At 38.6% G+C, this 144,179-nt stretch overlaps 2 protein-coding genes across 6 annotated transcripts; both read left to right on the forward strand.

Annotated features, from left to right (window-relative positions):
- Nucleotides 1-1,571: 1,571 nt before the first annotated feature.
- On the forward strand, nt 1,572-98,786 carry LOC308704043 (carboxypeptidase Q-like). Of its 2 annotated transcripts, XM_081388107.1 has the most exons (9): nt 1,575-1,625; nt 2,111-2,564; nt 2,645-2,852; nt 3,737-3,944; nt 61,133-61,244; nt 64,741-64,832; nt 69,486-69,687; nt 75,451-75,610; nt 98,279-98,786. In XM_081388107.1, coding segments are annotated over exons 1-9 (1,443 nt in total). In that variant the 5' UTR covers nt 1,575-1,619; the 3' UTR covers nt 98,280-98,786. The 2 variants fall into 2 exon arrangements, with proteins under 2 accessions (XP_081244232.1, XP_081244233.1); XM_081388106.1 differs by lacking the exon at nt 98,279-98,786 and having other exon boundaries at nt 1,572-1,625; nt 75,451-77,558.
- A 13,557-nt stretch (nt 98,787-112,343) lies between these two features.
- LOC308704044 (angiopoietin-1-like) lies at nt 112,344-130,144 on the forward strand. Of its 4 annotated transcripts, none has more exons than XM_081388110.1 (10): nt 112,344-112,990; nt 120,410-120,565; nt 120,778-120,899; nt 121,003-121,235; nt 122,240-122,367; nt 126,079-126,180; nt 126,890-127,056; nt 128,093-128,223; nt 129,314-129,516; nt 129,689-130,135. In XM_081388110.1, exons 1-9 carry the CDS (start codon nt 112,610-112,612, stop codon nt 129,472-129,474), a joined length of 1,581 nt encoding a protein of 526 aa, XP_081244236.1. In that variant the 5' UTR covers nt 112,344-112,609; the 3' UTR covers nt 129,475-129,516; nt 129,689-130,135. The 4 variants fall into 4 exon arrangements, with proteins under 4 accessions (XP_081244236.1, XP_081244235.1, XP_081244237.1 ...); XM_081388108.1 differs by having other exon boundaries at nt 112,441-112,990; nt 122,237-122,367; XM_081388109.1 differs by having other exon boundaries at nt 129,314-130,144.
- The last annotated feature ends 14,035 nt before the right edge of the window (nt 130,145-144,179 follow it).

The raw sequence follows: 144,179 nt of genomic DNA on the forward strand, positions 1-144,179 counted from the left end.
GAAGTGGCCTGGATATGAGGGTCCAGAATGATTAGAATCACATCCTCTGAAGCTCGAAATGAATCCACAGCGGTCAGGTCGTTCAGAGGTCACGTGGTACAAGCAGAGATGGGCATAAATACATGGAAATGTATTTAAAATAAAAATACAAAATACGGTGTAAATTTTTTTTTAAATACAAATACAGTATTTTGTATTTTGAAAATACAAAAAATACATGTGAAATTGGCCATCCAGTGCAGGTACAGGTCACAGAGAATGAAGAAACTACATAGGCCTACTGACTTTTAATTCCTAACATCATCTCTGCCCTCTCTGTCATTCTTTGTTTCTTTATTTCTTTCTGGCAATTACAAATAAACGTATGAAAAATAGCAGCCATTTATATATTTATATGGTGAACACTATTAAAAAATTCATACTGTATGTAAAACTGTGGGAGTGTTTTACGCTATCTAACAAAGAATATGGATGGGCGATATGACCAAAATCTCAATTTTACTTCACAGTAACAATATATCATGGTTTCACAACTCTCAATATCAGTTTTGATAACACAGCATAAACTGAAATTTAAACTCTTTTGAGTGTTTTTTTTTTTTTTTTTTTTTTTTTTGCAGGTAGTCCAATGCTAATAATTTTGTATTTATTTTATTTAAAGTTTATTTGTTTCTATAAGTTTATAAAAATTAGAAAGTTTATCTAAAAATGTAAAATTAGAATTAATTTAGATTCATTTGGCACTATTTACCCCTTTTTTATTATTCTTTTTTATGAAAAATAAAACTAAAAACGGAAGATTTTTGTGGTCATTCATCATCATTATTCCACATTATTCACCAGTTTCTTTTTCCACTACAACATTCCAGTAATTCCTGCCCACTAAAAGCTGCACGGATAAATTTGCTTACTCCACATATAGGCCCATCTATGTAAACAATTTAGAAAAAGTTACATCAATTCACCTTTATATCATCGCTATGATATGTAGTGTCATATTTCCAAAAAAATTTGCTGATCCAATGCTGAGTTGTACTGCAGCTCACATGCATGAATGTTGGGGTTGGGGGGAGAGGCGTGTCTGAACCATAGACTGTAAAAAAATAGGTCTGAACTAGTTGATGCAGGAAATCAGTACCTTGATAGGTACCTTGCAAGGAGATCTCAGAAAATTGCTGAATGAATGAAAATGCTTTTCACAAGTTGAAAACTCGAAATTAGCCTATACTGTAATTATGTGTGCGGCTTCTGTGAACGTATCTTCTTTGGTTTGTTTGGCCATCTCAATAATTTTGACATAGACAAGCAATGTTAGATGACAACAACAACAACAACAACAACAACAATAATTATAGAGGAGTTCTAATGTTTTTTTTTTTTTTATGTTTTCATAATAGACTTTTACTTGCTCTACACACCTCATCCGTAAATGTTAAATTTGAAATGTTTTTTAAATAATAAATTGTCATCGATTTGCTTCATTAAACGGTTTGGGAATGTTGTTTTGAAAGGCGTCTCGTCAGATTAATACTAAACGCGTTTTTTGTGATTGTCCCAGGGCGCTTGCCATACCAGTGTTTTCAAGGGATGTACAGTCAGTGTACTTTCAATGTGAAACCATGCCGGTAAATTTATACATTTTAATTTTAATACGTAGTTATTCAAATGATGCATACTATTAGTATTTTTCTAATACCTTTCCCCTAAAACATAGAAAAAGCCGTTACGTAGTCTATTTTGTGTGCATAATATCAAACAGTTTGTTGTATTTTTAGTATGTAGCCTATATAAACGTATATGTGATTATTATTGTTACTGTGCCATTCTAACGTAAGCGAGTGATCGAGAAAAAAAATTAGATTTTCTTAAATGTTTTGCTTAAATGTATAAAATGTTTTCATATCAGAAACGACTAGGGAAAAAAAAAAGCTGAGTTCCAGGAAACAGTTCCAGGAAACTATTTATTTAATAATCAGTTGAACTGTATTACTGACATATGAGAGAAAATGTACTTATATATATATATAATTATTTAAGGCTCATTTAACTCAAATATTCAAATATTTGCAAATATTATTGACTTGTTCTTTATCTCTCATGTGCTTTTCAGATGACTGGCAATAAAAGCTGGGGTCATAACTCCACCAGTCAGGCGCTGTGGACTCTTCTTATCCTCTGCTGTCTTCTACAGTGTCACTCTAGGCCTCACAGTTATGACAGTAAACCCCTTTCTGAAATATCCAAAGAGGTTTCTATGTACTCTGACATCGCTCAACAAATCATAAACCTCGCAGTATATGGAAAAGCCCAGAACCGTTCCTACGAGAGGCTAGCTGAGTTCACTGATACCATTGGAAACAGAGTCAGTGGCTCTAAGAACCTAGACCTGGCCATTAAGTACATGTACAATGCCCTTAGACAGGACGGACTGGAGAACGTGCATCTAGAGCCAGTGAAGATCCCTCACTGGGTGCGCGGGGAGGAGAGTGCGGTGATGCTTCTACCGAGAAACCACACTTTAGCCATACTTGGACTTGGTAGTAGTGTAGGAACTCCTCCAGGGGGTTAGTAGACACAGTCCATCTAGTCATGACCTATTAAATACCTGCACCTGTAAATATCTAAGCTTATGTTCTCCTGGCAGGTATAGAGGCTGAGGTAATCGTGGTGGACTCTTTTGAAGAGTTGAAGAAGCGAGCGAGTGAGGCTAAAGGGAAAATCGTTGTGTATAACCAGCCGTTTGTCAGCTATGGGGAGACTGTAGCCTATCGGGCCTCAGGGGCCTCAGAGGCTGCTAAAGTTGGAGCCGTTGCCTCTCTTATCCGTTCAGTAACTCCGTTCTCCATCAACAGGTCAGAATCATCGCACTGTTGAAGTCATCATTAAAAGGACTGCCACTGTAAAATAAAGGCTACTGACTTTTCAAATAGAAATTTGAATAACGTGTAAACAAAAGGAGATTCAAATCAATTTAAAAGTAACTTTCAAGATTGACGCTCCAGAGATTATTTGTTTAGAATGGTATCTTAAAATAAAATACATTACAGGTCAAAAGTTTGGAATAATTAATGTTTTTGAAAGAAATTTCTTATGCTCACCAAGGCTACATTTATTTGCTGAAAAATACTGTAAAAATATTTAGTATTTATAGTAATACATATTATATTATTTACAATGCTTTTAATATTTCAGTGTCACATGATCCTTCAGAAATCATTCAAATATGCTGATTTGATGCTCAAGAAACATTTCTTATTGTTATCAATATTTAAAACAGTTGTGCTGCTTAATATTTTTGTGAAAACTGTGATTAACTACCATTCAGGAGTAAAAAAAAAAAAGAAATTCATACTTTTAAGTTGCATTAAAGGATGCATTAAATTCATAATTTTACAAAAAAACATTCATAATGTTACAAAACAAATAAATGCTGTTCTTTTGAACTTTCTATTCATCAAAGAATCATTAAAAACTATCACAGTTAAAAAAAAACTAAAAACTGAAGTACCGGCTGCTAAAACGTTCAGCTTTGCCATCACAGGAATAAAAAAAAAAAATGCTTCATAATAATATTACTTAGTTTTTACTGTATTTTGATCAAATAAATGCATAAGAGCCTTACATTAAAATACATTAATATATTCAAAACCTTTGATCGGTTGTGTATATTGTAAATTCATGAAACACTTAAAAGCAGATTTTTATGATTTGAACCCACACGTGGTGTTGTTTTCAGTCCCCACACTGGCTGGCAGTGGTACCAGCCTGGAGTGGTTCAGATCCCCACCGCCTGCATCACTATCGAGGATGCCCAGATGATGGCCAGGATGGCCCGCAGAGGCCAGAGGATTGTGGTGCGTCTGACAATGGCGGCCCAAACACTGCCAGATGTTGACTCGTTCAACACTGTGGCTGAAATCACAGGCAGCGAGCATCCTGAACAGGTAGGTGACTTTAAATATGTACTGCTTGTACGCTACACTTGTACAGTACAGTACACTTAAATGTGTACTGTGAATTAAATATGTACTGCAGCTAATCTCACAAAGCACACAATGTTAAAGAATTAGAATGATAATACTCTACAATTATTACTAATGGTTTACAACTGAATGTTGACTTATGTGCTCTTGTAAACCCTAAGTATTTTAGAGTTTGTAACTGTTTGAAATTTATTTCACAAAAACTAAGTCAACAGTTAAATGTGATATTCAGCAAGAAAAAAAAGAAATGAAGGACCAGACTGAAAATCGATTTTTTTCAGGCCAAAATGAAGTCAAGTTTTGCTAAAATATATTGCTAAATAGTTTGTCACCAAGTTATTTATTTTGTTGAAAGAATTTTTTTTTCTGGAATGATGTGCAATGTTGAACCAGGATGAGGTAAATTGAGAAATGAAACAGGTAAAAAGGCAGGGTTCATTTGATCTGCATTTCACATTTATGCATTTATACACAAAAGCTTAAAGAGACGTTGTTTACACGGTTTGTCACACATTGTCACAAATTGTTTGTCAGTTTTTGCCTTTCCATGGGAATCAAACCCATGACCTTAGCGCCATTCTTTATTGTTTGAGCTGTAGGAAAACACATTGTCTCATTCAGTAATAATTGTGTAAATTATTCTTATTTATACGCACAGATAAAATTCTTACAAAAAAAGTCCAATTTCATAACACATGCATATGCACATGACTTTGGTCTTAACCTTGTTCAAATGTTAATGAATTTAGAGTATTCTAAATGATCGACCTCATGCCAAAGGTTAGTAATCTACCTGAAACATGCCCAGTGAATGAATGCATGTGATTGTCTGTGTTCTACTCCATGTGCTCTGGTCCAAAACCTAGTGATCTGCCCGTATTACAGATAAACTTCTTTCAAGAGCTGCATGATTAATCATTTAAAAGATCGCGATCCCGATTCAAACACCCATCTGACCTTATTCCTAAATGACAACAATTCAGCTATGTCTATTTAACCTTTGACAAGTACGATCACAGCGAACATTCAAATCTGCATTGGCTACTGACCAAGAGAGTAGTTGTCATGTGTTCTGTTGGTATGTAACAGACAGTTTTCACAAACAGTCTTTTCAACCACACAAGTATCACTATTTCTGTGTTACAATAATTTAAATTGTCACAGAAGTTCTTAATATATACTTAAAGTCCCCCTGTAGTCAATAATTGTATCCCTTAAAACTCAACTTTGATCACCAAAATGACATATTTAAAAGTTTTTTCCTTGAAAATGTTTTCTTCATGCCTTAAAATAGCTTGAATGTAACTCTACACCCTTGCCTCATTAAGTATATGCAGTTCAGTGATTTCAAACCGTGTTTGGAGACTGCCTTTGGTTTAAAGAGAAAATACTCAGCAATGGTGTTGACTTATTTAATATTACAAATATTCCCACCACATAGACATATAAACAACATTAATAGCCTGATTTTCACTACAAGGGGACTTTAAATATATAATATATATAAATAATATTTATATAAACACTGATGTGTATGTTAGCGATCAAAATAGAGTAAATCACCTTTTGAAAGTAACCTGACTGAAAAAAAGATTGTATCAAGTGGCGAGAAGCGACTTGATGAAAAAATGTATTTGTCATTGAATCATTCACTCAAGAGATTCATTCAAAAACACTGATTCATCCAGTAATGAAACAAGTCTTTATGAGTGAGTCATTGAATCATTTATTCAAACCAATTAAAAATAATAATTCATATTATTAAATATTTTGTAAATAGACTGCAGCTATTTTTGCCAGAACCTCTAGTAAATTACCTATGTTTTTGTTTAGAATCATGATCTCTTTTTTAAAAAAAAAAAGAAAAAAAAAAGGTTACTCTAACTTTATCCAGAATCATGCAGCTCTACTTCTGACACCAAAACTGTTCCCAAATGTAAGAAAATTATGCAGCTTTCTAAGATACCATGTCTTGGCCAAATTGTAGCTAAGGGACTGTTCGTTTTTTATTTAAGGGGCTACCGGAGGAGTTATGAGATCTATAGTCAAAATAGACTTGACCCTCCCTTCGCCAGCAATACATTTTTCTATTAAACCCTCCAAAATGATTGTGAAAAAAGGCATGACCCTCCCAGATAATTTATTGATTACTTCTGTACTGGTTTGCGCTTGGCAAAGCTGCAGATAGCCATTGTTTTTTTACAACCATGACAAACGACCTACGCCCGTTTCACACATACTCCGTTTGCAGTGCGTATTTTTTTCCGTACCCATGTTAACAGGTCAGAGCTTTCACACTGCACGCGGATGCAGTCCGTCGATCCGTTCCAGTTGCGGTGCGTATACAGCAGTGCAGCGATCGTTTCCGCACCGAGTCTATTTTTGCTGTGCTGCAAACGCTGAATTAAAGTGACAAAATGAACACAGATTGACATGAAAATTTTATAATTTCATCATAAATGCATTTAATTAAATAAAATGTAGTAATCTCACCGTAAATGCATTTAATTAAATACTACTATTATCTTTTTACTTTAAGACCGGGGTAAATCAAGGAAAACTACAATTTATTTCAAAAAAGCAACATAATGAACAACACCCGTCTCATTTGTGGAGGTGGAAAAACAAGTTCTTTGTGAGATACAACATTGTATTAAAATTTAAATGCAAAAGAAAAGGCATGAGAGTCGGCTGTTTTTGTCAATTTTAAGTTTTAATTTAAAGGGGTCATGACATGGTTTTTTCTTTTCTTTTATTATGTTCCCTTTGGTGTAATTATAGTATTACTATAGTTTTTTGGACAAATTTTTTTTTAAATTGAGTGATTTATGACCTTTTCCCACCCTGTTTCTCATCCTCTGATTCAAACAGTCTGTTTTGGGGGTGTTTCCCCTTTATGAGTTCAGTGTTAACGCCCACTGTTATGATTGGCTAACGTCAGTACCTATGCATCAATTGTTAACGCCCCCTTGTCACAACGAGCGGATTTTGCGGAGCTGTTACCATAGTAACGGGTGATGCGTGCGAGGCGATGGCTCTTGCAATGATGTTTGAGTCGGAATCAGAGGAAAATTAACCATCAACACAACAACTAAGAATGAATCAGCCCGAAAGTGTGAAACTGTTTTGTCAGTTTGACAGCCTACATCTTTTAATAGCCTACGGGGAACATGACGCGGTCTCTGAAAACAATAAGTAGGCTAAACTAAGTAAAAACACTGTGATTATTCATAATGAATGAAACTGCAATTAACGTTTTAAAAAAGTAGTTTTAAGTTTTAAATAGCCTACATTACTTGCAGTAACTGTTTGCGTCGTCGTTGTTGAGCCCAGAATAGTCGACACGGCCTTATCTTTAAGCAAAAGTGTTCTGGCAAAGCCAGCATCACACTGCGATTGTTCTCAACAGTCACTCATCCTTGAAATGTGGAGAACACACGCTTAAATTAACACTGCCTTGACTGGGACGTCCGCAAAAAATAAACTGCATCCATCTTCCCCTGACGTCTGGATCTTTCGGCAGCGTATAATTCAAACATGTAGTTTACCCACAGCCAGGAACAGCACATCTGCGTGACATCGCAATCTTCTTGTAAACAGACCCACTCGCTGCACGACGACTGAACACATGTGAAGCGCGTGACAGATGCGATGAATCAAAGATGAGGCATAGTTGTCTTGCGCTTGAAGACGACATATGCAAACGACTGGTACGTCACTTCGTACCGTGACGTCACTTCATACCATGGATCCAGAACGAGCTGTATTTAGAGCTTGATTAAAAAAATGATTAGTTTATAATGGAATGGGGAGGACGTCTAAAGCTATGAAACTTGCAGGACGTTTTAATGGTATCAAAGACCTCTTATATACCAAAAGATCAAGGCAAATTTGGTTTCTCATGTCATGACCCCTTTAAAATGTTTGCGATTTTATATAAGTACATTGTTAAATATTTTACCACTTGCTTGAGCAACTTAATATATAAAAAATATATAGAGGTAATGCATTGAATAATACGTTGTTTAAATTGTGTTTAAACGTGAATACGTCTATTAAAGAGTGTATGTGTATAAAGAGAATCGCATGCTGACAAACATTTTTTTTTAATAAAAGTTGCTGATAAAAGTTGTGTTTGTGGTAGCCTACAGCCGCGGATCAGTTACGCACTGCAAGCGCAGCATACAGTATGTGAAAGCAGCGCGTGCTGCTACTGCACCGCATTCGCATGCACACAGAGTATGTGTGAAACGGGCGTTAACCTCAGGTTTCTCATCTTACACATCACACTCCACTGTTATGGTGGCCATTTCAGTAGATTTACTCAATAACATTGCTGTGGAAACACAATAAGCATGGAAACTAAAATATGGTAGTATCCGTGCTACAGCGCACGTTCTATCAGCTGCGGTTCTTGCGCCTCAGTCCCAATACTGTAAAACTCGCCCTACATTCACACCACGTTAATGCAGCGGTAGAGTTACACTCACAGGACACTGCACTTATTCACAATCCCGAAAGTTAGTTATTTGTTGTGCTTTAAAGCTTTGCCGGGTAAACATTTCATTGGCGTTCTGTTCTGACATGATGCACTTTTTCTGAGCGTGTAGGCTACGCCCCGAAGCGCGCACGCACTGTCAGAGTGCCAAACTGGATTTTCGTTGGGTCAGACCCATCTGCTAGCGATAAGCAAAACAAGCCACTTTGAAATTTTGCTGTTTTCATGAAGAGCCTACAAAAGTTGGGTGACCCTCCCCCTAGACTAAAAAAAGTTGGATGACCCTCCCCTCAACAAAGAATAAAAAGACATGACCCTCCCCTATTTTCCTCCGGTGGTCCATTCCATAAATACCGAACGGTCCCTAAGAATTTGTCTTTTGTGGAGAAGGCAATCCTAGAAGCATATCACCAAGGTACTGTAAAGAACCCGTATGATCTGGAAAAAATAGTTGTCTAATTAAAAACGGACTATTTTCCAATATTTGTGTTGAGTCTTCTGTGTTTTTGTGTCTCATGGAGTCGCTGCCTAAACAGTCAGTTAGGAGGTACCACCTCATTTAGAAGGCAACTGTCTACTAGGTATAGAGCATGAAGTCGCTCTCTAGGTTTGGAACAGAACCATTATCGGTTGCATTCTCTGCCGATGCCTAACCTCCATGACAGGCCAAGCAGAGGTCATTCTGACATTTGTTTGCATTGCTGCTCAGAAGGAAATCAGGGTACCAATTACAGAGATCTGCTTTTTCTTAATGCTTGTGTTTATGGAAAGGAATCTGTTAGTCAGGAGTCAGAGGAATATGGTATCTACTTCCTTAGCCCCAATTATAGACAGTAGAGGATTTTTCAGCTGCCCAGCTAACACCCCTTTGACTGATCATCATACATCTGTCCAGCATCCACTGCCAGCTTATATCTAATTAGAGACTTGTTAGGGAAAGTTTTCTACTTCTATTAGTGTGCTGCCCTCTCTGTCAGTTCCACAGCTATGCGTTATATTTTCAGCACTCTTCCCTGTTAAAGTCTTCTGTGGGAGGTGGTGAAAGATTCTGTGTGATTAAGTGTGAAGGAAAAAAAAAAACATTCTGCAGACTTAAATTTTAATAGAAACGTTAAGCTTGAGTGGTCTGTTGTCCCTCACACTCGGATGCATGACCACAACTACAAGAGCGAGAGAGAGAGAGAAATAATGAAATTTGAGGAACTGAAGCCTCACATAGAAACCAATGTTAAAGTGTTTTATAGACAGTCATTGGGTGAATCTCCCAAAACTGTCCAAGAACATGTCTGGGTCATATTTCACCCCGAAATCTAAAGAAAGAATCTTTTTTGTATGACAGTATTGCAAGTATCCTTACCATGTTGTCATTATTTCAATGGGAAAAAAAGTCATGATAATGAATAAATAAATAATAAAAAACAAAAACATGAATTAATAAATTCATAGTGAACATGATGTTACATGATCCTTAAGAAATCTTTCTAATATGCTGCTTTGATTCCCAGGAAACCTTTCTTGTTAGTATCACAGTTGAAAATGGTTGTGCTGCTTAATGTAGTGTGGAAACTGTGATAAAGAGTCTTTTTCAGGATTCTTTGATCAACAGAAATTTAGAAAGAACAGCATTTCTTTGAAATACAAATCAGATTTAACATTGTAACTGTCTTTAGTGTCATTTTAATCAATTTAATGCATCCTTGCTTAAAAAATCAGTTCACTGTTGTGTTCCCAGCCTTTTGAATGGTATAAATATATATTTGCTAATAAAATGCTGCAGACGTTGTTAATGTTAATCTAATTTTAACCACCATTGAAGGGTGACATGTTTTTCTTTGACTCATTCAATCAAAAAAGAGAATGAGATGTTCTGTACTCTCTCATACACATGCACAAGTATGCAGAAAGCTGGATTTGTTCCTCTTTCATGATCTCAGCGGGACAGAATGCTACAGGATTGCTGACTAAACAGGATTTGAGTGCTTCATTTGGATTTCCGATTATATTTTAACCGACTAAGAGGAAACTTAAGGTTTGTAACTTAAGGAAAGTGGTTGAAGTGAATCTCGCAAGCTTCCTCAATCCTCAAACGTGGCCATATTTACTGATTTAAAGATGGACTTTTAATAAAACGTGGCTGTCTATGGAGTAGAAAACCAATTAAAAGAATAAAAATATATCTGTGCTACATGACAACTGAGATAAGTACATAATAATGCACTGGGCTTGATCCAACTGTTTGTGAGCTGGGATACAAAAATGCGGAAGTGTAGTTTTCTCGAAAGCCCAGGGACTGTCCACCGGATGATGCTTTTTGTTGGTTTAAAATAGGCAAACTTGCGCTTTACCTATAAAGGACGCTTTACCGAATTTGTGAAGCAGATTAAGTTGCTCTTCATATTGACCATCCTTTTTTGTGAATTCTTGTTCCTTGTAGGAGTCATCTTTTCCTTCCTAATGTTGTAATGGTTGCCTGGTTTCTCTGGGTGAAATGGTCAATGTCAGTCAGTGTTTTCAGCTCAGTTCTGAATTGGGATTTATAATCTGTCATTAGCGATAATGGTGTTGGTATTGAGAGTTTTATTCTTGTCTATCAACTCATTGGGTCATAGGAGTGAACAGTGGGAATGATGTGATGTCTTCTGACGCACACAACACACACAATCACTATGCATCGAATAACCTTTCACTGTTGGCCTTTTACTTGAGAATTTCCTCCTTTTGTTAAAACCAGAAGCAGCTTAATGCCAGTCCATTTATTCAGAATCGACATATAATGCCAGGAAATTCAGAGTAAATACCACTGGTAAAATTTTTCCTGTCAGCAGTGATGAAGTATGACTTCATTATAGACAGTTAAGTATTGTATTTAGGATATTTGAGGACTACTTGTGAGACCACAACAAAAAATGACTTTCAAAAACATGTTCACAATCTACATTGTTCAAAAGTTTTGGGGTCAGTAAGAATTTTTATTTTATTTTTATTTTAAAGACATCTCTGTAATATTGTGAAATATAGGGCCCTATGAAATCCATAAAAAAATTTCCGCAAAATGCGTTAAATTTTTTCCCCTGATTCTGGTTTTAGTCTATCTGGGTTCCATTTTTTTTCTGCTTTAGTTTTTTGGACTCCATTTTAGTAGTTAAATTAAATTTTAGTAATCAAAGAGCATGTCTTATTAATTGAGATCATGAAACTTATTAACAACAATTTATTAAAAGTTAAACAAAAATGACACTTTAGGGCCCTATGAAATACGTTGTTTTTTTTGTTTTTGTTTTTTACCAAATTCTGTGTTTTCTATTTTAAGTTTTCTGGATTCCATTTTAAGGATTTAATACAATTTTAATAATCAAAAAGCATGTATAATTAATTGAATTCATAAAAACATAAAAAAAAATCTATGAAATTGATTTTGATTGATAAGATTGATTGTTTAGATTTAGATTTAAGAGCCTTTCAAAGGCTCAAAAAATGTGTCTTGGCTTGATACACAGTCTAATGGCCTAACGAAATCCATAACTCTAACGAAATCCAAATTTTAAACATTTTACTGAAGCAATTGTATGGGCCTTAGCCTTACACTTCCTATTTGAGCCAATGCAGATGAATGAGCAAATTTATTTGGGGGCAAGACCAGCCTGATTGTAAAGCCTAACGTGATTGGTTGTAGCGAGAACTTGCTACGATTGGTCAGCTCAATGTGGCCGTTATCTGATTGGCTTGAGTAAACGGTGGGTGGAGTCCACTTATTTGTGGATTTGTCTGCACGTCGACGCTAGAAATGTTTCAAAATCCACAGATGTGAGGGGATTTACAAATGCACAAGAAGCGGTTCACAAATAAATGACAGACAGAGTTGTGTTTGTGACATAAAACATATTTGTAAATATATATATATTTTTTGTAAATCTCATTTTATTTATTTGTGAGTTTTATACATTTTTGTGAAACTCTTTACAATTTTTTGTGAATCTCAATCTGTTTATTTGGAATAATGCAACAATTCTAACCCCATATAGGGCTCCCTGAAGTAATCCCAATTACGTCGTCATGTCGACGTAACGTCTCCCGTTCCCGCCTTCAGGGAACAAGGGTTACATTTGTAACCGAGATGTTTTTCTCAAATGAAATGGTAAACTGCTCATGAAGTGACTCTCAGAGTGGCTCTGGAGATGAAGTTCATGTATTCACGGTCATGCTTTTTATTTATTCATCAATTTTTTTTACAAATTACGTGAATTTCAGTAAAATCAGTACAATTTCAGTAAAACAGAGTAAATTCCGTTTTTATGACTGGATTCTGTAATTTCGTCTGTGTGTTCCGCATCGCTGAAATGATTGGGCCCTAGAAATATTATTACAATTTACAATTTGTTTTCAATAATTTGATTTACAATACATTTTTTAGATTTTTTACATGTCAATTATTTCTGTGATGGCAAAGCTGAATTTTCAGCATAATTTCTGCAGTCTTCAGTGTCACATGATCCTTTAGAAATCATTCTGATATGATTTGATGCTCAAGAAACATTTATTATTATTATCAATGTTGAAAACAGTTGTGCTGCTTAATATTTTTGTGGAATCCGTGATACATTTTTTCTTTTGGATTGTTTGATGAATTGTTTGATGAATAGAAAGTTCAAAAGAACATAATTTATTTGAATCTTTTGTAAAATTATAAATGTCTTTACTGTCACTTTTGAACAATTTAATTCATCCTTTAAAGAAAATAAATAAATAAATAAATAAAATCTTACTGACCTCAAACGTTTGAGCAGTGGTGTCATTGTTTTTGCAAAGAAGAAATTTAAAGTATGAAATGCTATACGGAACCATTTTACTTCGTAATGTAATGTGTTTCTGGGTGAAACATGATATTTAAATGAGAAACATTTTTTTGGATGGGACTGGGGATGGATTTCATCCATAGGGATTTTCTTGGAATGTGAAAAGAGGGGATTATAGAAAAGGGTGGTTGTAGGAGAAGGGATGAAAAGTAAGAGGGTTTCAGGAAAAGAGCCGACAAGGAAAATCAAGTTAGCAAGCGCAAGTTTTTGCATTTTGATGAAAGATTACAAAGACAAACATTTTCCCCCTTTGGAATGACATGCACCAGTGAATTGTTCACAATAAGCCTGGGAACGTGTACTGTGAAAGTAAATAGGGTCAATGTTGACTTTAATCTAATCTCAAGATTCTGGAAATGACATATTGTGTCTTTCAGACAGAAATGTTTGTTCTGGGTTTACCCTATTTATACCCTGTTTATGGTGAATGTTAGTTTGTGGTTTTAGCTTTGTGTCTGTCACTAACCTGGTGTGTTTTCAGTCTGTTGTTGAGTTTTGATTTCTACCATTTGCAGAAACTGAAACCTCTGATGACGTTGATTGGGGCCCCCTGAGTGTGTGTATGTCAGAGAGAGGGAGAGAGAAGGCTGAGAGCTACAAGTGACGTTTTTTTGTGTGTGCGTGGGTTGCTCTGATTGAAGGCAGCCATAACGATAGTGTGACAGGTTGTGTGTCCACATGTCTGCCTAATGCCTGACTGCAGGGGAAACATTTTTACTTGGTATTAAAAGAAATTCTCCCACACACATAGTGTTGCTGCCCACACCATGAACAGCTAATACTCACTGATTTCTCATTTAAAGAATGAATTGTTGAAAGGGAAATGCTTGAAATTATACGTATCACATTGTGTCCTTTAACAAGACATTAATCTAGAGATAAGCATACTGTAAGTCATATTGGACAAGATGTAATTGAGAACCAAGCAAGAATGAATTAATTCCCTTCTAAAGAGCTTCCCTGGTGATTGGTTTTAGGCATTTAGGACTCAAAAGGCATGTCCTCCTTTTGTGTTTAAGTCCCCTTGTAGTCAATCATGTTATCCCTTAAAACTCATCTTTGATCACCAAAATGACATATTTAAATTTTTTTTCCTTGAAAAAAAATTCTTCATGCCTTAAAATACCTTGAATGTAACTACACCCTTGCCTCATTTAGTATACGTGGTTCTATGAATATGCAAATTAGCCGCGCCTCCACTCTTTCACACAAGCTCAGAGATCCACTCCTTGATGATCACACAATGACGTGATTGGTTACAAGGTAGTTTGTGATGTCAGAAACACCAGAAATTTCATACCACGTCATTGGTTCACTGCAGTTTTAAGGAGAAAATACTCAGTGATGGTGTTGACTTATGAATTTGTACATGGTCTGTCTTAAAGCATATTAAAAACATCACACAGACATATAAACAACATTAAAAGCTTGATTTTCTCCACAGGGGGACTTTAAATTAACTTAGTGATTTTGTAAAATAGATCACTCTTCAAATCAGTTGCCAGGGTGATACAACTATCCTGATATCATAAAGAAGAAAAAAAAATATATTAAAATAATTAAATTCTTGTAAAACCTTATTTAGTTGTTTGACTTTTATAATTTTTTCTTAAAAACATTTTAACAAATGTTACTGCTTATTAATATTTGAAAAACCTTTGTCATGTGAAGCAGACAATGCAGAAAAAAAAACTTATGAAATTATATCACAGACCCCTGATTCAGTTTGCAAGTTCATAAACCTCTTAAAATATCAGATAATTTGACCTTTTTATGACAAGGCAAGTTCACTTGTTGTGAAATGTCATGTGCTGCCACTCCCCAAGAATTTGACATTTATGAATTATGAATGAATTAATTATTTAATAAATCAATTCAAAATATTTGGAAAGCTATACCTTAAAAATATGTTTAAACACATAAAATATTGGTTTATATGTTCACTCACATATTCATGATATGATTTTCATTTTTCTAAACAGTTAAACCACATGACATCTTTAGTGTGATTAAATTTAAGCTTTTATTTAAAATATTCAAAATCAACACAAATACAGTGTACATTTTTAAAATCTTAGCACATGCATTTTAAAATGATTTTACCTTCTCTTTGTCAAACTCTTATTTGTCATCGACCCACATTCTGTAACTTGCTGCAGTTTGTGCCACAGACTTGAATGATACCTCAACACTTTCGCTGACAAAATAAATGCAATTTTTTTCTCCAAGCAGTCAGACTTTTCAGCTGGCATGGATAAACGGTTTTTTTTTTTTTTTTTTTAGAATCCTACTGACTTTGACATTGACATCTGGATGGAATGGGCTCTTTTGACACTCCGTAGCAATGCCCTGACAAACCAATGCCCTGACATTGCAAGCATCACGGGGGCATAGTTTTGTGTGATCACAGTTTTGTGTGAAAAAACACCACTCCCATATCTTTTTAAAATTCTAAAATATAGTTTATCATACAATACAGCATTTTTTTTTTACGAAACAAATGTCTTTTTCTTTTGGTGTAAATTGTGGTAAATACAAAATTGGTGATTCTGTTTACCTGTTTCCAAAGGCAATCTTTACACAGAAAAAGCGGCACAGAAACCAATTCTGAAGCAGCATAAAGTCACGAAAATTTGCATTTATACAGAATGTTTATTGCTTCTCTGAAGCTGCATAAATGCATTTACACAGGAATTAAAATCGTGAGAAACAATGATTTGATCATTACTACTGTTTTAACAACGTGTTATAAAATGAGTTTAAAAAATAATGAAATAGGCTAATAAACAATGAAATAAAACTCGAAAATTTTGTAACTTTAACTTTAAAGCCACACCGTGGACTTTGTGACCTAAAGAGTTGACGCATACGAGTTATTTTAAATGATTCCTCAGGCCAATATACAGCGTTTGACACTATTAATGCTCCGAGCGGGGCTGCCCTCTTGAAATACCGCCTATGTAAGTTTGGAGGAGACGGACCGTTGTTGAACAGGTCATGTGACCTAAAGAACGTATCGCTTTACGGCCGTCACGTGACCATAGGCTCTGATATACTGTCTTCTAGACTTTTGCGACAGTGCTGCGGCGCTTGTGGCCTCTAGGGGCGCTAGACGTGAAAGTTCCAGGTCTAGTGCATCTAGCCCCGGCAAAAAGTTCCGCGGTGTGGCTTTAATTTAGTTAATAAATAGTTTTTTCTTTTTCTTAATAAAATTGTTCCAGTTGTTTTATGGTTTGCTTCACGATGTGAGAAAGGACTCTTTTACTTCACTGTCCCTTGCTGGTTGACATTTTTTTAATTCTCCTAAAACAATAAGGAGCTAGGCCTATATGATTTGATTGAGCTGCTTGAGCTGACAGGCGTGCTTTTGGTTGTCATGACAATAACGTAGAACGGCACAAGTTTGCGTTCATTCACACTGAACCAAAACAGTATCAGAGTCGCCTTTGATACTAGGGGCTGAGGTGGCTTAGACCCGTCATATTCTAAGTCTGCTTTTATGCGGCATTGAGTCTTTACACAGAATTCTGAGCAGGCACAGAGCCGCTTTAGAGCAGCCTTAACTCGGCTGTGTAAAGATGCCTTAAGCCACTGTTGCTGTCACTATGTTGAACATTGTAAATGACAACACACTTGCAATGTCTTGCCAAAAACTGACAGTCACATAGTTATGAATCACTGTGCATGTACCATTTCCTAAAGTGGTAGCACTACAGTTATGCAGTTATGCAGTCGTGTTGTTGTGTGGTTGTGTAGGATGTTTCCTGGGGTTACGCCATGTCACGGCCCATTGTGTTTTAATTAACGTTGATGCATTACACAGCATTCCTTTGTGCTGTATTGCACTGCACTGTGTCACAATGTTGTCCTCTGCTGTGTTGTGCTGGACTGGGTGTAGCTGGTCCTGTCTACAGTAATTGCACATCCAGTGTCATCCTCCCCCACAGTGGCAAAGTTGGAACAGGCCTGAGAAAAGAGCCAGTTCATTAAATGTGTCCATGGCTTGGCTGGCTGAGGCAGGAGAACATATACTTTTACATCTTGATCAAGCAAGAATGGGGGTCTTTGGTAAAATTTTATCAGCTAGGGATTCACTGAAAGTAAACATTTGGTTGATACAGATAAGCTGATAATTATTTTATTGCTATACTCTACGGGGCTGTTGAATGCTTGATTCTGATTGGTTTATGAACATTCAGCTATAGTTCCAGGCAGGTCTTGACCGCATTACAGTTCCATTTCACAGTACAGTCTTTACAGCTTACATTAGGTTTTAGAACACACATAAGTTTTTATGCACATTTTTGGAATTCATGCGCATCTTGACTTTTCCATCCAGCATGTTTTTATGCAACATTCCAAAATTTGCACAAAAAAGGTGGATGGAAACATACTGTAGCTACAGTCTTAAGGTGTAGTAACCTTAGTAGAATAATAGGCCTATTTCACAAAATGGCGACCAAGACCGGAAGTAGGGTAGCGATACTTCCGGTCGCGCCGCCACCAGCTACGATCGCCATTCATTCTCAAAATGGACTGTGAACAGCTTGTTTTCTCTGTCATTAATATATCTGACAAAAGTAAGAATATGAGATGTTGTCCGTTTTGTTGATAGTTTTCAGGGAGCTGTGACAAGATCGAAATTGGACAAAGGTTACAAATTATTCTTGACGTTTGCTTACATAAAAAAAAGTTCCATTCATTTAAATGGCATGGCACTTGATGACTAAGCTCACACTTACTATAGCTAAACAAAATAAATAAATAAATTGAAATGATGTCTGACTGTAGGCTATGTTTGAAATCTAGTGGCTTTTGTTAAAATTTCATGTTATTAAGTGTTAGTTTGTCCCGGAGATTGCAGCAATCTTCCACTAGTGACTAGAAAATGGCTAATTTTTCATGTTACCACCATGAATGAAACTAAGAATTGTACATCTTTACAGTGAATTTGACCTAACGTTGCTAGTAGGTCTAATAATGAAATTAAGGCAAATAATTAAAAAATGGTTAGACTAAAAACATGAATGAAGTGAGTAATATTACATGTTTTAAAAAATCATGATGTTACAAAATCACATTTTACTGTCGGGTCCCCTTATGAAAAGAAAATATATTTCCCTATATATGAATGATCAATATATTGAATTGTTTAACAGTATATTTGAAAATATACAGAATAATATATTGTTAATATTACAATATATTGAATAATACATAAAGAATTTAAAAATGTGAGACATATATTAACTAATATATCATTATGTATGTAATTTTATATTCAGTAATACACTTCATAATATATACAGGGATTAAAGTTCTCAGTCGCTACGAGAGTATACGACGGATTTCCGTCAATATCAGGGTTCCCCCCTGTCCTTATGTCTTAAATTCACTGTTCATAATTGTAATGCTGTAAATATGCTTACATTTCTCAAATAGTGTAATAAATGTCTTAATTTTAATTTGAATGGGAAAGACGAGGTGTAGGCTATTCACCCTGCTTAGGGGGATGTGATCAAAGCCTGGAGTGGAGCAAAAGCATGTTCCTCTCTCCACTCTAAGCGTTCTCTTATCACTCCGCTCCCGATCCACTCCGGGTTTTCCAGTCCCGCTCACGGAAAAACTGCTCCGTGTTCACTAATTATGACCGCCGCTAGCGTAGCTAGCGAAAGCGGTCATATAGGGATTGTCAAAGTTTTTTTTTTTTTTTTTCCGTCACCTTACTGAATTTTTCGTCAACGATACCAGGGACACCGAAACACCGGGGAACATGAAATTTGGTGGGCATGTAGCCCCACTAGACTTCTAAGGAAAAATTTCGTTTGGTCCCCGGGGGCCACCCCCCCCCCCGCGCTGGGCCCCCCCAAACCCCAAAAAATGCAGTTTTTCCTAAATAACTACCTGAACCGTGGCACCGAGGATGAAGAAATTTTTATGGTATGTTGGTCTACTAGACTTTTACGGAAAAATTTCATTTGGTCCCCGGGGGCCACTTCCCCCCCCGCGCTGGGGCCCCTGTAAATTTTTCGTCAACGATACCAGGGACACCGAAGCACCTGGGAACATGAAATTTGGTGGGCATGTAGCCCCACTAGACTTCTAAGGAAAAATTTCGTTTGGTCCCCGGGGGCCACTCCCCCCCCGCGCTGGGCCCCCCCAAACCCCAAAAAATGCAGTTTTTCCTAAATAACTACCTGAACCGTGGCACCGAGGATGAAGAAATTTTTATGGTATGTTGGTCTACTAGACTTTTACGGAAAAATTTCGTTTGGTCCCCGGGGGCCACTTCCCCCCCCGCGCTGGGGCCCCCGTAAATTTTTCGTCAACGATACCAGGGACACCGAAGCACCGAGGAACATGAAATTTGGTGGGCATGTAGCCCCACTAGACTTCTAAGGAAAAATTTCGTTTGGTCCCCGGGGGCCACTCCCCCCCCGCGCTGGGCCCCCCCAAACCCAAAAAAATGCAGTTTTTCCTAAATAACTACCTGAACCGTGGCACCGAGGATGAAGAAATTTTTATGGTATGTTGGTCTACTAGACTTTTACAGAAAAATTTCGTTTGGTCCCCGGGGGCCACTTCCCCCCCCGCGCTGGGGCCCCCGTAAATTTTTCATCAACGATACCAGGGACACCGAAGCACCGGGGAACATGAAATTTGGTGGGCATGTAGCCCCACTAGACTTCTAAGGAAAAATTTCGTTTGGTCCCCGGGGGCCACTCCGCCCCCCCCGCGCTGGGCCCCCCCAAACCCTTTTTTAAAGCTTTTGTTATATATTGTTTGCCTTCAATATTTCCCATAATAGGCCTATATGTGTATTGTTATGATTTTATTATGACCGCCGCTAGCGTAGCTAGCGAAAGCGGTCATATAGGGATTGTCAAAGTTTTTTTTTTTTTTTTTTTTCGTCACCTTACTGAATTTTTCGTCAACGATACCAGGGACACCGAAACACCGGGGAACATGAAATTTGGTGAGCATGTAGCCCCACTAGACTTCTAAGGAAAAATTTCGTTTGGTCCCCGGGGGCCACTCCCCCCCCGCGCTGGGCCCCCCCAAACCCCCAAAAATGCAGTTTTTCCTAAATAACTACCTGAACCGTGGCACCGAGGATGAAGAAATTTTTATGGTATGTTGGTCTACTAGACTTTTACGGAAAAATTTCATTTGGTCCCCGGGGGCCACTTCCCCCCCCGCGCTGGGGCCCCTGTAAATTTTTCGTCAACGATACCAGGGACACCGAAGCACCGGGGAACATGAAATTTGGTGGGCATGTAGCCCCACTAGACTTCTAAGGAAAAATTTCGTTTGGTCCCCGGGGGCCACTCCCCCCCCGCGCTGGGCCCCCCCAAACCCCAAAAAATGCATTTTTTCCTAAATAACTACCTGAACCGTGGCACCGAGGATGAAGAAATTTTTATGGTATGTTGGTCTACTAGACTTTTACGGAAAAATTTCATTTGGTCCCCGGGGCCACTTCCCCCCCCGCGCTGGGGCCCCTGTAAATTTTTCGTCAACGATACCAGGGACACCGAAGCACCTGGGAACATGAAATTTGGTGGGCATGTAGCCCCACTAGACTTCTAAGGAAAAATTTCGTTTGGTCCCCGGGGGCCACTCCCCCCCCGCGCTGGGCCCCCCCAAACCCAAAAAATGCAGTTTTTCCTAAATAACTACCTGAACCGTGGCACCGAGGATGAAGAAATTTTTATGGTATGTTGGTCTACTAGACTTTTACAGAAAAATTTCGTTTGGTCCCCGGGGGCCACTTCCCCCCCCCCCCCGCGCTGGGGCCCCCGTAAATTTTTCGTCAACGATACCAGGGACACCGAAGCACCGGGGAACATGAAATTTGGTGGGCATGTAGCCCCACTAGACTTCTAAGGAAAAATTTAGTTTGGTCCCCGGGGGCCACTCCCCCCCCCCGCGCTGGGCCCCCCCAAACCCCCAAAAATGCAGTTTTTCCTAAATAACTACCTGAACCGTGGCACCGAGGATGAAGAAATTTTTATGGTATGTTGGTCTACTAGACTTTTACGGAAAAATTTCATTTGGTCCCCGGGGGCCACTTCCCCCCCGCGCTGGGGCCCCCGTAAATTTTTCGTCAACGATACCAGGGACACCGAAGCACCGGGGAACATGAAATTTGGTGGGCATGTAGCCCCACTAGACTTCTAAGGAAAAATTTCGTTTGGTCCCCGGGGGCCACTCCCCCCCCCGCGCTGGGCCCCCCCAAACCCAAAAAAATGCAGTTTTTCCTAAATAACTACCTGAACCGTGGCACCGAGGATGAAGAAATTTTTATGGTATGTTGGTCTACTAGACTTTTAGGGAAAAATTTCGTTTGGTCCCCGGGGGCCACTTCCCCCCCCCCCGCGCTGGGGCCCCCGTAAATTTTTCGTCAACGATACCAGGGACACCGAAGCACCGGGGAACATGAAATTTGGTGGGCATGTAGCCCCACTAGACTTCTGGTATGTTCTGGAAAAATTTCGTTTGGTCCCCGGGGGCCACTCCCCCCCCGCGCTGGGCCCCCCCAAACCCCAAAAAATGCAGTTTTTCCTAAATAACTACCTGAACCGTGGCACCGAGGATGAAGAAATTTTTATGGTATGTTGGTCTACTAGACTTTTAGGGAAAAATTTCATTTGGTCCCCGGGGGCCACTTCCCCCCCCGCGCTGGGGCCCCCGTAAATTTTTCGTCAACAATACCAGGGACACCGAAGCACCGGGGAACATGAAATTTGGTGGGCATTTAGCCCCACTAGACTTCTAAGGAAAAATTTCGTTTGGTCCCCGGGGGCCACTCCCCCCCCGGGCTGGGCCCCCCAAACCCAGAAAAATGCAGTTTTTCCTAAATAACTACCTGAACCGTGGCACCGAGGATGAAGAAATTTTTATGGTATGTTGGTCTACTAGACTTTTAGGGAAAAATTTCGTTTGGTCCCCGGGGGCCACTTCCCCCCCCCCCGCGCTGGGGCCCCCGTAAATTTTTTGTCAACGATACCAGGGACACTGAAGCACCGGGGAACATGAAATTTGGTGGGCATGTAGCCCCACTAGACTTCTAAGGAAAAATTTCGTTTGGTCCCCGGGGGCCACTCCCCCCCCGCGCTGGGCCCCCCCAAACCCAAAAAAATGCAGTTTTTCCTAAATAACTGCCTGAACCGTGGCACCGAGGATGAAGAAATTTTTATGGTATGTTGGTCTACTAGACTTTTACGGAAAAATTTCGTTTGGTCCCCGGGGGCCACTTCCCCCCCTGAGCTGGGGCCCCCGTAAATTTTTCGTCAACGATACCAGGGACACCGAAGCACCGGGGAACATGAAATTTGGTGGGCATGTAGCCCCACTAGACTTCTACGGAAAAATTTCGTTTGGTCCCCGGGGGCCACTCCCCCCCCCCGCGCTGGGCCCCCCCAAACCCAAAAAAATGCAGTTTTTCCTAAATAACTGCCTGAACCGTGGCACCGAGGATGAAGACATTTTTATGGTATGTTGGTCTACTAGACTTTTACGGAAAAATTTCGTTTGGTCCCCGGGGGCCACTTCCCCCCCTGAGCTGGGGCCCCCGTAAATTTTTCGTCAACGATACCAGGGACACCGAAGCACCGGGGAACATGAAATTTGGTGGGCATGTAGCCCCACTAGACTTCTACGGAAAAATTTCGTTTGGTCCCCGGGGGCCACTCCCCCCCCCCGCGCTGGGCCCCCCCAAACCCAAAAAAATGCAGTTTTTCCTAAATAACTACCTGAACCGTGGCAACGAGGATGAAGAAATTTTTATGGTATGTTGCTCTTAAGGGCCCACATCAACCTAGCCCATAATCACTCATTTGTGATTTGCGCCCCTCCCATAAAAAATGAAAATGCAATATTATTCTGCTTTAATCACCCCTATCTTCAGTGGAGATGTTCAGAACTGCACCATATTTCATGTGTATGATTAACTTGACATCCTCTGGGGGTATCCTCTGCTAAGTTTTGTAGAATTTCATCCATGGGGGGGTATAAAATAAATTCATTTATGTGCACATTTAGTGACTGTACACTCATCGGCCTGTAGATGGTGCTGTTGAGCGAAGGGTTGCTGGTTTAGGATGATACTGTCACACACACACATGCAGGAATACAAAGAAACGCAAGCATGCACACACACTGACATCCACACGCACAGACACACACCCATACACACACATACAAATCCACATGCACAGACACACACACACAAACACACACGTGCACACATGTACGCACACATACATACACGCACAGACACACACACACACACACACACACACAGACACACACATACACAAACACACACACACATACACACACACACACACACACACACACACACACACACACAGACAGACATGCACATACTATTACTTTTTTTAGGTATATACATAAACACGCAATACAGCCAAATTACTCCACGTCATTTATTTTTGTGGAAAGCCAGTGCAGGCCTGAGCGGCGGTCATATTTTGTACCGCAATGCGGTACATCTAGTTTTTAAGAAAGTTACAGAAAACAACTTCTACAAACAATTTTAATTTGCCAACAGTTAATAATAATAAATAAAAGTGCATGACGTACAAATCAGATAACAATCAAGTGCAATATAAACATCTTTTGTCAGGGCATCACTCCCGAACCGGCATCAACACTCCATTTTCAACATCTGCTTCCTCCTTCACACCACAGACACGTCTTTTTGCCGTCTGTTTCTGGCGTGATTTAACTTCTCCCCAGTTGTTCCATGAAAACCTGCAAAGCACGGCCTGCGGTGTAAGATATCTACGACCGGACTCTCGTAGACTCGTAAGTTACACAGACTTCATCCTCCGTGAAGTGCTTAACACACAAAAAAGTGCCCCTCTTCTCTCGGTATAGCCCAAATCCAGCGCTTTTTCAACATTTCGTCACAAGGAAAGCTGTGCAATTATAAATAGGGCTGTTTCTTCTATGAGTGCAAACATAAAAAGGTACGCAACAGGACTGGCCGCTTTTAGTCTCCGCATTTGTCCTCCGACTGCTACTGCTAGCGCTTTCACTGGAAAAGAGTTTACCCTACTTCCGGTCTCGGCGGCCATTTTTGTGAAATAGGCCTATTGACTGAATTATTAGAAAAATAATGCATACCTTAAAGCTACACTGTGTAACTTTTTAAGTTGATTCTTAGCAAAAAACACTTTGTTCTATCAAAAGTATATGTGCTCATTCATGTGTAATTACTTCCACCAACTAATCAAGTATTCTCGTAAGCGTAAAATCTGCCATTTATAATACTTACCAGCGAGTCGCTCGAATGGCGGCAGCCATGTTGCGCCTCCATCTTGAAAATACATTCGCCAAAGAGGGACATACCTGGAAGTTCAAGCTTCGCCTTTCGCGTTTTACACTCAGTGACACCGTGACGAATGCGAGGGGGAGATTACTCGCGACTGCTGGCAGATTTGAATGATTGCTGAAGATGGAGGACCACGCCTATTTTCGCGGACATGTAGCCTTCACCAAGGAAGCGAAAGAGAGAATTAAAACGTCAACGCGACAGGCAAATCATCAAGACCAAAGTCAATATTGGAGTAACTTTTCCCAGATGGAAAAAGCTCATGAGGAGCAAAGATTTTAAAACAGACGCCGAAGTTGCCTGCTTTCTTCTCGACAGGTAATTCCGCCTATTTGTGTAAATTCTAAGTTTTATAGTTGCTTGTCTAACCATAGCATGGTTGTGCATAACGCCAGAACGACCTCTAGTATAACTTGCGTTACGTCAATTCAGTTTTAAAGGCGCAATTTTTTAAGCTATATAAAAAAAGGACACTGTAAATTTTTGTTATTTTTAATTGCTTTTACTTTGTACACAATGTAACGTTAGCCTAATCTGATTATGCTGGGATAGCCGATTCCAAGGGTGACGTTTACCTCCTGACATCTGTCTTGTAGTTTTATTCATTTTAGACGTATTATTGTTATCAGACGTATTACATGTTAACTGACTAAATAACTAAATCCACTTTGTAATAGTTTTCTAAAGTAACACGTAACAAGTATCACTTGAAGGAACACTCATGGACGAAGTCGAACTGGAAGCTATGTTAATCTTGGAATAATACGGCCACCGTAGGAGTTAAAATGCCCTCGGAATTGAAAGGAACAGAAACTAATATTCACTGGGTAGTCATATACAATTTCACTGCAAGATGGGGGGAAATATCACACAGTGTAGCTTTAAACATCCTTTAACACCATGTAAAAATGAAACAAAATGCAATCTGGTTGTTTAATATTTTGGTGAAACATCTCTTCTTGTCTAAGTAGTTGGAGCTTGGCACATTAACCCTCTGGGGTCTGAGCTGTTTTCTGGGCCCTGGAGGTGTTCTGACATGCTCTGACATTTGTGCTTATTTCTGTTACTTGTGACATTTTCATGGCTAAAGTCTAATTACACTGTATTCAGCACAAACTCTGCTACAATAATATATCAGCAGCATGTGTGTAAAAGTTTGTAGTTTTGAGATAATGACATTTATGCGTGGTTTGTAAAAATACAAAAAAAAAATTCTCACTGAAATAAGGTCATGAAACCCATACTGATTATTTCTTCACAAGACTTTTGAAAATTGTATGACGTAGCCTAGAATATTTGCTCTAAAACTATGTGAAAATCACCCTGACTGCTCATTCAGATAAGACAATATATTGATTTAAAAATTTTACGACGTGTTTTGTGTTAGAAAGCTTTATGCGGGAGCTCATTAATATGTAAGCTTTTCACACCTGAGAAAGACAAAGACCCTCCCCTAATGGCCCTATTAGGAGCTATCAGGCCCTATCATTCTGAGCAACCTTGCACAAAGAATGAGGAGATTTAAAAAAGAATGGCTTTTAGATTGTTTGATTTATTTACAACACAACATAATCCAAAGATACACAACAAATGACAAAAAAGCCCTCATTGAAAACAATGATCCAAAGACAGAGACCTTTGTGTCATTCCTAAAAACATTGTACATACCTTTCATTTCCAAGGTGTTTGATTTTCACTTTACCAGGTTCATGTACAGAGACTCATGTGAATGTTGAAGTCAGCAGGACTCAGTGGCATCTGGGCCCTGAAAAAAAAAAGAAAAAAAGTGAACATACTGATATCAAGAGAAAGGCCTGCACGATTTTGGGAATACATTTTAGATTTTTCTGGTTAAAATTGCTTTTTAAAATTCACAGAATACACACACACACACACACACACACACACACACACACACACACACACACACACACACACACACACACACACACACACACACACAAATGTTTCCAAGCAAGCAACAGTTCAACTGCAATGTGAAATTTATGCAACAATAACAAACTAATATGTAAGAATTTCTTACCTTACATCTTTCTTGTCTTCAAATCGCGTTCTTCTTCTTCTGAGGTAAATCCAATGTAAGCTCACAGCGCGTCTTTCAAACTCGACGAAAAGCAGAGACTTGTGAAGTGTTTTGGTGTTTTGTTTTTGAGGTAATGAGCGCGTTCGTGTTCCATGTGGAGATTTGCATGTGAATATCTTTTGCGCGAGTGGGCGTGTTCAAATTAAAAATAATTAGGAAGCGTTTGAGAAGCTGGACATCTAGTTTGTTTTATACAAATTACTTAAACAGAGAATATTTGTTTTCAGTTTGAATCTGTTCATTTAAAAGTACACACTTAAATGTTTATAAAGGTATATGGCTCATAAATGTGTGACAAGTATTCGCTGAGTTTTGTTTCAGTTTATAGACGTGCTCAAGAAAAAAAAGTTCACCGCGACGGAGAGGCAGAACGCACACCCTGTTTATTTTCTTTATTTTACAAAAGCACAATGTTTTGATTTGATTGTAAGTGGACACATACAAAAGTAGAAATATCACAGATTCTTTTTTTATATTTCTTTTTTCTGTATGACCATAAATGACGGAGTAATTTAAGTTTATAGTTCTACAATGTGAAGAAAATCCAGCAAAACGCGGGGGCGCGTTTGCCGACCTCAGAGGGTTAAACAAGCTGCAATGTGGATCTGACCTTATGCCATTAGTCATCGGTCTGGCTAGGTGAGAATCTCCAATCTCACAATAAAAAAACAAGCAGTAGGGCAGAAGATATGGATTGTCATGAAGAGACAGGTCTAATAGAGTTGGATGTGACAGCCTTGATGTCAGAAAGCCTAATTGAATTCCCCACTTTGCGAATGTCAGTAGCATTCAGTCACATTTAAAATTAGAACATATTCAACCCAACTGGAGTGAAGGAGACGGGACCACCAGTGAAGATATCATAAGACAGACTGTTTTTGTTCTACTCTCAGTCTCCTATTAATCCTGGCAATGCCCATATGAGTCTCTTTTTTTGTTTGTTTTTTCTTTCTTTCTTTCTTTTGATTCCTTCCTCTCTCTGCTTTTGATCTCTTTGTACTACAACAGATGGTGTCTGTTGTATGGCTTTTATATTTCCCCATAAATAACCTTGGAAAGTATCCTCATCATCCTCATCATGATCATCAGCCTCAACATCATCTGTAGTCTGAGAAGAAAAACACAGTAGTCTGAATAAATGTTTGAGCTCTACTTTTAAAAGCAGACCTACCCCATTGAATTTCATAAAGAGCTTTGAAAAACAAGTTTAAATGTGATTCTTTTAAATCAAGGACAAGGTTCGTTATAAAACATGAAATCTATTACTTAAATCAGTCCAATTAATTCCATTCTTAGTTTAAAAAAAAGGCTGGAGTTGTATTTCAAAACAGTTTAATTGGCATGGAGATTAGATGTAGTGAAAATAATACAAGTCAATGCTTAAAGCGATAGTAGCAGAACCTTTTTTAAACTATGAATCACATTTATTATCTCCAATGAATGTTTAGCATCTGTTCATTATAGCCATCGCCAGCATTTTTATGGAGATGAATTTTATATTAAACGATAAATTACACCATGACTTGTATTTGTGGTTTAGTATGCAGTTAAAGCTGTTCTAGAAAAATTAACTGCCAAGTAAATATATAAATATGGAAGCAGTGGGGGATATAATTGTGTGTGGGAAGAATGTAGGTTAAGAATTCAAAGTTTATACAGACCATTTTTAAGGGTGTGCTGTTGGCCAGATTGTCAGTATGCTGAAATCTCATCTTGTTAAAGTGATAGTTCATCCGAAAATGAAAATGTATATCCATAATTCATAATTTACTAATCCTCATGTTGTGTATGACTGACTTTTTTTCCGTGGAACATAAAAGAGGATGTTATGAAGAATGTCTCAACTGTTTTTGTCCTTACAATGAAAGTCATTGGGGTCCAAAACAACACTGGTCCAAAACAACTATATTTATTGTTCCACTGAAAAATTAAATGTCAACAGGTTTGGAATGACATGACTGAGTAAATAACGAGATAACTTTAATTTTTGGGTGAACTATCCCTTTAATTGTGAATAAACCTCCTGCTCTGCAGAATCATTGGATTGTTTCTGGAATACAGATATTCCACCAGAAGGCATTTTTGTGTGTTTTGTAACATCTATTATTGACAAATATAAATAATGCAATGTCATAAAAAAACCCAATCAAATGTCCTAGATGCGTTATTGTTTCCCACAAACAGCAGAGAGTTGGCCATCAGGAACTTTGAAAAGCTGGACTCAACTAATGCCTGCAATGCACAGTGGCTGGCATCTTGTGGGGTTTACCCTGTCATAACCATTCATTTCTACTGCTCCAGGGGCCAGGCTTCTGCCTTATAAATAATGCATTGAGCTGTGATAAAACCTTGTGGCACCCAGAATAGCTGCTTCATACCACCAAGTAAAGGACAGGGAACTGGAATAACACTCCACATCTACTGAACACTGCTCTCATGGTCATCTTAACCTTGATTGCTTTCTGTTATTTAATAGTGTGAGCTCATAAACACAGTTATGGATAAATAATTCTCTAATGAATGAAAGAGTTTTGAGCCTGTATTCAATTTATCTTAATCACTAAAAAACTGAAGTGATATCGAGGGCATGACAATAAGGATGGCCTATTGGTCCAGAGCCAGCATGAGACAGTTTTGGGCCAGTTGATGGAACTTGCCCATGCGGTGTTGTCACAAAATATTACATTACTTGATAGCATACACTACCTTTCAAAAGTTTGGGGTCATAAGATTTTCTTTGTGTGTTTTTGAAAGAAGTCTCTTATTAGTGTCATGGGTGGTGGCTGTAATGAAGGTCATAATCAAAATAAATCTTTAATCCAAGAATTAAAAGAAAACAACATGGGGCCGTATTCACAAAGAATTTTAAGGCTAAAAGTAGCTCCTAACTGGCGAATTTAGGAGCAACTCCTAAAAATAATGGGCATGTCACTCGTAACTTTAGGACTCCTAATTTTTTTTTTTTACTCCTAAGAGTAATTCACGAAGCATTTTAGCCCTAAAAGTAGCACCTACGCCTGGGACAGCTTAAAAGAAGTCTAGAGGACTCCTAACTCACTAAGACCTATTCACAAACCGCTTTTTGTGGCATTTCACATTGCGATGTTTTGAAATGCGTATGCGGCAGCTACAGGAGCTTCCAATCGCGAGGGAACAATTTTGCATTGTAGGCATAACTAGGGATGCAATAACGCCACCAACAACAACCAAAACGTAATCGGTTACCTAACGTAACCTCTGTTCTCTCTAGAAGAGGGAACGAGTATTGCGTAAGTAGCTTACGCTGCGGGAAAAGTCATCTTTTCTCGAGATATGAAGCCAAAAATTATCCTTAATTTTTAATAATCTTGTCAACGCAGTGCGGCAGCCTGCAGACCTAGGGCAAGCTTACTAGCGTGCCCATTGGCTGCCCTACGGCAACTGCAGCAGCCTATCGCTGAGCCCTTGGCGTGACGTCACGTCCAATGAGCGCGCTTTGCGCGCTTCATGCGTCACAGCCCGCGAAAGGGGGTGTGGCTTAGCGTATATAAGCAGGGCTCAGAGGTTCTGTCGCTGAAGCGAGTGAGCTCGTGGCGCGAACACGGCAGGTTACGCAATACTCGTTCCCTCTTCTAGAGAGAACAGAGGTTACGTTAGGTAACCGGTTACGTTCTCTTACGAGAGGTTCTCTCGTATTGCGTAAGTACCTTACGCTGCGGGAACACCCTTGTCAACGCCGTGCGCGCCCAGCATCCACTAAATGAGTCCCAGGGAAAGCCCGGGGAACGCGCTGAGTGGGAGCCGGGCGGCCAAAAGAAGGCTAGCGCAGTACACAAGCACACATTAGGGAGCTCAGAGCGGCACCGCCGGTCTGAACTGACAATCCCTGTATAGTGCAGCTCAACCAGCAGAGCTAAATCAACCACAGTAGCCCGCGCACAGATAGTGGGCCGGTCTACGCATGACTTAGACTGACAAAACTTTCGCCTGCAAGGCGGGAACTTCCAGGTTGTAAAACCTAACAAATGTCGAGGGGGAGGCCCAGCCCGCTGCCGTACAAATGTTTGGGGGTATAGAGACCACTCCCCAGGGGGAACGTTGTCCCTGGACTGTCTGTCGGGACCCTCGTTCAGGTGGCCAGGCACATGCGCGGCTCTCAGCGAGTGCAGAGAGTGCTGAGCCCACACGAGGAGGCGTTCTGCCAGGGTGCAGAGCATCTTGGATCTGACACCGCCCTGGTGGTTCACGTAGGCCACTACCGATGCATTGTCCGTACGGACTAGAACATGGTGACCTAGGAGGAATGGGAGGAAGTGCTTGAGCGCTTTCTCGACCGCGAGCATCTCTAGACAGTTTATGTGTAGGAGATTCTCCTGGTCTGACCAGCGGCCATAGACCAGTCTGCCTTCGAAGAGCGCTCCCCAACCTTGGTTGGAAGCGTCTGTCGAGACAACTTTCCGGTGCGAGATCGCTCCCATCATCACTCCTGTGTGATACCATTCGGCTGCCAGCCAGGGCTGCAGGACTGAGATGCAGCCCTGATTCAATCTGACTCGCAAGCCGCCGGCCGCCCAGGCTCAGTGGGGCACGCGCGCTTTCAGCCAGCGTTGAAGCGGGCGCATGCGCAGAAGGCCCAGCTGAAGCACTGCTGCAGCTGAGGCCATATGCCCCAGGATACGCTGGAATGCCCTCAGCGGAGCCTGGCTGCCCTCTTGGAAGGATGCGGCGAGATGGCGAATGCGGCGCGTGCGCTGCTCCGACAATCTGGCCGTCATAGCCACCGAGTCAAGTTCTATCCCCAGAAAGGAAATTGACTGGCGGGGCGATAATGAGCTCTTGGTCCAGTTGACCGAGAGACCCAGACCTTCCAGGTGGCTGAGAAGCGCTGTTCCTTGAGACACAAGCTCTGTCTCTGACCGCGCTAGAATCAGCCAATCGTCCAGATAGTTCAGTATACGCATTCCCCGTCTTCTCAGGGGAGTGAGAGCCGTGTCCATGCACTTCGTAAATGTACGGGGTGCCAAAGACAGACCGAACGGCAGGACTGTGTATTGATATACCCGACCGTTGAAGGCGAATCTCAAGAATGGCCTGTGACGGGTTATTATCTGGATCTGAAAGTACTTGCCTTCAGATCGAGAGAGATAAACCAGTCTCCTGGGCGAATTTGCGCAAGGATTTGTCTGGTTGTGATCATTTTGAACGGCCGTCTCATGAGGGCTTTGTTCAAATGTCTCAGATCTAAAATAGGTCTTAGCGCTCCGTCCTTCTTGGGTACGAGGAAATAAAGTCTGTAAAAGCCCGACTCGCTCAGAGAAGGATGAACCTGTTCTATAGCCCCCTTGTGCAGCAGCTTTGCTATTTCTGCTTGAAGCAGGTGCGCTGCTTCTGAATTCACTTTCGTCTCCCTCTGCGCTAAAAAACGCGGGGGACGGCGAGCGAATTGAAGCGAATAGCCGTGTTTTATGGTATTCAGCACCCATTCTGATGCGCCCTGAATAGCTTCCCATGCTTTCGCACACATAGCTAGGGGTTGAATGGTCTCTGGGTTCAGATCGCCGCACTGCGCGGGATGGGGAACCTGTATCAGAGAAGATGGGGCGGCGCGCGCGCAGCAGGCAGTAGTGACTGGCTGTACAGCATATGACGGCTCGATCCCCATGGATGGAGCACATTTTGCTGTTAAAAACCCGTGGCACGAGAGCGGCGCGGGGGGTAACGTGTTTGACAGTGAGCGCACGTGCTCGAGAGCGGGCGCAGCGTTTACACTTATAACACGGCCAGTGTTTGGGAGCTTTAGAGGGTCTGTAACCCGAGGTAACTGTGTGGCAGAGCGGGCAGTGGGTAGGTGTGGGCACATTCTCTACGCATAGCACTCGAGCGGCGCGTGCCCGCTTTATGAGAGTGCGCTCTGGGAGCGTTACCAGGGGGACCGTGTTTTTGTGTATCAGTGAGCACATGGGAGTGGGCACATTTTCTACACTTATGACACCTTCGGCGTGAGCCGGGAAACCCGAATTTACACTCTTTCGGAGATTTATCTGGGCCGCCGTAAAAACGGTGTTTGTGTGCAGGCGAGCGAGTTGTGTTACTGGCTCGTTGGCTGCGGTGTGAGCTGCTGCAGTAGCCTGCATTGAGGGGACTGACAGAGCTGGGCGCTTTGATGGCGGTCCGGCCGCGGCGGGACTCAGCCATCTCTTCCTCCTTACTGTTGCTAGGAGGATTTCGCAGGCTCGGGCTTCAGCGCTATCTTAGGTCGCGGTCCGCGTTCCTCTATGGGCGGAATGCCGGCATACCCCTTCTCAGCGGCCCCGTCCACCTGGGAGAGGGTCGAGGAGGTCGAGGTGCGGAGTCTCGCGGAGAAAGGCGCGCCCCAAGACATCGAAAGCTCCGCGTGGAGCTCAGGCAGGAAGGGTGCTGGCCTAGAGGCGGGCGCTTGGCGGCGGCTAGGCAGGAAGCACCCGTCGAGTCGGTTGGGCGCAGGCTCTTTCGGTGGGGACCATTCTAGTCCCAGGCGATCGACCGCTTTGGTGAGGAGGCGGAGGAGTTCCGCGTCGACACCAGTACGGGACCGGCCAGACTCAGGCGTAGAGGAGGCGGAGTGGTGAGAACCCGACCACTCCTCGCTGTCCGAGGCCAGCAGAGAGCAGCTGTCGTTGACAGCGGCGTCATCTGCTTCATCCCCTGAGGCGACGGCAATGCGGGCGGAAGCCGGCAGCTGCGCGTCTGTGAAAGGCGGGGGAGAAGGAGAGAGCGAGGCTCGCGGGAGGGGCTCCGGCGAGCGCTCAGCTGGTGTATCCGGCTCAGGCGGCCTTTGAGAGCGGCGTTTCTTCTTTCGCGGCCCGGTGGCGGCAGCCGGAGAGGGTCGAATAATGCGAGTCGAGCCCGCAGGGTTGACATCGGCATGTCCTCATACAGATCGCAGCCGCCCGAAGAGAGGGCGAGGGCTGCATGGTCGAGGCCCAGGCAGAGAGCGCAGATCACGTGGCGGTCTCTGTCACCGAGCGGGGCTCTGCACGAGACACAGGATGAGCGAGGCATTTTGTATCAAACGCCTCGCGCTCTTTTAGATGCAAAGTGTGTCGCGGGGCGAGCACACAAACATACAAACACAGAGCAGTAAATGATATATTCGCCGGATAGCGAAGCAGGCAGGGAAGGCTGAAGGCGGCGAAGACGGCCGGCTTCCTCAGGCTGAGATCCTAGGCGTGCTGGTCGCTTGATTCGACGGCGGCTTCCTCAGAGTCCAGCGATGCAGAGAGCTTCGCTGAAGAGACAGAAATCAGCTAAAGGCTACTCATTGCATGTAAACTAATTGTAACGTTTCATTGTGAATCAAATTAAAATGTTCTTCTCTTTGCAAACGTAGGCAGAGGCATATAGTGACAGATTAATTCAATAATGTTGCAAAGATATTGCATCAATCCATATGTTTCATTAGGCTACTAGGCTATTTGTTTTGCCTTACTCTATTCATTTAGGCTATTTATTCAGTTATTCATCATCTTCTGTCCTTCGCACTACTTGTGTAGCACACGCATTCTCAGACCTGTCAACTGTCGCTCATCATCGTAGGGGACGTGTTTGGAATCATTCCCACGTTACAATCATCAGCCAATCAAGGTGGTCACTTCAGTCAAGCTCGTGCATGAGTAATGACGTCATCCATAGCAACGAAGACTCACTCTTAGTTTAGGAGTTATCATTTTTCTTTACTAAGAGTAGGTTTGAAAGGCGTTGTGAATGACTTTTAAGAGAAAACTCCTAGCTAAAATCTTTTAGTGCGATTTAGGAGTACTCCTAGTGGTAAGATAAAATGCTTTGTGAATACGGCCCCAGGAGAATAACTTGGAGAAAACACAACCACAAATACACTGACATCAAACAACAACAATGCAAGACCAAAAACTAACAGAAAGTTGGGGAAAATGAAGCGCACAACGAGGGATAGACTCAAAATAAAAACTAACAGAAAGTGAGGGCTTATGTAGAAGGGCAAACAAGTGAGCTAATAATATAATTAATGAAACACACCTGAACTGAGGACTCAAATTAATCTGTTACCATAGAAACAAACAGACAGGGAATGGAGAAGAACTGAACCAATTTACAAACTAGAAAGCTAACCTAGACAAAGACATGAACAGAACAGGGAAGAACAGAGAAAAAAATCATTTAAAATGTGACAGTACACCCCCTTCCCGGATGGCGCATCCTCGCGTTGTAATAAGTCCAACAGTGGAGGGAGGGTGGGCACCCTGGAGGCTGACGAGGGTCTGGCCAAGGTGTCTTAGGCAGGACAGGAAGCCTCCTGGGCGGTACTGGCAATACAGAAAGCCAGGGAGGTGCCGGTAGTTCAGGGATCCATGGAGGTGCCGGCAGTGCAGGGAGCCTGGGAGGGGCGAGCTTCATTGGGAGCCAGGGAGGTGCCGGCAGTTCAGAGAGCCTGGAAGGGGCCAGCTTCACTGGGAGTCAGGGTGGTGCTGGCAGTGCTGGAACGGGCGTCTCGGGGACGGCCTCCATGCCCATGTCTGGGAGAGTGGGTGGCTCTTGGATGGCCTCCGTGGCCGGGTTTTCCAAATTTTCTACCACAAAATGTGCACTCCTTGGGCTTATCTCTGGGGCTGGAGCCGACACTGGAGTGGACTTAAGGGCTGGAGCAGACTCTGGACTGTCAGAACTTACTATAGACAAACAGTGAAAAATGATCACTGAAAAGACGTAGACAAGGTTATTTTTGCTGCTGAACTTGTTGCATATGCATTTGTAGGAGTTTCCCTTTGAAGTCTGGGACACACCAAGCCAACTTTAAAGAACTAGCAACGACGATAACCGACAGTGTTCTCGCCTCACCTCGGTTACGTCTGGACCAAAAAGCTGTGCTTGAACACACAGTACAGACTGCAGCCGACTGCAAACTAGCATGTGCGTTCTGCGCCTGCGTGGAAGGAATTAACTGTCTGTATCAGCAGGTATCAATAGTCTATAATCATCATTCAAAAGGAGAAACCAAAACAATATACAAGATATACGCAGATATTCAAAACAGTGAACAAAGCAGCACTTGCTTACCATTTTGAATATCAGTTATATTGCGGCTCATGTTGTTATGAAAATATTTGTGTTTTGGAATGCTCGGGTAGGATAACAACATAAGGTCAGCCTTGTCTGTGCCGTCTTGACTTGCTCTCTTTCATCACTTTCTCGTGCACTGACTCATTCGTTAAACTGAACATCCAATCAGCGTTCCCACTCTCACCGATGGCCCAGACGCCGATTCAACATGCTGAATGGGGCAAACTGGCCAGTCTCCTCTGATCTCTGGCATTTTCGTCCTAATAACTCCCACTTACTGGATATTTTCTCTTTTTTGGACCATTCTCTATAAACCCTAGAGATGGTTTTGTGTGAAAATCCCTGTAGATCACAAAACATTTTAAGGCTAAAAGTAGCTCTTAACTTGCCGGTTTAGGATAAACTCTTATGGGTGTGTGGGTGTGTCAGTCCTAATTTTAAGACTAATAAATTTTAGCTCTAAGAGTTTTTCCACAAAGAATTTTTGCACTAAAACCAGCTCCTAAATCTGTGAAAAGTTAGCAGTAGTCAAGAGGACTCCTAAGTCACTAAGAACAAATCACAAACAATCCTACTGGCTGTTGCCGGCAATCCGCCTCAGCAATCCGCCCAATGACACTGGACACCATTAAGGCAATAGGCAATAGAGCCTTGGGTGCTGAGCCTTTTCTTCATAAATGCAATAAATATTTTGATTTATAGATTTTAATCTGTAATGACAAAACATAAAGGTTCATTTATGTATAGGCAATATGCATTGAATGATAGAGAATAAAACATTGCAGTCAAGTTGAAAATAATGTCCCATCATCTGCGTCGAAAGCCTTGTGGGCAGTTCAAGTTCCGGCTCGTGGACCTTTTCCCCCCTTTCTCTCTCCCACTTTGCTTCCTGTCTACTCACTGTCCTGTTGTAATAAAAAGACAAAAATGCCCAAAAATATAATAAATAAAATAATGTCTGATTACCTGTGGCAGTTGTTTCACAAGTTCACAATTACAAATGATCAGTTAAAGTAAAAGATTAAAATAAGCCTGTTTGCCGTGCAGTCCGAGGGGATCAAGGGCTCCGAGTTTGGAATTTATCCCAAACCCAGAGTAACCCTACTCCCCCCAGCTGGGCCGAGAGTGAGGAGTCGGGGGTTGCGGAAGGATGCAGAAAACTTTTGAGGTAAAGGTGAGTTGGCTGTGTATACTGTATATACGCCTGCTCTCAAGCTCCAACCAGTAATATTGAGACACCTTTGATACAGTAAATCAGGATTATACTGATCCCAGCAGAAGGGTGGATTTCAGGAACAAAATTTTTAAAAACTAAATGTAAAAAACAGATTTTGGTGCCATAAAATAATCCCCAAAGAGCTGTAAATATCAAACAAAAAGATTATATTTAATTTAAAGTGTTTTTTAATCACTGTTTTTAAACTACATGGCACAATCATCAGAGATGAACCTGTCGAAGGTTCTTTGTGAGCGAACGCAAAGTTTCTTAGGTTAACGCTACACAAAGCTTTTCTGAGAGAACGCAAAAGCATTGAAATATTTTTTTCCCCATCTCATATTTTTTCCATCACCATGTCCCTTTAGGGGCTCCGTAGAGCACTAGCAATCCAGATTTGGTAATCTGAAAAAGTTTGTATCTGGATCAGGGTGATCCAATACAATTTTGCTCTGAAAAACGGGCACAAAAGTAAGATGGATCCTGGATAGCAAAACATGGGAATTCCAAATTCAGATCATTCTGATCTAGATTAAACGTTTTGAACAACTTTTTAACAGAAGATCGTCTGGACCATGTCTACATGCCTAAATGCATTGAGTTGCTGCCATGTGATTGGCTCATTAGATATTTGTGTTAACAAGCAGTTGAGCAGGTGTACCTAATAAAGTGGCCAGTGAGTGTATACACTACTGGGTCAGAGGGACAAAAAACCCTGCTGAGTCCTTGATATTGGTACAGCCTTTTTTCTGGGGGGAAAACAAACACAAATGTATCTGAGTAATCTGTTTGGTCTGATTACTGTTCGCAGACTTGGTTCAGTTAAAAGTTTGGTCAGTTAGAAACAACAAAGGGAAGAAAGAAATAGTGAAATTAAAGAAGAAATTAAAAGTGTTTGTAGGTCCCCACAAATTTAACTGCTCAAACTGAAAATAGCCAGTATTATGGAATCTGTAGTAGAGTCAGTCGAGTGTTTACTGATACAAAAAATGTGGTCCCATCATTTCCCGTCTTTGTAATGGACCCTGTCCATTCAGGCAAAGGCTACCATGTGTCCATACTGTATTTCCACAAACCTCAAATCTGTCTATTTCCCTCCAATAACAGTTAGTTTCTCATTTCCAGAACATTCTCATATGAAGCAATTAGTGGAACAATAGTAGTTTCCTCCTCTTTATTTGGGTTTGGCTTGTTGTTTTTGTCTCCTAATTCACCCTGTCCGTCATCCTCTGCCCTCTTTCCGTTTTGGGCCCATCAACTGATCCTTTAGTCTCAGAATGAGGTTGAGATGTTTATATCCTCTGATAACACCAGAGCAGATTTAACCACCTCAGGGTTGGCTGTTTGTTGTTTCTGGCCTGTGATGTATGCGGGGGTTTCCACAGGGGAAACCAGAGTTTATACTGCTCTCCACACTCCATCAGTATGAAGATGACTGGAGTCCACAGCACTCATGACTCTTGGGGCTCAGAGAGGGCGACTTTGGCTTTTAAAATGGGCTCATGTTTAATGGAAGGGAACACTGTCATTATACACGTCATTATATTTATATGTATAAATACACATACTAATCTTTGACAAAATCTTTAGTTGTTGAAGGCTGTTCATCAAATCGATATTTTGCGCACATTTGTCATTTAAAGGGGTGGTATAATGCCCCTTTTTACAAGATGTATAATAAGTCTCTGATGTCCCCAGAGTGTGTGTGTGAAATTTTAGCTAAAAATACCCCCCAGATAATTTTTTAATGCATGTTAAAATTGTCCTTTTTTGAGGGTGAGCAAAAACGTGACGTTTTGTGTGTGGGCTCGTTAAATGCAAATGAGTTGCTGCTCCCGGCACAGAGGGCGGAGCTTCAAGAGCTCATTCTTAGCCGAGCCATATAGAGCCCTTTGTTGCGAGGCGTGGTTCATGTACATTTTGGGGTTGTAGTCCTTAAAAAGTGATTTCTGTAAAAGCACATATCTCCATTTGCTTTGAACTTTGAGCGTTATTACTTTGCAAATGTTGTTTATGCTCAAACAGCAACGTTACAAAAGTGAAATCATAATCATTCATGCAAACGCTTTTATCCAAAGCAACTTACATTGCATTTCAAGGTACACATTTTACATTCTTATCAATTCTTGCTTTCCCTGGGAATCAAACCCATGTCTTTGGCGTTGCAAGCGCCAACGCTCTACTGTTTGAGCTACTGTTTACTTTTTTTGTTAATGCAATTTAGTTTAGGCAATTTACCTACTTTCAGTAGGTGTTGAATTTATTTAGCATATGTTTGCAGTTCATAGTAATAGTAATACATATCAACGTTTGATTTTAAAGCTGTGCTATGAAAGTTGATCTCTCTGTCACCATCTGTGGTTGAAACATAAAATAGCACATTACTAACACAATTTTTGAACACTGATTTTTTTTGTATGTACTCGCAAAGGATTTTTGTTTATTTTTAGTATATTTAATATATATATATATATATATATATATATAGATAGATAGATATATTTATAGATTTACATCGTAAAACACTGATGCCAATGTTTTTGGGAGTGAAACTTTGCTCTAGCCTTTGCCCTAGTTAGAACTAAGGCTTGTGCAAGCTGGGGGCCTTTATTCTGCGAACAAACAGAACCTTGAGCCCTGGTGTTTCTTCACAGTGAGCAATGACACTCCGGTCACAGCCAGAGACATGCCTGAAAATACTGATCGTTCCTGCTGAGGGATGGTAACGGGAACCCTCAGTATAGACCTTTGGAGCGTATTACTCATCACTGCTAATGAGGGTGCCTGTGACAGCCAGTGAGTCACATGTTCTGTAGATGTGGCCTGTGTTATCTGTGAAATAAGAGCTTAAGTGACAGTTTTCAGATTGTGAATGGCTACTTCAAAAGGTAGAGTAAATTTATGAATGGCTACAATTGCAGGGAGAAAAAATATGTATTGTTTTGAAGAAAAAAAAGTAAAAGTAAAAGTAAAACCTTCAGAGGTTCTCTGAAGCATAATTACCTTTTAAACTGACATCACATGCCCCCTCAGATTAAGTAAAGTGGATTTGAAAGTGCAATTTCCAAAAATGAAACAAATATATATATATTACTTTTCAAAAGATTGGGATCAGTAAGATTTTTAATGTTTTTAAAAGAAGTCTCTTATGCACACCAAGGCTGCATTTTTTTTCATTTATACTATTATTATTTCTTTCTGAAAGTTAAATTGCATGATTATTGTATGGTAAAAAGTGTAAATGTGTAAAATACTGTGGTAGAAATTCACATTTGGTCAGTCCAGTCAAGATCATCATGTGGATGGAAATTCATTTGACTATAGTATTGTCATGATCCCAGCCTTTGTTCCGCTGTCTTTCGTGAGGACTTTTGTTATTTCCTGTCTTAGTGCTATGATTTGTAGTTTTTCATGTTGATTAGTCTCCCCAGATGTGTCTTGTAAGTTCCCTTGGTTACTTTTGTGTGTTCCCATGACAATTAACCACTCCCCCTTATCTTGTTAGGGGCCAAGCACCGAAGGTGCGGAGGCACCTATTGTATCTGTTCCGTTTCTTATTATTAGGGGCCAAGCACCGAAGGTGCGGAGGCACCTATTGTATCTGTTCCGTTTCTTATTATTATTATTATTATTATTATTATTATTATTCTTCCGCCATGGGAGTCTATGGCAGCCCATAGAACCGATTGCGGGAAAGTTGTTTTGGTTTGACATTCTGATAGAGGACCGTCTCAACATTAAATACACCAATTTTGGTGTTTCTAAGTCATTCCCTCTAGCGCCACCACCTGTCCAAAGTTTCACTTTTATTTTGCTAATAACTTTTGAACCGTAAGGCCAATCAGCGAAATTCTTTTTTCCTCTGATTCCTGAGCTCATGGCGATTCGATTGCACCCTATGACGTCATTTGACGTCATAAAAATATGGCCGCCATCTTGAATTTTCAAAAAAAGCTACTTTTTCGAACTCGTCCTAGACGGTTTGTCCGATTTGCACGAAAATTGAACCAGATCATCTTCAGGTAGTGCTGACAAAAAGTTATGGAATTCAAATGGATTCGTCAAACCGTTTTCAATAAACGCACAAATACATTTTACGTAGCGCTAGCAAAAACAGTCGTAAGGCCGTATCTCCGCAACGGTTTATCATATTCAGACCAAACTTGGTACTTGTACTCACAAGCATGACCTGAGGCTACATGCTGTGTTTCGGCGCAGCGCCACCTACTGGTCCGGAGTTATGAAAAATGGCTATTTTTGCTTATAACTTCTGAACAGTTTGTCCAAAAATCATACAATTGGTCTCGTTAGATTCAGGGCAACATGCCGAGTCGACTGATATCCAATTTGACCATATCGGTCATTTTGGCTGTCGGCCATTTTGAATTTTGTGCTAAAATTCTGTATTTTATGAACGCATGAACAGATTGTTACGAAACGTGGTATGGGTCATCAGCACAATGCCCTGAATGAGCCTGAGAAGTTTCGAAACAGCGCCACCTAGTGGTGAATTTTTTTTTTCAAATGCTTATAACTTTGGGTGTGGTCGACTTATTTTCACGAAACTCATCTTTTTAGACTCCTGAATCGTTGCCGAGTCCTACGATACCAAACATGCTAGGTTTTGCCTTATGGTTTGTGTAGCGTTGTGATTTAGCGCTTAAAAAACATTTGGCTATATCTTTGAAACCGCTAGTCCGATCGAGACGAAACCACCGTCAGAAGTTTGGAAACATAGGTCGATAGCTATACGCCAATGCCCAAATGCGAAAATATTGATGTTTAGGGGTACTAATTTCCAATCAAAGTCATGTGTCAGTCATTTTTTTCGTGTTTTTTCATATAAATGTCTATAACTCCGAAGCGAATTGAGATATTTTCACCAAAATTGACACACATATGTATGGGCTCACTCTGAGGACACGTAAAAAAAATTGTGGGACTGAGCCTCTTGGTGGCGCTATAATTGAACAAAATATGAAATTCCCATTGACTTCAATACAGTTTTGTGAAATAAAATGCTATACTAAACAAATGCATTGGTGTAATATTACGAAACTCAGATTGTGTCATCAGCACCATCCCCTGAAGGCAACCAAAATATTTTAAGACAGCGCCACCTAGTGGTCAAAAGTTATAACAAAATTTCCAAAAAGGCTAATAACTTTTGAATAAATCTGGCTATTGAAATGCCACGGGTCTTAATAGATTCCTTGGGTCAAGCCGAGAACATAGATACCAAGTTTTCCTTATTTGGCCAAACTTCCTGTCCGCCATCTTGATTTTCATTCAAAACCTACTTTTTCGAACTCCTCCTAGACCGTTTGTCCGATTTTCACCAAAATCGAATCGTATCATCTCCAGACTGTGCCGACAAAAAGTTATGGATTTCGTGTCGATTGATGAAACCGTTTTCGTATAGCACAGCAGCAAAGTTGAGGCATGATGCCAAAATGACTATTCAGGCTTTATATCTGCAATGCCTCGACATATTGACACAAAACTTTGTATGTGTCACTGTCTCCTTACTCTGACCACACCACATCAATTTCGTAACAGCGCCACCTTTTGGTCAAAAGTGACAATCCATTAAATCATATTTTGAATCACTTTTTACATGATTTTTCAGCCATTTCGCCTAAAATCCTCTTTAAATGTCTTTAATTGCTCATTGTTGCAGTTGGTCTGACACTTTCAGACATGTTGGCATGTCTTGTCGTCTTATTCTGCTTGGCCCCGGTAATTGCTGCTTGCAGCTATATTTATTATTATTAGGGGCCAAGCACCGAAGGTGCGGAGGCACCTATTGTATCCGTTCGCGTTCTTATTATTATTATTCTTCTTCTTCTTCTTCTTCTTCCGCTCTTGGAGTCTATGGCAGCCCATAGAACCGATTGCGGGAAAGTTGTTTTGGTTTGACATTCTGATAGAGGACAGTCCCAACATTAAATACACCAATTTTTGTGTTTCTAAGTCATTCCCTCTAGCGCCACCACCTGTCCAAAGTTTCACTTTTATTTTGCTAATAACTTTTGAACCGTAAGGCCAATCAACAAAATTCTTTTTTCCTCTTATTTCTGAGCTCATGCCGATTCGATTGCACCCTATGACGTCATTTTCCGTCATATAAATATGGCCGCCATTTTGAATTTTCCGAAAAAGCTACTTTTTCGAACTCGTCCTAGACGGTTTGTCCGATTTGCACGAAAATTGAACCAGATCATCTTCAGGCAGTGTTGACCAAAACTTATGGAATTCAAATTGATTCGTCAAACCGTTTTCGATAAACGCACGAATACATTTTACGTAGCGCTAGCAAAAACAGTCGTAAGGCTGTATCTCCGCAAAGGTTTATCGTATTCAGACCAAACTTGGTACATGTACTCACAAGCATGACCTGAGGCTACGTGCTGCGTTTCGGCGCAGCGCCACCTACTGGTCCGGAGATATGAAAAATGGCTATTTTTGCTTATAACTTCTGAACAGTTTGTCCAAAAATCATAAAATTGGTATCGTTAGATTCAGGGCAATATGCCGATTCGACTGATATCCAGTTTTACCATATCGGCCCTTTTGACTGTCGGCCATTTTGAATTTTGTGCTAAAATACTGTATTTTAAGAACGCATGAACGAATTGTTACGAAACTTGGTATGGGTCATCAGCACGTTGTCCTGAAGGAGCGTGAGAAGTTTCGAAACAGCGCCACCTAGTGGTGAATTTTTTTTTTCAAATGCTTATAACTTTGGGTGTGGTCAACTTATTTTCACGAGACTCATCTAATTAGACTCCTGAAACCTTGCCGAGTCCTACGATACCAAACATGCTAGGTTTTGCCTTATGGTTTGTGTAGCGTTGTGATTTAGCGCTTAAAAAACATTTGGCTATATCTTCGAAACCGCTAGTCCGATCGAGACGAAACTACCGTCAGAAGTTTGGAAACATAGGTCGATAGCTATACGCCAATGCCCAAATGCGAAAATATTGATGTTGAGGGGTAGTAAATTCCAAACAAAGTCATGTGTCAGTCATTTTTTACGTGTTTTTTCATATAAATGCCTATAACTCTGAAGCAAATTGAGATTTTTTCACCAAAACTGACACACATATGTATGGGCTCACTCTGAGGACACGTAAAAAAAATTGTGAGACTGAGCCTCTTGGTGGCGCTATAATAGAACAAAACATAAAATTCCCATTGACTTCAATACAGTTTTGTGAAATAAAATGCTATTTTCATTAAAAACCTACTTTTTCGAACTCCTCCTACACCGTTTGTCCGATTTTCACCAAAATCGAATCATATCATCTCCAGACCGTGCCGACTGAAAGTTATGGATTTCGTGTCGATTGACGAAACCGTTTTCGTATGGCGCAGCAGCAAATTTGAGGCATGATGCTAAAAGCATTATTCAGGCTTTATGTCTGCAATGCCTTGACATATTGACACCAAACTTTGCATGTGTCATTGTCACTTCACTCTGACCACATCACATCAGTTTTGTAACTGCACCACCTATTGGTCGAAAGTGATAATCCATTACATCATATTTTTAATTATTGTTTCTATGATTTTTCAGCCATTTTGCCTAAAATCCTCTTTAAATGTCTTTAATTGCTCATTGTTGCAGTTGGTCTGACACTTTCAAACATGTCGAAATGTCTTGTCGTCTTATTCTGCTTGGCCCCGGTAATTGCTGCTTGCAGCTATATTTATTATTATTATTCTTCCGCCATGGGAGTCTATGGCAGCCCATAGAACCGATTGCGGGAAAGTTGTTTTGGTTTGACATTCTGATAGAGGACCGTCTCAACATTAAATACACCAATTTTGGTGTTTCTAAGTCATTCCCTCTAGCGCCACCACCTGTCCAAAGTTTCACTTTTATTTTGCTAATAACTTTTGAACCAAAAGGCCAATCAGCGAAATTCTTTTTTCCTCTGATTCCTGAGCTCATGGCGATTCGATTGCATCCTATGACGTCATTTGCCGTCATAAAAATATGGCCGCCATCTTGAATTTTCAAAAAAAGCTACTTTTTCGAACTCGTCCTAGACGGTTTGTCCGATTTGCACGAAAATTGAACCAGATCATCTTCAGGTAGTGCTGACAAAAAGTTATGGAATTCAAATGGATTCGTCAAACCGTTTTCAATAAACGCACAAATACATTTTACGTAGCGCTAGCAAAAACAGTCGTAAGGCCGTATCTCCGCAACGGTTTATCGTATTCAGACCAAACTTGGTACTTGTACTCACAAGCATGACCTGAGGCTACATGCTGTGTTTCGGCGCAGCGCCACCTACTGGTCCGGAGATATGAAAAATGGCTATTTTTGCTTATAACTTCTGAACAGTTTGTCCAAAAATCATACAATTGGTCTTGTTAGATTCAGGGCAACATGCCGAGTCGACTGATATCCAATTTGACCATATCGGTCATTTTGGCTGTCGGCCATTTTGAATTTTGTGCTAAAATTCTGTATTTTATGAACGCATGAACGGATTGTTACGAAACGTGGTATGGGTCATCAGCACAATGCCCTGAATGAGCCTGAGAAGTTTCGAAACAGCGCCACCTAGTGGTGAATTTTTTTTTTCAAATGCTTATAACTTTGGGTGTGGTCGACTTATTTTCACGAAACTCATCTTTTTAGACTCCTGAATCGTTGCCGAGTCCTACGATACCAAACATGCTAGGTTTCGCCTTACGGTTTGTGTAGCGTTGTGATTTAGCGCTTAAAAAACATTTGGCTATATCTTTGAAACCGCTAGTCCGATCGAGACGAAACCACCGTCAGAAGTTTGGAAACATAGGTCGATAGCTAAACGCCAATGCCCAAATGCGAAAATATTGATGTTTAGGGGTACTAATTTCCAATCAAAGTCATGTGTCAGTCATTTTTTTCGTGTTTTTTCATATAAATGTCTATAACTCCGAAGCGAATTGAGATATTTTCACCAAAATTGACACACATATGTATGGGCTCACTCTGAGGACACGTAAAAAAAATTGTGGGACTGAGCCTCTTGGTGGCGCTATAATTGAACAAAATATGAAATTCCCATTGACTTCAATACAGTTTTGTGAAATAAAATGCTATACTAAACAAATGCATTGGTGTAATATTACGAAACTCAGATTGTGTCATCAGCACCATCCCCTGAAGGCAACCAAAATATTTCAAGACAGCGCCACCTAGTGGTCAAAAGTTATAACAAAATTTCCAAAAAGGCTAATAACTTTTGAATAAATCTGGCTATTGAAATGCCACGGGTCTTAATAGATTCCTTGGGTCAAGCCGAGAACATAGATACCAAGTTTTCCTTATTTGGCCAAACTTCCTGTCCGCCATCTTGATTTTCATTCAAAACCTACTTTTTCGAACTCCTCCTAGACCGTTTGTCCGATTTTCACTAAAATCGAATCGTATCATCTCCAGACTGTGCCGACAAAAAGTTATGGATTTCGTGTCGATTGATGAAACCGTTTTCGTATAGCACAGCAGCAAAGTTGAGGCATGATGCCAAAATGACTATTCAGGCTTTATATCTGCAATGCCTCGACATATTGACACAAAACTTTGTATGTGTCACTGTCTACTTACTCTGACCACACCACATCAATTTCGTAACAGCGCCACCTTTTGGTCAAAAGTGACAATCCATTAAATCATATTTTGAATCACTTTTTACATGATTTTTCAGCCATTTCGCCTAAAATCCTCTTTAAATGTCTTTAATTGCTCATTGTTGCAGTTGGTCTGACACTTTCAGACATGTTGGCATGTCTTGTCGTCTTATTCTGCTTGGCCCCGGTAATTGCTGCTTGCAGCTATATTTATTATTATTATTATTATTATTATTATTCTTCCGCCATGGGAGTCTATGGCAGCCCATAGAACCGATTGCGGGAAAGTTGTTTTGGTTTGACATTCTGATAGAGGACCGTCTCAACATTAAATACACCAATTTTGGTGTTTCTAAGTCATTCCCTCTAGCGCCACCACCTGTCCAAAGTTTCACTTTTATTTTGCTAATAACTTTTGAACCGTAAGGCCAATCAGCGAAATTCTTTTTTCCTCTGATTCCTGAGCTCATGGCGATTCGATTGCACCCTATGACGTCATTTTCCGTCATAAAAATATGGCCGCCATCTTGAATTTTCAAAAAAAGCTACTTTTTCGAACTCGTCCTAGACGGTTTGTCCGATTTGCACGAAAATTGAACCAGATCATCTTCAGGTAGTGCTGACAAAAAGTTATGGAATTCAAATGGATTCGTCAAACCGTTTTCGATAAACGCACAAATACATTTTACGTAGCGCTAGCAAAAACAGTCGTAAGGCCGTATCTCCGCAACGGTTTATCGTATTCAGACCAAACTTGGTACTTGTACTCACAAGCATGACCTGAGGCTACATGCTGTGTTTCGGCGCAGCGCCACCTACTGGTCCGGAGATATGAAAAATGGCTATTTTTGCTTATAACTTCTGAACAGTTTGTCCAAAAATCATAAAATTGGTCTCGTTAGATTCAGGGCAACATGCCGAGTCGACTGATATCCAATTTGACCATATCGGTCATTTTGGCTGTCGGCCATTTTGAATTTTGTGCTAAAATTCTGTATTTTATGAACGCATGAACGGATTGTTACGAAACGTGGTATGGGTCATCAGCACAATGCCCTGAATGAGCCTGAGAAGTTTCGAAACAGCGCCACCTAGTGGTGAATTTTTTTTTTCAAATGCTTATAACTTTGGGTGTGGTCGACTTATTTTCACGAAACTCATCTTTTTAGACTCCTGAATCGTTGCCGAGTCCTACGATACCAAACATGCTAGGTTTCGCCTTACGGTTTGTGTAGCGTTGTGATTTAGCGCTTAAAAAACATTTGGCTATATCTTTGAAACCGCTAGTCCGATCGAGACGAAACCACCGTCAGAAGTTTGGAAACATAGGTCGATAGCTATACGTCAATGCCCAAATGCGAAAATATTGATGTTTAGGGGTACTAATTTCCAATCAAAGTCATGTGTCAGTCATTTTTTTCGTGTTTTTTCATATAAATGTCTATAACTCCGAAGCGAATTGAGATATTTTCACCAAAATTGACACACATATGTATGGGCTCACTCTGAGGACACGTAAAAAAAATTGTGGGACTGAGCCTCTTGGTGGCGCTATAATTGAACAAAATATGAAATTCCCATTGACTTCAATACAGTTTTGTGAAATAAAATGCTATACTAAACAAATGCATTGGTGTAATATTACGAAACTCAGATTGTGTCATCAGCACCATCCCCTGAAGGCAACCAAAATATTTCAAGACAGCGCCACCTAGTGGTCAAAAGTTATAAAAAAATTTCCAAAAAGGCTAATAACTTTTGAATAAATCTGGCTATTGAAATTCCACGGTTCTTAATAGATTCCTTGGGTCAAGCCGAGAACATAGATACCAAGTTTTCCTTATTTGGCCAAACTTCCTGTCCGCCATCTTGATTTTCATTCAAAACCTACTTTTTCGAACTCCTCCTAGACCGTTTGTCCGATTTTCACCAAAATCGAATCGTATCATCTCCAGACTGTGCCGACAAAAAGTTATGGATTTCGTGTCGATTGATGAAACCGTTTTCGTATAGCGCAGCAGCAAAGTTGAGGCATGATGCCAAAATGACTATTCAGGCTTTATATCTGCAATGCCTCGACATATTGACACAAAACTTTGTATGTGTCACTGTCTACTTACTCTGACCACACCACATCAATTTCGTAACAGCGCCACCTTTTGGTCAAAAGTGACAATCCATTAAATCATATTTTGAATCACTTTTTACATGATTTTTCAGCCATTTCGCCTAAAATCCTCTTTAAATGTCTTTAATTGCTCATTGTTGCAGTTGGTCTGACACTTTCAGACATGTTGGCATGTCTTGTCGTCTTATTCTGCTTGGCCCCGGTAATTGCTGCTTGCAGCTATATTTAACCTTGTTTTCCTTAGTATATATTTATACCCCAGTGTTTCTCTTGTTCCTTGTCTAGCGTTGCCAATATATGGTTGTATCGTGTGCGTTTGTTGTAGCTTCTTTGTTGTTTGTGTGTCTGGATTTGTCTTGTTCCTTGTCTAGAGTTATTTCAGTTGTTCTGTTTTAATAAATGTTTACAGCACTTGGATCCAACACCTCTTGTCTGCAGCAGCAAGAGGAGTTACATTGCTTTTATGAGGCAAGGACACATTAAATAGATCAAAAGGGACAGTAAATACATTAACAAATTTGTATTTTAAACAAATGCTGTTCTTTTGAACTTTCTATTTATCAAAGAATCCTAAAAAATGTATCCCACTTTCCACAAATATATAAAGCAGTTCAACTGTTTTCAACATTGATAATAATAAGATGTTTCTTGAGCAGAAAATCAGTATATTAGAATGATTTCTGACGGATTGTGTGACACTGAAGAATCGAGTAATGATGCTGAAAATTAAGCTTTGCGATCATAGGAATAAATTATGTTTTAAAATATTGAAACAGAAAATTTTTAATAATGTTTTTTTTTTTTTCAAATCAATGCAGTTTTGATGAGCATAAGAGTGTATCAAAAACATAAACTTTCGAACAGTATATATCAAAGCTGATTTTTTATTTTTATTTTTTTCATACAATGTAAATGTCTGGTGATCCCTGACTGTCTGTTGTCAGTTATTCTTGGTTTATTAAAAACAGAGGGTTTGTTAAAAATAGAATGTATGATGAGGATGAGGAATAATACTGACCATTTATTGCTAAATTGTAACATATTTAGAAAAGAGTTTAGTATATGCATGATGATGCATCATCCATTATTATTAGGTTAACTAATTGGAAATATTTTCTAATTTATTTGTTATAGCACAACTTTGAAAATCATTAATGTTAAATGATAAATCAAATATTCTATTTGAATTAGTTAAGTCACTTCAGTAATTAAACAATGAAGGTGTTTGAAATCTTGCCTAGGACTGTGACTCATGTTCCCTCAAAAAAATAATGTGCCATTTCTGGAGGTTCACAAGAAGACTATATTTTAAAATGTAAAATTCATCCAGGCTTGAGGTGTGAAATAATTTTCTTTATTTATTTTAATTCTATTTTTTCTAAAAATGTTCATTTTATAACTTGCTAAAACTGGTTAGAGTCACCAACAGCACCATAATATAATGCACATGAGTCATGATCATGACTGCTAGAATCATCAATGGCCAAAGGAAATGAAACCAGTTTGCAGATGACCTCATATCCTGCCACTCAAAATAAGTTTGTCTGTTTTTTAGGGGTTTGGCCTATAAGAACGAAAACCCTCCAAGTGCCCAATTTTGTAGGAATGTGAAATAAAATACATAATAACCACCATCTTCAGTGAATTTCCATTCTGAACTTTAAAGGAAGCCCTCTGCGTTCTCTTTGTAGTGTTTGCATTCATTTGGCATAATCTCAAACATGAAAACTTTCCAGTTCTGTAACTGAATGCAAGTCATCAAGGTCTGCACGTGTTTGATGGCTGATGGTTTTTGGGGAATTTGAGAGTGAATTTGACAGCTTCAGTGTGTGGTGTCTGCCTCATTACGCACATCTGTGTATTTGATCAGTCTGTTTTCGTTTCTTCAATTCACAGAGTGGCTGGATGACCTGAAAAAGTCACTTTTATTTTTGGCAGACGTTGTAATTTTGGGTACGAGCAGAAAATTAAAATACAGCTGCTAGTTTTATCTGCCTATTGCTCATCTGGTCGGATCAGAGTTTGATCAGCAGATCATTTTTCAACATTGTGTCAAATTAATTGTGTGTGTGCATACAACATGTTTTTCTATCCCGGTGGGGACTTCAATCTGAATGCACAAAGACTCATAGGGAAATTGAGGTCCCCATGAGGATACAAGCTTATTTATCATACAAAATTAGTTTTTTTTTTTTTTTTGAAAATATAAAAATGCAGAAAGATTTAGGGGGTAGGGGTAGTGTAGGGGATATAAAGTATCGTTTGTACAGTATAAAAACCACTACATCAGTGGAAAGTCCCCGCAAAGATAGTAAACCAGACGTGTGTGTGTCCTTGAATTCATGCAGCAGCATTTCTTGGGATGTTGTGTTTTGTTTTCTGGTAGTGGAATTGGCTGTCATTAATTCCAGAGCAGTTAATACCATGTAAATTCTGAATACATTTCTTTATTTAGAAGTTAAAAAACTGACCAATAAATCTGTCCATCAATCTCTGTAATTCATTCAAACTCTAAGAGGCCTTCTACATGATTTCAGTCACCCCAGTTATAGGAATGTTCTGGGTTCAAGATAAAGTAAGCTCTATTGACAGCAATTTGTGGCATGTCTGAATTGCCACCTAAATGCAAATCATATTTTTGTTAATTCTGCTGCCAGCACAGCCCTGGCTGCTACTAGAATAAACTCAGAACAAAGTCATCAAACCATCCTTACAGAGAGCAATTTTTTAGACAGATTGCTGCGTACTGTTGGCCAGTGTTAGACTTATGTAATATAGAAACGAACAATATAGCTGTCTTTTAAATATACTTTTGTGATGCTTATTCAATGCTTTAAAGGAGAACTTGGTAACTTTTTTAACTTAATAAAACTGTCTAGAAATCATTTGGATGGTTAAACAACTTTGTGACTTTCCCCGCTCCCCCCAACGTTCCCAGGCGGAAAACCAACCTTGCAACTTGGGGACTACACTGTAAAAACTAAAGGAGCCTCAAATATCCTGTCGGATACTCAAGGAACTTCAAAATGTAATTTAGGTGCCTCAAAGCTCTTTCTCCTATAGTAGGGTTACTGGAGGAGCACTGACAATCTTTGAGGTTCTTGCTGGAACTTATGGGATCCTTTAAGCACTTTGTATTTAGTTCAGAGGTTCTGGAGTCACCTTTTCATTACCATGAGACCTCGAAGTGCTTTGGGGGATAATAGAGGAACTTGAATGCGATAGAAGGGTTATTGGAAGATCTTTTAACATTTAAGTGGTTCCTGGAAGATCTCTTATGTTAAAGCCAGCATCTGGAGGAACCCAATGGTTCTGTGAGGCCAGAATAAGATTATTATTATCCTATTATTATTATTATAGGCTATACTTAAGTTTTATTCAGTAGGTTATAGCCTACATACCCAGGTGAAAAAGACGTACTATTAAATGTATTAAAAATGTACTTGAGTGTGTTTTTAGTAGACCTACAATACAAATATACTTTAATGCATTTAGGCTACATTTAACAGTAGCCTACGTCTTTCAGCTTACATTTATTTAGTAGGCCTATAGGCCTATTTTATTAAATAATTTAAACCTTAAACAACAACACAAAATAATAATAATATTAATAATATGAAGAAGAAGAACCAGGAGGAAAGGGGTTTTATTCTGTTTTATTTTATTCGAAACTGCTGCTATTCCTCTGCTGTCGTTGCTTCAGTGATGCTCGCGCTGCTCGCGCGCAACAAAGCTCAGCTGATCGACGTCATCGGGTTTGAACTTTGAAAGTAACGGCTCTCCTCATCAAAGCTTCCGCCGTTTGTTCGGCTCTCCATTACAAGGTTTGTAAACTCGCCAAATATATATAAATACAGAGTATACTCACTATATATTCAAACACACATATGTAAACTAAATTTATTATACATTACTACGTTTGTACAGTGTTTACCACTCGTATATTGCACAGTATCTGGTATGAAGGTTTTAGCCGCGATGTTAACGTTAACTACGTTGATCTAACCTTAATGAACAGATGGAAATTATTGACTTATTGTCTTAGATTGATTTAGTCATTCAGTTCAACATATTCCTTACAATTGTGTCGTCAAATTGCTGATATAGCCTAATTTAGCTGATTCCTGCTGTCATCACTGGCATTTGTTATGAATAACAAAAGCAGGTTTATATTTGGTCTGTTTTTGTTTAGCCTTACTTTAACTTACTACAGGTGTCCTCATTCTCTCAAATACCATTTTAAAGCCATTTATGGTCAATACATATTTTGCTTTGTTCTTTTGTTTCCCCAGAACAACCAGTACATTTCTAAAATAATCTGAACATTTCAGTGGCAACATTGAATTACAGTAAGTTACCTGCACCACATGCAGTACTTTATTACTATGAACTTTCTCTGTGTGAAATTGTTTGACTGTGTACTTTTGTTTTTTAATCAGTTTTTCTCTGAAAATCTTCCCTCATGCTCTCAAATCTCATTCATGTTACCCAGAAAAATAATATCACATGTTTGGTTCACAAATAATGCTATGCATTTTTCCTTATATCTTTATCATTTGCATTTGAATATAGCCTAAGACATTTTAACTCTGAATTATAACTTCAAGTTTGTTCTTTTTCTAAAAAAAAAAAAGACAAAACTATTATATGGCTCCAGAAGACTTACAACACAACCCATAACACATGAGTTGTGAACTCATTGATTATTTTTAGGATCTTTTCTGGGACATTTTTGGAGCTTAACCATTTTTATATAAATCGTTGCATTGAAATGGACTAGACAAGTGTACATAAGAATGGTTTCATAAATGATTTACAAATTTTTTTCTGCTTGTGTTTAATGCAGTGAAAGTGAATGGTGACTGGGGTTGCATTATGCCTGAGATCTGCTTTTGGTTTCCACAGACAGAAAGTCAAACAGGTTTGGAACGTCACAAGGCTGAGGAAATTATTTAAATTTCACAACTATCACTTTAATAACCTTACTAACAGTACATTTTGTACTTTGCAGGGATCTCGGTAAGCTGAAATACAAGTTTGATCAAGAATAAAAATCCTCCTGTAGACCTGAAAATCACTGAAGTGTCTGGACCATCCACCAGAAAAGAGGAAAAACAAACGGAAAACGATGCTGTACCTTTTCACTTTTCTAACTCTTTACCTCACACCAACTTGGTCCCATAGTGACATTTTTGACCACAAACGAAATTGCTGATCGTGTGGATTCTTATTGAAATGACTGAATTCACCAGTGAACATTCACAGAACAACAGATCATTTTACTGCACCTTTAATACTGTTTCCAGGTCGAAGCCTCTACTTCCTCTATCTTTCTTCATGAGAATACTCAACAACCATTTATGAACACTGTTGATTCAAGTCACACATTTAAGCTTTTCAAAAGCCATAGTGTACATTACAGTCTCCAGTCAAACGGCATCCCAGACTTCAACATTTTATGATTCAAAACAGCTGAATAACTAACCATCTGAGATTTCGGTATAGAGATAAAGGTTAGGATTATAATTTTCAGGAATATTACAGCACAATGAGTGCATATTAGCACTGTTTGTTTTTGGCATCTGATAAAGCTTTTGGACTTGGAAACAGTGATGTCAGACTTATCATCGGACTGAAACACAAATGTTTTAAAGTTAAGTGAAGATGGACATTTTTAATTAGTCAAATGTACTGTATATTTTTTTTTACATTGTTTTATTTCATGGAATATATGTGTTTCCATGCATTTTGTTGAGATGTCTTTTCTTGTTTATCTATTGTATGGTTGATTATTCATGTTGCTTATGTATTATATTTTTTGTGTATTCATTGATATTAATTGTTAGCTTTTTTTCCCATGTACATGGAAGTGTATGTATAAAAATGAATATCAAATATGTAATAAACAATTCTTATTTTGTATTTGGTTCAATTTGTTTATTATAATAGAAGTCAAAGGTAACCATAGTAACAACATGAAATTAAATATTTAAAAAAAAATGAAATTTGGTTCCTGGAGGCACCCAAAGTGGTTCCACACAGTGCCTAATATAAGAGTTCCTCAGGAAACTTGTGTGGTTCCTCAGAGAACCACCCCTTTTTAAAGGGTGCCTAGAGGATCTACAGACGGTTCCGCCGGTGTGGCAAAGTGAAGAACCCCAAAAGGTTCCTCCAGGCACCTTTTATTTTTACAGTGTACCGTCCCGGCAAGACAGAAATGGGAAGTCTCGTGAGAAGCGAGAACGAGAACGAGCGCGAAACACGAATCGCTTTACGGCAATTCAACATAAACACACACGCATGTATGATGTTTTACCAGATTACCCACCTCGGTAGACAAAGCTCCACACGATACAGTTGGCTTGCTCTGATCAAAACAAACGCACATGAGCAGCGGTAGAGAGGGGGAGGAGGCCGCCGCAAGTGTGTTTTTTACGACCGTGTTGTGAAATATACCCCCCCCCCCCCCCCACAGCTGTAGGGGGAGCTCGTGGGGAAAACATGCGACAACAAAAGAGAAAATCAGCGAAGAAGTGACTAGAGTTCGCTAGAGTTGCCGAGTTCTCCTTTAATCTGCCTAAATTGAAATGAATTATTTTCTCAGTAAATGATGATTAATGATGATTATTTGTTCATTATTGGAACTGACACCTAAATGCGCATATACACTACTTGTTAAATCTTTGCCTACAAACTTTTGAAACAGAACAATGTACTGTATTTTTGACATAATTAACTCACTTTGAAAATCAGTTTTTCATTCCTGACAGTTCTTGAGGCAACAGCATTTTGGACATTTCTAGGACCTAGGCATTTCATCTCTGTCTGTTGATTTCTTTTGTTTTGTCCATCATTTCATGATGATTTGAATTACGACAAAAAAGTCAGCACAAGGTTGATTTGCAAATTATTTACTGAGCGTATAGTCTGTTCATTTCACAGCGAGTTCTTCCCCTCACCCGCTTTTAAAGCTTGCTCATTCTCTCACCACACGTTCTTTAAACCACTCTCTGGTTTTGCGCTAAACGCTGCACACACAATGATGGAGTTCCAGGAATTGGTGGGGGTGGAGAAAGTGAATGAGGGACAGTTTGTGTAACCTCTGTCTTTCTGTCAGTCTGTCCACAGGCATATTTATGATGACTTTCGTGTTACACAATTCCCTTTCTGTAAACATCCAGGTTCAATAAATTGGGGAATATAAGAACATCTCCTGTAGTTACACAAATGTTTTTAAACTTGAAGTATGTTTTTTCATCAACCAGAAAAACAGGGAGTGTGTCCAAATGAGATGTCCAAATGTAGGTAAAACTAATTTAGGGGTCTGGATGATGCCAGTCTGGTTAGAATAAGAGCATTGTTGTTTATGGAACGCATTTTTGTTGTGGTGGACCAGTCAAACATCTCTACTGTTTTTTTTTTTTTTTATTGGTCAATGCAGTCTTTCAGTTTTAACCATAGGTTGATGTTTGTCACAATATGAAAAGAGAGAAGCACTTTTAATGTGTTTTACAGCCACATTCCTAAGTATTTAGAAAGAAGAAAAAACATCGCCCCCTTTAGTTAAAAGTTTCAGAAAAGCTAATGCAACTGCATTGCGTTTCATTCTTTCTCAGTTTCATACATACGACATAATATATTATAACTTTTATAATAACATTAAGCCATTAAAAATGAAAACTCTGTCATGATTTACTCACCCTCTTGACCCGATATGATTTTTTCTTTGATATTTTGAGATATTTTGAGAACTGTCTAAGGGTTTTTTGTCCACATAATGGAAGTCATTGGTAACTAAAACTGTTACTAAAATGGTTACCAACATTCTTCAAAATATCTTCTTTCGAGTTCCACCAAAGAAAGTCAAACTCTACAGGTTTGGAACAGCATGAGGGTGAGTAAATTATGAAAGATTTTTTTATTTTTGGGTAAATGATCTCTTTAATAAACCTGATATAATGTTTCATGTGTTTGTAGTTATTAATCCATGATGCATTTTCAGTGTTTAGATTGTGTACAGCACACCCCTTTTCATTACATCACTGCCACAGTGTACCCACATGAAACTTTGCTATGTTAATAGTTAATAGTAAATAGTGCCTTTTATGGTTAAAATTGACCCCACAACATGTTTGGTCACTTGTATGGATATCATCGCATTATAGGACAAAATAAAGCAAATGGCATTTAATTTAAAGGTGCCCTATTATGCGTTTTCGAGGGCATGTTTATAAAAGCTACTTAAATGTCCTAATTGAACTAAGGCCTAATCCTGGCTTTATCTAAGCCCTGTCTGTGAAACCAGGCCTATAATAAATAAACCTTGAGGAACATATTAAAATAATAAAAAAAAAAGTTAAGAATATTTTAAAGAAATGCTTAACTATTTTTAAGTTAGAAAATAAGAAAATAGCAGTTAAGAATAATTTTCTGGTATCATTGCACCTCTGTTGCCTCTTGGTTTGTTATTTTGTATGCAATTCAATGCTGTTCATACAGTAACATTTTAAGTGAGACTTAATTATGATTTTGTTCCAAATGTTAAACTTACGTTACATTAATTTGATCAGCACAGCATGTGTGTTCATTTTCATTTACACATCTTGATTGTTCAGCTAGTTCTAGGTGTTGGCCCCTGTCTTGTCCAGATTTGCTGCAGAATATGTTTCATATGATTCCCTTTGTACAGTGGGCTCATTAGGTTCAACTCTTCCTCTCTCTGTGCACTCTCTTAATTTCACTCCCTCATTCATATTTCAGTGCCTCGTAATTAATAGCCTCATCTTGTCAGAGCTCATTAACGGTGACATGATAGTGTTTAATTATGAGGTCAGTCAGCCCTTGCATTCCACCCTGTCACATAGTTATTAGGAAGTTAAGTTTAATTTGAAGACAGATCTTCCCTTGTCTCCGTACTCTCTACTAAATCTCACATTATTTTTTCCTTTTTTCACAACCTCATGGTGTGTGTTGGGCCAGACGGCATGATTATTGCTAGTCAGTAATGCTGGTTAGTTTGACGTATATTCAAAACCAAAACTGCAATTAGAAAAATATTTGTATTTTCCTTTATGCACAAAAACATGTTTAGGTTAATCCATCAGTTCCATATTTTAGGACCACATCAATTTAGGCCGGTCCTTCTGCCAAACCAGTAATGTATGCATTACCAGTCTTACTTCAGTCTCTGGTGAAATCTGGTTAACGTTTTGTTTGTTTGCTTTTTATAATTGAAAGAAGTGGAAAATAGCTTCTGTTTGCGATTTGGCTTTGAAGAGGATTACAGAAATTACTAGAAGTTACACAAAGTTTTATGATGATTTGTGCATTGACGTAAAGCTTTTAGAGCTTTACGTCAGACTTTTAGATGTTCTTGATTCTGAGTAAGTGGTGGCATAATACTGGAAATTATGTCATTTTTACTTCCGCATTTCATGTTCGGGTTACCAATGACTGTTGTCTTACATCAATGTCAAGGGATAAAAAAAAAGTATTGGAATGAGTAAATAAGAATTCTATTCATTATTTTCTCAAAATGTCATTGTATCTAATTTATTCATTATTATATATATATAAAAATTAAAAAAATCTCAAACATTTGAATGTTAGTATAAATAATAGCAACATATATATATATATATATATATATATATATATATATATATATATATATATATATATATGTGTGTTGTTATTATTTATACTAACATTCAAATGTTTGAGATTTTTTTTAAGTTTTGGAAAGACCTCTTATTAGAAGTTTCAAAAAGGCTGCATTTAATTGATTAAAAATACAGTAAAAAACTGTTATATTGTGAAATATTATTGCAATTTAAAATTTGTTTTCCATTTTAATGTCATTTAAAATGTCATTTATTCCTGTAATGACTAAGCTGAATTTCCATCATCATTCATCCAGTCTTCAGTGTCACATGATCCTTCAGAAATCATTCTAATTTGCTGATTTGTTGCTCAAGAAACATTTATTATCATTATCAATGTTGAAAACAGTAGTGCTACCTAATATTATTTTGAAAAACGTGATACATTTGTTTTTTATGATTGCTTGATGAAAAGTACAGCATTTATTTGAAAGAAAAATAGTTTTGTGCCAAGTCTTTACTGTCACTTTTGATCAATATGATAAATCCATGATGAATAAAACTTTATAAAAAAAAAAAAATCATACAGGCTGTTTAAACACAAACTGTGAATGACATTTTAAAGCTTTGGCAAACAGAAGATTATAAACAAATAATAATAGAAATGTCTCTATACATTTTTTCTATACACAAAGCTATCCTATGACTTCTGTAGACTTGAGAAATAGTGCAAAAATCATATTGTCTACTTTAATGGTGCTCTTTGTCCTTTTTGGAGCTTGACAGTTGCCATTATGACCTTTTCTTCTGTATACTCAGGGCTCTTTGCTAACATTTTTCTAATAAAAATGTTTTAGGATCACAGTAAAAAATTTAGGAGCACCTACGATCAACAACAGACATAAACTTTCCCATTAAGGGGCGATATTTGCCCCTTTAAATTTATTTCCAGGAGCATTTTCTTTTTCCCATTATAAGAGCAATTTTTCTAATCTTATTAAATGTCTACATCATCTATTGTCAATTTCTTTAATTAAAACAGAAATTTTGTTTTTAAATGTTAATTTAAACAAATTCAGTTAGAACAATAAGACTGTTACTAATCAAATGAAATTATCAAAAAATCCATCTTTGCACTGCAAAAGTGGCACAGAAGTTCCATCGGAAGAGGTATTTAGACACATTTACATCAACTGTTTAATGCAGCTCATGGATAAATAATGTTGTATGAATGTTTTAAATATAATTTTTGAAGTTAGAAATATGTTTCCATAAAAATCAAACTTTAAAAGTTTGATATTTTAAATGGAAACAGTCTATGTAAAGTGTAAATATGAAGTCTTAATGTGTGAATCATTAATTTAATCATTCAAAACGCAATTCATTCAAGAATCACCGTTGCTTGGAGATGTGTAACAGTTCTGGTGTGTCTTTGTTTGAAACTATTTAACCATAATCTAACCTAATATGGATCTATTCATGAGAATCGATCGGGTCACTCGCTCAAATATTTTTTCACAGTCGCACACAGTTATTTTCAGTCGCAAATGCGTCCGAAATGGTCTCAGTGTAGAGCCCTGATACTGTAAAAGAGCTGCATAAAGATTATTCAAAATGTCTTCAGAATGAAAAGGGCAACACCACACGGGTTTGAGATGGCATGGGGATGACAAAATAACGAGCCAATTTGTCTGCTCTTCAATAATTCAGCAGCAGTAAAGAACAGTTGGAATTGCTTTCACCTAGACGCTTCCATCTGCGTCCTTCTGGTGTCTTGATCACAAGAGCGCAAAGTCTCACAGTAGATGAGATCATTTATTCTCCATTGAACACAAAAGAATGGCCACAGATTTTTTTTTTTAGTAATTTTGCAATGTCTTTGTAATTTTGGCTCGTTGGCTGTTGCTCTGGAGTTCAGCCGTTGAAACTCACAGATGGTTGGCATTGATTAATGTTAGCCTTTTCTCATGCTATTGGGAGTTAACCTGTTATGATACTGACAACAAAATGATAATGTCATTTATAGACAAAATCTGTCACAGCATTCAAAAATATATTTGGAAGGAGAAGGCTTGTAGCTGATTGGCTGATGTCCAGGTCACATTTGTATATTTGCCAATGGGATTTTGACAAAATTCTCTGAAAAACCCTCATTTAACTGAGGCGAGTGTCAAAAACAGACTTTGTTTGAGTTTCATTCCCCAAATGTTCATGATTTTTAAAAGCATTTATGCTTTTATTGCCATACATTTCTAAGCTCCTTGACCAGCCCATGGAGGCTATAGAGAAACGCAATGGGAGAATTATTTGTAAGCTATATTCCTAAAGTTTATGTAGCTCTGCTGAAAGTGAATGTAAACTGGTGGGAGATGCAAAGGGAGATATTTTAGCCAATGTTAGAACTATGGGAGGTGAGAGCAGGATGTTTAGACTTTAAATCTAATTTAGAGCATCAGTCTAAACTCTTTAACTGTGGCCTGGGTTCGACAAGATCCATTTAGACTGACAGCCAACATCTGGAAAAGTTTGACAGGAAGCCTTTTTTCACTTTACAGTCTGTTATGTAAACCCTTTTTATACATGAATAAACAATTGTGTAACTATAAAAAAAAAAAACACAAAGAAACGATGCTGAGAAAATATGTTATTAAATATTTATTTTACTGTTCATTCTAATGCTTTTCGCTCTGGGTCTCTTTCAGGTGGTGTTGCTCAGTGGTCACCTGGACAGCTGGGACGTGGGTCAGGGCGCTATGGATGATGGAGGTGGAGTCGCCATTTCCTGGGAGGCACTTTCTTTGATCAGAGACTTAGGTGAGACCTGTAAAGATGGTAACATTTGGAGAACTTCTCTCTCTCTCTCTCCGTCATATATCACTAAAGCCGGGTGTACACTATGATTTATAATAGTCCTTTACGATTGTTGCTTATCAGACTGTAAGAACATGATAATCAATGTAAGCCATGTCACACTGTAAGATCTCAGTTGTCATTAATGTCAGACTGTACGACAGTTAAAAACGGACGCACGAAAGAGAACTTGTCCGAAGTTTTACATCATCAATCAATGACACGTTCGGTGATGTGAGCTGCGTTACACGCGGGATTGAAATGGTGGCTACAAAGAAATCTCTTTTGTTACTTTTGGTCATGGCTTGTCTTTAAAAACGAAGACAATTTGACGGTCGTCGTAGGAGAAGTCACACTGCAGGACTGTGAGTCAAATCTTCTGACACTGCCAGAAAACACAACTTGTGCCAGTGTAAACACAACTTCATTGATAAAATGATCCCACCATGCGCTGGTTCTTCCCGGGTTAACCCAAAACCGACGCTCCATGTACGGTCGATACCGCCGCTGCACACGGGAATTCTCACAGATCGCTCGAATAATAGCTTGCCTCCGGCGCATGTAGGCAGTTATAGCATTGTAAAATGCAGAATTTACTTGGACAACAGCTGCTAGCAATGATATACGCCATGACTGATGACACCCAATCATAGAGCCGAGCGTGAGCCTCTACTACGTCATCGTTTCTAAAGTCCTCCGCTTTACGCCCGTCCACACTAAAACGCCCTCCGGAGATTCAAAACGAAAAACGGGTCGGCAGCGTTTCTAAACTTCTCCGTTTTGGGTCTCCGTTTTTGCCGCTTTAGTGTGGACGGGAGGTGCAAACGTAGCAAAAGGTCTCCGTTTTTAAACGAAAATGCAGTAGTGTGGACGGGGCCTCAGACGGTCAAATCGTGGCCAAAATCGCACAGTGTGCACCTGACTTAAGTGCCAGTGACTTTGATATACACGTGAGAAACATTCTAAGCATTTTTATTATCTTTTAAAAAATATATATTATTAATGTTTTTCAATTTGTTGTATTTAAAGTCGGCATGTAAAGGAAGTTGTGATAGTCTATTCTTCCCTATTGTGACTTATATCCAGCTTCTCAAACAGGAAAAAATCTAGGGCGGGACTTGATTTTGCCCATCGGGAATTGATTGGATGGTTGTGGTTTGGTATTGCTGTGATGTCATGTGAATGACAGCGTGTCCCTCTATCTATCTATCTATCTATCTATCTATCTATCTATCTATCTATCTATCTATCTATCTATCTATCTATCTATCTATCTATCTATCTATCTATCTATCTATCTATCTAGACAAATATATTTGTATAGTTGTTTTATATTTTATTGATATAGTTTAGATCCCTTATTTAATGGTATATTGTAACTAAAATGGTACATTGACCATTTTAGTTACAATATACCATTAAATATATTTTTTGAGCCGCTAATCCCACTCTTACCTTTAAATCTGATCCCAATTAATTTCTTAAAAATATCTACAGTGTAAAGAAAAACTTAAGAAACAGGTAAGTGTAATCACAATAATTCATTCAGTTTATTTTGAAAATGTTCTAAAGAACTAACAAAGTAGTCCAAATCATGTGTTGCATTCATAGTTTCTCTCTGGCAGAATACAATAGTTTGAATGAGATACAGAGACAAATTTAAAGGGATACTTCACCCAAAAATAAAAATTGTATCATTATTTGCTCATAATGGTAATTCATATGACCCCAGGTGATAAATCAATGTCTTCTAAAGTGAACCAGTAGGTGTGTGTGAGAAAAATACTAAACTTTTTAAACTATAAATCATTGCTTCCGGCCAACTGTCTTCATGCTGTGAACGTCAGCATGTTGTGAAGCATGACATAAGTGTGTTGTGAACCGCACATTCTCCTTATTTCAACCGAGTTTCAAACACACTTACGTCACACTTCACATCATGTTGACGTTTACAGCGTACTGACAGATGGCCTGAAGCAATAGATCGTAGTTAACAGCATTTTTTGTGTATTTTATAGTCATTTTTTGAGGCGCAGCATATTTATAAAAAATGCCTTTTGTATCCAATGGCAAATTAAATACTAGTAGTGATTAAACAATTACAGCAGCATAAAATAAAAATAATGCAACACAATCAATTAATTTCATAAATTCAGTTTTAAAATAAGATGAAATTTATTTACAGCTGTAAAGTTTCTGCTACATAAATAATTTGTTTAAATGCTGTCAATACGTCAGTATATTAAATGTAAGTATCTATGTATATGTAATTGTACGTGTGCAGAACCACACTTTATGTAAAATACATACAAATACTTGTGAGATCACGTCAAAATAACAGGTAAGACCAAACTTATCCAGGTCTAAAAATATATGTTATGCATAATGCCACTGTATAAAACCATGTAATATTTCTGCTAAAAGTTAGCCATGAATTATCAATAAAAATGCTTTGTGTTAGATGCATGTGTTTCAATTTGCATTTAAAAAAACTTTATAATTATATATATATATATATATTTATTTTATTATTGTTTTAATTACTATTTAAAGTAATTGTTAATGTTTTGGTTTTGCAGGCATCTGCAGTAACTGTAGAAGTAGTGCAGTGTATAGAGAATATTCCATTATAATGGAGATTATTAAAATTCTTGCTGAGTGTCAGTATGTAATGCAGTGTGAGTCTCTTGGCCCCTCTCCTCTTTATTGTTGCTTTATTGCACAGGCAGTACCGAAGTTTGTGCTCATTTGTATTTAAGATCTTTCTCTTGGCAAGGGGCGTCCACAAACACTGGCAAAATAAAGCTATAATGGTGCACAATAACCACAGACAACATGATTAATTTCAGTGCTGGTAGAGCAAGCATTCTCTACAACATTTTAAATGTTCAACAACATTCAGTTCAGTTCAGAGTCCTTGGCTCTATTTTTACTATGTAAGCTTTTATTATTGCAACAGCGTAAACTATTTACTCAGGATCCATAAATCTACTCGTATTAGCATGTTTTGGAATTTTATGTTTTCTTGGACGCATCCTCTGATGTGCCATTGGACTTGGACACAGTGACCAGTTTTCATATATACCTAGCAGTTCAGGAGATGGATAGTTCTCCCACCTGTATCATTAAGAAAGCCCAACACAATTAAGCCCAAAATATCTCTCACAGATTCCACTCTGCTGGAAGTACAGACAAGTTATCAAGTGCCTGGATCATCAAGCACTGTCTTCCCAGAATAATCAGCATGAAGTCTCTGATGTGTGAACCTGACCTTACAAATGCACTTTCATTTTAAAATTAATTGTAATATTCTCCTGTCCTTTTCTGCTTATGATCAGATTGATGAAAGCCACTAACCTTGATCTCAGCCGGTGAGGCAATATAACAGTGTCTGCATTATGAAAATGTATTCTGAAATTTTACTAGGTTGGCTCATACTGTCTATTGCTTGGGTCCCCAGGGCTGCGTCCTAAAAGAACACTGAGGACGGTGCTGTGGTCCGCAGAGGAGCCAGGCGGGGTGGGAGCTGCTCAGTACTTCCAACAGCACAAAGTACACTTCCCTATCACACTAAAACTATTGTGTTCTATGGGTGATTTAAAACAAGGGTGTTAAACACAGCCCTGGAATGATTTGAGGAAAAAAAAAATATATATGTATAATATAAAATGATAAAGTGTAACTATGTTAAGTTCATTAATTGTATTTAGCCTCAAACTAACTTTGGATACAGAAACACTAGTACTTGTAGTAATATGGATTATCAGTTGACGTAATTTCTACAGGTTCTGTTCAGTACAGATCATTTTATCAGCATCCGAACATGGTGGTCTGTTCTTTACGCAAATTAGGTTACTTGAAAACATTATCTTGGACACACTTTTATACATAAGAAATGGTCACAGGTGAGGGTCACGTAAGGGTCACAAGTGAGTCATAAATTCCGGAAAGACTCTTTACATCTGGGACGCTATTGAACTCTCCTGGAGACTATTCCTTTGGGATGGTTACATGCCTCTAAAAATAATAAATAACCCCTGCAAGCACAATTAGATTAAACATAGGCAATAACCTTTCCCTTCAAAGCTGAGTTTTGTCAGGACTTCACTGCAACATGAAAACTACATCCACACAGAGCACATATAGTGATCAATGGTGCTATACATCCTATAAAGAATTAAACATGCTAAGTCACTTCAAATGCTAAAGACACAGTTGTGAATAAAGTTTGACAAAAAAAACCTGACAATTCTCTTTCTACAGAATATGATTTGGTTAATTTGGTTGTATGAGCAAATTAATTAATTAAGTACAAAACAAGTACATATTTAATCTCTGGAAGTCAGGCTAAATGAGTAAACACTGTTGCTGAATTCCTGACATGGGTCAGACCCTTAGTCACATTGTCTGTAACAGAAATACCAGAATAGGTACGCTGGTTTTAAGAAAACTATGATTTCCAAAAACAAGAAGATGGATTGCAAATCTATCCCTTCACAACTTACAGTTGTAAAACCCCGAGGAGGGAACGGAGTTGTATGTCAGAGGTGACCTGACGATATGGGATCTCACTTGAGAGACCAATCCACTTAGAGTGTAAACTAAATGAGCCAGTGCACAATGGCATGCGATTATTTGCAACAGCTGCACTGCCTCGCAGCGCGAGCATATAATGAGCAGAAGGTGCGTCGCATCTTTGTTTTTCCGCTGAGGAGCCGGACTTTGTGACTCGGCCGTACAGCGAAGTTGAAGGACGCGAAGGACGTACGTCTCCGTTCCCTCCTCAGGGAACGAGGGTTACCATACATAACCGAGATATTCCCCTTCGTCAGTCACTCTCTTCGTACGTCAGGGGTGATCTGACAATATGGGGATATCTACCAACACGCCACTGCTTCTGGCCCTTCCAGCGCTCTACTTGAGTCTCCTGGCCTGACCGCAGTGTTGGGCAGAAAGTAGGAGCTCTAAGCAGAGAAGGTCAGTCACTGCTGTTCCTCAAGACCCACTCAGTGTGACTTATTGGATAACGCTTGGAAAGCGTGCCCTGGAGAAGGGGGCGCTGCGGAAGCCACACCCTACCCGGAGGGATTTACTGTGGCGGTTACACAAATGGACTAGCCAAGCAGGGTAGTGCAACATATGGCAGTCTCTGGGGTGGTTCCAGCCTAGTTCTAGAGGGGAAAGAACACCAGCAGAGACGACAGAGCAGACTCTTGTCGAGGGAAAGACATGGGCTCGTCCGCAGAGGAGCTGGACCGTGGAAGAATACACATATGGGGTCTTCGCAGGGACCACCACATATGGACACCCAGCCTAACACAGGTTCCACAATGCATATGAGTGTAGGCCTGGCGTCAGACGCCCCGCAACGTCTGATTGCCGCAGGGGTGACAGAGGAACTCAACAGTAGGGTTGGGAATCGTAAGACATTTTCCGGTTCCGGTTCCAATTCCGGTTCCCATTCAATACAAATTATTAAAACAACTAATAAAAAATAAAAAATAGTAGTAAGGGGAAAATGCACAATCCTTTTTGTGTTTATTTCTTATACTTGTCAAATGAGTTTAACAGACTGGTAATGTCAACAAATTCAACATATTATTTAGGAATTTTTGCAAAAATAATATATTTTTCTGAAGGAAAATAAATATTTCTGCATTCTCTAGGATAATTTGGGACCTCTCCTATAGCTTATTGTATCTCCAGCAGTGGAGAATACCCTCTCAGAAGGGGTAGAATATGCTTGAACACACATGTAAGATCCAGACAGGTGAAACATAATATTTCGATTTGAATGATTGATTCATAAAGACTTCACTTCATTACTGGATGAATCAGTGCTCTAGCAGTTAAATAAACAGAACTGCATGCGTCTTGCGGAAGAACATTGTAGCCGGAGCTACTTCTCTATGTTTATTTCTATGACGCAGGCGAGTCACTCAGGCACTGCGCTAGTCCGAGTATAAACGCTTATTACAGGCTTTACGTAGTGATTTAGGATAAGACAAAAACACGGTTTGAAAAAAGGCATTCGTGCATGATGTACTCGCTCATTATATACATTTAGTAAAGTCTTAAGCGAATTTTCGTTATTTGAAGCAACTTTCAAAAGGTGATTTACTCTGTTTTGGTTGCTACCGTAGACATCAGTGTTTATTCTCAAACTATAAACTTTTATTTCAGTACTTCTGTGTGCAGAACCTCTCAAAATCGTTCAGATTCCCAGATCCATGCTGATATACTCTCCTCTTCAGTTTTCTATAGGATTCTGGTCAGGGGACTGGAATGGCCATGGCAGAACCTCAATTTTGTGCTCATTGACACATTATTGTATGGATTCTGATATTTGTTTTGGCTTATAGTCCTGATGGAGGATCCAACCATGGCCCATTTGAAGATTTCTAGTAGAAACAGTCAGGTTTTGATTTTTCATCTGTTGGTATTTGATAGAATCCATGATGCCACGTATCTGAACTAGAAGTTCAGGGCCTCCAGCAGAAAAATAGGCCCACAACATAAAAAATCCAGCAGTATATTTAATCATATACATGGGGGGTACTTTTTTATCCCTGTGTGCACCAAACCCAACTTGAGTGTTTGCTGCCAAAAAGCTCTTTTTTTATCTGACCATAGAACCCAGTCCTGTTTGAAGTTCAAGTAGTGTCTGAAAACTGAATATGCTAAAGTTTGTTTTTTTGATGAGAGCAAAAGATTTTTCTTGAAATCCTCCCGAACAATTTGTGCTGTTACAGTAGGTGCTGTTATTTTTTTAGGCTTTCTGACCCCATGACTATTTTCTGCAATTCTCCAGCTTTGTTCCTTGGAGAGTCTTTGGCCAGTCAAACACATGTCCTCTTCCATGCAGATTCATAACATTTTCTGTTGATTGGAACTTCTTAATTATATCCCAGATGGTGGAAATGGGAATCGCCAATGCTTTAGCTATTTTTTTGCCACTTTCAGCACATCAGAACTATATTCTTTTGTTTTACCTATTGTGATGGATGATGGCCTTTGTGTTTCCTCATATTTATACTCCTGTGAAACAGGACGTCATGGCTGGCTAACCTTTATGTTCCTAGTCACCCTGTTGTACTAAAAATTGTAAATATGAAGGGGAATATACTTCAGAGATATTTTTCTCATAGGAATTTTAGGGGTACCAATAATTGTGGGCAATGTGTATTAAAGAAAAACATTTATTTTGAATTAGTTTTACTTAAATGAAAGGTTAGGTTTTATGTTATTTAAATATATATCAAAAGGATAAACAATGCAGATTTATTTTTGATCGTATTTACCATGGGTGCCAATAATTCTGATCACGACTGTATCAGTTAAGCACAGAACTTTTAAGAAATTTAATGTAGGACATTTTTCTCTGTTCATTATGTGAGTAATCTTTTGTCCTTGAGAGCACTTTTGAAATCTTCCATCAGGATCTCTTATCCTGAAAGTACACAGTACCGTCACAATTAGTTCTGTTTATAATTATTTAAATAGCCTAAATTTACTGTTTTGGATTATGGCATCTGACAAAAAGGTTTTACCAGGTCTGTGTGGTGTCTGTTTTAATGCTGAAAGTACTCTCAGAATTGATCCTAATTTTAGCTGGAGGAGCAAATTGGCTGAAATTTCTGTCAATAATGTTTTACTTGGACTCTTCTGGTTTTGGAGCAACAGTGCAATAAACCATATGTGTCAGGTCTGTGGGCTGTTAAAGTGATACTTAATGATATGGAACAATTTAGCCAGCATCTGGACATAAAACTCTATTGTATCTGCGCACTGCCATGGGATTTCGTTTTTACTTTATGAGGTTGGATTCTGATCATAGAGCGGTGGTTTCAGCCCGAGCAGGATTCAAATGCTGTGTTTTGGCTACTTACCCAACTTTTTACTGTATTTCATCCAATTATGTAGATATTTGGTAGAGCTTTCTATGACGTGGACTGGCAATTCACTGCTGAGAATGAAACAAATCTTCATCCTTTTAGTAGAAAAAAAAAATTGTGGCAGATACAAGAAACCAGATTAACAAAAAATCATTCTGTGCTACTTTATATTGGGTTGATTATAAAACATAATATAATACATATTGTACAATATGATATTATTTTAAATAATATTTTTTAAATATTCTCCAGCTTTAGCTTTCCCTAAAATTGCATATTACATTCTGGTTTTGTGGTCACTTTTCCTAAGGCAAACATCTCAAACTTTGACCTGGTTATGGAGTCTGATCTGGGCACCTTCAGCCCTCTGGGACTGCAATTCACTGGCAGCGACAAAGCTCGGGCAATCATGAAGGAGGTGATGAAACTTTTGGCTGCCATCAACGTCACATCGCTTGAAGAACACGGAGAGGGAACAGATATTAACATGTGGATGAAGGCTGGGGTTCCAGGTCAGTTTCATCTAGAGCAGAATTCAGTCTTGTTTCTTGCCTTGTGATTGGTTTACTAGAAAGGCAGTTACCAAAATATGAAAATTCAGTTACTCTTTATTTTGATGGTCTTCTTTAGACATTCTGTTGACTAAGTAACTTTGAACCTACATGTCAACTAACTCTCACTAGAGTATTGGTGGACTGTTAAGGGTAGGGTTAGGGTTAGTAGAATTTGCTACCGTGTGTACTTGCAAATTTACTTTAGTCAGTAGAATGTCTGTTGGGGGAGAGTCAAAATAAAGAGTTAGCAGTCTACTAATACTTTAATGTGAGTTAGTTGACATGTAGGTGCAACATTACTTATAGTCAACACAACAAAATGTCTATAGGGACAATCAAAAAAAGGTGTTACCGAAAATTCTTATGCCATTCCAAACCTGTATTTCTTTTGTATTTCTTTCTTATGTGAACACAAAGGAAGATATTTTGAAAAATGCCATTTTGGACCCTTTTAACTTTCATTGAATGGACTAAAACAGTTGAAATATTCATCAAAATATTCAGTTCTTTTTATATATTTCCTGAGTAGCAAATCAGCATATTAGAATGATTTCTGAAGGATCATACTGAAGACCGGAGAAATTTACATATAAACCAGTTTTTTTTTAATTGCAATATTTCACAATGAAACAATTACGTGCAATTACGTCTTGGTGAGCATTTAAAATATCTTACTGACCCCAAAAATTTGAACAGCTTTTTTCTTTTCTTCATCTGAAATATGAGTGGAAACAGTGGATTAGCAAATAGGATATATGAATATTTTGTGCCTTTTTATATTTGCTTGTATTATAATCATTTATGAACAATGTTCGCATTTTGGAATTGTATTCAAGTTTTTAATTTGTATTCAAGTTAAGAAGCCACTCACTTAAAAGGTTTAAACCAGTCATGGTTTGACACATTGTTTGTATTGTTGTTTTTTTTTGTATGTTTTTCTTTTCATTTACAATCTTCAACTTTTCTACCTCCCTCATACAAACTGCAAGGGACGTCAGCAGTCTAATGACTTGAAAGAACTGCATTAATTGTTTGAGTTCAGCCAATGATCTGTGAAATTAGCTCTGAAAAGCCTAGAATTCTTGGCAGAAGTGAAGTACAGTGAGCTCTCATAGTTAACCCTCAGGAGCAGATTTGGAGAGGTGCAATGTACTGTATCATTTAATATTTTCATACTCAGAAAACATGCAGCACTAGCTTTTTATGACTATTGATCTTTTTTTATTGCTATTAAAATAACAAACCGTGACAATATCTTCGATATTTCCAAAGGTAAAATATGTTTGTAGCATTAGATGGGACTTTTCTACCTTACCTTTATGTTTGCAGAGATTTAGGAATGTTCAGTTCATATACTCGTTTCTCCGAAAAGCAATGCTACAGCCAGTTATTCTATTTTGAACTGTCTGTTCCATGTTGGAATGTCTGTTTTTGTTTTGGTCTGTGTGATCCCGCCCACTGCCAATTTAATATTGTTTTGGCACTCTGGGTTGCCAGTTAAAGGAAAACAGTGTACTGTAGCCATGGACGTAAGCAAATGAGGTCAGAGAGTCGCAGATTCTACCCTACCTTTAAAGCCTCGTCATCCATATAAAAATCTCTATGAAAGGGAGCATATTAAAATGCGGAGAAATAACCTCATCAACTTATAGTGTGCAAGTCTCCTCAGATTTCATTATTTTTCACATGATACTCTAGATCAGGGGTCCTTAAATCCAACCCTGGAGGGCCACTGTCCTGCAGAGTTTAGCTCAAACCCAATCAAACTCACTTACTTGCAGTTTTCTAGTAACTTTGAAGACCTTCATTGGCTTGTTTCAGGCATGTTTGATTAGGGATGGAACTAAACTCTGCAGGGCAGTGGCCCTCCAGGACTGGATTTGAGGAACCCTGCTCTAGATGGAGCAGGCTTCTTTTTCCTTAAAGAGATAGTTCACCAAAAAATGAAAATATTGTCATTATTTACTCACCCTTATGTTGTTCCAAACCTGTATGAGTTTCTTTCTTCTGCTGAACACAAAAGAAGATATTTTGAAGAATGTTGGTAACCAAACAGTTGACGGTAGCCATTTAGCAGATCTATTCAACCAAAACCAAACATATTAAAATTGTCATATCCATTACCATGCCAAACACTCAGACAGTTGTCATGACATAAATATTTGATATTCATTTTTATGTCATAACATTTCTTTGTTTTTTTGCTTTATAATATGCTCTCAGACTCTGGGACTTCACTGTATAAGCATACGTTAGATCTTGTGAAGTCAAGCATGGCAGCTATACTGCCTTCTCTCATCATCATATTAAATTACTTGTGCATAAGAATGGATAAATCTCATTAATGTCTGTAGTCGCCAGCCTGATTGCTTTAACCACCAATGAACTGTGGCACACAAGATGATCGGTTGTTCCCCTAATGCATACAGTGTTATCAGATGAATTGACTATGACAATCACTGCAGGAAAAATGAACACAGCAGGAGGCATGTACTATAGTAATGTATGGTGAAATTCCACTGAAGTTTAAAGCCAACACGTTAAACAAATGAATCATCCGCATAGCTGTCTAAACAGCCAAAGCAACACAGAGCGACTTGAGCTGCTCTCAAGTTTTGTGCTGCATTTGGTTGCTCTGTAGTTCTTCCCCTTGACAAAGCTGCAAATTCAAACATGAAATATTGGCATCTATTTTCAAAAACAGCTCTTCTCAAGTTTAAAGTTGTAAGTTAAGATGGTTTCTGTTACAGTCATGTCAGTTAACCAACTCAAAAGCGGAGCTTGATACGGTTTGTATTTGCTGTCGGATGTTGTAGAATGGACCGAAAATACCCTAAAGTATTGTGAGCATTTATCTTTAGCGTTAAAGGTGCAGTATTATTTTCACCACCAGGTTTATGCACTTTTCAGAATTAAGTTGAGAATTCCATAGATTCCAATTCAGTTCCTTAATTTGGATTGAAGTACTGTAAAACAAATGTATAATAAATGTAAAATCAATGTATCAATGCATAAAGATTGATACTATTCAGAAGTTTAGGGGCATTAAGATTTGTTTTATGTTTTTGAAAGAAGTCTCAGCAATGCTGCATTTATTTGATCAAAAACACAGCTAAATTAGTAATATTGGGAAATATTATTACAATTTAAATCTACTTTAATATATTTTCACATTTTATTTATTCCTGTGATCAATTTTCAGAATTGTCTCATGATCCTTTAGAAACCATTACAATTAGCTGATTTGTTACTCAAGAAACCTTTCTTATTAATAAAACAGTTAAAAATGGTTGTGCTGCTTTATATTTTCGTGGAAATGGTGATACATTTTATTCAGAAGAAAAGCATTTATTTAAAATAGAACTTTCTTTTACAACGTAAAAGTCTGTCACTTTTGATCAAATTAATGCATCCTTGCTAAATAGAGGTTTTCACTTTTTAAAAATCTTACTGAACCCAAAATTGAACGATAGATAGATAGATAGATAGATAGATAGATAGATAGATAGATAGACAGGCTGACAGACAGACACACACACACACACACACACACACACAGACAGACAGACAGACAGACAGACAGTTAGATCCATATTAGACAATACAACATACACAAAAATGACTGTGTACTATGTTTTTGACATTCTTAAAAACATCCCTGAGTTGTGTTTACATTTGAGGTTTGTTGGAACATAGCCTCAACCCTCTGCAGTTTCTTTCTGAACACTGCCCTTTAGAATTGTCCCTGTAGCGTGCATTGCACCATACACCTCACACTATTGATTCTAGGGCAAAGAATAAGCAATGCTTCACCAAGCACCCTTCTAAGGTCAAACAGAACTGTCCCTGTATTTCCAGGGGAATAAAGAATCTTGTGGCTGGTGCCTGTTCACATATGGGATTAGTACAGAAATAGATGGCAGGCAAACAGTCTTTAACTGCAACCACATGCATTCTGGATTCTTTTTCTCCATGTTTTATTGCTCCTCCAAACAAAGAGAATGAGGCCTGCAGTGGGATATAGCAAACGTTTTTAAGGCACACTGATCAAAAAATGATTATGCATGAGTGATGCTGTGTTAATGAGTCACTGGCTGGTCAGCTTTTCATCAGCATCACTTGGATCAAGGCCTAGAAATATGAAAACCAATTCAGAGTTAAAAGTAAATAGAAAGAAAGAAAATGCATTCTGTCATTCTGTAATAGCACAAAAACGAATGGTAATTTACTCACCATGTCAACTCATATGACTTTCCTTCCCCAGTGAAACACAAGAAGAAAAATTCTGAAGTCTTTTTTTTCCCATGCATTTACTATGAATGGGGTCTGGAGCTTTCAAGTTTCAAATACGACTCAAAAGCACCATAAATCAATCATACAATGGGTTGATGTGACTCGTGTTGTATTCTCAAAGCATATGATAGCTTTGTGTGAGAAACAGAACAAAACCGATAATCTTCTCCACCAATTTGCTTGCAGCAACCACTGAATCAGTGAACTGAGAACCACATCCATCTAATATGTGAACGAAATATGACAGTGTTCAGAAATATAACAAAGTACTTTATGAAAAATATTTAGCACCTTACCATTGTTGGGGAAAGGTACTTTTAAAAGTAATGCGCTACAATATTGCGCTACTCTCTTAAAAAAGTAACTAATTGCGTTACTCAGTTACTTTTTATGGAAAGTAATGTTACATTACTTTTGCTTTGCTTTTGCTGACTTGGGCTGGAAATAATAACAAAAAAACAAAAACAAAAAATAAGCCTAAGGCTAAAGGAAATGAAATTTTATGCCTGTACATGCGCAGCTAATAGGATGCAGAAGAATTACAAATGAAATTAAACACAAATGTGATGTTTATCCAAAGTCATTTTTGCTTATTAGTATGGTTGAATTGGATCATTGAAGGTCAACAGCAAAGACATTGGTCAATACATTTTTGTGTTATTTAACATATTTAATTATTGCATGTCTGCGTATAGTATTTTGAGTTTGCATTTCACTGTTTTTATTCATTCTGAGTAAAACTGAATCTGTTTTTGTGCAAGTGAGATGAATAAATGCCTGCTCACATTTAGGGCCAGATTTACTAACAGTTTTCGACAGCGCTCTTTTGCCATTAAAAAACCACTGTGAGGATTTACTAAAGAGACGCAGTGAAAAATTTGCCCTGAAATGGCGTGGACAGTATATACAACATATTGCATATGCATATGTAGGAGTTTCCCTTTCAGATGCAGAATTTATGGGAGGAGAATATTTAGATGAATCATGCAAGGTGATTTATAAAGATTTGCGCTAGTCAATTTATTGGCCGCCCAAAAAAAGCATGTCTTAAACCAGATGCTAATTTGCGCTGCTCTTGGTAGGTCATTATGCAAATGATCCGGCCGCGTCTGTGTTCTTTAATTTGCCCGTCAGCAGATCACACGCAGAACTTTCCACTACCATTGGTGCTTTTATGGGATTGTGCTCTCGCGCTAATTTTCCCTGTATAGTGTCACACATATTGTTTGTTCTTAGTTTCAGTTTTCATGGACTTTTGGTTTGTTACATGTGGGCGAGTAAATGATGGGTGAACTATTTTAAAGAGCAGACGTATCCAGGCTCTTTAATATTCTGACGCAGAAGGAAAATTTTCACACATGTGAAACACAAAATCACACCATTTCAGCTCTGTTCACTGTTCTGTTCATTCTTTCTTTTTTTCCCCAGGCGCCAGCCTGCACACTGCAGACCAGCGGTACTTCTGGTTCCACCACAGCGACGGTGATACAATGAGCGTCCAAAACCCAGAGGAGATGAACCTGTGTTCCGCTGTTTGGGCTGTGGTGGCCTACGTGGTCGCTGACCTGGAGGAAATGCTCCCCAGATAGTGAGTCTCTCATAAACGCCTGAACAAACCCCTGTCCATCAGCTTACAGCAGCTGGTCGATCAAACCGCTACCTTGAGAATTCTCTATCAGCCTGATGTTTTTTTTTGTGATTTGACTTTATCATAACCTCAGATACACTCCTGATCACTCCACTGTCATGTAGTATGTACTGCTACTTTTATACATGTGTAATTTTCCTTTTTAATTGTCTTATTATCCTTTTAGAATGTGAAAGAGTTCCAACTATGTAATTTCTATTTGTAATTTATTTATTGATTTGACAAATTTCTACACATAAGCAGTTAGTAATCTTAAAATGTACATTAAAAAACTGAATAAAGATCCAGCATCCGTGACAAAAATTTGAAGAGTCTTGGTTTCAAAATTTCATATAAACAGTGATAAACAGTGTGATGCTGTTATGATGTAATTTTCCATGAATAGGTCTTATTCATCAGATCATATGACTTCCCCTTGGAAACTAAGCCTAGGTCCGCTTTCCTAAAACAAACAAGGTAATGGAAATGCTGCTATCCAGTCATCCTTCCTCTAATGTAAAAATATATATCTATTGTTTTTTTGAGAAGGTGTTAAAAGGTTAGGTGAAAATGATCATTTACTCACCCTCATGCCCTTCCGAACTCAAAAGACTTTCATTCATCACTAAAACACAATTGAAGATATGTTTTATTAAATCTGAGAAATGTCTGTCCTTTCATTGAATCATTGAATTTCATTGAGTCAAACAATTTATAAGATAATTGCGACTTTTTATCTCACAATTCTGACTTTCTTTCTCAGAATTGCTAGATATAAACTTGCAATTGTGAGTTGTAAAGTCAGAATTGCGGGATATAAAGTCACAATTGTGAGAAATAAAGTCAGAATGGCCAGATATAAACTCGAGTTATAAAGTCAAATTCTGAGGAAGACTGATAGACTCGCCATAGCGAGAAAGAATTTGGAGATAAAAAGTCGCAATTACCTTTTTTTATTTTGTATTCAGTGGCGGAAACCAGCTTCCATACATTCCAGCAAAAACTTTGATGCTTCAAAAAGTTCATAAAGACATTGTAACAGTAATCCACTTGAATTAAGAGATTTAATCCAAGTCTTCTGAACAGACGTGATCGCTTTATATAATGAACAGATTTAATTGGCACATTTAATATTAGGTCTTTATTCACATCTAAACATTGATCAATGCACATACAGTACATATACTGTTGTACATAAAATATTGGAAGCACATTTGAGCCAAGAACCAATGAGGTTTGTTCTTTGAGCTTCCGTTTACCATATTTATAAACTTATGCATGTGTATTGATTAATGTTTATATGTGAAAAAGCCTAAATTAAATATATGTATCATATAAAGCTAACATGTTTCTTCAGAAGACTTGATTTATATGGACTACATTTACAATGTCTTTATTTAAAGCTTAAACGTTTTATTTGCATGGACTTTAAATGGACGGACAGAAATCTCTTATGTTTCTTCAAAACGAAAGTCTTGTTTGAAATGACATGAGGGTTCATGAGTAAATGATGACAACATTTTTGGGTGAACTAACCCTAGAACTAAGCACTCAGAATTGAAAGCACCAGGCTGGAATTTGTCAGATATTGTAGTAAAGTTATAGAGCTCCATCACATTAAATCTATAACATCTGCTTGAGAATGAGAAAAATCCTGATTTAGGGTAATTTTTCATCTGAAAAACAAGTTAATTCTGAATAACTGGTTTCAAAAATGCTTCTGACAAAATATCCTTTCCTAAACCTTTCTTTGTGGTGTGGTTATTAGAATTTATCAGATAATCTTATGCTGAAATTAAATATTTAAACATCAAAAAAGGATACTTCAGATTCGTGAAACTTTCTTACATTATTGTGATGAAAGTTGTGTGTACTTGACATTAAAAGCATATAGTGCTGTTTATCAGGCAAAAGAAATAGGTAATCTTGCATCCTCATTTTGTTGTATGTGTACGTGTGTCTGCCCATGTGTGCCTGCACTTAATGTCTGGTTTTCAATTTCATCAAACAAGTAAGTTCTTGTTTCTATGACAACTTGGATTAAGATAAGCATTATGCAAGAAAATCGGCCCGGTCTTTAGATTTCCCACAGCGTATCTACTCGTGCTGACTAAATCTGAATCATACAAGCATCTTGAATGCACATGTTTCACAAAGAGAAATGTCACAGACTTGGGAGGTTATGTGTCACTTTCATGGGATCTGTGCTTTTTTTCTTTTTTTTTTCTTTTTTTCTTTTTTTTTGTTTCGCAACGATTACATGCTGACATGAACTTTTTATAGAGAAAATTACCCAGATAAGTTTGGTTAGTAGGGTAATAGGTCAGTGTATGCTCAAAATGAAGACCTGGTTGTATTTAAGTGGTGCTTACTTGACTTTCACTGTCTCATAGACATACTTTTTCATCTGTCCTAAAGAAAAATGACTCCACAAGAGTTTTTTCTCTCTGCTTTGATCGGGTAACAAAAGTTTGCAGACATTGACCCAAGGCTGCTTTTATATTGCCTTGGGTCTCAGATTGGAGACCACATCATAGAGGCATTTTCCTGGGATTTTCAGAGACTTAACTTTATCAAAAGCTGCCAAGACTATTTCTTTGGCCTCGATGTACTATATTAACAAGGTCCAGCCACAACATTTCTTAAAGGAATATTCTGGATTCAGTACAAGTTATGCTCAATCGATGCTCAATCAGTTTTAGTGGCATAATATTGACTACCACGAAAACAATTTATTGGCTTGTACTTTCTTTTCTTTAAAATCAGTAGCTACGTTTACATGGACACAATCGGAATGAAATCAATCCGATTGATGAATCCGAACAAGGTGTTTACATGAATGATAAATAAAGTAATCGGGTTGATGTGCGCGTTTATATGTCACAAGTTTCAAATCGGATCTGATGTTTTGACATGCGCACACTGCACGAATATACAGACTTTCCCGCATAAATATTCTCATCTATTGGTTCTTTATTTGTTTAAAACAGCAGACGTAATATTAATTCGTCTCTGGTCATAATTTAGAGCATATTAACCGTTTTGCCGTGCTGCTTATTGATCACGCAGTAAAAATGCCCCTCCCCGCAGCCAAAACCAGTCGTCTGTGGATGAGAATCCAAAACAAGCACTGGTGGGACGTTGTCCTGCTTCACTTCACAGACGCGCGAGTGAAATTAGGATTTTAGAATGACGGGAAACTTATTAATATGACACTTTATTCAACAGGAAGAACAGCTCGTTCCGCGCGTCATACGTCATTACGCTATTTAACGTCATCGCACATGCGCAGTCCTTTTAGTTTCGGTTTTCAATCCGATCAAGTGTTTACATGTTCTCTCGATCGGATTACAAAAGGGATAAACCACCCCTTTCAATCGGATCGAAATTTCATTCGGATCGAGCTCAATCGGATCGATTAAGGTGTTTACATGAGGGTTTTTTAGTCCGATTGAGCCGTCAGTCCGATTATAAGTGTCCATGTAAACGCAGCTACTGTTACAGTAAAGCACTTATAATGGAAGTAAATGTGGCTAATCCATAACATTAACATATATATATATATATATATATATATATATATATATATATATATATATATATATATATATATATATATATATATATAAATTTTTTAAAGTCTTTCAAAAGTCAAGGCAAACAAAATGTGATTTTAGTGTGAAAAAAATTACTTGCTAATCTTTTCTGTGTAAAGTTGTACCCAATATTATGGCTTCATTGACATGACAACATAGACCAGTTAACTCTAAAACTGATTATTTTAACAGCTTTACAACTCAAATTATACTCACGTATTAACAGAAAATTGTATGCACCTGTAAGTGCTTTTATAAAATGACAAGCTTCACATTTCTGCAGTTAAATTCCATTGTAAGTGCCGGGACGCAAAAAAATTATTTATTATTTATTTTGTGGTAATCCTGTTGACCGAGCTTAGTTGTTCTAAACCCGTAACACTTTTGTTCAACATCTTTGGAACGCAAAGGAAGATATTTTTAATAATTTTTCTCCTTCCATTGAAAGTCTATGCAATCAACATTTTAATGGAAGCTCAAACTTTAATGCTTGATGTGAGAGAACCAATGAGGATTGTTCTCAATCATTAACCAATCACATTTTGAGCTTATGTCATTTACCATATTGAATGTGCTCCCTGTACAGTATGTGCGTTTATCTACATTAAATCTGTTCATCGTATAAAGCGATCGTGTCTCCTCTGATGACTTGGATTAAACCATCTGATTTATATGGATTACTTTTTGATGCATGAAGATGTTGTTTGCATAGACTTTCAATGGATGGACAAAAACTATGAAAGACTATTACAAAATACCTTTGTCTTATGGTTTGGAAAGAATTCATGGTTTAAGACAGAATTTTCAATTTTGGCTGAACTATCCCTTTAACTTGCACTGAACCTGGAACACCACTGCAACCTTTCTTCTGTGGAATGTTCATATTTGTTTTAATGTAGTCAGGATATCATTTGAGCTCTTGTTTTTGAGTTCCACAGTGCAGACGTTGGGGTGTGGTGGTAAAAGTAGCAGCATCGCACCTTCACAGTTATTTTCCAGCTCAAAGAGAGGAGAGAATTGCTTAGAGTAGAAAACAGCTGGAAGCTTTTAGCCGCATTTGTGTATGTTATTGCAAATGATGTCAGGATTTTTGAGGGCACCGCTCGGCCTAAGAAAACAAAACTTAGAGCTCAATCTAGACATAGGAGGCGCAATATGTTAACTTTCCCAGAAATCCTGGGTACAGAAGTGTGTGTAAGAGTTGTTTGGAATGCTAGACTTGGCTTTGGTCTTAAAAGCATGCCTGGGATAGATGCATATGGAAGCGGTCAGTAATTTAATTACAGGTTGTGGAAGCACAGATCGCGGAAAGTAAAAGCACTCATTGTGACGTGGGTACTGTTGATCATACTAAACCCATTTTTTGTGCCTTAAAAGTTTCATCTGCTTACTAACAGACTTCCAAATAGGGCCATTGAGTTTAATGAGGTTATGCAGAGATTGTTGAGTGTAATGAGTTGGAAAATCTTGTGAGTGGGAAAGGCCACTATTTCCTCCATTTACCTACACTGAAGACAGCCCACCAGTAAACACAACACAAACCAATTTAAAGTTCCACAGAGTCACCTTCTTTACATAGGGTTATGAAGCGTGATGTCCATCCATCATGCTTTATTTATAGAATCAACTCGTCCCTTTTCACCAGGCTGGGCGTTGGGATGTCTTTATGCAAGCACACAAAATATATATGTCAGAGTTATAGAGGAGACCTAAAACAAAGCCAAGGTGGTTGAGGAGCAGTTGGTGAAGAATGTTAAACTTATTTTTTTTTTAAAGGAATCAACAAGGTTTGTAACATCCCTGTAATCATCCCTCCTTTTCTTTCTTTAAAAAAAAAAGAAAAAAAGTGGAGGTTACAGTAAGGTGAATGGGACCAATTTTTGGAGGATTTAAAAGCTAAAATGTTTAGTTTATAATTTTATAAAAACATTTACATTAAAGGTGCAGTAAGCAATTTCTGAAAAAAAAATTCAGAAGAAAACTTTAGCAAATTTTTATTTAGTTCAATGGTTTGTAAGTCACCACAAGATTGCTTTACTGTCATTAATTGACAGATAGTTGACGAGCGGCTTTTGGAACGGAGCATCTCTGTGGGGCTGGATGCCTTATGGCCAAATGTAGATCTCTGTTAGTCAGCTAGCTCAGATCGGAGAGCTCCTCCTGAAGCTGCCAGCTTTTGATCATGCTGTCAGTGTGAATATGAACACATTATTGCTGGTGTAAGAGACACGTTATGGAAAGCCTTGTTCTGGGGCTCAGTACAATATATTAGTGATCATGTCAGGGGAACAGAAGGTAAATTAAAATGAACAACTATAAACACTTTGTTAGTGGCACTTTCACACTATTTTTACATTTTACACTATGATGTTTCTTTAGGGTTCTTTTTTTAAGCATTAGATGCACAAATAGCATGTTAAAGTGAGAATTATAGTACACTCTTAGAAAGGGTTTTATAAAGAACCGTAAAGGGTTCTGTCAGGCACTTCATTTATATAACCTTTTAGTGGTTTCCATCATGGTATAATTTTAAGGATTTATTTCATTTTTTAATTTAAATCATTTTTATGAATTACACAGCTTGTAAACATACTTTATCACTAAAAACCCATCAAAGTATTATGCAATCATTTAAGACATTTCTTCTTACATAGAACCTTTTTGGCACAAAGGTTTTTTTAAATTGAGAAATTAAAACCTATATAGATCCCCATTGAACCTTTTTTTTTTTTTATACCATAAGACGTAGACACCCATCCCACATACACACACACACACACTCACAAATCAGTTAAGCGCAAATCTTGCCTTAAAAATGGTTTTCATTGGTCAACTCAATCACGCAGTCAGCTGTCAAGAAGAGTTCAGACTCTTCAGAAATGTTATTATCAGTATGTGCTACTAATGCTACACTGAGGTTAAGGTTGGGATTAAGGCTTGATATTTATTTCAGCATTATTTACATTTACATTATTTACATTATCAATCAGTAATGACTGACATGACATTGGCTGAAGGGTGATGTTTACGCTGGTTTCAGTGAAAAAATTACACATTTTAAACACCAATATCACCTTAGAGGTCTTGATATTTATACACTCATCTAAAGGATTATTAGGAACACCGTACTAATACTGTGTTTGACCCCCTTTCGCCTTCAGAACTGCCTTAATTCTACATGGTGCTGAAAGCATTCTTTAGAAATGTTGGCCCATAGACAGGATAGCATCTTGCAGTTGATGGAGATTTGTGGGATGCACATCCAGGGCACGAAGCTCCCGTTCCACCACATCCCAAAGATGCTCTATTGGGTTGAGATCTGGTGACTGTGGGGGGCATTTTAGTACTGTGAACTCATTGTCATGTTCAAGAAACCAATTTGAAATGATTCGAGCTTTGTGACATGGTGCATTATCCTGCTGGAAGTAGCCATCAGAGGATGGGTACATGGTGGTCATAAAGGGATGGACATGGTCAGAAACAATGCTCAGGTAGGCCGTGACATTTAAACGATGCCCAATTGGCACTAAGAGGCCTAAAGTGTGCCAAGAAAACATCCCCCACACCATTGCACCACCACCACCAGCCTGCACAGTGGTAACAAGGCATGATGGATCCATGTTCTCATTCTGTTTACGCCAAATTCTGACTCTACCATCTGAATGTCTCAACAGAAATCGAGACTCATCAGACAGACAAACAGTCTTCAACTGTCCAATTTTGGTGAGCTCGTGCAAATTGTAGCCTCTTTTTCCTATTTGTAGTGGAGATGAGTGGTACCCGGTGGGGTCTTCTGCTGTTGTAGCCCATCCGCCTCAAGGTTGTGCATGTTGTGGCTTCACAAATGCTTTGCTGCATACCTCGGTTGTAACGAGTGGTTATTTCAGTCAAAGTTGCTCTTCTATCAGCTTGAATCAGTCGGCCCATTCTCCTCTGACCTCTAGCATCAACAAGGCATTTTCGCCCACAGGACTGCCGCACACTGGATGTTTTTCCCTTTTCACACCATTCTTTGTAAACCCTAGAAATGGTTGTGCGGGAAAATCCCAGTAACTGAGCAGATTGTGAAATACTCAGAAATACTCAATACTCAAATACTCAAATACCCATCTGGCACCAACAACCATGCCTCGCTCAAAATTGCTTAAATCACCTTTCTTTCCCATTCTGACATTCATTTTGGAGTTCAGGAGATTGTCTTGACCAGGACCAGGCCCGGAGTGGGTAATCGGGAGAATCGGGAGAATTCCCGGTGGGCCGCTTCACTTTTGGGCCGGTCGAGGAATTTTTTGCATGAGAATGTTTATTTATTTTTTACATTTCAATGTCACGTTAGTTACATTAGGCTACACACGTTCTGTATTCTGACACCGCAGCGCGCAGCCTCTGCATGGATTGTACCATGTGAGGGAGTTCTCCCCTCCCCTCCTATAGAGTTGGTTGGGTCCATAACCTGTCTTTTCCAAAACGTTTTCTCAGGTAGGCTACCGCGGCACCACCGGCGCCTACCGATAGCTGGGCCGGCCCTGCAGTAACGGTGCACGTCAGGGAGGATGGGTGGGAGGAAGAGGCCCGGAGGTATGGAAGCTTTGTTTCCGCCACAGAATAAAACATTTTAAAAGATAATTGCGACTTTTTATCTCACAATTTGACTTAATTTCTCAGAATTGCGAGATATAAAGTCAGAACTGCGTGAAATAAAGTCACAAATGCATGTTATAAAGTCAGAATTGCGAGATATAGAGTCAGAATTGTGTGATATAAAGTCGCAATTGTGTGTTATAAAGTCAGAATTGCGAGATATAAAGTCAGAATTGTGTGAAATAAAGTCGCAATTGCTTCTTATAAAGTCAGAATTGCAAGATATAAAGTCAGAACTGTGTGAAATAAAGTCACAATTGCTTCTTATAAAGTCAGAATTGCAAGATATAAAGTCAGAATTGCGAGATATAAAGTCAGAATTGTGTGAAATAAAGTCGCAATTGCTTATAAAGTCAGAACTGCGAGATATAGCCTAGAGTCAGAATTGTGTGATATAAAGTCGCAATTGCTTATAAAGTCAGAATTGTGAAATATAAAGTCAGAATTGTATGAAATAAAGTTGCAATTGCTTCTTAAAGTCTAAGTGAATTAATATTTAACCTTTAGGCTACATTATTTGTTAACCTATGGTAATACAAACTACACAATAGTACGAGCTGAACTGTTACTTCATTTATCCAATTTAGAAAAAGTGCTAATTTGGAATTCCACCATGGAAAAAGTGGGCCGGTCTTGGGCCTGAAACTCCCGGGCTGAAAAGTTGAAAATTTGGTTGTGTTAGCCTGTTTTTTTTTTTTTTTTTTTTTTTTTTTTTTTTTACATTTGATTTGGTTGTTTAATATTAATTTTAGAAAATTAAACAATCACAAAAATTAAGTTTTTAAACTACTTAGACATGCTCAAATTTGGTAACAGAGTTGGAAAAATGGAAGATTCATAGAAAATCAATGAGAATAGAAGTCAACAGAACAAAACGGCTTTCCTCCTGAGGTTGACGATCAACATTTTCTGAAGGTTAATCACCTGCTTTCATCGTCATTTGTTGTAGAAAGAAAAAAATGCCATTTTTGTTATTGTGAAAAGTGGCTTCAAATGGCAATGTACAGACCATTGAAGGTTTTATCTTCTTAGATAATAGGTTTTATTTGCAACCAAACACAGCCAAGCCATGTCCCTGGGGGATAAAGAGAGGATATTCCGAAATGCAGCATTCAATTCAATTTTACTGAATCAACTGAATGAATATTTCATGCAATATATCTCAGACAGGATTCAATGAAATCCATCATCTCTTATGTATCCAATTTGAGCAATCTATGACTACTTTTCCAAGTTAGCTCATCCCATTTTGATAACATATTTCAGTAGGATGGCACTAAATGTAAGGTTTAACAAATGTTTGTGTGTTGCCAGTCAGTGCAACTGAAATCAGCAGATTTGTTGTCTCTGTTCCCTGTGAGATTTGTTGTAGCCAGAGGTTAAGTTCAGCTGTGGCTGCCAGTGAAACTCAGCTTGTCTCATTTTTCAGTTTTCATCTGGTTTCCAAATATTCAGTGTGTGCTCAACCCTGCATTTTGATTGACACGTTCAAGTGAGGTAATTCTGGTGTGTTTGCTGTAAGGGAGGACCAGTTCCTATTAATGCTAATGCCAATGCTAATTCCCTGCTGTTGTATAGGTGTCCTCAAGAATTTTCTGCCTTCATTAAGATTTTTTATTTATTTTTTGCCGCATTAGGTTTTGTCAGACTTTAGCTTTACACGATTTGGGGTAAATTGTTAATATCTGCTTTAGAAATGTATTCAGACCTTGTAAAAGGAATAATAAAAAAACGACTAAAATTGCGTTGATTTTAAAGTACGTTTGGCATGTTGTAGTTCTTCACAAATATGCTTTGGATAAAAAGTTCTGTTTTTCTAGACAGTAATCATTATCTTCACTGTGTCTTTTTTGAATACAATATAAGTACTTAAGCAAGTAAGAAAAAAATAAATTGCTTGACAAACCACTGAGTGGCTTAATTGGACGGTTTTCTCTTTTTCTGTAACTTTGATGTATGACTGCTCTTTAGATGAGTTTTCCACAGCCTTGTGTTTTCACACGGTACAATGGAAGATAAGGCCACAGCAATCCAGTCTTTTCAATAAAATGTGCAACAGATGCTTCAGATCACAATCCATGGATTCCTAGAATTCTATGAAGCTTAAGAAAAAGAACATGGCCAGTTTTGCAGCCTATTCAGAACAAAATGTGTCCCTGAGAAAGACAAATAAAGAAAGCTCAAATCCTCAAACTGTTGTTTGTTTTATGACCCTTTATGTACAGCACTTTGGTCAACTACTGTTGTTTTTAAACGTGCTCGGGAAATAAATTAAACTTGAAACTTGAAACCCTTCTCCCCTTTAATCAAATTTAACATCAGGGTTGCAGCGTTATCAGATATCGAACAAGTTGAGCCCACCAAATCAATGAAAACGTTTTTGACTATGACCACGGATAATATCAGAATTTGTGAAAGTGTGCAGACATAGTTTTTAGATTCTACCCTCTTGGAGATCAGGTCTGCTCCATCAGTCTTCAGAAAGTTCATTTGTCCTGACATGGTTTTGACTTCGCTGACAGGTTGAAGTGCACATCCACTTAAATTTATATGGCTGATTTTATGAGGCACTTGTCACTTTTTTTCTTATTGAAATTGATTTCAAGACCGTGTTATTCTTGAGATTTAGGAAAGAGCGACTAGACTATTGAAACGGAGGCTGAGCTGATGCAATTTATTGCAATCGAGTGGTATAATAGTAAAACAGCCTGTTCTACTGCCTATTGTCTGTAATGATTTTTTCTCCACTGTATTTTTTTTTTCCAATTTCACTTAAAGTAGTCAATCATCCAAATTGCACAAAGCTGTAGAGTCTATTTTTCATTATAGCATTGCACGGAAGACACTATTGATTGTGTCTTCTGCAAAAATGATACAATCTTTGTAGAAGTTTATATCATTAACAGCTCTGTGCAGTTTCATCATTGTCTCACAGCTGGCAACGTACACAAAGTAGTGTCAGGCTGCTGAATATTTACATTTGTTTCATACTGAGCAATAAAAAGGATGCAAGATAAATTGTTTTGTAGGATTTATCTATTACAGATGTACACTGTTCATTGCTTTGTTGAAAAAAAGTTGTGGGATTGGTTGTACTACCTTCACTTTAACCAGTTAGAAATGAGGAAATCACTATAGCCGCTTTCCGACCCGGATGTTCCTGCGGTGCGAACACGCCGACTAGGAACGATTATAGTTCTAGGAACTCCATTTGTAGGAACTAATTTAGGTCCTTCTTCAGAGTAGGGTCTAAACCAGTACTATTGAGAGCCTAAGTCCCGCCCCTCCGCTTCCGGCTCATGTGACCTTATTTCGGAAAAAATATGTATGGAAGTCAATGGCGAAAGATAACTTATCTTTTTATTCCGTCTGAACTGTGCCCTGAACTACACATATGATGTTTGTCAATTTAAAAGGTAATTATGAAAGTCAAGAAAGTCGCAGTTTGTCATAAAACAGAAGAGTAACGTTTAGTTTTATGTGAAAATCGCTCAATGAACTACATCTCTCGTCTCGCACTATGTACGTCACAAGATCCGTTGCTCGTATGTGTGTATTCTGGCTCAAAACACTCAGGCATGACATAGTAACGTTACGATTATAATGTAAGACTATAGAAAAAATGACAGACGTTAGCTTCAGTAAAGTTAGCTTCATTCATTTAGAGAAAAGGTATGCCGTCGCATGTGCGCCTTCTGGGTTTGTAGTCTTTGTAATTACGTATTTTCACAGTCTTATACCTCAGCAGTTTTACATCAAGCTGCGACTTTCTTGACTTTAAAATGTATCTTTTAAATTGAAAAACATCATATGTGTAAATCAGGGCACAATTCAAACGAGATCAAAATATTTGTTGTCTCTCGCCATTGACTACCATACAATATTTTTCCGAAATAAGGTCCCATGGTGGTCGACCGGAAGGGGAGGGACTTAGACTCTCTATAGGAACTACCCGTGACGTTAGTGTACGTTGATTGACCGAACGCACGCGGAACACCAGCACCCGCCATTTTTAAAACAGCTAGAATGTAAACACAGATTATAGCCTATATTTACTCTATAAACTAACTATACAAACATGGAAAACAGTGATAGATGGGTCTCTAAACCTATATGCTGAAGAGAAAATCCAACGCAACTTTGAGGGGACCAAGCCAAACATGATTATGTTTATCTGCCCAGCTAGCAACACTGGACATCAACCACACGGCATAACGTTAGGCTAATAACCTTTTTTCATATACGGTCTACTTTCTATAACAGTTCTATCTAATAAGATATTAAACAGTACTGTTAGACAGATTGCTAACTAATAAACACAGAGAATGTGACCATTGTTTGCTCTGGCGTTCTCAGCGCCGCCAAAATAAAGGTCCGTCGCGCCGTCAAAATAAAAGTCACCGTGCTTGCGTCACTCCCTTACCCCTCCTACCAGTTCCTATGGCCACTTGGCCAGTGCGAACGCAAACAGCAAAACCGAGTTTGGGGGAGAGTAGTTCTTAGAACTGTTTAGAAGTGGACAGTTCCTAGAACTAAGTACCTGTAACTACTTGGTCAGAAAGCGGCTTATGATACATGATCTCCACCCTACTGATGACAGTAGAAGCTGTCAAAACACGTGTTACAGTATCATGGGTCCGTGCGTCAGGTCTCAAAGTGACAGCAACCTAATATACCTGCTGCCAAATTATGAGATAATATTAAAAATATGTCTATAGTGTAGCTAATATAGCTAATATCTATAGTTTTCCCCCATGATATCGATGTTAAAATTGAGGCCAGTTAAAATGTTGAGTGGCTAGCCAGACCTTCAGACTGACGACAGAAGGTCTGGACTCTATCGCAGCTTTTCTTAGCAAAGGGCCGCCCAGAGGCCACATGACTGACATATAACGCAACCAATCACAGTTCGTTTTGTTCCGCGTCATTTTTTGGGGCGTGACAATATAATGTCGATGTCCCTACAATAACAGACCAGCGTGCATCTAATAAATGATTGATTCAAGAACGTCGTGCAAGTTTACTGCAACAATGGAGCCACGAACTTCACATACTTCAAAACACATACTTCAGCGTTTAGTTGATTCTGGTAAGCGCTCATTGTCCCAGTGTAAACACAACGGCTTTCTTCTTCCACGAGGGTTTTTTTGATGTCATGGCATTTGTTTCCATGTGGACTGATACACACATCTCCCGGACATCCTTATTCAACCAATCAGATCGCAACTTCGATCAGAAATGTGTGCCATATGCATCAGACATTCAGCCAATGGTCTGTGGGCGTAACGTCTAAGGCTGATACTAAGTGGCAAGTAACTGTGGAAAACCACAAAGCACAGTGCATGCCAAAAAATGAGCAAAAAATGTCAAGCCCTGCTTACAACTCATGTCAGTTGTGAAGTAGGTTGTAACAATAGCCTCTATGACCTTGACATTAATTTACCCAGTTTCTTTATAAGTAGTAGATTTTTTAAACTACTTTCATTTGTATCAGATAAATGTGGAAATATATAATTTTGAGCACAAAACTCTTTCAGCCAGATGCCCAAACACTCCCGATCAACTAATCTTCACATTGTGCTTATAAAAAATGCAGGTCTACCTTGTCACACATTCTGCCACATAGTTAGCTGGATATGTCATAGTGATATGGTCAAAGGTCAGAGGTGGGGTGTCAATGTGAAAGTTTTACATGTGCGTCACTAGTGATCTGTCACAAACTTTCTTTCTTTTCCCACTCCCACACACCCTGCTATGACATTTTCTGAACTAATTTTCCTAGTGTGTTTTTTTTTTTTTTTTTTTTTTTTTCACCAATTTAAATTAACCCTATTTCTTTTGCATTTCTGCGGTTTTCACTTCTACTACAGGCGGTCTAAAAAAAAATCTGAAAACCAAGGGGAGAAAAGTTCTGCGTCTAAGCTGCTCGTATCACGATGTGGTACATACATGTGCCATTTAAACAGTGGTTAAGGAGGCAGGGGGATGTGGTTATAATTGCAGTCTCCCTCCTCTTCACGGTTAATTCCAGCACTAGCTTACAGACTTCTTGTCTTGATTGACCATTTGCGGTGGTGTAAATGATTACAGTACCGTCATGTAAATGATGCTCCCGGGATTGCGGTAAGTGATGCAGCTGGAATGATGGAGTGTATGATGGAGTTTCCATGTATTCATCCATGACCCAAACTGCTCATGTTTAAAAACCTTTAGAGATAATATAAAATATAACATGAAGGGGAAAGTTCACCCAAAAAACAAAAAAATGGTGGTCATTACCCCTTCATTTTTCTTCTTCCATGAAACTTACGTTTAGCAGAATGCTGATGCTGCTTTTTTCCCATACAATTTGTTGATGAGCTGTCAAGCTCCAAAACTGACCAAAAAAACCCCAGTTCTCCAAATGACTCAGTGAGTCCTATATTCCACATGTTCTAAAAAGCAATATATCAGGAAGAGATTGAAATGAAAGTTGTTATTCATTAAAAACAACAACAGCTTTCAAGTCTCATTTACACTTCCACACATTCAAACTCGACTGGTTACAGGATACACAACAGCCAATGTCATCTTTCATACCAAACCTGCCTCTTCATGCGTAAAAACAAACTGAATGTAATGTTTTCAGACACTTAATTGCATGTTCATTGCAATTAAATAAAAATGTATTAGTTTAAATTTCTATTAAATGCAATTAGCTGATCTTCAGTGTGCTATTTTGACCCACTTGAGTAGGACTTTAGTAAAAAAATAATAATTTGTGATTTTATAACTTCTATTGCCTATGAAACATGTAATTTCTAATGAAAATTGTATGCCGTATTTAAATATATTTTCAATTACACATTTGCAATGAAGTCGCAATCAAATAGCACACTAGAGTTAAACTTATAATCAAGCACTTTACTTTCTGCTATAGTATGTCAGTCAAAACTTTTAATTGAACTTTATTACAAAGTGCACTTTTTAAAAAGGTGTCACAAAAGTGAACTGTTTAAGTACACTTAAGAGGCCTTTTATTTCATTTATATTATTTTAATTATCTTTCTTTGACTCTTAAAGTTCAGAAACGGGTTTGTCTGTCTATCAGCTCTGCACAGTATTATCCGTGTATAATATGCAGTGTGTTTGAAGGAAATGTGTTTGTTTGATGTAAACACTAGTGTTTTGAGGATTTTGATTAATGATCAGACTTGGCGTAGATGTTAAGAGGCCTGGTGTTTCAGTCCATTATGTAATGCTGGCAAAAAAAAAAAAAAAAAAAAAAAAACTCTGATGGATCCTTTACAACCGAGCTACGCCAGAAGCTGCAAGATCAGCTCTCTGTGTGAACAACAAATTAAAGAAAATATGGGGGGAAAGAAAAGGCCAAAAGAGAGAATTGCAGCAAACTATGAATACAAATGAACACTTTAGGAATGGCCATAAGTGATGGATAGCTCAGTGTTTCTGGGGGTTTGATGATTGCATTACAGTAATGCATAATTTCCACAGCATGCAGAAACATGGCCTGGGCACCTCAGACATATAAAAACTTTTGCGAGTATTGAAATGTATGCTATGCTTTTATGAATTCATGTTATGTTTACCTCCCAGCCTGGCTTTGCTGAGACAAGCTGTATTTTCTGAATGCAGATGTTTAGTATTTATTTCAAAACACTTCCAGGAGTGAATGATTCACATTGTACCATGCCCAATGTACATGCCCCTGTCATTTGAATCAAACGTCTTTCATGTGCAATTATGTTCTCTCGGCACGGGTAAACAGGAATAAGAACAGTCAGATGTTTCTGATGGTATGAAACGTCTGCGTTACCTGGATTTCACCCTGTAGAATGTAAAGTTGAAGTGCCTTGCAAAGACTGTCTGTTTCATTGAGCCAGTCTCCTGGGCTGATGAGTGGGCGGCATGCTGTGGATTTTCCGCTTCTGTTGTTGATGCTGCAGATCCTATCAGTCTCTGGAACAGGAAGCAATATTCCAGTGTTTCATTGAGCAAAAATGCATAAATATTTATGGTGTGTTTCTTGCAAATCCCTTAATATCCAAATATGGCAAATCACATATTCATCATAGTTTCGTATCGCATCATCACTTCTGTATGACTAAAAAGGTTTGTGTGCCAAACAGTAACTGATTTCCCCACAGGGTTATTTCCTTTCTCTGTAGACACGCTTCGGGACCCTTTGAAACAATTAAAGAGAGAAATGTCATTGGGTGAAATGGTGTAGAAATGTTAATAGCCTTAGAATAAAGTATATTAATATTATAGATGATATTAAAAATACGTGTCCTGTGCAGTCAGGGTCGAAACCAGCATATATATATATATATATATATATATATATATATATATATATATATATATATATATATATATATATATATATATATATATATATTAAAGTTTAGTGATCCATCAATGACAGATTTATTAAAGGCAGGGTAAGTAATTTTCTGAGATGCTAGCAATAGCGAGCTAGCTTTGAAAGCATGAGATCCCACCCTCCCTTCAGAGTCTCCAAAACCACGCCTTCTTCAAAGCACAAGAACGCATCCAGCAAGGAGCAAACAAAGGTGTCAGGAGAGACGATGTTTAATGTCTGACTGACGTCTGCCTAACTCTGCATAGTATGAAACGTCCTGATGACGCGTGATGTCTGTGCAAGCAGGTATATATACATAGGCTATATAAATAAGACATAAAATAAGACTTTCAACCAATAAAACGAAAAATGTTTCTGGAACAAATTGCCTCAAAAATCTCATAGAAACTGAAGATATTTTTATTACAGTGCATGCTGTTGGTCTGTGCTTATGGACTGTCACATCCACACAACTGGGCTCTTCTCAAACCACTCCTACAGAGAGAATTTGGATTCTCTTTTCATTTCAGAACATTTCATGCATGGGTTTGCGTTTGATTGACTTGAATGTAGCATCTGTCCTGAATGTTTCCTTCAATGTAAAAAGGCTATATAAAACACGGCTGAATTGTACAGCCAAATCAAGCTGGAGGCAGTTGAATAATGGTCCTGTCAGCATGTTACTTTCGTTTTTCGGAAACATCTTGTCGTTTTACTCTCCATTGCCTTCACCCGCCTGTCAGCTTCATGCAAATAATCTCTCAGACCTTTCACGGAAGGCTTTTTATATGTAAATGTACTCTGAATCATCTGCCTTTTTCTCAGTAAACATGTTTTATTTGTTAGTTCATCAGTTTAAGGATCCCTGTATAGAATCGTCTCGTTATGCGGAAGTGTGAAACATTGTGGATATTCAGATATGCTGCAAAAGACTTTTGAGGGAACTGATTCCCGTGACGGAGTAAATTAGAACATCATTTGATTTTAATGCAGCGTATGGCGACATCTAGTGAATGAGTCAGTAAACAACAGGTCATATTTACATGAAACAGAGCAATGTTTGTAAGATTATAAACATTAAGAGAAATAATGTGTTTAAGTGTAAACAAATTACATTATATGTGTTTAAAAACACTTAAATGTAATAAATTAATAAATACTAATATACGTTGAGACATTTTATTCGTTTTACAATTTCTTGCTCAAGGGAACCCACTAGTGGTTACCAAAACATGGTAGCCTACTGTTATAATGATATTATCAGGTTAGGTGCTTATAATGAGCACACAAAGACAAATACAAAATAAACAGTCTTTTAATAATACTCTTCAAGAGAGAACACGCAGGAGAATAGAATAACATAACCACATTATACAAAGACAACACAAAACAAAGAACTGAGCAAACTAAGGACTTAAATACACAAGGAGTGTTAATGAACTGAACAGGAACAGATTAATTAGGAACAATGGAAACTATAGGGAACACTGACAGACAAAACACTATGAAAATAAAACAGAACTAAACAGAAAATAACTGTTACAGTAACTCCCCTCTCCCAGAAGGTGCAGCCTCGCACCGATGATAGTCAAAAATGATGAGGGAGGGAGGGCAGGGGCTCTGGAGGAGGACGAGAGGCTGGCGAAGGGCAGGAGACAAGAGGAGATGGTGGTGGGAGAAACCAAGGTGGTGATGATGGTGGGAGGAGCTAGGGAAGAGAGGAAAGCAGGAGGAGCCAAGCGGGGACCCAGACCACTGACAGGACTAAGGCCCACGGTGGAGTCGAAAGATTGAGAAGCCATGGTGAAGATTTGGCATGTTTAACCAGGGGGACAAAAGATAGAAACGGAGCTGAAGGGTCGACAAGACCTGGCGACACCGATGGATCAGGAGACTGAGGTAGATCCGCAGCGACAAGCAGGGTCAAGCCATGGTGTCAGAAGACTGAGGTGGAGCCAGTGAGACCGAGGACCAAGTCGGAGCCCGGCAGAGCTGAAGGGGATGAAGCACTGCTGAAGGCCTGGGAGTCCGTGGCGCATGCGGAGCAACGACTGATCAAAGCGGAGCCAGAGGGAGCCTGATAGAGCAGCAAGGACGATGGTCCCAGGTGGAGCCGAGGGAGGGAGGAGCCAAGGCGGAGCCTACTGGTCGACAAGCCGAAGTGGAGTGATGGGCTCGGTGGCTGAAGGCGGAGCCAGGGGATCCTCTTTCCAAGGCGGAGCCAGGGCGGGACCAGCTAAGACACAAGAGACTTAGAGCTGGGCGGGACCAGTGGAGACACAGGAGACTTGGACCTGGGTGAAACCAGCAGAACCAGCACCAACAGAAACAGGTGTGTAATTAGGAACTATGGTAACTAATAGGAAGGCAGACAAGTAAACACGAAAACCAAAACTGTTACAAATATAAAGCAAGAAATCATAAGATATAGGCCTATTGTAAAATGATGCAGAAAAAAGAACTTGTTGAAAGGTTCACACAATGGTGATAATGTCATTATATGTTTTTAATAATAGTATGTGTTTAATCAGTTAATAAATTAATACATTTTAATATATGTTGAGATATTTTCTGGTTTTACAGTTTCTTCCTCAAAGTGTTTCGAACAGAACTTAATGCTGACATTTCTACAAATACTCACTTTTTATTTATATTATATTGTTACAAAATCATGATACTGTGAAAGGACTGAGATTTTAAGGCTGTATAATGATGTAGCCTAAAGAAAGATAACATAAGATAATAGCCTATTCAATAATGCAGAAAACAGAAAGTTGTCCTTGAAGAGTTCACTTGAAATGATAATTATGTCATTATAATCATATATAGTCATTTTAATAATGTTATAATAATGTTATGCAAACTTAAATCTAATTTTATTTAAACAAAAAAGGGCAAATTTATATTTTTTGGCGTTTTTTCGTATTTGAAAAACAAAACAAAACAAAAAATAAACAATTTGAATTTTTAGAGCCACTATACGAGTTGACCAGTATTTTTACACGTATATAAGGGACACATGGCAAACGAATCATGCATGTACAAACAAATTGTGTGTTATTTAATTTATTGGTTACTGTAAGAAACCCAGGAATTAGCTCTTTTAGATTAGATACAAATCGTAATTAAAACGCTCACGAATTTCGCTATTAATCGTGAATACAAGCGAGTAAATCACTAGTGTTGTTCTTTATCTCTCCGGTAGAGGGCAGTGTGGATTACATGTGTGACAGCTGACATCAACACGTGCATTGGTTTGCATTATCTGCGTAGCTACTGAGGTTTCTCTGCCTGCTGTTTCAATGGAATATATATATAAAAAACGTTTATACGTTTGGTTCAAATATAGAGATACTGGTTCACAATCTGAAATTCTAGAGAGACTTAACAGTGGGCCAGGAGCTATATTACAGGTTTTTATTTATTTATTTATTTTTTACAATGGCTAACAAGCATTTACTTAAATTCATTTCTCTAAACTCTAAACACAGCAACACACCTACATCACACAATTGGCCAAATAGTTATTTTCTGGCCAAAACCACATTTTGTTAAATAAATACAAACTACATTTCAAAATGCTAAAAAACTTGTTCTACAAACCAACGCTACCAAAACACAGCAAACCTACGGAGCCCCTAAAGCAACATGGTGGTGAAGAAAATATGGGATGGGAAGAAAAAATATTTTTCAAAGCTTTGCGTTCTCTCTCAAAACTTTTGCGTTCCCCTGAGAAGCTTTGCGTTCTCTCGCAAAACATTTGCCTTCTCTCGCAAACTTTTGCATTTTCTCTTGTGAGTTCGGAAAAACACTTCCTGTTTAATGTCCCGCTGGCAGTGTTTCAGACAGCTCCGTAGGTTAAGAATGGAGCAGTTCATAGAATTTGATTTTGAACTTGGACTTAAAGAATAACTGTTGCCAAAATGCAACCTAGGGTCTTTTTGTTAATCTACCCAAGGCAAACCTTTGTTTAAAAGCATAATTAGAATGGAAACGCCACTTTTAAGTTTGATCGTATTTTCGTTTTCGGTCAAATTGCCTTTTGAATGGGAGTGCTTGAGGGGTCAAAAATCGCTATTTTTAAAACATTAAGAAGGCTCGACACAACTTTGCTCGAAGTATCACCAGGGGCTCTACACATGAACTCGAGCATCGAGAACATTGTTTGTGTACACAGAGATTACTAAAAAGAAAGATTTTGAACAACTCACAGTAGCTGTGTCTGCCGGCATTTTGACAGTCAAAAATAGTCGATCTATAGGTTGCATTTTGGCGACAGGTATCCTTTAAGTATATGAAATACGAACAGTGGTTAGTTCAAGGAGTTCAGCAAAGTTGGCAATAGTCTGTCTTTGATGTTATGTTTAGTCTTGTGCTGCATAGCACGCAGCTTGGGTTTTTCACTAGCATTACCTGCCTTGTTTGCTCCCTATTTATTCTCCTTGTGTTTGCAGTATTGTGCCAGATCATTGCTGTATGTTTCCTCAAGTCAAGTCAAGTCAAGTCCTGTTTTCCCCCTCTTGGTAGCTTTGTATTATTCTTTTTTTTTTCTTTATTTATGAATAATAAAGCCAATTGCTTCTTGCATATTGAGTCCTCGCCTCATCCCTTCACCCAACCCTGACAAATATTGCTTAATCCGATTCATTTGCCTTACACTGACCAAACTCTCCTGTCTCTGTTATACACAGATGATAGACATCTGAAAAACACTTCATGTCATTTAAGTTACATGTCATGTTTAATCTTAAGTTAGATATCTACTTTTCAGACTTTGTAAATTTCTTTTATGATTGTGTTAGATGTGGTTGGAGATTATCTTATCTTATGTGGTTGGAGATTATCTTGATTTTATGGCATCTGTCATTTAAGTTTGAAAAAACCTCAAGTCTATACTCTTTCTTAATGCTAAAAAAGTATAGGCACATTTCCTATGAGGAAACATCTGTTACCAAACAGAATTCTTTAATCCTTTAGACTCTCTGTTTTATCCAGGAAACTAGATCAGAGTGTTCTGAAAGTTATTAGTACACAGATAGACGATGTAGGCCTGTAAAATGGGCTTTGAGACAGGATGAAGTGCAGACAACAGACTGTCCTCTGTGACCACCAGGAAGAAGTATATAAAAAAAAATGGTTAAAAAAAGCCTAACTCTCCGCATTAAGCTACTTTGACAGCTAACCCTGAAAACTCCATCTGACCCTGAGAATTCAGGGTATTGAATGAAAAGAAAACAGGAAAATAGCTCAGTAGCTCCTATTTTCAGAGGGGTGAGTCTGCTGCACTTTATATAAGAAGATGATATGTGAAGTATTATATCCTCCTGTCGCACTCTCACACCGACACACCGGAATGGAATTAGGGTCGATTGTGAAACCTTGTTTTTATTATATGTATGGCTCACACACTTAAAGGGATAGTTCACCCAAAAATGAAAATTACCCCATGATTTACTCACCCTCAAGCCATCCAAGTGTATATGACATTCTTCTTTCAGACAAATACAATCGGAGTTCTATAAAAAAATGTCCTGGCTCTTCCAAGCTTTATAATTAAGTGTAGCGTCAGTTCTGGCAGGTCACGTTAGTCAGCTGATCCACGTTTACCTATAGGAATAAGACACCTATCACTGTATTCATATACTGTATAAGCTCCTTCGGTATTATCAGCAGCTATCGTGTTTCTCAGGAGCTAATTACCCTCCTCCATCCCCAGCTCCTCCTCTCGTGCAGTCAGCATTTGGTCTTCTGAGTGCCCTTTGAATCAGAATAAATTCTCAAATTATGTTGTTCTTTAAAATCTTGAATTAATGATATCTGCAATACATTCATGTTGGTTCTGTTTTGTTTACCCTAAGGGGGGTTATTGCTGCTCTCCCTGCTCTTATCCATGCTAGGCTGCAGAACAGAACCATACCGCCAACCCTAACTGTATGCTAATTGTCAATCGTATTTGATGATAGTGGTCCTGACAGAAATGGCAGTGAATAGCGTCTTCTCTAATATTAGTCTTTCTGTTTACCCAAGGTTTACCGCAGTCTGCCGGATCCAGGCCGTATCCAGATCTGATGAAGGACCTGCACCTGGACACGACAACAACGCAGTCCTGAAGTGTCAACTAGTCTCTTCCCTGTGAAGACCTCCTTCCCTTTACCTCTGTGCAGATAAAATGTCGTCAAAATAATTCCAGTTCACATGGCTACGCGGAAGCGATACATAATTCTGTATTATAATTTTTTCAAGGCCAGACAAGTAATTTGTTGAGTTCAATTTGTAAAGAAAGTCTACACGCCTGCGCACATATATATTCAAACGCGCATACCTATAGACTAAACACGTAATGCGCATGTGCATGCCGTCAGCGTTTTCACAGGTTTGCGTTTTAGAAGTTTCCGCAGAGATAATTTTTTTTAAGTTTGCGTTCTCGAGCCACCGGCATTGTTGTGCGAATGAGCGAGCCAGAACGTGTTAAGGGTTTTCTGTTAGTACGATGTCGTGTTAGCTAAGTTAATAACTAATGATCTTTGCGACGGAAGTGAATCAATCAAAACTAACTTTAGCTGGACAATAACTTTATTCTAGAGCTGCTGTAAAGCCAAAACTGTTACTTTAATTTCCTATTAGCACAGCTTTTTGAAACAATCTATATTGTTAAAAGTGTTATAAAAAAGAAGGTGACTTGACTTGAAGGGCGGTTTATGTTTTGAAGTCCATAAAAGTGCATCCATTCATGATAAAAGTGCTCCATGCGGCCCTGGGGTTTAATAAAGGCCTTCTGAAGCGAAGCAATGCATTCGTGTAAGAAAAATATCCATGTTTAAAACTTTATGGACTAAAATATCTAGCTTCCGGCAGACGGCCTACGCAAGTCGACTTACGCCAAAAGAGTAACACTTGACGATGTATGATGTAGGATGTAGGAGTAGCATGAGCTTTGACGCCTCTCGCGGTTCAAACTAACAGGGCTGGGCAACAAACTCAAGCTCCTCCCACATTTCTCTTTAAAAATGGTCATTTTAGACTTCTAATTCGTGACTGGTGTTTTGTTTTGCTCTATCCTCTGCGCTTCCTCATTCGTCAGTGCGTCATGCGTCATATGTCAAAGGTTACGCTTTCTGTAGATTGATGCGTACGGCCGTCTGCCGGAAGCTACACTGTAAAAAAAAATCCCGTAAAAAAACGGTAAATCTCTGGCAGCAAAGTTTCCAGACAGGTTCTGTTAAATTACAGCAAATAACCATTTCACAAAATTACAGGCAAAAACCGTAAAAATACAGAATTGACTTTACAGTCAAAAATAATTAAATTACAGTACATTACTGTTAATAATGGCTTATTAAACCGTGGAAAAACAGATAAATTAGGACAAATTACATAAAAAGAACATTTAACTTTAAGGTTAAACTGTAAATTTAGGGTTTTATAAAGTTATTTTATAACAATGCTCTGTCTATCTACAGTAATTATCTTTTAATATATAGTTGTTCTGTGTAAAATAACTATGAAGTTATGTATAAAAATGTAATAAGTACATAAATTCAGATACAAAGTTTGTATATTTACAGTTTTAATTTTTTGCAGATCCAGTTTCACAACTTTGACCAATCTCTAATTCAGTACTTAATAATAGCAAATGTACATTCAATTTCTGTTAAATTAACTAAACATACAAGTACGGAATACCTGCACATTTACAGTATTACTCATTAAACAAACACTGAACATCAAGATACATGAATGATAGGAAATACAGGCTTAGTATATCATTTAGAACATGTAAAAATATCCACATTAAAAGACAATTGCTGTATGCGTTTATACTCTAATATAACTTATTTCAAACATTTACAATTACATTTTATCCAAAGTGACTTAAAATTAAGAGAACAATAGAAGCAACAAGTGCAGTGACAAGTCCCAGTTAGTGTAGCACAGTGCACAATTTTTTTTTTTTTTATTAAAACAAAGATTTAGTATTATTGGGTCAAGTGTTTATGAAAAGATGGATCTTTAGCAGTTTCTTGAAAATGTGTTGAGTTGGGCCGGTCATCTCACCAGCAGGGAACAGTCCAGGGAAAGGTCAGTGAAAGTGATTTTGTGTCTCTTTGGGATGATGGCACCACAAGGCGCTGTACACTTGCAGAACACAAGCTTCTGGAGACACACAGATCTGAAGCAGTGAGTTTAGGTCTTGCTGCAGCATCTGGATCAGTTGCAGAGGTTTGACTGATGCTGGAAGGCCTGCCAGGAGAGCATTACAATAGTCCAGTCTGGATAGAACAAGAGCTTAGACAAGGAGTTGTGTGGCTCCGATAGGAAGGGCCAGGTCTTTCTGATGTTGTATAAGGCAAATCAGCAGGATCACACAGCAAGGATGGTTTGGCTGAAACCATAAGCAGTTCTGTCTTGGCAAGGTTGAGTTGAAGGTGAAGGTCATTCATCCATCAAGAATTTTCCATCAGGTAGGCTGAGATGCTGTAGCAACCGTCAGATCCTCTGGCTGGAATGAAAGGTAGAGATATGTGTCATTAAGTGATAGGAAAAGTCATGTTTCTAAATGACAGAGCCTAGTTACAATACAAAAAATAAATAAATAAATAGATGGGTGGAATCTAACACAATCGTGGTCTTACTGTATTAAAACCAAACCTTGTGCAGCTACAGTGGCCTCACAAGGATCAAATGAATATTCACATGGGAAAATACAGTATAAAACAAATTAAATGTTCTGCCACTTTTAGTGCAATCATATGACTCAGCCATTACAATATTTTAAATTACTTCTTCCCATACCTTGTTTGCCATGATCATTCTGCTTTCCACTTGACCTGAAATCACAAAAAAAAAAAAAATTGTTTTAACAAATGATGTTTTATTAACAAGGTTCGGGAGGAGCACGTTCAGATAATTAACACAAGTGGAAAGCACTCAGCAATCAATGGTGAGAGGTATAAATACTCAGCAGTCTCACCTCATTCCATTGACAGTTTTTTGCAGCATGTAGCCAGACAGTATCGTCCTAACAGGTCCGAATCAAGCAATTCCCGTCCGATGAATAATCTCTCGTCTTTGAAGAACCTCTGCCGCAATCCTCTGACCAACATCGTGGGCGTCAGGCTTAACAAAAGGGATCATAACCGCGGGTGAAACATCCGCGATCTCCTTACGCGTATTTCTCTACACCGGTCCATACAACAATTCCCGCCATTAGAGAAATGGTTAGTAAGGCAATGCCGCCCTCTTCACGCGAGGGAAAGGGTCTTCCTCCTTCGCCAGGCCGCCACAGCTGGCCCTAAAGTAAGCCGCGCCGTGCCGCGCCGCAGATTGAGTTCCGGCCAGTCCATACTCAACGTTTGCCGGGTCAACTGAGTGAGTGCTCAGCTCGGCCCCTTTTCGTGTCTGTCTTGGTTGAGCTTGACATTGCTTCAGTTGTTTGAGTCACGAGCCAGTCATGCCATCTGTATACAAATTTGATCGGGGGAATGCAGGTTTTAAATTGTTTCCGTACAAATGATTTACTGTCATACAGTAGGTCGCACGTTACGTGCAGATTGTTCACAGAATCATTAAGAATCTATCGTTAACACTTTCCTGCAATTTATCTGCAAAATCTCGTAAAAAAACAAAAACAAAAAAAAAAGGCTATACAAGCAATGTGTTTCATGCCAAGAGATTAGTAATCCTTAATTGAAACACAGTTAAATAAATACAAGATGCCTACATTTATGCAAGCTTCGTCTTTTACCATTAACCGTCTCTTTTGTACTTAACTAAATAAACTTCAGATAATCAAAATTGTTCTAAACGCAAACTATTATCATTGCTCGGTCATTTAAACTTCAATGTGCATGTCATCTCGCCTCCTTTTCTCGCGTCTTTGATCTAAGCACAAGAAGACGAGCGTCGGTCCGCTAAGCCCCACTCTCCTCCTCCCTTTGTTCAGCCACACACCGCAGGAGCTCAGTTTCTCCAGGTAAGTTTATTCACTGCTGCAGCAGTGATGTCTCCTCTGGTCCTGGAGGAGCTCAATTTCTCTGGTAATTTCTCTAATATTGCAACAGTAATGTCTCCTCCGCTCTCACTAGAGCTCTGTTTCTCTGGCTAATCTTCTCCACTGCCGCAGCAGTGATGTCTCCTATGCTCCCACTGGAGCTCTTTTACTCTGGCTAATGTCTCCACTGCCGCAGCAGTGATGTCTCCTATGCTCCCACTGGAGCTCTTTTACTCTGGCTAATCTTCTCCACTGTCACAGCAGTGATGTCTCCTATGCTCCCACTGGAGCTCTTTTACTCTGGCTAATCTTCTCCACTGTCACAGCAGTGATGTCTCCTATGCTCCTACTGGAGCTCTTTTACTCTGGCTAATCTTCTCCACTGTCGCAGCAGTGATGTCTCCTATGCTGCCACTGGAGCTCTTTTACTCTGGCTAATGTCTCCACTGCCGCAGCAGTGATGTCTCTTATGCTCCCACTGGAGCTCTTTTACTCTGGCTAATCTTCTCCACTGTCACAGCAGTGATGTCTCCTATGCTCCCACTGGAGCTCTTTTACTCTGGCTAATGTCTCCACTGCCGCAGCAGTGATGTCTCCTATGCTCCCACTGGAGCTCTTTTACTCTGGCTAATCTTCTCCACTGTCACAGCAGTGATGTCTCCTATGCTCCCACTGGAGCTCTTTTACTCTGGCTAATGTCTCCACTGCCGCAGCAGTGATGTCTCCTATGCTCCCACTGGAGCTCTTTTACTCTGACTAATGTCTCCACTGCCGCAGCAGTGATGTCTCCTCTGGTCCTGGAGGAGCTCAATTTCTCTGGTAATTTCTCTAATATTGCAACAGTAATGTCTCCTCCGCTCTCACTAGAGCTCTGTTTCTCTGGCTAATCTTCTCCACTGCCGCAGCAGTGATGTCTCCTATGCTCCCACTGGAGCTCTTTTACTCTGGCTAATGTCTCCACTGCCGCAGCAGTGATGTCTCCTATGCTCCCACTGGAGCTCTTTTACTCTGGCTAATCTTCTCCACTGTCACAGCAGTGATGTCTCCTATGCTCCCACTGGAGCTCTTTTACTCTGGCTAATCTTCTCCACTGTCACAGCAGTGATGTCTCCTATGCTCCTACTGGAGCTCTTTTACTCTGGCTAATCTTCTCCACTGTCGCAGCAGTGATGTCTCCTATGCTGCCACTGGAGCTCTTTTACTCTGGCTAATGTCTCCACTGCCGCAGCAGTGATGTCTCTTATGCTCCCACTGGAGCTCTTTTACTCTGGCTAATCTTCTCCACTGCCGCAGCAGTGATGTCTCCTATGCTCCCACTGGAGCTCTTTTACTCTGGCTAATGTCTCCACTGCCGCAGCAGTGATGTCTCCTATGCTCCCACTGGAGCTCTTTTACTCTGGCTAATCTTCTCCATTGCCGCAGCAGTGATGTCTCCTATGCTGCCACTGGAGCTCTTTTACTCTGGCTAATCTTTTCCACTGTCACAGCAGTGATGTCTCCAATGCTCCCACTGGAGCTCTTTTACTCTGGCTAATCTTCTCCACTGTCACAGCAGTGATGTCTCCTATGCTGCCACTGGAGCTCTTTTACTCTGGCTACTGTCTCCACTGCCGCAGCAGTGATGTCTCCTATGCTCCCACTGGAGCTCTTTTACTCTGGCTAATGTCTCCACTGTCACAGCAGTGATGTCTCCTATGCTGCCACTGGAGCTCTTTTACTCTGGCTAATGTCTCCACTGCCGCAGCAGTGATGTCTCCTATGCTCCCACTGGAGCTCTTTTACTCTGGCTAATCTTCTCCATTGCCGCAGCAGTGATGTCTCCTATGCTCCCACTGGAGCTCTTTTACTCTGGCTAATCTTCTCCACTGTCACAGCAGTGATGTCTCCTATGCTGCCACTGGAGCTCTTTTACTCTGGCTACTGTCTCCACTGCCGCAGCAGTGATGTCTCCTATGCTCCCACTGGAGCTCTTTTACTCTGGCTAATGTCTCCACTGTCACAGCAGTGATGTCTCCTATGCTGCCACTGGAGCTCTTTTACTCTGGCTAATGTCTCCACTGCCGCAGCAGTGATGTCTCCTATGCTCCCACTGGAGCTCTTTTACTCTGGCTAATCTTCTCCACTGTCACAGTGTAACACTTCCATTTTTTCCTTTAGGTTGTGTTAACTAAAACGCACAAAAGGGGTTCTTTAGAAAGACTTGACCAGATTAGCAATAACAAACTATAACATTGACAAACAGTATTCGGTCTACCAGCATCAAAGGAAAACACACACCAAACCATAAACACAGTATTTGCTCACAGTGCAGCGCTTTATATTTTCACACATTAAATGACCCACACAACCCCAAGTCTCTTCAATGTCCTGTTTTTCTCTCTTTAGACCTGGAAACACCCTAAAAGTCCAAACTAAACGAATCCAGTCCTTTATCAGGATGCCTGCGAAAGTTCATATAATAATCCAAGGCCGATGCCAGTAAATTGTCACATGATGTAGCAAACAAATAATCCGCCCATAAAAAAAAAGAATGCGATCCTTGGTTTGCTGTTATATCACGCAAATAGAAGAAAGAACAAAACCAATCGATCTCACCAACTCCGTTGAATAAGTCCAGCCAGCCGTCTGTGAAGATTATGTTGACGCGTCCTCAATTTGGGTAACGCGCTCGCTTTCCCCACACTACATGCGGCGTATTCTTATATGCCTCACCAACTCCGTTGAATAAGTCCAGCCGACCGTCTGTGAAGATTATGTTAACGCGTCCTCAGTTGGGTAACGCGCTCGCTTTCCACATACTACATGCGGCATTTAACTTATATATAGTCCGTTTTTTTTTAGTAGTGATGCTTTATTTTTCTTTACCACCCCAGAGAAAACAATTTACCACTAGTAGCTGCAGCAACTGAGTACCAGCACCTCCTCTGCCCTCACACACCTGTTTCCTATATTGGCTTAGGTGCACCCTGATAGGCGGGCCCCGGCGTATCAGCCAGCATTGTCCTTATAAAAAACACCCATATCTATACCATCACACACACAGTGGAAGTAAACATGATAAATACATATAAACGAGTACATACCCATATCACTCAGATATTATATGAAACCTACAAACATATATGCAATCATCTTCTATACTTAAACACCTTTAATGATCCTTTTTAAGTAATGATGCCTAAACTAATGTGGCAGTGTCACAACAGCAGTGATGTCTCCTATGCTCCCACTGGAGCTCTTTTACTCTGGCTAATGTCTCCACTGCCGCAGCAGTGATGTCTCCTATGCTCCCACTGGAGCTCTTTTACTCTGGCTAATCTTCTCCACTGCCGCAGCAGTGATGTCTCCTATGCTCCCACTGGAGCTCTTTTACTCTGGCTAATGTCTCCACTGCCGCAGCAGTGATGTCTCCTATGCTCCCACTGGAGCTCTTTTACTCTGGCTAATCTTCTCCACTGTCACAGCAGTGATGTCTCCTATGCTCCCACTGGAGCTCTTTTACTCTGACTAATGTCTCCACTGTCACAGCAGTGATGTCTCCTATGCTCCCACTGGAGCTCTTTTACTCTGGCTAATGTCTCCACTGCCACAGCAGTGATGTCTCCTATGCTCCCACTGGAGCTCTTTTACTCTGGCTAATGTCTCCACTGTCACAGCAGTGATGTCTCCTATAATACTTGATTAAACAAAGTAAGCCTGACCAAACCAAAAAAGGTCACTTCATATACATTTTTAACCTCGCTTCGCAAATCCAACCATACCAGTCAATTCTGGCATATCTCTAATGGAGAAGTTCTCAGGCTAAATCTCCTCTGGAACCCCTGTTCTTAGATGAATCCAAAAAACCCGTGACACGTTTTTGGTTCCAGAAACACCTCAAATCCGTTCTCCAACAGTCCGGCATTTCAGCAAAGAATTTTTCAAGTCACTCATTCCGCATCGGGGCAGCAACTTCAGCAGCCCAAAAAGGCCTCTCCCAACCGCAGATTCAAGCCCTTGGGAGATGGTCCTCCAATGCTTTCCAAAGCTACATCAGGACCAACCGGTTCCATATTTAAAAAGCTCACCAAACCCTCATCGAGTAGAGAGAAGAAAAAAAAAAAAAAAAAAAAAAAAAAAAACCTTTCTCTTCTTTACTGTCTCCTCTTTCTGTCCAGCGAGCATTGGTCTCACAGCGGACGGAGTGAGAACTTTCCCAGTAGAGCACTTACGTTTTCTCTTTCATCCAATGATGCAGTGTGAGAAAATCTCCTGGGCAAGCACTCACTTTCCTGTTTTCCTTTCCGTCCAGCGAGCATTGGTCTCACAGCGGACGGAGTGAAAACTTTCCCAGTGGAGCACTTACGTTTTCTCTTTCATCCAATGATGCAGTGTGAGAAAATCTCCTGGGCAAGCACTCACTTTCCTGTTTTCCTTTCCGTCCAGCGAGCATTGGTCTCACAGCGGACGGAGTGAGAACTTTCCCAGTAGAGCACTTGCGTTTTCTCTTTCATCCAATGATGCAGTGTGAGAAAATCTCCTGGGCAAGCACTCACTTTCCTGTTTTCCTTTCCGTCCAGCGAGCATTGGTCTCACAGCGGACGGAGTGAGAACTTTCCCAGTGGAGCACTTACGTTTTCTCTTTCATCCAATGATGCAGTGTGAGAAAATCTCCTGGGCAAGCACTCATTTTCCTGTTTCTTTTCCGTCCAGCGAGCATTCTCACAGCGGACGGAGTGAGAACTTTCCCAGTGGAGCACTTACGTTTTCTCTTTCATCCAATGATGCAGTGTGAGAAAATCTCCTGGGCAAGCACTCACTTTCCTGTTTCCTTTCCGTCCAGCGAGCATTGGTCTCACAGCGGACGGAGTGAGAACTTTCCCAGTGGAGCACTTACGTTTTCTCTTTCATCCAATGATGCAGTGTGAGAAAATCTCCTGGGCAAGCACTCACTTTCCTGTTTCCTTTCCGTCCAGCGAGCATTGGTCTCACAGCGGACGGAGTGAGAACTTTCCCAGTAGAGTACTAATGTTTTCTCTTTTCTTCCAGCGACGCAGTGTGAGGAAATCTCAGAGGCAAGCACCCACCTTCCTGTTTCTGTAAACTACAACCGCTCCTCGTTTGCAGACCAACAGGGGACGTCAGCCGGGCAGGGAGCCACCATTACGGGCCTTCCCGGTCAAGCATCCAGGCCTTCTTGAGATACCAGCCCGCCAACTCGGCACTCATTTGGGGGATCTTTAGTCCGGCGGCTGTCCTCTGCTTTAGCTTTGGGGGGAGTACTCTGGGTTCGGGCTGAACTCCGAGCTCGGAGCCCTCCCTCCGGACAGCACGCCATATACGCATTAAACTTACCCATTCAATTATATGTAAGTGTGAACTCGTGAAATGATGTTTTATTAACAAGGTTCGGGACAAGGTTCCTTATTAACAAGGTTCGGGAGGAGCACGTTCAGATAATTAACACAAGTGGAAAGCACTCAGCAATCAATGGTGAGAGGTATAAATACTCAGCAGTCTCACCTCATTCCATTGACAGTTTTTTGCAGCATCCCTCCACCACCCCTTCTCCACACTTCTAGTACTAAACACTTACATACGGGGGGAGTACTCTGGGTTCGGGCTGAACTCCGAGCTCGGAGCCCTCCCTCCGGACAGCACGCCATATACGCATTAAACTTACCCATTCAATTATATGTAAGTGTGAACTCAGTATTACATTTACACATGTCAGAAGAATATGTTCCACTGGGACAATGCAAAACCTCAAACGACTAACTTATGATCTGGAAGCTGAGCAGGAAAGGCTAACAGTGATGTTTTGAGCTGAGACACCTGTCTGTTCATCTGGATCAATGCAATTTTCATAACCAATGATCAAAAGTATCCTATGAAGCATCCAAAATGTAGATAAGTTCATTTCTTCATCAGAACACAAACATTCTATCAACTTTTATTTTATAAGCCTAATATATGCACATGTATGCATTCTATAGCTAACGTTACGTGTTGGCAAGCAGATGCAGCGTGAGCCAGAATATGCAATTTATCATGTTGTGTTCATATTCTAGTCAACTATCGCGTATTAACGAATATTTTATATACAATTAAACGGACTTGTAAACAGATATGTATAACATGTCTACGAAAGCTCGCTTTAGGTCTTTTGAGGTGTGGGTTCAACTGATCTTTCTTAAAACAGATGGAAAATGTAAAGACGCATGCTACATTTTCAGTGTTTTGCCCTCCAGCTCTCGCCTGTTAACTGAACATCATTTAAGAATGCTAACGTTAGCTTGAAAACTATAAACTTAACACAAATGTAATATAAAATATCGTTCACATGTAACTTAGTATAATGAGACTCTTACCTCAGCCGGTGATCCGTTGGTATGATGTCCGCTCGCTGTGACGAACAAGGCTCACTGAAAAGGGCGTTATTTCCGAAGAATCCGAACGAACTGACTGAAAACAGCTCCTGCTCACGGCTGCTCGCCTCTTGACGAATACGATTGCTTTGAACCACTGTTGATCTCACAATCCACTTCAAGAGAGTAGACTGAATTCAAATCTCCCGCTTGACCAAACTCGACTGATCAGCTAACGCTAACCGTTGAGGGCGGGAGTAAACAGCGGAAATGAATTTGAATCTGCGTCATCGCGCGCGCGCACTCAAACCTATTTTTTACAGTCTATGGCTGAGTCCCAATTCGCCTACTTATACTACGACCTAAAAGTATGTACTTTTTTTGTGATGAAAAAGTACATACTTTTGAGTGTGTAGCAAAAAAGTATGCACGTTCTGGGACATACTTCGATGACGTCATGCAACGTGAACTTGAACGTGGTTGCCTAGTTACGCACACCGCGACTGTTAACAAAACATTTAACATTCCATTCATTCTTATATATCCAATATAATTTTATTTACTATTCCCATCTTTTTTTCCACAATACATTTACAATGTGTTTACCAAATTGAGGAGTGAAGCAGGGCGTCGTCGTAGATCAACCAAACGCAGGTCGTTTGTGAGGCGGCTGGTTCTGACGTTCATGTGCAAATGTGTGTAACGAAAGCTAGCGCTACTTATTTTCTGAGTTAAAATATTTAAAGTTTATAGTGTAACTATTGTTTAACGTATTTTATACTTAATCTTATACTTATGTATAATACTTAAAAATACCCCGATGAAAATGAACCATGCTTTTACTATAGTAAAAGTGTAGTAACCATGTTTCTTTGGTTGGACTGATAAAGTTAACATATGTACAGCCACAGTATTACTAGCCTACAAATAAGTCAGACAGAAACAGAAATACATAAAAAAGACACTTGCATGACACTGTAGGCTACTAGAGCCTTTTTATTTATTGTTTTGTAGCCTGCAATGAGGCGCTCGGTATCTTCGTCGGACCCTACAAGATAAACACGGTACTTTTTTGGCACAACATAAACCCATTAATATTACGAGACAATAAAACATAACTTTAATTAGGGTTAAACATTTGAATTCTTACACTTAAAAACTGAGGGCGCATCTCCGTTGCTGCATCCGACTGCCAGGTTTACATCACCATCATCACCGCAAAGCTCCTCCCTCCCGCACGCAATGGGTTGTGGGCAATATTAGCCGTTAGAGTGTGCATTGATCTGCACTTCGAATTCTAACCGGAAATAGTACACCATCCGGGTATCTTTGGAATACTCATTTCAACATGCTACGATTTGGGACGTACTAATTCTAGTTTCGCATACTATTTAGGACGGATAGTATGCGAATTGGGACTCAGCATATGACTCAAACACACACACACACACACACACACACACACACACACACACACACACACACACACACACACACACACACACACACACACACACACAAAGCCCTAAATGTGAAGCAACGGAGATTTGAAAAAATATTCATAAAATATACATGAAATTATGGGAGAATAAGACAATGAAATAATGATCAAAATGAGTATAAAATAATGTGAAATAAAAAATAATTCAGGCCTACTGTAGCCTATGTAGGGTACTGTATGTACAAATCACAGTCTATGGTACAAATAATTTTATTTAACCTAAAAAAAAACTCACTTTAACCTTCACATGCTTAATAATCTGTAAGGAAAACATATTGAATAGATGCAGATTTCGCAGTTATACCTTCTTTTCTTTGTTTTCTAATTTCACAGAAAAAATCTGTAAAATATTACTTAATAATTTCTGTAAAATTACACATAACTCTGTAAAAATACAGACAAGTTCCTTTTAAAAAACGTAAAATTGCTGTAAAACCAAAATACAAGCAATTACCTGTAAATTTAACAATGGACCTTTAAATTACAGCAAATGCCTTTTATTTTATAGATATTTGCTGTATAATGACAAAACGGTAAAATTCTGTAAAAAAATACAGACAATTACCTGTAAAATTACACTTTTTTTTTTACAGTGTAGTTATTTTAGTCGATAAAGTTTTAAATATGGATTTTTTTTTTTTTACACAAACTCATCGATTTGCTTCAGAAGGCCTTTATTAACCCCCCAGAGCCGCGTGGAGCACCTTTATGATGGATAAATGCCCTTTGATGGACTTCAAAACATAAACGGCCATTCACTGCCATTACAAAGCTTGGAAAAGCCAGGACATTTTTTAATATAACTTTTTTGTTGTATGTATTCGTCTGAAAGAAGAATGTCATATAGACCTACTGTAGGATTACTTGAGGGTGAGTAAATCATGGAGTAATTTTAATTTTTTGGGTGAACTATCCCTTTAATACATAATTACAGTTTTGATTGTTTCCCAAATGTATCTTTATTTTGCTTCATAGGTCAAAGAACAGGAAATATGCAATTGAAATAAAAAAAATTCTAAAATAATTATTAATTACACTGGGCATGCCACCAATGATACATTAAAAGTTGAGTAATAACTGGAACATCCCTGTAGAGCAATTATTTATCGGAAAATCATTTTGTACAGTACAGTTTTTAAGTTATATGAGATCATTTACAGAAATGGAAAACCCTTGCCTTTTACTGACATTAAAACAACACACAAAAGTGCATTCACAAAAAGGTCTATTTATATAATGATGTTTAATGTATAATAATATTTAATGATAATGTTTAAGACCACATTTGAATGTTTTACTGTGAATAATGACAAAGAAATAAAAGCTGCCATAGTATTATATATTGTAAAACATTGTTTAAGAAAAAGCTGTTGATTTGAGGGATCAGGGTTTTTCAGTAGTGCTAAATCATACCATTTATCTTTCAGATTTATTTAGTTTTAGATCAGTATCAAGCAGTGTGTGTTCAAATTTGACATGAAACAGATGTTGTGATAGTCTTTCCTTGTACGTATATATCCGAATAAAACAGCTTTTTCCTCTTGGGTAAGCGATTCACGGACAACTTTCCCAGCGCATGAAATCTTCAAATGCCAGCAAACCAATGAGAACAAGGTACAATGATGATGATACAAACCTACAGAGTGTAGGCGCCAAAGCTGCAGCGGATCCGCTTACCTGAAACCCTCCGTAACTGGCAGATTTAAATTACCGTTGTTTAGGCAAATAAATAAATGACAGACAGTTACATCCATATTACCAAAATGTTATCATGTACGCTTTATGATTCCTCAAATAAGGGAATTTATAGTAATTTATAGTGTTAATACTAATCAGCGAGTTCACAAATGGCTTGAGTATGCAGAGCATTCACAGCTTATATGGACCGCACGCTTCTGACACACACACATGTTGGTTCTCCACGTTTTATGGACGTAATGATTTTATGTATATTTATTTATGTCCACAGTATATTCCATCCAGCTACACTAACCCTATACCCCTAAACCTACATACGTATCACAGAAAAATGTCTGAATTTTTAGATTTTCAAAACATGATTTATAAGCTGTTTTTCTCATGGGGACCAAAAGTGTCTCTATAAGGTCAATATTTACTGCTATTACTATCCATTTGGTCCCCATAAAATAGGAAATACCAGGTACACACACACACACACACACACACACACACACACACACACACTGACACACATACTCTCACTCACATTCTTTCACAGTCTGCCAGCAGTTTACTCTTACAACACTCAGACCCCTTTAAAACACACACACTGACCAGCCGTCTTTTCTGAACACACAGTCTACAAAACCTTCTGTTCACTCTCTCACACACACACATAAGTGTGGAGGCAGAGGTGGCAATCACTTGTTCTATGGTTCTGGAGCAGGACAGAGGATTGGTGTATTTATGGTAAATTCATTCACAGGAATCACAGTGTCTGGAAAAAATGTCTTCTTTGTATCTCAAGATGGACCTTTCCTAAATGCATTTATTTAGAGATGATCATTCAATCCATAAAAGGAGAATTGGCAGTCTGTACCTGCTTTGCCATAAAGATGAAGATCACTGTTCTTCTGCATCTGACTCTATTGCTGGTGAGGACATCAAGCCTTGAAGATTCACCTGTGGACAAATTAACAGATGTTTCTGGTGGAAGCAGTCAGCATTTAAACTCTGTTCAGCATGGAGAATGTAGCTATACCTTCATACTGCCAGAACCTGAGGAGAGCAGAACTGGTAGCTGGCCAGAAAAACATGATGACAATTATGAAGGTAACAGTGTCCAGAAAGAATCTCCTCAGGGGAAGCAAAGCCACTTAAACCAGCGGATCCAACACCTGGAGCTTGCCATGCAAAATTACACCCGCTGGCTCCAAAAGGTAAGTCAACATGTCATTTAATGTTCTGCGAGAGGAGAGTGAACGGATCAAACACTCTTAAAAATAAAGATTCATTATTAGCATCTATTGTTTCATGAAGATCCTTTCATGTAATCTTTCTATTGCACAAACGGTTCTTTTTAGTGTAAAAAGGTTCTTTTGCTCTTCGCACTAAGGTGTGGGGTGGGAGGAACGGAAATGAAACATACATTCGTTCATGAAGAGGACAATGTGAATAAATCTAGATTTAAATTCGAAAAGACAAGATAGTCTTTGCATGAGCTGTAATTTTATTCTTATCCAAAACAAGGCGATCTGAACATTATGGAACGCTAACACATTTTCTACCACAGTTCCCCCAGGTTTCAAGCTAATACTGATGTTATGTGCTTCACATTATACATAGTGTAAGGTGTTTCATTCATACTCGAAGCCGGAGGGCGATCTCTCTCACAGAAAACTCGAAACGTATTCATATAAGAAATAACTTATGACCTTCCAGGAAATCCCTTATATGGACAAAGGCATCCAGCTATTCGCTGTAGCAGCAGCTGAATAAAAAGCAGAAACGTTTTTACAGATGGAACGTGGACAATAAATAGCAGCGCAACTTTTTTCAACATTGATAATAATCAGAAATGTTTCTTGAGCAGCAAATCAGTTATGAGAATGCTTTCTGTAGGATCACGTAACACTGAAGACTGATGCAATGATGCTGAAAATTCAACTTTGATCACAGGAATAAATCACATTTTACAGTAATACTATTTGACAATATTACAGTTTTTTTACTGTATTTTTGATTAAATATATGCAGCCTTGGAGAGCAAAAGCATTCATTCATTCATTCATTCATTCAAAAACATTGTAATGTTTCCTAACCTATACTGTATATTTTCTGCCTTATACTGCAGAAACGTGATATTTTTTTGACACTGTATAAAATTTTGTATGAAAATTGTACAAACTTAATGCACAAGTGTTTGTATAGGCAATATAGGGAAAAATATTATAGTTATTAGTGGTTATTATTCAGCGGTGTATGTGATTTCTTACCAATTAAAAGCAAGAGATGAGAAAAAAAAATCTGTCAATTAGACAAAGGGCAGACTAAACTGGTAGCCATGTATTTTCCCCTCACTTCTGAAATAATGGCTAGGACCCTGGTCATCCATTTCATTTAAGCACATTTAATGCACCAATAAATTGTGGAAAGTTGTGGAATGAATTTATCTTAGCTATATATGTGCTCATTATAAAGTGGGTTTTAACCGCAGAGCTCTCATAAATAAGAATGAAACACTTGGCTCATTACGATACATCATTTCTGTGTCTGTGCAGTCTCTCAATGCCAAGCATTACTTTGGGGAACAGCTTTACAGTCAATAATACAGTCTAGTGCAACACACTCTCACTTCACTGTAAAAAAAAAGGTAAAAGGACTTTTAATTGGTTACCGGAAAATGCCCTTACTAGCCTATAGTGAAAACCTGTATTAAAGTTGATTCTTAGCAAAAAACACTTTGTTCTTTTAAAATGATATGTACTCATTAATGTGTAATTACTTCTACCAACTAATCAAGTATTCTCGTAAGTGTATAATCTGCCATTTAGAATACATACGAGCGAGTCGCTCGAATGGCGGCAGCCATGTTGAGCCTCCATCTTGAAAATATATTAGCCAAAGAGGGACATACCTGGAAATTCAAGCTTCACCTTTCGTGTTTTTTACACTCAGTGCTATCGTGACGAATGCGAGGGGAAATTACTCGCCACTGCCCTCAGATTTGAAGTAATATGGCCACCGTAGGAGTTAAAACGCCCTTGGAATGGGAGGGGCTAGAAAGTAATATTCAGTTGGTAGTCATAAACAATTTCACTGCTAGATGGAAGAAAATCCTACACAGTGTAGCTTTTAAAAAAAGGGACATTTTATGTAGCTTTAGGGTAAAATGTTGTTAAATGTACAGTTTTTGTAGAAAAAGAACAAGTAATCTTATAATTTCAGGGAAAAAACATAATTTGACAGTAATTTGGTTATTTCAGTCAATGAAACATATGTTATGATCTTTTTTTATGATAATTTAAGTTCAATAGAACTTAAAATGTTGCTATCATTTTTATCTGCAAAGTTCTGGCAAGCACAGCTGTTTTACTGTTAATGTCAAATTTACAGTGTATTTTACTCTTTGGCGAATTGGTATTCGCATGAATTGGTACAATCTCATTCATAATTTTTTTACTTTCTGCGGACACCCAACTGAGGGTTAGGTTTAGAGCTGGACCATCATGCTAATTTGTACAAATTCATATGAATTTGCCACCAATCCACCCAAACAGAAAATAATTACGTTTTCTCATGAGTTCGGGTTGGTCTTAGTGAAGTTTCATGGATCAGTAAGACTAAGAAATTTGTTCTATTGTAGATTAGGAAGCAGATTTTGACATCTTAGGAGCGCTGTTTTAACGTTGCTAACTTGTGTTAGCCCTGGTGTTTGCTTATCAACATCCTTTATTTATCAGTCTCCTAACACTAACACTACCTACCCATCACAGAAAACTTTCAAAATATGTTACAAAAAATTCAGAAATTGCTTGCAATGACCAGTGAGACCACTGAGAATGTGCTTCTCATCCTTGTATACACAACTGTACTGTTGTATTCCCTCTTGATTTCCAACTGACACGGCTCTTTCCACACCTTCAAAATTGATTTTATGCATTCCTATCGGTCAAGTGCTTTGTCAGAGCTTTCTCTAATGAGTAGGCGCCCCAATGGGAAGGGTTGTGTGTTTCTGGGCTGATGGGGGAGACATGATCCGTCCCTAAGAAAACACACTCTGTCCCCAATTTCAAATCCCAGTGAGCCGAACCTAGTGGTGAATGCTATCCCCTAGGGACTACTGTATGTTCTACGTAAAATCAGAGAACTGAAGATTGAAAAACCACAGCAAATGCCCAGATTTATATGTATATTTTTTTAAATATAGGTCTTTTCAGACTAATGACTGATGATTAATGGAAAAAAATGAAAATAAACATTCAAACTGCCATTGTATGCCTACATGTGTATATATTTTTGGTCTCCAAAAAAATCCAAATCCACCTGTCATGCCATAGGATTTTTATTTTGTGATGCTTTGATCAATGCACTTTATTACAGTTTAATGCCGTTTTTCCCCCCAGGTTGTTTCTTAAATTTTGGGAGTTGATTTTATTAAAGCGAACAGATTTTTCTTTCTTTTTGGTATATTATGATTACATTAAGACGTGATATGGATACATTTATTTAGTTTTTTTTTAAATGCCCTTTATTTCTAGATTTTAGTGTTTTACCTTTGTCTGAGACTGAGACTTTAAGCCATAATCTATGAAAACCCACTATAAAACTTAATTATTGTTTACTCATCTTAACCATTGCAAAAAATTCTAGAAATAATAATACAATAATTAAAAAAACAAAAATTTTACTCAAAGTTGTGGCATAATTTCTATCAAATCAATTTCGCTCCAATCAAATTTATACTGTATAGTGCAAATAGCATAGTGCAAAGAAATACATAGTGTAAATAGCATCTACCAGTGCCTTTTTTAATGTGGATCATTCAACATCAAGCTGTGCTTTTGTCAAATTATGCAAGACAAAGGAGTAACAAATTGTATTGCAGAAATCTTTAAAATGTCATTTCCATCAGCATCATTTCCACTTCAGAACTCTATCAAACAAATACATAATTTGAGATGATTTACCTCAGATGATACACTAATGCATCTGAGTGAGTCTGCATTATCTTGACCCATTGAAAAGTGTCCTTGTCCTCACCATCTGCAAACCACAGCCCCTGCTCTCTAACCACCGATATGCTCTGAAAGAAGATTGAGACCTGTTTAATCTCTGCCTGTGGCTATTTGGTCCAGCTAGAACAATCTTAGGATGCAGGGCACTAGATAAACACATCCTGTTACAACACTTCAGCTGAGTGTTATACACTCCAGGCCCAGAGGACATAAAGCTATCACTTCAATGCAGTGAGTATTTATACATCTTGGACTCCATCTCACTGAGAGCAGCTGAAAATATCTCTTCCTGTAAACACTGTATAAAGTGCTGATAAGGAACCCAGAGAATGTACCAGAACTGTAGCTGTACTCTGTGGGATGTGTTCAAATTATCTTTGTGATGGAAGACTAACAGTAAGCAGAAGCGTCATAATATCATTGCATTTGTAAATATGCTTAGTTTGTAACTAATAAGTGTTTACTAGCAGGCGCACAAAATCAAGCATTCAGCCATGGAAAGAAACAAGTAATAAAAAATCAGTGAGTGTTTTAGCGCAATTTTCTGACGTCATGGGATCACAACACTAAGAGATAGTAAATCTTTTCCTGGATTTTTTTTGTGCATTCCCGAGATTAGACCTTCCTTAACATAATGCCGAAAACTCGAAGTCTCTAGGTGGTCTGGTTGAGGAGTAGATAGAAGTGCAAGATTGGTGCGCACAGACAGAACAGAAATCATGAGTCCGGTGGAAAATTGCGCTAAAAATGCTTTTAGTATATTGAATTGCACCTTTTCTGTCCCTACAGTGTACACAACGCAAGATTCATAAAAAAAAAAGTTTGACTGGCATGCATGAACTGACCCTCATCTGGGTCAATTAAAAGAGTGATCACAGTTCTTTTTAAGTCTATTTAAAATGCTTTTTAAAATCTAATTTAAATCATCTGCAATGGTGCAGTGTTCAGAAGATGAAGGGAGAGTATAAAAGTAGCAGTATGTATTCCAAACAAATCAGAGAATTAGACAGCCAGACAAGAGAACCGTTGAGTTTTGGTTTTGTTTTAACTTTTGCCTGTCTGTTTTCCCTAGTTCTTTTCTTTTTTTTTTTTTTTTACCTGTTTCTGTTCAGTTGATTACTCTCCCAGTGTATTTAAAGGTGCTGTCTGTAAGAATGACAGCTAGTGGTCCAAATAGGTACTGCAGTCCAAATTCAAAATAGGAGATTGTTGTTTCCCCCGACCCCTCCTCCTCAGACTCGACGCTCATGTGGGATGCCAGTTTGAGGACACGCAACAGGAACGAGCGCAATTGACAATGAAAGCAGAGGAGACTTACGTTGATGAGTTGATTTATCCGCGTTTTAATATGCTCTCGTTCATAGAGATTTTTAGATGGATACCGAGGCTTTTTAGGTTGTGTAGAATCTGCAATCTCTTACCTAGTTTGTTTGCTCGTTTCCAAGGCTGCGATACGCTGTGTTTCCTGCCAACTGGCATCCCGGGGTGTCGAAATACTATTGGGTGAACTGGCAGTGGGTGAGATCACACATCCAAAACAAAAACATGAACGTGTAAAATAATAAGTAAAATAACTGGCTGTAGAAGTATTTTTCAGAGAAACAAGTATGTGAACTTAGCATGTTTCGTAAATATCTGCAAACATATTATGGTATTTTTATTCTTTAGTAGAGTAAAAAAGTTACATACAGCACCTTTAAGCCTGGAGTTCTTTCTGTTTGGTGTTCAGTATCGTTTATGTTAGACTTAATTGTTTTCTGAGCTTTATTTCTTATGATTCTCCTATGTGTTCCTTGTTGAATTTATTAAAGGACTCCTTTGTGTGATCTCCTTTGTGATTGTGCACTTACTACAGCCACCATACTGTGACAAGAACAACACAGCATAAACAACTTTGCATAAAGACAATAACTGACCATAAACTGATGAAACTGAGGGGTTTTCAGTTTCAATACAGGATGGGCAACAGGATTACACAGGATTTAATTAGAACTACAAACACTAATAAAAAGTGTTAAAAAACTACAAACATAGCAGAAGTGTGAGACTTATGGTTAAGTAGAGAGTGGTTTGAGAGAGTAATAGTGAACTGTAATAGTATTAATAGTTGTGAACCCTGCTTTGTCTGGTTCACAACCTGTCTAAATAGGTTTGCCCCGGTCCATTTATGTACATCATAAAGAGTATAAACTATCTATAAAGTTGCATCTTGTAAGATGTAAGTCAATATTTGAACAGCTTTAAAGATTTTTTAATATAGTTAGATATTTGAGTAAGTTGAAACCCAATACTTACATTTAAAAGTGTAATCCAGCATTTTCTCTCTCGAAAACTAAAATATAAACAGTTGTTTTTACAGGGATCCACAAGTTCTATTTAGGGCCCAGGGAAAGAAAGACACATTTGTTGGCCACATTCGAAGGAGTCTTCAAATTGGCACAGTCTTCGTCGAGGCACTCTGGTCATGCAGCCTTCGAAGCATTTAGCCACTGAATTGAGACGCAGCTAAAGTGTCAGATCAAAAATGATTGAACTTAGCCATGCTAACATGTGAAAAGATCTTAGAAGTGTATTCATGTTGGTTACTTTTGGTTTTCAAAAGCCTTTATACCATTTTCCAATTTCATTCATTTAACTCTAAAATGTCTTGTGAAGTTACCATCAAGTACAAAGTAATAACAAGTGCCGGTACACTAATTTCAAACGTTTTTGAAGATAATTTTAATAATGTCAGTTTTTATCATCAGTTGAACCACAAACATTGTACTAGCCTTGCCTTGTCATAAAAAGGTCAAATTATTTTATATTGTAAGAGACTTGCTGACATTGAAACACGTTCATGTGGGTCTTCAGGGTTCCTCTCTGTGAAATCATGACCTGCTTTTTCCTGGTATGTTTAGTTTTTATAAAGAAATTAAAATCATGCTTTTCAGAAGATGTGGATTCAAGTCATTGACCCATTTAGAACTTTTGGGATAAATTGAAATGCCAAGACAGTCAAAAATGGACTATACTTCCTTCATATAAGTGATCCAGCTGAACACATTTCATCATGTTGTTGAACTATCTGCATAAGCACAACTGCACAAAGCTTAGTTTTCATGCACGAGGTTGCCAGAGCTAACAAACACATCTCTATTATATCACCAACGTGGGATTCCAAATAGACTTAGTCTATTTTGTCCAAATAGACTCTCGCAGATGTTTTGTTATTTTAACTGGAGTTTATAGATAAATATTTGTTGTTCAATAGAGCATTTATCCCCATTCCCTCTCAAAAATGTGGTAGAGTGCCTCATATTTAAAAAAAAACATTTCACAAAAAGACATTACTAATGATACTCTAGGTGTTTGAGGATTTACGATTAGGATTCCTCATTGTTTTTTCTATCTGGTTCCCACACTTTAAACTGAGAAAATTGACTGTAAAATATAATAAATACAGTCTTATTCAGAGTGTGTAGCTGCTCAATACTAGGCTGATTCAATATCATACAGTTGCCCCCAAAAGCACAGCTGCAAGTATTTAGATATAATATATGTGACCATATATAAAGACCACAATGAATAATGTATGCTCCTATTCATTCTCTCTCTTTGCATATGTGTGTTTGCATATAGATTGAGGTCTTTGTAAAGGACAGTCTGACAAAAGACACAACACACCTGCAGAATATTGCTCTACATAATGAAATGACAACCATGCTGAGTCTTGGCACCAAGCTACTTTCCCAGTCCACCCAACACATCAGGAGACTAACAGACACGGAGACACAGGTGTGAATGCATATCCAAAATGTCCAAAAACATTCATCAAAACATGCTAATATTGGCAAATAAGTATTCTTGGGAATTCATGAGTTTACATACAGTAATAAGAAACACCACAGTGTTTTTTTACAGTGCATTGATGGCCACAGGGATTTATGAAACTGAAAAGTGTCATTAAAACACATCAAATGCGGTATTTCATTATATATATATGACAGGTTTTCAATCAGACTACTCGACTTGAGATTCAGTCACTGGAAAACGCTCTGTCCTCCAACAAACTTGAGAACAAACTCCTCTGGCAAACCAGTGAGATCAACCAGCTCTGGGACAAAACAGGGTATTTTTCACTGACACTACTTTTCTACTTTGTAATTTTTTTTTTGTTTTCTGGTAACTGTCAAATGCAACTCTGTCCTATTCATGTCTATGTCTGTGTTCAGTACTCTAGAGCAGCGTATTCTTAACATGGAGGCACGTCACCATGCAGAACTGGGTTGGATAAAGGGTGAGTGGACAGAGCTTCAGAGACTCCTGGCATCCCAGAGCTCTTCAATACAGAGCTTGGAGCTCAATCTAGAGCAGGTCGTCACAAACAACAGCGCCCTCTACCGAGAGCAACTACAAATGTATAGTACCATCAATGATCTGTTGAAACTGTGCTCCAAGAACAAAGGTACACAAATTGGAGAAACAAATTGTGTACTGCTCATGACATTCAGGGGAAATAAACAAGATAGCATGGCCATTATTTTTAGAATTTGTTTCCACAACTGTTCCCTTGTTTTAATTTAGCCACATTGTAGCCACGTGGCCAAGGGAACTAAAATTAGGGAACAAATCAGTACAACGTGGCCACAACTTATCTAAAAAAGAGAACGAATTTGTACAACATGGCCACAAATTAAATCGTGTGAATGAATTCTATTTTTATTTTCTGCATGTCATGTGCAGGACTCCATGCTATCGTTTAAAAATATTCTACCAAAATGCTACAAAATGAATGTATACTCAGGAACTTATGTTAATATCTTATAAGAATCAGCCTTATAAATTTTCACTGTGTCATTGTCATATTTCATTTATTATCTAATGGAATTGTATATACACCACCATCTACCCTGTTCAAATATAAGCACTAGTGTGAATTAACCCCTAATCCATAGTCTATATTTTCAGAAGAACATTCGTGAGATCACAAACACTCAGTATTGTTTTGCACTGACAGTTTTGTCACAGCTCATACTTAATTTCTTTAAACCTGTCTGCTTTACATCACGTAGACTTCATGTCTGACTGGCCCACATCAGGGTTCTTGCAGACCATGAATAACCTCTTTTGCTGCCAAGTTTTACTTGGATCTGAAACACTGTGTGAAAAGTCACAGAGTCTCACAGTTCTCACGTCCCTCTTCAGCCTCCATGCACTGACATAGGAGACTGAGCAGTTAGAGCAAATCATATAGAGAGAGATTTGTTCATTCACTTAAGGCTTTTAAGATTCAGTTGGTAGCCCAACACTGAATTGAGCAAACATCTAATTTTAATATCCATAAGACTATGACGACAGTTATTTGTGTTTAGTTAGCTTGCCTATTTACAAACTCATTTGTTATCTCTCTTTCTGCAAAATTTTAACACATTCTTTAATTTTTTTTTTATCCATGCTTGTTTGAAGCAGTGAGTCCAAATGTTTCCAAACAAATGGATGATATGATAAAATACAGAGACTGTGCCGAACTCTTCAGGGCTGGATTTAACAGGAGTGGAATTTACACCATCTACATTAGCATGCAAGACATGCATAAGGTCAGTCTAAATGGGATCTGATAACACAGCTACAGTAGTGAGGCCAATAGTGTTGCATTTGTCATGTGTTGTGTTATGGTGGAAGTGTACCTATACAGCACTTTTTTCCCCCTTCTAAGGTAAACTGAGTATTTCTTTTAGTTCTAAAATAGTTTCTCCTACCTTAATGTGCAGAGACAACTATAAATAAGCCATTTATTTAGCCAACACTTTTTTATGTGGTACTTTCAATTACCAACACACTCTTATGTAGGGGTGGGAATCTTTTACCATCTCACGATTCGATTCGATTCCGATTCTTGAGGCCACGATTCGATTCAAAATCGATTTTCGATTCAAAAAGATTTTCGATTCAAAACAATTCGATTTTATTTATAATGATTTCTAATCAGGTTTCTGATCATGATCTACTCTCATCTGCTTTGCTATACAGAATGACAAACATAATGACAGACATTAAAGTGTCTTTTTCACATTTATTAAGTTCAATTCTCAGGGAAGTGCCTTTTATCAAAAACATTGAAAAAATGTTTTTACTTGGTACTTTTAAAGCAAAGTATTTATGATGACCCATAACGAACTTACTTCCAATACTTCCTATATTAATTTTATTAATAAAACAAATGGAAGTGATTTGGCAAGTCAACTGTAAGGTTACATTTGCCAGCATATGTCCCAACATTGCTGAGAACCAACAGGAAAATAAATGTGTACTTGTACTAGCAGCATACTTGTAGTAAATTAATACAAACTTCAACATATTCTGAATCTCTAGCATAGTAGCAGCATTTAATAATAGACTTCTAACCAACATCCTCTTGTTATTTCCAATGAACAATATAATCCTTCATACAAAAAAAAAAAAACATTTTGCTGTAGCAAATTCACAAACAGTTTTCGTTAAAAAATATAGAATTATGTACCAGAAGCTATCATAACAAATAATGCTTGTGGACTTATGCATATTCTGAATAATTAGTAGGCTAACATACAAAGTCGCTCTTGACTTATAGTAGGCTACACAACTAAATAATAAAGAGTTATGACTTGAAATGTTTGCTGTATACCACAATCAAAAACAGCTTATACAAAGAAAGTGAATGAACATCTGCAGAGAGTAACTTACAGTCAAAATGTAACTTTTTGTGACAGGCATTGCACATTTGGCGCTCAGCCATCATGCGTCCGTTATGTGCGCGTCTCTGTTATGTGCACGCCACAGACTGTCCGCGCACGTGCACGTCCGCTTCAGAGTTCCGCCTTTTGCGTTCCGTCAATGTTACGTTATTAGAATTTTTTTTTTTTTTTTTTTAGAAAATCGATTTTTGACATTTGTGAATCGATTCAGAATCGTCCACGTCCCGAATCGCGATTCATCTAAGAATCGATTTTTTCCCCCACCCCTACTCTTATGGCAATGAGAGTTGGTGAATTTGTATGAAACTCATTCATATATTTTCGTATGACCTGCTTACATCCCACTGAGAGTTAGATTTAGATGTTAGGGTTTGACCTTCATGCTTTCCCCCCTAAAAATCAAAATGGCAACTCCTAGTCACTTTTCTCATGAGTTTGGGTTTAGAATTACTATTTGTTTGAGCAGTATGACATAGCAACAATGGCAATGGGATGAGTTGGCATAAATTTGGGGCAGGACTATCTTTTTGATCGACCAATGACAGGTGGGGGCGGGGTAGTGTTTGTGTACCTTGTTTGAAAGTCATTATTTTTGAATTTCTGTTTGGTCCTGTAACTAGTGACACAGAAATTATACACTCCATCTTTATTTAAACCAACATCAAGATACTAACCTAACTTATGTCATCTCTGTTTTAAAGTGTAAGTGGTTACACTTTATTTTAAGGTGCCCAAGTTTCAGTGTAATTATACAAATAAGTATTGAATAATATTAGTTAATGAATTTACTATATAATTAGGCTTAACGTTTGGTTTAATGTTATTTGCTTGTAATTATGAATAATTTACTGTTGTTATAGCATGTACAAGATGTGTAACAGGTACACTGTAAAATAAAGTTCTGCCATGTACATTTTTAGTTTGCTATGAATTTCTTTTTACTCATTAAAAAGAAATGCATAAAAAGTATTCTTTTTACTTTTGCATTACTCCTGTAATACATCATGCTGCGCCTCGTTACCGATCAGGCAGAACAATCCTTCCATCCACCATAGATAATTTTTCAAATTGCTTATATGATCTATCTCAGCTGCTCAGTGAACCCAAACAAACAGATGAACAAGAGGAATTAACTAGCACTATGAGCACCATTCTCTCTGGAAAACTGGATATTGTTGCACCCATTAGATTAAAAAAGGTCAGAGAGAAAAGTAAAGCACCATGGTACAACAATACTACGCGTGTTCTAAAGAGAGAAACACGTAATTTAGAGCGTAAATGGAAACAAACTAATTTAGAGGTCTTTAGAATCGCATGGAAAGACAGTATGTCACGTTATAAAAAGGCCCTAAAAGCGGCCAGGGCTGAGCACCTCCGCAAACTAATAGAAAACAACCAAAACAATCCTAGGTTTTTATTTAACACCGTGGCTAGACTAACAAATAAACAGATGTCACCTGAACAAAATATTCCGTTACAGTTTAGTAGTAATGATTTCATGAAGTTCTTCACTGAGAAAATAGAAAACATCAGAACCACAATCGTGCCTTATAATTCAGCCTCAATTATCACCCCGCAAGAACAATTACTGTGCTTTACAACTATAGAACAAAAAGAGTTAAATAAACGTATCACCTCATCTAAAACAACAACATGTTTATTAGATCCTATACCCACTAAACTACTGAAAGAAGTGTTACCTATAGTGGAAGAGCCTCTCCTCAATATTATTAACTCATCTTTATCTTTAGGTCATGTTCCAAGAACATTTAAACTGGCAGTTATAAAACCTCTCATTAAGTAACCACAATTAGACCCACATAATCTAGCAAATTATAGACCCATTTCAAATCTTCCTTTTATGTCTAAAATACTAGAAAAAGTTGTATCTGCCCATGGCTGTTGAGTTTTGCAATACTTTTAAATTGTAGAGCATACACTCCAATTAAACCATGGGTGACACACTGAAAGAAGTCATGGTCATACACATAAACCAGAAATGTTGTGTTTGTTTGTTTTTCTGGAGTAATCAGCCTACAGTATATCTATGTGCCAGAGTACTTTACACTGGAATAGGTATTGACTGGCTCAGGAAGAGCAAGAGCTGGAAATACTCTTGGCTGAACTCTCAGAGTAACAGCTGGGTAAATGCTGCACTCCAGAACTTACACTACCTGCACTGGCCTCGTAACTTATTTCTGAGCTCAAATGCGGTCATTGGCATGCCCATTATTACATTTGACCTGGTCAGTGCCCATATTAGTGAAAGAGTGATATACTATAAAAAATTTCAACCAGCTAAAATTAGTTACATTTAAGTTAATTCAAAAGTCTGTAATTTGAAATGCATTTTTTGACCACATTAAATTTAACTTTTTTTTTTTTACATTGTAAGTGTACAAACGATCATTTTCCACTCAAAGCACAATCTTCCTTAAAAAACATAAATTTTTATGCTTACTCTCAGGTTTTTATGCACTGTTCTAAATTATGGAGATAAAATCTCTGAATTTGAGGAGTAGAAGATAAATACTAGAAGCTGATGTCTTATCCTGTTATATCTCATCCTACTAGGTTTATTGCAACATGGATAGTGCTGGTGGGGGCTGGACCATCATACAATCGAGGAAAGATGGAACACTTGACTTCCACAGAACCTGGAAAGAGTATAAGATGGTAAAATGCAGTCCTACGGAGTGAAACAAATAATTTATCAAGACACATATGAAATGGCAATAAATGTTCTTGGATTCTAGGTCTATTACTCTGAATGAAACTACGAACGAGGCCTTATTAAAAATATTAAGGAACATCATTTTTGAACAAAGCAAGCCAGCAGTGCAGTTCAGCATGTGCAAGGACAAATCATAAGTTTGTACTTATTAGCAGTGCTGATCGAGGCCTGGCATAACTCCCAGAAGTGACTGGTCTGGCACACGCAAAGAGGCAGCAGTTGCCATCTTGATTTGACTCATTGAGAGGACATGATTTGCCTGTAGTGTGAGCATATAATAGCAAATAATAATGAAAATGTAAAAATGCTGAAACATTTAGGGAATAGAAAATATTAGCTCAATGTAAAAACATCTAAAACATCTCATGACCGTTAAAAAATATTGTTTGACATGGCGATTTCATATAATGTAACTTGTGTGAAAAGTTATTGACACTATTTGTAGGTAAAGCGTCACCATGAAGCTTGGCTCCTAAACCTAATACTGTAAGTGTAAGCAGATCTTACAAAAACATACCTGCAATTCATTGATTTGCTGAATTGTAAAGAAAATTCTAAATGTACACAAATTGTCATAAAATTGTGTTTAAACGGTAGAAGTCAATAGAAAATTTCTACAATCAAACAAATGTGTGTGTTTGTGTATTTCAGGGCTTTGGGAGTCTGACTGGAGAACATTGGTTGGGAAATGAGTTGGTGTACCAGTTGACCAATCAGAGGCAGTACACTCTTAGACTGGAGTTGACAGACTGGGATGACAAACTGGCCTTCTCCCAGTACGACAAGTTTTACCTTGGGAGTGAGAAGCAAAACTACAGGTAGAGAAATAAATGTATTAAAACTCAATCATGACAAACTTTAAGTATCCAACTATTTTTAAAATAGTATTAAAACCCCATAGTGCATAGCTTTGTGCTGCTTGATCAAACTCACTCACACCCTTTTCACAGAGAACAAACATTCATACATTCAGTTTGGCTTTAGTGTTGTTTATTTATCATCAATTTTGAGAGATTATGAACAGTTAATTTGTCTCTTTATGGTGCTGTTTACACAATACATTTTCACAATTTGTCTGCATCAGTCAGACATCTCTGTATACCATTGTTTTGTAGCAGCTCATGACATGAGCACCAACTTTTTGAAGATGAGTCGGCTTCTATTCTATTGACTGTGCTCCACTGAACTATTTTAACTTAACCCATAAACTGGACATGTTTCAACTTGACATGCTGTCTTACAATGGTGCTGTTTGCTGTGCATAACTACCATGAACTAACAAATAACTGATACTGACAGCATTTATTCATCTAGGTTCATGTTAATTTATAAATATACCATTTTTCTTTGTAATCCATCCATGCTAGTTTTTAATAAATTAACTATTTTAATTTATACAGTATAATATTTCAGTAAAAATATATTACAATTATAAATTAACATTAGCCAAGCATTAACCAAGCATTGTTTATGGTTTGCTCATGATACCTGGTGAATGAACTAATGTTAATGAATTGAACCCTGTTGTAAAGTGTAACAATAAACAAACAAACAAATAAATACATAAATCAATAAATAAAGAAACAGGATGCAGTAATACTTTCTATTATTGTCACGATCTGCAGTGTTTCTCTTGTTCTTTGTCTGGTGTTGTTCAATGTGGATGTACTGTGTATGTGTGCATGCATTTGTTTTAGTTCCTGTTGTTTCGATTTTTTTGTTCTGGCCTGGATTTACTTTATTGTCTTGTTTAAATAAACCGTCTGCTGTATTTGGATCCATTGTCCTGTTTTTACTAAAACAGCCACCATTACATTTATACTCTCTTATTCACGATCTGTCTTTCTCTTTTAGGTTATTCCTGAAGAGCTACAGTGGTACAGCTGGAAGGCATAGCAGTTTGGTGATAAATGGGGCAGACTTTAGCACAAAAGACATGGATAACGACAACTGCGTCTGCAAGTGTGCACTCATGCTCACAGGCGGTAAGCAGCGCGATAGCAGTGGTGTAGAGATCATGTAGGGAGCAAAAAGTACTTGCCAAAAAAAGCTGCAACTCTTCTAATGTTCCTGTAATCATCTTGACAGTCTCCCTAACCAGTTTTCTTTGTTTATTGTGTCTCATGGTATTTCTACTACATACTTTGGTATGTTTTTGTAACCCTCACCTGAGCAACCCTTTTCAACAATCATGAACAATGAGATACAATTGATGCTTTGCAAGCTCTTTGTGGACTTTTAGTAGCATTTAACTGAGAAGAGATCTGACAATCTTATAAGAACAGCAGAGATTTATTTGGAGTTAATGAGAGACACATCAGGTGAGGACAGATGTGCACTATTTCACATGAGCTTGATGTTTAGTTAATTCTGAACACAGCTACATATCCAATTATAAAAGGGTGTGCACACCCTGTAAGTTTTTATTTTTCTCTGAAATGTGTCAGGTTTTCAGTGGCATTGCATAGGTTGCAATTTTTACATTAAAAGTGCAAAAGTTCTGATATGATTTATATTTGTTTTTACACTACACACACGCACACACGCACACAGACACACATGCACGTACACACACGTGCACACGTGCACGTACACACACGCGCGCACACACACACACACACACACACACGCACACACACACACACACACACACACACACACACACACAGAGAGCTGTTTTAACAGGGATGTGCAAAGTGTTTATAATAAACACTGTAAAATATTCAAATGTGTTTTAGATTAAGATGTAGGATATTATATTTCTTCTATAGATTTAAATTTATGATCCATGCTAAAAAATGATGTATTTTCTAAATTAAAATATATACTTTTTTTGTCCTACCCTAGTTTTATCTTGCAGATGGACACATAAGGCTCTGTCTAAGTTCTTTGAAGTGTTATAAACCCTACAAGTAGCAAGCAGGTTTAACCTCTAAGACACAATGTGAACAATTGTAGACCAGTAGAGAGATACAGCTGTAAGGGCTTCAGAGTTCAGTATCATTCCATCCATCCATCCATCCATCCATCCATCCATCCATCCATGACGTCTCTAATTTCTCTGTTCTTCTGAAGGCTGGTGGTTTGATGCCTGTGGCCCATCAAACCTCAACGGTATGTACTACAATTCTGGGCAAAATTCTGGCAAACTTGATGGCATCAAGTGGCACTACTTTAAAGGCCCCAACTACTCCTTACGTGCCACCACCATGATGATTCGCCCATTACATTTTTGAGACATCGATCCTCTGTCATCTTTAAATCTCAGATTTCTTCAGGTATTTTCTCACAATGAATGACCTTGTGCTGTGTAACCAGTTAAATATTTTAACCACAACTACGTGGGAAATGACGTCAAACTATTTGTTTCTTGCTTTTCCTCATTTTTTACATTGTGTTCTTTGTGTCTATTATTTGCTGGAACTCTCCACTGAGGACTTGACCTACCAGTGTCATCAACTTTCAGCAAATTTATTAATTTGTTTCTAAAGTACATTTTTATTTTGCCACAATCAGAAAAGAAGAATAAACACAATAAATGGAAAACAATAAAAACAATAAATGGAAAATGCATGATAAAAATTGTTTATGCATGACTTAGTGATAAGTATTGTTTCTGGAATCATTTCTGAGGTTGAATTGCATAGCCTTGATGGCAGTTTTGTCATATATACAATGTCTATAAAAGAAAATGTTATATTTTGTGTATGGATGTGCATGTTGGGAAAACAATTGAGTTATGAACAGTAAACTGTGTGTAGCGTTGCTAGAAGCAGAATACTACAGGATGATCTGTGTGCAGTAAAAGCTGCTGTAAACTGTTGTGAAAGATTTGATGGTATAATTTGTAACTTCTAATTCAAAACATTACAAATATGATTTGAATAAACAGTTGACAAAACAGGCCATGTTGTTTTATTTCATTTTCTGATTTGATGAGATAAGAGAATATATTTACTTGTATAGCACAAATAAAGTTATCAAAATGCCAAAGCTGTTTATCCATAGAATTAAACTGTAACTTTTAAATAATACCCAAAATCATTAAAGTTCATGAGAGTTCATCTAAATCTGAGCATCTTGAAAAAACAAAGAGTTGCTCAAGTTATTTTTATTTTCCAAATGGTAGAATAAAACGAAAAACATTTTGAAAATATTTTGGATTTGAAAATATATATGATCATATATGGAATAGTCAAGTCAAGTCAAGTCAAGTCATCTTCATTTATATAGCGCTTTTAACAATGTAGATTGTCTCAAAGCAGCTTTACAGAGATAAGCGTATAATTTAAGGTAACAGAGATTGTTTCGGCTTTACAGCAGAGCTAAGTTATTTCCATCTAAAGTTAGTTTTAATTGATTTGGTTCCGTCGCAATGATCATTTGTTATTAAATTAGGGGCCGCTAAGACAACACCATTCTCTCTACACAGACTTTAAACGCGAACCTGTGAGAAACGCTGATGGCGTTCACATGCGCATTTAGAATGGGTTCTATAGTTATGTGGGTTTGAATATACGCAGGTTTGGAATTCCCTACAAGCCAAGCCTAAACAAAATACTTGTCTTTCCTTATAAATTTTGATAAGGAATTTTATTTTATTTGTTGCTTTGGGGTAGGACCGCGAGACGAATTTTCCCGACAACGCCTTATCTGTAGAGTGGTAGTGGGATCCTCCATAGGGAGAGACTAGTTGGCACTTCAGCACTGCGTTGTCATCGGTCCAGGTGAAGGTCCTTCGTCAGATCTGGATATGGCCTGGATCCGGCAGGCTGCAGGAAAAACCTTGGGATAAACACAGACACTAAAATTAGCGTAGATGACATTCTTCTCATGATGTAACGAGGACATCAGGATTTTTGGGAAGTGTTCCCGGTTCCGGCTGACCTAATCTATGCAGCATAACATTAAATTATAGAAGTCTATAATGTATTATGTGAATGCTAGGTCAAAGAGATGTGTCTTTAATCTGGCTTTGAACTGACAGAGTGTGTCTGCTTCCCGGACAATGGTAGGAAGACTGTTCCAGAGTTTTGGTGCTAAATAGGAAAAGGATCTACCGCCAGCAGTCGATTTTGATATTCTAGGTATAATCAACTGGCCGGAATTTTGAGATCGCAATAGACGTGAAGGACTATAATGCGTTAAGAGCTCGCTCAAGTACTGCGGAGCTAAACCATTCAGTGCTTTGTAAGTAATCAGCAATATTTTAAAATTTATGCGATGTTTAATAGGGAGCCAATGCAGTTTTGACACAACTGGGCTAATATGGTCATACTTCCTGGTTCTGGTAAGAACTCGAGCTGCTGCGTTTTGAACCAGCTGTAGTTTGTTTATTAAGCGTGCAGGGCAACCACCTAGTAGAGCATTACAATAATCTAGCCTTGAGGTCATGAACGCATGAACTAATTGTTCCGCATTTGTCAATGAGAGCATATGGCGTAATTTAGATATATTTTTAAGATGGAAAAATGCAGTTTTACAGATACTAGACACGTGACTTTCAAATGAAAGATTGGTATCAAAGAGCACACCCAGGTTCATAACCGACGACAAAGACTTAACAGAGCAGCCATCAAGTGTTAGACAGTATTCTAGATTATTACGTGAGGAAGTTTTTTGTCCAATAATTAGAAACTCTGTTTTTTCAGAATTTAGAAGTAGGAAATTACAAGTCATCCAATTTTTTATATCCGCTATGCATTCCGTTAATTTTGTGAATTGATAAGTTTCGTTAGGTTTTGAAGAAATATAGAGCTGAGTATCATCGGCATAACAGTGAAAGCTAATGCCATGTTTCCTAATGATATCTCCTAAGGGTAGCATGTACAGAGTGAACAGCAGCGGTCCTAGTACTTAGCCTTGTGGTACGCCATACTGAACTTGTGATCGATAAGACATCTCTTCATTTACTGCTACAAACTGATAACGGTCAGATAAGTATGATTTAAACCATGCTAGTGCATTTCCCGTAATGCCAACATAATGTTCTAATCTATTTAAAAGAACGTTGTGGTCGATGGTGTCAAATGCAGCACTAAGATCGAGTAACACTAATAGAGAGATACAACCACGATCGGATGATAAGAGCAAATCATTTGTGACTCTAACGAGAGCTGTTTCGGTACTATGGTACAGTCTAAATCCTGACTGGAAATCCTCGCAGATATCATTTCTTTCAAGAAAGGAACACAGTTGTGAGGATACTGCCTTTTCTAATATCTTTGACAGAAAAGGTAGATTCGAGATCGGCCTGTAATTGACTAATTCTGAAGGATCAAGTTGCGTTTTTTTAACAAGCGGTTTAATCATAGCCAGCTTAAAGTTTTTTGGTACGTATCCTAGAGACAAAGACGAATTAATGATATTAAGAAGAGGATCTATGACCTCTGGAAGTATTTCTTTCAGTAGCTTAGTCGGTATAGGGTCTAACATACATGTTGTAGATTTAGATGATTTAATGAGTTTAGTAAATTCTTCCTCTCCTATAGCAACGAATGAATCAAATTTTTCCTCAGGGAGACTACAATGCACTGCCTGATGTGATACTGTAGTAGACGGTTGCATAGTTATAATTTTGTCCCTGATATTATCAATCTTATAAGTGAAGAAGTTCATAAAGTCATTACTGCTGTGTTGCATGGAAACTTCGGTGCTTGAAGCTTTATTTTTCGTTAGTTTAGCCACCGTTTCAAATAAATACCTAGGATTATGTTTATTTTCTTCTAATAGGGTTGAAAAATAAGCAGATCTAGCAGCTTTTAAAGCCTCTCTGTAAGTAATTGAGCTCTCTTTCCATGAAATGCGAAATACCTCTAGTTTTGTTTTCTTCCAGTTGCGCTCCATTTTTCTGGCTGCTCTCTTAAGGGCCCGAGTGTGCTCGTTGTACCACGGCGTTGGACTATTTTCTTTAATCTTCTTTAAGCGCAACGGGCAACTGTGTCTAAAGTGCTGGAAAAGAGAGAGTTAAACGTTTCTGTTGTAATATCTAGTTCTTCTAAGCTATCTGAGATGCTGAGATGATGAAACTGATTAGGAAGATTATTAATAAAGCAATCTTTAGTAGCAGAAGTGATAGGTCTCACATATTTGAAACACGGAGTCGGCTTTGCAGCCTTGGCTAAATGCAAATTACACGAGACTAGATAATGATCTGAGATGTCATCGCTCTGCTGCAGAATTTCAACGGCATCCACATCTATTCCGTGTGATAATATTAGATCTAGAGTATGATTACGACGATGAGTAGGTCCTGACACGTGTTGTCTAACTCCAATTGAATTTACAATGTCTTTAAATGCCAATCCCAATGCATCTTTTTCATTATCGATGTGTATATTAAAATCACCAACAATTAGTACTTTATCTGCAGTCAATATTAATTCTGATAGAAAGTCCGCAAATTCTTTGATAAAGTCTGTATGGTGCCCTGGTGGCCTGTATACAGTAGCCAGCACAAATCTCAAACGTGATTTATCGTTTACACTATATATTTTTACATTAAGCACCAATGCTTCAAAAGAATTATATTTAAAACTTGATTTCTTAGTGGTTTTGAAACTATTACTATGAATTACAGCAACACCACCCCCTTTGCGTTTCAGACGAGGCTCATGTTTATAACAGTAATCTTGCGGGGTTGATTCATTTAAAGTAATGTAATCGTTTGGTTTTAGCCAGGTTTCTGTCAAACACAGCACATCTAGGTTATTATCTGAAATCATATCGTTAACAACGAGTGCTTTTGAAGTAAGCGATCGAATATTCAGCAACCCAAGCTTTAGCATTTGCTCATCTGTATTATAGCTGTTTTTTATTTGTTGAACATCAATTAAATTTTTAACCTTAGTTGGGTTTAAACTTTTTTTGGATTTCCAAATTCGGGGAACAGACACAGTCTCTATATGATGATAGCTAGGTGAAAGAGGCTCTATGTGATAGGATTTATCTGACCTTGGTGACGCGAGGCCGCTAGCAGACAGTCGGTTAAGCCAGTCTGTCTGCTTCCTGACCTGAGCCCCAGATTGTCATGTTTGAGCTCTAAGACTATGAGCCATATTACTAGAGAGAAGAGCAGCACCATCCCAGGAGGGATGAATACCATCTCTTTTCAACAGGTCAGGTTTGCCCCAAAAACTTTTCCAATTGTCTATGAATTCTATATTATTAAGCGGACACCACCGAGACAGCCAACCGTTAAGCGAACATAATCTACTAACTATCTCATCACTCCTGCGAACAGGAAGGGGGCCAGAGCAAATTACAGTCCTTGACATCGTACTTGCAAGTTCACACACCTCTTTAATATTAATTTTGGTGATCTCCGACTGGCGGAGTCGAACATCATTAGTGCCGACATGAATAATGATCTTAGAGAATTTACGATTAGCATTAGCCAGCACTTTTAAATTTGCTTTGATGTCAGGCGCTCTGGCTCCCGGCAAACATGTGACTATGGTGGTTGGTGTCTCTATTTTCACGTTCCGTGTAATAGAATCGCCAATAACTAGGGCACAATCATTCTCAGTGGGTGTTTCACTGAGCGGGGCAAATCGATTTGTTATGGTAATTGGAACGGAAGAGTGGTCAAGTCATCTTCATTTATATAGCGCTTTTAACAATGTAGATTGTTCCAATGAAGCTTTACAGTGATCATAGGAAATTAAAGTAACAGAGATTGTTTTGGCTTTATAGCAGCTCTAGAATAAAGTTACTGTCCAGCTAAAGTTAGTTTGATTGATTCACTTCCGTCACAGCGATCATTAGTTATTAACTTAGGGGCCGCTAACACGACACCGTTTTAACAGAAAACTCTTAAGTTCTTTCTGCGCAAATTCAAAAACGAGGGACACCAAAACCAGACAGGAACATGACAATACAAGATCAAAAGACAACAGACGAGACAGGAAGATCAAAATACAGATAACGAGGGGAGGGAGGGGAGCCAGGGTGGAGCAGGCGGTGGCCAGGGCAGAGCAGGCTGAGCAGGCTGAGCAGGCTGAGCAGGCATCAAGGGCAGAGCAGGCGCAGCAGGCTGTGCAGGCGGCCAGGGAGGGCCAGACAGTTCGGGCGGTCAGGGCAGAGACGACCCTTCGAGCAGCCAGGGCGGAGACGACAGTTCAGGGGACCCACTGCCCCCTCCCAAAATTTTCTTGAGGGCAGTTGTGGGGTTATGCTTAGGAACAGGAACAGACACCGGCTCGGTGGTGGCCATCTTGTCCAGAGACACCGGCTCGGTGGCGGCCATCTTGTCCAGAGACACCGGCTCGGTGGTGGCCATCTTGTCCAGAGACACCGGCTCGGTGGCGGCCATCTTGTCCAGAGACACTGGCTCGGTGGCGGCCATCTTGTCCGAAGACTCTGGATCGGCAAACGTGATGTGAGGTGACTCAGGCTCGGCAGACCTGACGTGAAGAGACTCAGGCTTGGCAGGCATGCCGTGAAGAGATTCAGGCTTGAGAGGTAGCTTGGGTGGCACCGGCAGGCCCAGGAGCTTGGGTGGTGCCGGCAGGGCTAAGAGCTTTGGCATGGCCTCCAGGCCCTGTGGGACAGAGGACGCCTTCCTCCTCCTCCTCCGTTTACGAAAGCGGGGTGTAACTGCCTCTTCGGTCACCAATGGGGCTGCGACAGGGAGACTGGACTGCTCTAAGACAACCGGGCCTGGGACCACCGAAGTCAGGTCCTCCTGGACCACCAAACTTGAGACCCCCGAAGTCGGGTCCTCCCGGACCACCAGACCTGAGACCTCCGAGGTCGGGTCCTTCTGGACCACCGGGCTTGGAACCGACGAAGTCGGGTCTTCCTGGACCAGCGAATTAGAGGAAGCATCAGACGCCTTTCTCCTCCTGCACCTGCGAGGATGAGGTTGCGTGGGAATAACCACCTCTGGAGACGCCGCCACAAAAGCTGCCACTTCTGGGGGAGCTGCAGCTTCCCTAGCTGGAGGATTCCCACGATGATCTAGGGAATTAACGAATTCCCCAAACGTCAGATGTTCCAGCCCCCTCATCCTCCAAAAATTGATGGGTTCAACAAGGGCATAGCTAAATTGGTCCTTGAGAGCCGCATCATTCATCCCTAATCCCTCTGCTGCTACGTTGAACCTCAGGGCGAACTCCCTCACGTTGGTGCCGTTGACGGAAGGAGGTCAAGTCTCTGAACTTCATTATGCATTCATAATGAGGGTAGGAAACTATGGGATTAATATCCTGCCATGATTCAAAACTGAAAATAAAGTTCTGAAAGGTTAAAACTCAGTTTTCGAAAATTCAAAATCTTAAAAAAAAAGTTTTGCAAGATCGAAAAATAAGATTTGCAAGCTTGCAAAATGTGAAAAAAAAAAAATATATATATATCTCTGCAAACATTGTTGTTTTTGAGATTTCCTTCTTCAGAACTGCAAAAAACTTGTCACTGTTCTCCCAGTGTATTAGTTTGTTTTCCAGATTTGAAACCTTGTAAATGGTGATCTGAAAACTGGTGTGCGAATAGGTGAAAAAAAGTTTTGAAACTCTGAAAACTGAGCCAAAACTTATTACATTACATTACATTTGCACTCCTATTGCAGACTATTTTTTCAGAGCTGAGTTTACAACACCCACTTTGCGGAGATACGCCCACACAGTTGCGAGCTTGCGACTCACGTGATTTGTGGTAGCGCTGTCATGCAGCTCTGCTCTGAAACTCTGAAACTCAGACTGAGCGAAAATGAAGCTTTGCAACTTCGCAACTTAAAAAAAAGCCTGGAGGGAGGACCTTCTGCTCTTGGCCAATGCTTTGCTGTCTGCTGACGTACAGTCCAATCACAAGTCGTATTTACTGGAAAGGTGGGATTGACCGACTGCTCCGCCAATGACGAAAGCGCACAGGATACGCAAACAGGATGCACAGCTTTTTTAAATGTTTATTTTATAAATTATCTTTAAAATAGAATATTCTGAAAAAGTGACATTTACATTTAAACTGATTCACATTGGTATCAAAATAGGTAAAACACATTTCAAAGTTACATACACCATTATGTTTTTGTAAAGATCACATTAGTTAACTGTAGGCCTATAAATTACTTTCATATTGTTTTTCTCTATCAGATTATAACAGAATATTATTTGATAACATCATTCAAAAGAATATTCAACATGAATGCCCCATTATGTTTTATGATTATTTTTTGTTTATTAACTCCAATTGTATTCATAAGTTTTATTGGCTTTTTTATTGGCCAGCAGCAGTCATTAAAGGTGCCATGTGTAAAAATTGAGGTAAAAATATCCCAAAAATGAGCTACACGCTTCAAAAGAATGAGAAGAAATAAGGGCGATGATGTCATTAAAAAAATGTCAAGTTATAGTGCTGCAGAGATATCAACCTTAATTAGCATTAGCATTACTAGCCACTGCCCGACAGGTGTCGTAATACCAGTTTCGGCCATGGGAGGCGGTATACGGGCAACATAACCACTAGCCAAACATGCAATACACGAATAACTCGCACGGCTTGTGGGCGTACTTGAACCTGATGTCAATCGTGTGGAAAGTACAGCCCACTACTACATTTCAGTTCAGGGAAGAGAGCGGAAGGATGGCTGAAGCCCTTGGCAAGAGACCCCTACCACCACCCGCTGCAGGGAAAAACCGTGCTCTGAAGCACAAATAAAATCAGATAAGAAAAGGAGGAGCCGAACCTGAGTAAACATCGGCCCTGCTTTCCATCGCTGGAGACAACAGATGGACATGAAAGAAATTAGGTTCGACTCCGAACTTGCAACATTTCTTTTGGATTGGCAAGTAAGATGCTGTTAGTATTTCGCTAGAAGTTTGTTTTATATGTTTGTGTAGTTTTTTGGGGAAGTTATAACATAGAAATGTATCGAAGGCTGTTCGATAAACGTGCTAATGTTAGCGATGGCTAACCGTAGCTGCGTTTGATAATTAGCTCTAATTTACCCACAGATCCGATCCGGTTTTCACCTGTTATCTACCAGAGCCCGTCTGATACTAAGCTGATACTAAAATGTAACATTACCTAACCTAAGAAGCTTGAAATGTCCTCGATGATAATGAACCTTAAATGGACGCACGCAGGGTCCAAAACTAACACCCGCCAAGCGCCATATGCGGGTAGATTTTCTGTCTGGCGAGTAAATCTCAAAAGCCTATCCGCCACACTGGCGGGTGAACGTTCATACCAAAATATGACATTTTAAGCGCGCACGCGCTCTTCTGCCTCTAAGAGCTAGCAGAGAGAGCGAGAGCGAGCCCCGGCCGCGCGCGCGCACTCACTCACTATATTCAGAGCGGTCAAGTTTCCCCGTACTTTTTGACAAGCGTCCTTGACAGGGCGGCCAGAGCTTCTTTGCAGCTCAAGTCGGCGGCGGTGTATACAGTTTTAGTAACGCTCTATCTGTTGACAGCGCTGAGGAAAAAGCTCCCGCCTCTGGAAGAAGCTGTCGCCGCTCATTTGTGTCCTCCTGCGCACCAATCAAAGCCGTGCAGAACGTCTTCATCACTCACGGATCGCACATACTCCGCCGCTGGCCAGGCTGCTTCTGCTTTACACACCCTGGACGCACGAAACGTAACGGAAAACATTGCAAGGTGTAATGAGACCTAATGTTTTTTGGTGACTAATGATAACTTAGCTAGAAGTGGTATTGCTAATGAAAATCAAACTTGATATATGCTGCTAAATTAGCTTCAGGCGGGCAGCATACGTAACACTCTAAATAGATGTTGTCCCTATTTTCACTTGTATATGTACTGCTAAGAAGGTAGGGGCGGAGCATAGAGACTATGCCGTTTCTCGTTTGTTACTCTAGAGTAGACCAATTCACTTTCTGGAGGTATACTGCCCCCATCTGGTATGGAATGTGGAGTATGACTTGATTTTTTTTTGCCAGACATGACACATGGCACCTTTAAACAAACATAAAATACACATAATATACACAAAATATTTTTTAATTTTTGCCCCATGCATTCATGTTGAATATTTGATACCCAAACAATGTTTGTTTGTTTTTTATGCTTGTTTTGCATATTAAACTTTTTTATAAATGCCGCCTCTGATGCAGATTCTGTTTTCTCTGCAGTGGGAAAAAAATGTTTTTGTTGATACTAGTTAATTTGGTAAAAGCAATATGGTGACTTAAAATGTATATAATTTGACTTGAAAGATGACAGTTAGGGGGAAATTGCCTTTAAAAAATTAAAAAAAAAATGCAATGAGAATCAGTTTAAGATTATTGGTTCAGAATAAATTACTTTTACAACAAAAAAATTGAACAGTTTACTGAAGTGCTTTACTTCCCGCTCGCGACTGCGCAGGTCTGGTCCCGAGATCGCTACTGCGCAGACTCAAGTTCCAATATGTCAGTGCCATATCGGGACTCTGGCGGCTTCAGTTCTCATCAATGGAAGAGAGTGAAGGGGCGTCGTCCATCTTTTTTTACATTCTATGGTGAGGAGAGTGAGAGTGAGTCGCCAGCTGAGGAAAGTGAGTCGCTCGCTGTGTGCATAGACAGTAAAAGAAATGGACACAGCGACCCCATTAGATTCAACGGAGACAAAGTGAAGCCAATTAGAAACTCTTACTTCCTGGGGGTCGAGCGTACTGCGCAGACTCAAACTGAGCTTGACGACGTAGATGTGACGTGAGCAGCCCGTCTGTGTCAATGATGTCAAATGCAGCACTAAGATCGAGTAACACTAATAGAGAGATTCAAAAACAATCGGATGATAAGAGCAAATCATTTGTAACTCTAATGAGAGCAGTCTCAGTACTATGATACGGTCTAAATCCTGACTGAAAATCCTTGCAGATGTCATTTCTTTCTAAAAAGGAACATAGTTGTTAGGATACCGCCTTTTCTAGTATCTTTGACAGAAAAGGTAGATTCGAACTCGGCCTGTAATTGACTAATTCTGTATCAAGTTGCGTTTTTTAACAAGCGGTTTAATCATAGCCAGCTTAAAAGTTTTTGGTACGTATCCTAATGACAAAGATGAATTAATGATATTAAGAAGAGGATCTATGACCTCTGGAAGCATCTCTTTCAGTAGCTTAGTCGGTATAGGGTCTAACATACATGTTGTCGATTTAGATGATTTAACGAGTAACCTCATGATTGTTGTAATTTTCTCCCTATGTTATCAATCTTATAAGTGAAGAAGTTCATAAAGTCATTATTGCTGTGCTGCTTGGAAACTTCTGGGCTTGAAGCTTTACTTTTCGTTAGTTTAGCCACTGTTTCAAATAAATACCAAGGGTTTTGTTTATTTTCTTCTAATAGGGTTGAAAAATAAGCAGATCAAGTAGCTTTTAAGGCCTCGTATGCAGTTGAGCTCTCTTTCCATGAAATGCAAAATACCTCTAGTTTTGTTTTCTTCCAGTTGCACTCCATTTTTCTGGCTGCTCTCTTAGGGCCCGAGTGTGCTCGTTGTACCACGGCGTTGGACTATTTTCTTTAATCCTCTTTAAGTGCAACGGCGCAACTGTGTCTAAAGTGCTGGAAGAGAGAGAGTTAAAAGTTTCTGTCGCAATATCGAGTTCTTCTAAGCTATCTGAGATGCAGAGATGATGAAACTGATTAGGAAGATTATTAATAAAGAAATCTTTAGTGGCAGAAGTGATAGGTCAAACATATTTGTAACACGGAGTCGGCTTTGCAGCCTTGGCTAAATGAAGTTTACACAAAACTAGATAATGATCTGAGATGTCTTCGCTCTGCTGCAGAATTTCAACGGCATCAACATCTATTCCGTGTGATAATATTAGATCAAGAGTATGATTACGACAATGAGTGGGTCCTGACACATGTTGTCTGACTCCAATTGAGTTCAGAATGTCTTTAAATGCCAATCCCAATGCATCTTTTTCGTTATCTACATGTATATTAAAATCACCAACAATTATGACTTTATCTGCAACCAGTACTAACTCTGATAGAAAGTTTGTATGGTGCCCTGGTGGCCTGTATACAGTAGCCAGCACAAATCTCAAAGGTGATTTATCATTTACACTATATTGCTACATTAAGCACCAACACTTCAAAAGAATTTATATGAAACTAGACTTAGTAACTCTAAAAATATTACTATAAATTACAGCAACTCCTCCCCCTTTGCCTTTCAGACGAGGTGCATGTTTATAATAGTAATCTTGCAGGGTGGTCTCATTTAAGGTAATGTAATCGTTTGGTTTTAGCCATGTTTCTGTCAAACACAGCACATCTAGATTATAGTCTGTAATCATATCATCAACAATAAGTGCTTTTGAAGTAAGGGATCTAATATTCAGCAAACCAAGCTTTATCATTTGCTCATTTGTATTATATCTGTTTTTTATTTGTTGAACATCAATTAAATTTTTACCCTTAGATGGGTTTGGAAGTTTTTTGTAAGTCCTAATTCGGGGAACAGACACAGTCTCTATATGATGATATCTAGGTGAAAGAGGCTCTATGTGATGGGATTTATCTGACCTTGGTGACGCGAGACAGCTAGCAGACAGTCGGTTTAGCCAGTCTGTCTGCTTCCTGAACTGAGCCTCAGATTGTCATGTTTGAGCTCTAAGACTATGTGCCATATTACTAAAGAGAAGAGCAGCACCATCCCAGGAGGGATGAATACCATCTCTTTTCAACAGGTCAGGTCTGCCCCAAAAAACCTTTCCAATTGTCGATGAATTCTATAATCTACTAAGTATCTCATCACTCCTGCGAACAGGAAGGGGGCCAGAGCAAATTACAGTGCCTGACATCGTACTTGCGAGTTCACACACCTCTTTAACATTAATTTAGGTGATCTCCGACTGGCGGAGTCGAACATCATTTGTGCCGACGTGAATAATAATCTTAGAGACATTACAATTAGCATTAGCCAGCACTTTTAAATTTGCTTTGATGTCAGGCGCTCTGGCTCCCAGCAAACATGTGACTATGGTGGCTGGTGCCTCTATTTTCACGTTCCATGTAATAGAATCGCCAATAACTATTGCACATTCAACAGGATTCACAGTAGGTGTTGATTCACATCCACTGAGAGGGAGAATCTATGGAGCTATTCTTGTGCCAATAAAAATGAACGTAGCTTTTCAAGAAACTAATGAAAATATAAATTGAAACTAAATAAATTATCTCTAAAACTGAAAAAGAATAAATCGCGGGCAAATTTTTTTACTTCGTTTTTAATACACTGCATGTTTTGCTAACTTTTTCTCATATTTAAATCGCTGATCTGAACTTACAAATGCGCTTCCAGAGTTTTCATTTACGCTTCTGAAGTTTTCGTTTACACTCCCAGAGTTTTCGTTCGCCGTTCTGACACATTTCTCTCGTGGGGGCGGGGCTAGTAGCAGTGGTTACTGAGCTTTTGATTGATAGCTTCGTGACCTGGAAGTGAAGACGTCAGTGGTGTGTTTATGTGTGGATGTGAGCGTCTGTAATCGCAGCTTTCTATTTCATTTTAGTGATAAGTTATATGTTTGTTTTTTAATTTTATCTGTATTTACCTGCTGCTACTACTTAGTTACTACTACTTACTACTACTCACAAGAGATCTTTTCAGTCTATTCAGGTGTAATTGCACATTAAAGTACTGTCTGTATATAATACTTAAAATATTGTAGTGTCCAATGTTTTCGGAGAATATTTGTTTATTCCTGATGATTATTTTGCATGTTAGGCTCTGATTAGGTTCAGCTGTTACAATTTAAAGAGAATATTAGCAAACGTGTGTGATATATTCAGCCGTCAAGAAAGTCAAACTTCAACCAGGTAATCAAGGTTGGCAACCATGGCCATCACACTACTCATAATATACATTTACACCATCAAAATTAATGATCACTTAAATAAGAGGAATTTAAACAAAATGAAAATTACAGTCGTGGCCTGCTGCCAGATACCTCAAAGGGCATTTCATTACATATGTCACACAAAGAATGTTCTTATTGCCATTTTTTTAAATTGATAATTATATTTAGTTATTTCATTTAATTAACATTTTCATTTAATTCAAATATATTTTAAAAATCATCAACCGTTTCAATCATGACTTATACAACCAGTTAAATTAATGTAATTGAAAATATGAATTCAAATAAATGTACATTCTTTATTGTCACTAAAGCATATACACAAGTATCAGAGTAAAGGTCTTGGATGCAATTATGTTGTGAAAGGAAAGACCAGAATCCACAAAACATTAACTGCATAATATACATGCAATGCACAGTATTCTCATGATATACATTACTATACAAAATGCACAATTACAAATACAGAATACATTTTAAAAATTCATATACATTTTAAATGTTGCAATGATTCTTTAAACAGTTCCTGTTGCAGTTCAAGTAACAAAGCAGTGACTGGACACAAGCAGAACAAGGATAGTCCACCCAAAACATGAGCATTCTCTCATCATTTACTCTCCTTCATGCCATCCCAGATGTATATGACTTTTTTTCTTCATATAAACATAGACAAAGATATTTAAGGAAATAATCCATCTCTGTGAGTCCATAATACAAGTGGATTGTAACCCATGTACGTAAGATTTTTAATAGTTACATTACAGTTTACATTATTATTATTTTATCTAGCGTATTGTTTGACTTCAGAAGGCATTGATTCATCCACTGAGGTCGCATGGATTACCGTCTCGCTCACTGTGTGCGGTTTTTAAAGCGTCTTTAGGTCTCGCAGAGATGGATTACTTTCCTTTCAATCTTAATTTGTGTTTATCTGTAGAAAGAAAGTAAAATGCATCTGGGACAGCTTGAGGGTGAGTAAAATAAGAGAGAATAGTATTTTTGGGTGAACTATCCCCTCAACATTCATATGCTATTGGTATGCTAATCCAAGATTAGCATAGTTTAATAAGAATAAAGTGAAACCTCTTGTGTACTTGCGAACTATGTTTGTTTTAATCAATTTGAT

Source organism: Scardinius erythrophthalmus (assembly GCF_964197995.2).
Source record: "Scardinius erythrophthalmus genome assembly, chromosome: 16".
NCBI classification, from domain to species: domain Eukaryota; kingdom Metazoa; phylum Chordata; class Actinopteri; order Cypriniformes; family Leuciscidae; genus Scardinius; species Scardinius erythrophthalmus.

Excerpts from the sequence above, each read along its gene's own strand:
- LOC308704043 (XM_081388106.1), top strand. Across the intron at positions 2,853-3,736 it reads ACTCCGTTCTCCATCAACAG|TCCCCACACTGGCTGGCAGT; the intron begins GTCAGAATCATC and ends TGTTGTTTTCAG. Across the intron at positions 3,945-61,132 it reads GCAGCGAGCATCCTGAACAG|GTGGTGTTGCTCAGTGGTCA; the intron begins GTAGGTGACTTT and ends GGTCTCTTTCAG.
- LOC308704044 (XM_081388108.1), top strand. The coding sequence starts at position 112,610 with ATGATCATTCAATCCATAAAAGGAGAATTGGCAGTCTGTACCTGCTTT. Across the intron at positions 120,900-121,002 it reads CAGCTCTGGGACAAAACAGG|TACTCTAGAGCAGCGTATTC; the intron begins GTATTTTTCACT and ends GTCTGTGTTCAG. Across the intron at positions 126,181-126,889 it reads CCTGGAAAGAGTATAAGATG|GGCTTTGGGAGTCTGACTGG; the intron begins GTAAAATGCAGT and ends TGTGTATTTCAG.